The sequence below is a fragment of the Rosa rugosa genome, chromosome 1, assembly GCF_958449725.1.
Source record: "Rosa rugosa chromosome 1, drRosRugo1.1, whole genome shotgun sequence".
Taxonomy (NCBI): Eukaryota; Viridiplantae; Streptophyta; class Magnoliopsida; order Rosales; family Rosaceae; genus Rosa; species Rosa rugosa.
In genome coordinates, this window is record NC_084820.1 from 22,933,913 (window position 1) to 23,052,878 (window position 118,966).

Genomic DNA, 118,966 nt, shown 5'->3' on the forward strand with positions numbered 1-118,966 from the left:
AGGAATAATTACCCGCGGGTACCCGTACCCATGGGTTTTGATGCCATCCCTAAGCGCCTCCGATGACCATGCTGGAGCAGCGTCTCCAATGGCTTTTCATAGCAGTGTCTTCGAAGCACATGCGACTCTGAAGGCCCTGATGGAGTTGTGGTTCCAAAGATAAAGCCCACATTCCGTCATGACTTCTCAGCCTTCAAAAATCACCAATGAAGAAGATTCAAATCCAGTAAATAAAACTCCAGGATTTTTCAAGTTGGAGACTAAGGCAACTCAAGAAAGCCTGAAGCCTGAAGCAAAGCCTCTGCTCAAAACCATTAAGCATTGTATGCAGTTTGACTATGATCCTCGAAGCTAAGCTGCTGTCCGTTGCTAACACGTCAAACTAGACATGAATGAGGGCACCCTTTAGAGAGCCACGTTATTGCATGATCTCCCAATTATACAAGAGAATGAGACAATAAAAAATACAAAAGAAAGATAACAATTAAAAGAGTTATTTTTGTTCATAGTCTCGTCACTTTGTATGAAAGGAGATAGATACATGTTGCACTATATGAAAAATACAAATTTTGAAGTGGAAGCACAACACGGGAATTGATACCAAGACATGAAGAAAAAACAAAACAATTTAAAGTCAGTAAGCATTCCTTTCGTTCCACAAATAAGCAAAAGTAAATGGAGCATGCCAAATTAATACTCTTACGCAGAAGACTTTTGAAACAAACAAATATAGAAAGCCTCCAGGTTTTTTTAAGTAAGAGAGCAACCTCTTAAAATAGAAAAAGGATTGCTTGAGACGCAATAGAGGGAGTCTTCTAGTCGATTAAGAACATGGAGATAAATTAAGTTTCCATGTCTTTAATTAAGAAGGTGACAATTGACCCCAAACATGATGGAGAACTCTCCCTCAGTTTGTCTCATGAAAGAAAGAAAGCTTCACGTTGCTTATGTGGAGGGCAGGAAGGCATGGTCAATTAGTAGCATTTCACAATATTGTGTGGCTCATGTTGAACTCATGCAACGGTTTTGCAAGCACAATTAAGTTATCGTGATCGATTGACCTTCTTCCCAATATTTGAAAGCCTCCCATTGAAAATCCAAATCTCAAGACTTGTCTCGTGGGTGCCTAATAAATCAAGAATGCCCGAAAGAAAAGCTCGATGGGTGCTTACGGGTTCCAAACAAAATTGAGAAGTGTGACCCGGAATTTACTCGACGCTATGGGTGTCCAAATCAAAAATACTTGAACATCGGTTTCGCTTCGAAACCCAAAAATGAAGTCCTTTTGGTACAAAACCAAGAAAGCTCAAATACAAATCCTGAATTATAATTGTTAATGCTCAAAGTCTGGCGGTAGCCAAACCTTCGTTTAACGCAGGTCCGGTGGGCGGACCGCTACTCTGTATACTTGATGATCTTCGCTAGCTGTCGAATGAGAGACAGGGCGTCAGAGGGAGACCGCGTTGGGCGGTCTTCACTTCTCCGATGCCTAAGTCAGACCGTGCATATAGGCAGCATAACAATAAATGAGTAGTAGAATGCGTAATTAATGAGGAGAGAGGAGAGAACCTTTTATAGGTGAGGAGGAGGTTGATCTTCTCTTTGTTTTCGATGTGGGACTGATATGCTTCAGTTCCCAGTAACGGAAGCTTCTGATGCCATCTTGGCGCGGCGCGTGGCGGCGCGTCGCCGCCGATCTGGAGGTGATCCGATGTTGGGGCTGTAGCCCGCCTGGCGGTGTGTCTGCATGTCATTCATTTGGTTGGAATTAATACCTTTGGCGGTATAATGAGCGTAGCCCATTAGAGCTAATTATGCTTGCAAATGTACATGTATGTACAAGTCCCCCAAGTCCCCAGTCAAGGAGGGCAATCTTGGTTGGGGAGTTGATCGGCGGTTTGAAGCGTTTCTTCCGCTAGACTTTGCAAAAGCATAATTAGCGTCAGTGCGTTGTCAACCATGGATTTATTGAGCAAACGCTTTATACCCTTTCGGGTGGGCCCCTGCAAGGCCCCCCAGGTAGTCCCCCACTCCCCGGCGAAGATGGACCTCCGGAAGGTCGGTAAATTGTTTGTTGAGGGGGAGCTGCACGGAGCAGAGGGTGTTGGGTAGCGAGCCCAATCTTAGTACCCAAGTGACGGGGGTCAACGTACCTGATCAGGGTCGTCGTAAACTGTTGACTAGTCCCCGTGTCCCGTAGGGACAATCTGACCGTAACGCCGCGTGGCGGACGTTTTGGCAGAATGAGGCGTGGCCTCTGGATCCGCCGGTGCATGTGGGAGATCAGCAAACTGCTGGCACTTGTGGCAAGATCTTGATACCTGTCGGGCGTCATCACCGAGCGTGGGCCAAAAGTAGCCCTGTCGCATTGTGCGATTGGCCAGGGATCTGGCGCCCGAGTGGTTTCCGCACTCCCCGCCGTGGATTCCTGCCAGCACGACCTTTCCCTCCTCTGGGGTTAAACAGCGGAGGTTGGGGTGAGTGAACCCCTGGCGGTAAAGTTTGCCATTCTGGATATTGTAGCGGGTCGCTCGCCGCTGAAGTTGTCGTGCCCTGACCTTGTCTTCTGGCAATGTCCCGTTGCGCTTGTATTCGATAATCTCGTTCATCCAGCTGGGATTGATATCAATGTTGAAGATCTCCGCCAGGGTTTTTGTGATGCTAGGCTTATCAAGACATTCCACCCTTGTGTCCGCTGGACGTTGGTGTGGTTGGGCGGTAGCCAATCTTGCCAGTGAATCAGCCTGGGCGTTCTTTTCCCTGGGGATTTGTGTGATGGTATGAAATTTGAATTTTTTCAGCAGTGTTTTGACGTACCCCAAATATGCCGCTAACTGCTGGTCCTTGGCTTGGAAGCTGTCGTTGACCTGGTTAACGACTAATTGAGAGTCGCTGAAGATGTTGACGCTGTCAGCACCTGAGTCAATGGCGAGTAGTAGGCCGGCGATGAGTGCCTCGTACTCCGCCATGTTGTTTGAAGCTTTGAAGTTGAATTTCAACGCGTACTCCGCGTTCAGTCCCCCGGGTCCTGTTAAGATGACTCCGGCGCCGCTGGCCTTGGCGCTGGCGGAGCCGTCCACATGCAGGTTCCAAGCTGACTGTAGGGGAATTGCCTCCCCAACGGTTACCACTTCCGTTCCGGGCACTGTCTCAATACCGGGTTCAGGTTGACGTTCGGTGAGTTCAGCAATGAAGTCCGCCACTGCCTGGCCCTTCATGGCAGTTCTTGGCTTGTATTCTATGTCGAACTCACTGAGCTCAATGGCCCACTTGCTGAGGCGCCCCGAGTGCTCAGGGTTCTGCATCACTTGCCTCAACGGTTGATTCGTTAACACATGGATCGTGTGAGCCTGGAAGTATTGGCGGAGGCGTCTGGCAGCAACGATAAGCGCAAGGGCCAGTTGCTCCAAGGGAGGATACCTTGTTTCTGCTCCGTTCATGCCTCTGCCGGCGTAGAACACTGGGAGCTCGTCTTGGCCTTCCCGCCGAACAATGGCGCAACTTACCGCCGATGCCGAGACCGCTAGGTATATGAATAGTGTTTCTCCTTGCACAGGGACAGAAAGGAGAGGGACTGCCGCCAGGTATTCCTTCAGGCCCTGGAACGCCGCCTGACATTCTGGGTTCCAGTCGATGACCTTCTTGTGAGTTGTTTTGAGGAGTTTGAAGAATGGGGCACACCTATCAGTGAGTCGAGAGATGAATCGAGAAAGGGCGGTTAACTTGCCTTGGAGGCACTGGACGTGTACCTTATACTCAGGGTCCGCCAGGTCAAGGATGGCTTGGACCTTGTCTGGATTGGCCTCGATGCCTCGCTCGCTGACGATGTATCCCAAGAATTTGCTAGCGGTGACCGCAAAGAAACATTTTTCTGGGTTGAGGCGCATATCATAGGCCAAGAGAATGGTTACTATGACCTTGAGGTTTGCCACATGTCCGCTAGCCTTTATGCTCTTAACTAGCATGTCGTCCACGTAGACCTCGATGATTTTTCCCAGATGCTCAGCGAACATGGCGTTCATCAACCGCTGGTAAGTTGCACCGGCGTTCTTCAGACCGAAAGGCATGACATTGTAACAGTATAGGCCTTTGTCAGTGGTGAAGGTGGTGCATTCCTGGTCTCTGGGGTGCATCTTGATCTGATTGTATCCGGAGAAAGCGTCCATCATGCTGAGGAGCTCATGTCCGGCGGTTGAATCGACCAGCTGATCGATACGAGGTAGCGGGAAACTATCCTTTGGGCATGCCTTGTTGAGGTTTTTGAAGTCGACACACATCCGCCACTTGCCGCTGGGCTTTTTTACCATTACTAAATTTGAGATCCATTGGGGATAGATGACCTGGCGGATGAATCCTATGTCCTGGAGTTTGGCGACCTCCTCTCCGATTGCCCGGTACTTTTCCTCATCGAAGGCCCTCCGCTTCTGCTTGATGGGATAAAAGGAGGGCTTGATGGTCAGTTTATGAGTGATAATTTCAGGGGAGATACCTGGCATGTCCGCGTAGGACCATGCAAAGACGGCGACGTTATGGCGTAGGAACTGAGTGAGTTCTGCCTCCACCTCTGGGTCTAGTTGGGCGCCTATGCGGACTGTCCGCTCAGGGTGCTCGTCTGAGATGCAGACCACTTTCAATGACGTGTCTGGGTTGACCGGCTCCTTCCTTACATATTTCTCCTCCTCATCCCTAGGATCCTCAAAGATGTTTGGTGGCGGTGCCTCACTACCCACAGCTAGGATTTCATGGCGGCGTGCTGACCGTGCCATAGTCGTTGAATAACATTCGCGTGCCAACTGCTGGCTTCTCCTCACACTGCCCGTGCCATTAGGTGTGGGGAACTTCATGAGAAGCATGAATCCGGCGATGATGCACTTAAGCTTGTTGAGCGTCGGTCGTCCGAGGATGGCATTATACGAGCTGAGACAATCAACGATTATGAATTCTGTATGTACCTCCGCCATACATGGACTAGCGCCAATAGTCAATCGCATGTAGTCAGAACCGAGCGGTTGCGTGACGTCACCGGAGAAGCTGAGCAGTGGCTCATGGTCCTGGAGCAACTTGTTATTCCGCTTGAGGTGGCTGTAGCAACCGCTGAAGATGACGTTGACAGCGGACCCGCTATCCACCAATATTCTCCCCACTGAGAATCTGCCGAGAATGGAGTCGACCAAGAAGGAGTCATCATGGGGTAGATGCACCCCGCGCTCCTCCTCCTCTGAGAATGTAATAGGTTCCCAACCCGCCTTTGGGAGTTTGGCGGCTCTCTCGTAGCGGATATTGCAGACTTCCTTCGGGTGATTAACGCGTGCATAACGCTTCCTTGCCCTGTGAGACATGCCCGTGATTGGAGCACCGCCGTCGATGGTGTTAATGAGGCCCAAGGTCTCTACGTTGGCGATCACAGGTGGCGGTTGGCGCACCTTGAACTGCTCCATCTTGCCTTCACGGTATAAGGTCTCAATGGCTGTTTTCAGTGCGTTGCAGCTGTTGGTATTGTGGCCGCTGTCTTCATGGTACTTGCACCACCTGCCGGTGTTTCTAGGTTTGCCCGTCTTTGGGTATTTTGCTGGGGGTGGTGGCGGGATTTGATCCTTGCACTGATTGTATATTTCCTCGTACGAGGTCGTGAGGACCGTGAACACTGCATACCGCTGGGAAGACTCCGTTTGCTTGTTGCGGTTATCCTCCTGGGTTGGGCGGTTGCCCTTGTTATGGTATTGGTCCTTCTGCCGCTTGTTCTGGTAGTGGCCCTGTTGCCATTCCCTCTTCTTGTCAGTTGGCGGTGCGACGGATGCCTTATTAGCGGTCTCATGCTGACTGGAGGTGGGTTGTGTTATCTTTGCTGGCATCGCCGGCGGCGGTGGGGCTTCTCCATATGTAATGAATTCCGCCTGGGCGTGAATGACCGCCTCACTCATGATATGGTCATATGCCGCGTTTGGATGGTTGTAGTTGAGGTGATAGAGGAATGGTCCCTTGAGGAGTCCCTGCTTGAAGGCCGCCGATGCCATTGATTTGTTTAGATCGCGGCACTGAGACGCTGCGGCTCGCCACCTTGTGACGAATGCCTTTAGTGATTCGTCCTCCCCCTGCTTGACGCTGAACAGCTGACTTGTGTTATGATGCCCGGCGGACAATAAGATGAACCGAGAGAGGAAGGTATGCGATAGTGCATGGAATGAGTCAATGGATCCCGGCGGACACTCGAAGAACCAATTCATTGCCTCTCCGCCCAGTGTTTCGCTGAACAAGTGGCACAGGGTGGGGTCGTCAAATCCCTTGTTGTTGGTGACCTTCTTGAAGGTGTCCATGTGGACGAAGGGGTCGGACGTGCCGCTGTAGTATGACATCTTTGGAGTTTTTGCGCACGCCGGTCTGATAGCTTGCAGAATTATTGCGGTGAAGGGCCCTGGTCTGGACGTGAAAAGTGGACTTTGAGTTGGCGCCGGGGCGCCCGACTCCGCCCGGACCAACCTCTGTTCCAACTGTTGCATCCTCTCCAGAATTTGGGCTGTTGTGTCGCCGGCGGATCCGGCGTATGTACTCCGCTGGGCCTGCCTACGCCTTGGCGCAGGCGGATTGCCCTCAGTTCCTGCCCTAGCCTCTGAGTGGTTGGTGCGCGGCACTGACTCCGCCTCCTGCTCTAACATTAGCTGGGGGACGGGCGGTGGTCCCATCCCCAATAGTTCAGGTGGGTCCAGCGGAACCTGCATCTGTATGACTGGAGGTGCTAATGTGCCAGTGTTGGGCTGACTACGCCTTTTGCTGTGCGAATGCTCGCTTTGCACTGGATTGGCGGTTCTTTCCAACGTCCTTTTCAGGTCATCAAAACGTGACATCAGCGTAGCCACATGTTTTTGGGCCTCAGTCTTCTCTCTGCGCTCCTCTTCACGCTCTCTGTTTGCCTTGTGAAGGTCTGCCAGTGCCAGCTCGTACATGGCGGCGAGGTCCTGGCCTGGTGGGCGGCTGCTGCTTGGATTCGCCTCACCGCCGGGGTTGGCTGGGGTGTTGAATAGTGCGCGGTTAACACCTACCGCTGGATTGGAGGGTTGGGGGATGGCGGATTGGTCTGCCTGCTCCTCAGCGTTTCCCTCGCTACCGCTAGTCATGGTAGTTGTGATGGGATGACCTTTTGTTCAAGGGTTCCCACAGACGGCGCCAATGTTAATGCTCAAAGTCTGGCGGTAGCCAAACCTTCGTTTAACGCAGGTCCGGTGGGCGGACTGCTACTCTGTATACTTGATGATCTTCGCTAGCTGTCGAATGAGAGACAGGGCGTCAGAGGGAGACCGCGTTGGGCGGTCTTCACTTCTCCGATGCCTAAGTCAGACCGTGCATATAGGCAGCATAACAATAAATGAGTAGTAGAATGCGTAATTAATGAGGAGAGAGGAGAGAACCTTTTATAGGTGAGGAGGAGGTTGATCTTCTCTTTGTTTTCGATGTGGGACTGATATGCTTCAGTTCCCAGTAACGGAAGCTTCTGATGCCATCTTGGCGCGGCGCGTGGCGGCGCGTCGCCGCCGATCTGGAGGTGATCCGACGTTGGGGCTGTAGCCCGCCTGGCGGTGTGTCTGCATGTCATTCCTTTAGTTGGAATTAATACCTTTGGCGGTATAATGAGCGTAGCCCATTAGAGCTAATTATGCTTGCAAATGTACATGTATGTACAATAATGGTTTGATCCCTTCACAGGGTATATAGGCAATCTAGCGACTCACTAGATGCAACCACAAATTCAAACCGAATCCCTGACTCTACTAGTCAAATTCAGCCAAACCAAATCCCTGACTCCACTAGTCAAATTCACCCAAACACCATAAAAATCAAATCATTCACAAATTACCTAAAAACAAATTCAAGGGCTCTAAACCCTCACAAATATCTCAAACACAAATCCAAAATAAATGGGTCATCTACCGATTTAAATCCCAAATGTTAGAACTACATGTGGTTTGATCCCGCAAGGGTATATAGGCAATCTGGAATCAAATAATCTAGATACAACCGCATCCTAAACACTATTCCTAACCCAAAAATCCAAGCATTCCAATGGGTCATTCACTCATTGGAACTCTTGAACTACGAGTGGCTTGATCCCTTCCCGAGTACGTAGGCAACACATTCTAAAATTCGGGTGCAGCCGCAAAAACAAACAAACACACATTGGTTTCTTTATAAATGGAATCAAAAGGTGTTCCCTTGTAACAAGAGATTGTAATTAAGAGACACATTAATTCTATCTTGAATGGGTCGAACCTGAAATAATTAAAAACTCGATTCTGTTAATGAATACGAGTGAAATTACATTGAGTGACATTTTACACTTTGTGCAATTTTTAACTCAACACCGACATGGCTTTCGAATGTTTTCATGGTGAAAAAGCCCAACGGAAAATGACGCATGTGCGTTGACTACACAAACCTTAACAAAGCGTGCCTGAAGGACAACTTCCCCCTCCCACGGATTGACCAACTCGTAGATTCCACAGCAGGGCACAAGTTACTCAGCTTCATGGACGCGTTTTTCAGGTATAACCAAATACAAATGCACCCTGAGGACATGGAGCATACATCCTTCACCACAGACAAAGGATTGTATTGCTATAGGGTCATGCAGTTCGACTTAAAAAACGCAGGCGCCACATATCAAAAAATGGTCAACACCATGTTCGCCGCCCACATCGGAAGGATAATGGAAGTATACATAGATGACATGTTGGTGAAAAGCTGCACCATTGAGGAACACATCGACTACCTGGATACTATCTTCGATGTCATGCTATACCATAGGATGAGGCTCAACCTTGACAAGTGTGTCTTCGCCGTAATGGGAGGTAAATTTTTGGGATTCATGGTGAGCGAGAGAGGCCTAGAGGCTAGCCCGGAAAAAGTACAGGCTATCCTCAACATGACTACCCCCAAGACAAGGAACGAGGTACAGTCCCTGACAGGAATCCCCGAAACAGTTTGTATGTAGGTTATAGTTGAGCCCCTATCAGCTCATGGTGTATGTAATCGCTGGTAATATAGAGTGAGTCCCCTTTTCTAATTGGAGTAGTTGAGATTTACAGTGTCAAGTTGTCAATCCCGTTGTTGTAATTTCTTAAATTGATAAATTGTTTAATTTCCTAAAAAAAAAAGAAGGAAATATATCCCATTAATTGGTTTGTCACTTTGTCCTCCTTTCTCTCTCTAAAAAAAAGGAAACTTTGTCCCATTTAGTTTCGGGAGAGACACACAGTGTTTGGTTCATGGAGAGTGAGAGTAATACAGAGTAAAGACATCGTTGGCGGCGGGAGAGAGAGAGAGAGAGAGAGAGAGAGAGAGAGAGAGGGAGAGAAAGAGAGAGAGAGAGAGGCGAAGGGTTTGCTTTTGGTTCTTTACAGAGAGAGAGGGCGCGTGGGGTTGTTTGGTTTTGGTTGTTTGCCGTGGGTTGCTTTTCTCGATTAGATTGTGAAGGTAAAGTCTTTTTTCAGACTGTGTTTGATTTGAATTATGTGTTATTGAGATAGACTCAGTTCTGTGTATGATAAACAGTTTTAGATTACTCTCAAAAGGGCATGTTTTTGTTTTGGTATACCCTTCAACACTTTAGGAACTGGGAATGTTTTTACTGTAACGTTTGTTTGTTTTGGTGGTCATTTGCCATGGGACAAAAGATTTGGTGTTTTCGTGTGGACAAAAGTGCTGAATTCGTAATAGATTCAAAGCATGTAAGATGAAAACCCGTTTATCTTTATGAAAATTTACTTGAGTTGCTTTGCTTTGGAGTGCACTGTGCTATCTCAATGACCCTTTCGTGCTTTATGTTCTTAATGTCCTGCGTATTGGATAAGTTGCATTGTTTTGGAGGCTCAGATTTTCTAAATCAACTTTTTGTCAAGTCATTTGTGATTTTAATTAGAGGTTGGAATGTTAAATTCCATTTGCATTGGTTTACAGGTGATGTAGGGTTGATTTGCATCTCTTTTTGACCTGCACTTGCTATACGGTGCCAGATTTTTAGACATAACTGATGCAGAAGGATAGGGATATTGAAAGGGTTCCACCATGTTTTTTTTTTTTTTCTTGTAGTCTGATGCTTTAGTTTCTAGGACAAGTTATATGATGTGATGTTAAACTCCGTTTTTATGATTCGTTTTTGGCTTTTAATATATGATGTGAGGTTTTCTGATTCTGGAGGAGCAAAGTTTTCTGACAGTGTTGGAGGGAGTGGTTTTGACTGTAAAGAAAGAGAAAAAGTTTGGTTTTCAACACCTTTTTAGTTGTTTGATAAATGATAATATTTATGTTTTTGGATGTACAGTACTTAGTTCATGGTTTTTTTTTTTCCTTTTGCTTACTGTTTTTTGGGTTCATTTAACCGGTTGGATGAAAAGAAGTGTAGGCTCATAAATCTGTCAACTTTCTATTTCATATTTCTTCAAGACTAGATCCTGCAAGCTAATTGTCTTTTGTTTAAAAAAAAGGTTGAATTTTTATTGCAAGAATGATGAAGCAGCACCTCCATGGAACAACCAATGTTGGTTTTGTGTTTGGAGAAGGCATTATGCTGGGGAACGGTGCAATAATCACAACTTCCTACACGGATGAAGGTGGCACTGAATATAATGAATTACGTAAACTCTTTATTCTTCTTTTTTTTTTTTTTTCCCCTCTGGTTTTATATATTGAACACAAGTCTACACTCTACAAATACACTTCTTATCGTCTATTTTATTTTCTTTCTAATTTACTAAAATTAATCTCTTAATACATGCTCAAACATGTGTGAATTGACTTTTGTCATAGAATGAACCATCATTTATTGATAAAATTTGACAAAAGAAAAACTGCAATAGCAGCTTGAATGTTATTGCTCACGTTAAGTGATATTTTCTTTATTTTCAAATTCAATATCTGTTGAATTACTAAGTTTTCATTCGTAAATTACGTTATGCACTTTACAGTTCAATTTACTTGCTTAGCTAATAGTAATCTTACTAGCCTCTTAACAAATGTGTGTGTGTTAATTGCTTTTAATTTTTTTTTAAAATTTTTTTGTGGAATTTTTAAAATATATATTTTTTTGTTTTACAGATTGAAATTGCAGTGCTTTGGTTAGTTTCTTTTATTTTCTTAACATTTTTTAATTTACTATGCTAACCTTTACATTATTATTCTTAAAGTATTGAGCAAGAAAATAATGAAATCAGATTATTGTTTAACTTTACTCCTTGTTTGCTAATTAATATTGTTGTTTATTGTTTTTATCAACCATTTCAGTATCAGATCAGGAAGTCACAATATTTCAATTATGTTCCAAACCCAAAATATATTGTACTTTGATGGGGGATGTCAAAGAATGGCATGAAATGTACAGACATTTGCTTGAACTAGTAAGATCTCATACTCTCCCCTATTTGTTTTAATTTGAAGAAAAACTAGAGCAATGTTAATTGTTTAATATAATAGGAACCGAAATCAGTGAGAGCATCATTTGACTGCGCAAAAAAGTATTTAAATGACTTCCTAAAAAAGAATCGAAGGAGTGGGAATAGTTTTGGCACAATTATTGCCGGATACCACAAAGAAGAGGTAATGACATCAATTTTGCTCAATTAAAAGCTTAGTCTAATGTTATTTTTTTTCTTTGAAAAAGGCTTAGTTTAATTTATGTATTCTCATTCAACTTTTATTGTAGGGCTTTCAAATTCTAGGTGTTTCGCTAGACAAGAAAAAAGTACGTGAATACACTGATCGAGAGTTTTCAATAGGATCTGGTGGTTTCTTTGCTGACCTAGTTCTTCTCAAAACGTATGTATTCTTTTTTTCTTTTTCTTTTTTGCTTGATTTTTAGTTTTTGGAGTTTCATTTGGTTGGGCGAGCTTTTATTTTTGGGCAAATTGGTTAGTGCTTGAGCTACTATGCTAACTGAAGTGAACTGCTTATGCTAGTAATGCTGACGGTTATGCTAACATGACCAAAGAAGTTGCTGTTAATGTGGCCTTTGAAGCTCTATTGCAAGGAAGTTTGAAAGATTATTGCTCCGGTGGAATTCTGAGGGGTAATGTGTGAATATATATTTGCGGATCTTTGTATTTTTAGCTAGTTATTTAATGGTCGGAACCGTTCATTCTTTAATTATTCATGACTCCTTTATAAATACGGTTATTGCATAAGCATGTGTAGAATGAATGGTTTGGATTGTTGAATTAGATTGTAAAAGTCAGAAATAGTGAAGGTCTAAACTTTTATTTTCTTTTTTATCTCACTTTTATTTTCCATATTTGGTTATCACTTATCAGTGACATACGTGCATAAAGATGGTTGCATTTTTATTACGTATCGGGTTCTAGATGTCTACAAAACACTATACAAAACATTGTATGACTCAGCGGACAAGGAAGAACAAGCTACTTTGTTCTTGCTATATTCTACAAGTTTTGGTCCCATTTTTGGAGGAGATAATATACAAGCACTCATAAGCGACATCTGGTATGTGTGTGTGTGTGTGTAAAGCATCTCCTTTAAAGTAAATAAATTGTGTTATGTATATATGTATGTTCAATAAATGTTCGTACTTTAATGTTCAGGTCAGGAGGACTAAAGAGTATTATCCATTCTAATATCATAGCAAAAAAGGCTTGCTTTTATGTTCATCGTATAGTGCTCAAAGATGAAAAGGAGGCTATAAAAGCATACGATGACATAAGCACTAAAAATGCTAGGCCCATTTATCCTCAGGCTTTAGCTCATATTCGAAGCTACTTAATTGATTGTGTAAGAGAAAAAACTAGAGAGCATGTTTACATTGGAAGGAGCTCCAAGGAGTTGTTAGAAGGCATATGCATGTTGAAGGATGCAGATACTTTAAAGTATCAATGATCAGAGTGAACTTAGAATTTCAAGGCTCAAGTGCAATGGGAATGAAACTGCTCATAGCCTCTGCCAAATATTTTGTTTTGTTCTGAATTCAGTTGTGTATTAGGGGAATGAGGAGGTGAACATGCGTTGGCAAGTGAATGATCGCAGAACCATTGATGTATGGAAAGATAGGTGGATCCGTAACTCCTTGGATGGGCTCATTCATCCCACTAATACTAGAAACTGCTTTACTCTTGCGGTTTCGGAGATTATTGATTGTGACACAAGAAACTGGAACATCAGCCACATTGAACCTTTCCCTAATGATTCTGATGCTAAAGCTATCAAGGCTATGCCAATTGGAGACCCAAATGAAGATGACAGACTGATTTGGCCGTTCAAAATGGATGGTGACTTCTCTGTTCGGTCATGCTATCGTTGCATTCCACAGCAATGCATAATGTCTGTTCCTATGAAAGCTTCTACTTCCCACATTAGACCCCCAAAGATTTGGCCTTGGATCTGGCACTATAAATTCTCTCCCAAAGTGTCCGATTTTCTTTGGAGGGCCATTACCAACTTTGTTCCTTCTTTATACAATATTCGAAAGGAAAGTGAGAAAATCTCCTATGTGCTCAATCTGTGGGGAGTATGAGGAATCTATTAAACATTGTCTTCTTCTTTGTCCATAGACTGAGTTGGTGTGGTTTGGTAGCAGATTGGGCGTGAAGATTGCTAAGGATGAGATTACCACTCGGGATACTTGGTTCGTATACACTGTCAGAAAGCTTTCAGCTCATATTGGGAGGATTGATCGGACCCTTCACTTACTTGGGGTTCTTATTATGGGTGTTTTTACAGCCAAGTCTTCAAGGCCAGAGAAATCAGAAGTGGTGAAATTGTTGCTTTGAAAAGGATACGTATGGATAATGAAAAAGAAGGGGTATGTGTCCGTTCAATTACCATGTGGTATTGTTATATAAAATTACAACACAGCACAGTTGATTTCAATTTATGTGAAACCTATTGTTATTACAGTGCAACCCTTTTACAAACTCCCAGACCAACATGCACTCACAGAGGAGCAGACTTATTTCACATCTTACTTTAATTGTCTTGAATTTTTGCTTTGTTCATGCAGTTTCCTATTACAGCAATTCGGAAAATTAAAGCTTCTGAAGAAGCTTCATCATGAAAATATTATTAAGCTGAAAGAGATTGTAACTTCTGCAGGTAGTTTACTTTCATATGTTCAATAATTACCTCGTTTTACAAATTTTAAACAATTTCTTTGATTTTTTGGCTGAAACTTTTGGATAATTTGTTTTTGTTTTCAAGGTCCTGAAAAGAATGATCAAGAGAATCAAGGTAAGAAAATACTGTTATTTAGTTATGTAATGCCTGTGATCCATATAATGACCTGCTTCGAGAGTGTCACTTGTACCTAAATTCTCATCACATGCAGATGGTAGTTCTAACATGTGTTTTTGTCGATTACAGATAGTAAAAAGCTTGAGGGTGGCATCTATATGGTTTCTGAGTATATGGATCATGATTTGACAGGCCTTGCTGATCGTCCTGGAGTTAGATATTCAATTCCGTAGATAAAGGTACAATGTGTGTTTTTTTTTTTTTTGGGTCTCAAGGTGCTATATGTTCTTACTTTTGCATAGGATATTTTTTGTTGCGCCAAGTACCTAAAGATTTTTTCACCTTTTATTCCTCAGTGTTATATGAAGCAGTTGTTAACTGGGCTCCATTACTGTCATGTTAATCAAGTACTTCATCGTGACATGAAAGGTTGGTTTCACCCAAAAAAAGTTTTGCCATATCCTTAGTTGGATTTGATCATTACATCTTTTGCAACTCATGCAATGTCCCAAATCTGAACAAAACCTTTTGTTGCAGGTTCTAATCTTTTGTAAGATAATGAGGGAAAATTGAAGCTAGCAGAATTTGGGCTCGCAAAATCCTTTGCTACCAACCATGATGGGCAGCTTACAAATCGTGTTATTACATTGTGGCATAGGTAAGTATACTTCACAATTACCATGATAAATTCTCATGTTTCTAAAGGATTCATTCTTTCAAAGATTATGTCCCCATTTTGGTTAGTAGATAAATTGATATGATTGGAGCAGGCCCTCAGAGTTGCTGCTTGGAGCTACAAAGTGTGGACGAGCTGTCGACATGTGGTCTGTTGGTTGCATCTTTGCTGAACTTCTGAATGGTTCGCCAATTTTGCAAGGAAGAACTGAACTTACTGAAGTAAGACACCTTTCATATTATCTTTTAGACTGATAATTAAATTGATGATTTAGTATTGCAGAACTATAGCCTGAGGTTTTAATTCAATTGATTATGGATTGCCTCAGTTTTTTTTTTTTTTTTTCCAACAATATTTTACTGAACCAAATTAGTTTTAGGCCGTTCTTTTGAGGTAACATGCATTTTAAATTATAAATTTGTCAAGGGGCAGCTATGCTTAGGATGTAAACGAAGCAAGTTCTGTGGCATCCACTTCCTGCGTATAAAATTGGCATCTTGCTGTAACATATTAGAGGATGTAATTATTTAGGAATGGTTTTTGATGTGAAAATTTTGAGGTGGCCAGTCATGACTATTAGTATTCAGTAGATTCAGTTCAGTAGAATTTCAATTGTGTCCATTGGTCAAAATATTCACGTGGCCTTGAAGGGAGACTCAAAAGTGATGGCCTTGTTGGCCTTGAGGTGGTCAGTCACATGTGGCCTCGATATGATATTGCATACCAGCATATAAAACATGTTGATTCGTATTCTTAGACATGGGGAGTAGGACTTTTTATCAAATAATCACAAAAATTGACAGCATTTTTGTTCTTCCTGAGGCTTCTTTTGTAAGTATTTATTTCTTTGTATTTATTGTAGCCTGACCAACTGAACAAGATATTTGAGCTTTGTGGATCGCCTGATGAGAACAACTGGCCTGGTGTTTCAAAATATTATTTTTATAACAATTTCAAGCCACCAAGGCCCCTGAAGCGACGAGTCAGGGAATGTTTCAGACGGTAAATAAAAAATTGTTGAGCCCCTGGAGGGAGAAAAACTTGGATGCGACGGTTCTGTGTCCATGTCTTCCAACACTACCTGCTAACTCTTTGGCAGCTCATCTGGAGGAAGTTGATGAAGAAAAAGTAGTGGTGATGGAAAAGAAGATTAGCTCCGAGAGCTCATCATCAACTGGTTCTGATGGATCCAACAAGAGAGTCTTCCCTGTCCTTGACCCCGAAATTGTTCTAGTAGACAAAAGCCAACATGATCATGCGGAGGTTATGAAGGAACATGATGATTCTACATCATCCGACATTGAAAAAAAAGAGGGAGTGAAGTACAAGAAGAGCAAGTCCACTAGAACTTTGTTGAGGCGGTGGAGTTTCAAGGGCTTGCTTCGGAGGAGCAGCAACGAGCGTGGAGCTTCGAGAAGCACCAAGAATACGGAAGAAGGGAAGGAAGGCTCTTTCGTATTCTCGAGATGCTTCTCATTATCGTCAAGATCCTCCTCCAAAGTCTCCACCACCTTGGAGGAGGGAGAGAAACTTGGATCGGATGGCTGTATATTACACCTGTGTCCATGTCTCTCATCATCACATGCTGATTCTATACAGCGTCCAAAGGAAGCTGATCAAGAAAAATAAGTGGTGAAGGAAAAGGAACCTAGCTTCAAGGGCTCTACTGGTTCTGATGGATCCAAGAACAACAAATATGCAGACCTTGGCAAGGTTGATGGCGTTAGTAAACGACACAAGTTATAGAACAATGCTCATGAGATGTACTTGAACAAGAATAGTAAGAGCTGGAAGGCTTCTACACCCTACAGGCAAGACATAATTGGGTTCTTTGCCGTGGTTAGGCTGTTGGCGATGTTCAGGTTGACATAAGTTAGAAACTCAACCAAATTCGAGTGATATTATTGGCCCGGACCACCACATGATCATGCCAATGGTAGCCCGGGACCATAGTATAATCATTACTTGGCTTGATTGTCATGTTTAGTCTCATACAAGTTATTTTACAAGAAGGCAGCCCAAAATTAATTTCCACGCAACAAATAATTTTTGTAAATGTTTTAGGTTGAGAGTTTTATGAGACTCATTGTGTTGCAACGCCATGATCTGAGTTTTGAGATTTTTAGGGAAGTTAAAATTTGTGTCTTTGATTTTCCGTTGGGTACATGTACATTGATGTTACAAATGGCAAGAACATGGATCTTTAATGGTTCATGTTTCGAATATATTAGCATCCCATTCAGAATGGTTTGAGCTTTGATGTTCGTTTTATTTTGGTTTTCTAGCTTGAATCTTCTTGGACATGTCCCAAATTGAGATTGGAGAGGGCAACAAAGGGATCCTCGCTGCTGGAATGAATTTCATTAAATTCGTGGCTTTTATGACTTTATTTCAAAGATTGTCGAGTGACTACAGCCTAATGCAAGCTAGATTATTCTCTTTTCTGAAAGACTTTCTGAATAATGAACTGGAAGAAGAGAGAGAGATTGCAGATGGCTGAGGCTTGGCATGAAGCTGATCGATGCAAACCTAACTCTTGAAAATAATGTCATGATGTGAACAAGCTGATAACAAATGTTGAACTTCTCCAAGGTCAAGCTTCGTTACCCTGGATATGCCGGACTTATGAATGGCTGAGTTGACCCTACAGGAAGTTAAGTGGTTGAATATTCCAGATACACACACACACATATCAAGGAATTTTCTTATGTTGCGCTCCGAAATCAGATGATATGCTTTTGAAGAGTTCCAACCATATGAAGGTAAAGGGAGTGATGAAATTGCATTTGTCACAGTGCTTCTACCCATGATTCCAAATTCCATCGGGCGAGTCCTGACAATAATCGGTTAAAAATAAAAACCCTTTGCCAAGTTACTCGAATTGTCTCAACGGTTACAGTGGTGGTATGCAAGAAAGTGCTAGAGGCTGGGCAAAAGGGTGTCATGGCCAGAATCAGGTTTCTTGTCCTTCATTAGCAGGGCGTAATCCCTGCATTTTCAGGGTTACCGGTGCAGGCATGTATCTAGGAACGGAAGTGAATGTAATGATAAGCAGCTCAATCGTCTCCTGATACTGATATATCATTGAAGTTTGGTCAGTATCACAGCAGAAGCCCTCTTATATGTCAAAGCTTCGGAATCATGCCCAACTAATGGTGAAGATTTAAAGATGGTTTTAGGTGAGGACAAGAGGAGAACGGTTCAAATGGCAAGCTTTTGGAAGCAAAAACAGAAAGCACCCCTCTTTTTAAACAGAGATTTGGGTGAATTATTTGTTCCGAGTTCTAAATACTCACCTTATCATGGAAGGTAAAAGTATAGATCACGGCAAAGAATTATATACTTGTTACAGTTTTTAAAGTATAGATCACGGCAAAAAATCATATACTTGTTACGGTTTTAAAATCAACGGCAGTGCTGATGGACAGGGTACATTGTAATATTGTATCTGCAACATGAAACTATTCAGTATTGCACAGTAATGCCTCGGTAACTTCTGTAGTTTAGCATTGAAATTACCATTGCTCTCAGATTAAAGGCCGAAAATTCTGCACACAAGAACTTAAGAGCCGGAAATTAATCTGGAGAAGCTTCTGAACATTTAAGCCAAGAAAATTTTCATGAGCTTCAAATGCTTCTCTTCCCAAAAGAGAAGAAACATATAACAACAAGGGACCTCTGCAACTACGTTTGCGAAGCTTTAGCACGTAGATTTTCTATCATGTGAAGTAATATAAAAGCATGATCATGAAAACAAATTAAGATGGCATGAGAAACGAGCAAAAATGATAAATACGAATAGTAGTGCTAGATTCTTAATAATGTTCTTCCTTGTTTTCATGAATTTGGGAGATTATATGAACACCACATGTGCTTACAAGCAATGTAACCCAACATGAAAAAAGAATTCCCAATTCCACCAAGCAACCCAGTTTTAGAAAGCAGATTAGGGTGAGAAAGTACACTAGGAGAAACTGCGGTTGCAGAGCTACAAAAAGAGTTAGTAACGGGGGAAGTCTAATAACAAGCAACTTACATAGCGGACTACTTCATCTTTAAATTCCCTATTTAATTAGAAGGCTTGTCAGTTCTGGCACTGGTTTTGTTTCAGCAATGGATTGGACAGTTTTGGTTTCACCGCCTTCCTCCGTGGTGGTTCTCTGGTTTCCCATCAGTCTTATTCTTTTTGTCAAGATATTCTTTCAGATTGAAATTCCTCAATATGTAATTCCATGACCTGCCCGTGACTCGAGCAGCTTCTCCTGAGTCTGGCGGATCATTGATCGAGTTGGGGCAAAAGGGATCCCAGTGGTCACCCCTCATACCACAACGTAAACAAGACATGTAAGCAACACGATCAGAAAATTCTGGAATGTAGTTACCATTCTTATCCACACGTACTGGCATAGGAACATAACCAAATCCCTCTGGTAAAGGAGGTTTCCTAGTTTTGGCACGGCGTCGGGTTTTGGGATCATGACAAGTGCAACAACAATGAGCATTTCGTTTTCGTTTTCGTGACTTTGTACTACATGGTGTTTGCGATTCCCCTGATGAGACAGGAAAACCAAAAGATTAATAAGGAATCTAGCACTCTAGCCATCAACAGATTGTAGTTTTCTTCAAAAGTGATTATATATACCTTTATGAATCTCCATCAGTTTGCCGCCGGCGATGGTGGCTTCGATTTCTGCCATACTCTTAAACCTAATGCGATTTGGGTTTGGGGATTTTTTTGGCACCAGAGGGAGGGAGAGGGTTGGCTTTTATAGTAGTACCTCAAATCCTCAATTGCCAAACCTTATCCTGGTGGTTTACACGTGGCAAGCCTTAATTTTCCTGAAATAACAAGCCCAACAATGGGCAGATCTAGCCCAACAACTGATACAAAACCCATAACTGTGGCCTGCGGTTCAAGTGCCACGCTCTCGTAACTTTTATGTAACAACAAGCATGTGGCTCGTTAATCAAAATACTCCCTAAGGGGGGTGTATTGTATTAGGATTTATGCAGACTTTTTTTAAATGACAGACTTTTTGAAAAGTCAACAGACTCTTTAAAAAGTTGATAGACTGTTATGTATTTCTTAAAATCATTGATTTTAGCAACAGACTTTTATTGATTCATGAAAATCTATATACTTTATTATGAATTACTTCTACAGATTTCCTAGGATGTACAAAATATTAAAAAAAAAAAAAACAAATGCAGCCCAAACACAAAATAAAATAATAACTTGTTGTCTCTTCAATGCTCAAGTATCTTCTAATAGAAATTGACTCAAATAAATGATTGTTAGTCTGTCTAGCGAGTTTGTTCTCATTCCTAATCTCCCAACAACATAAATATACAATATAGATCACTTGATGTTTATGGTTAATTATTCTCATCAATTTTGTTTTTGCCGATTAACATATATTGTAACAATATTGGTCAATGTCTTGATCTATAATCAATCAATTGAAATTCAATTGTTCAACCTTTTTTTGAAGCATAATATAAATTCAAATTAATGAGAATAATTAATTAATACGATAAAATTTAGTATGGTTCAGGGTCTTAGGGTTAGACCACAATATTTGAGTTTTAGGGTTTCATAAATCATTTTTATTGCTATTAGGGTTCGAAGTATCACAACTGAAAAAAAAAAAAAAAATCACATTCAACAACTACAATGAACATGTTGGGTATCAAAAAAGGTTGATATCATAAAAGATTTGAGAAAAGACAAAAAATTAAGAAAGAGAGATGATGAAGGACAAACTTCTTCGTGCGTAGAGAGAAGAACAATTTTTTTTTTTGAAGAGGAAACTTTGATAGACTTTTTGAAATCTTTGGTCTGGAGGCTGGAAAATTATTGGAGTTTGATATGTATAGTTAACACTACAAAGTCCATGATTATCCATGATTTTCTAATTCCATAAGTATGAATGATATTTTGAATACCTCTGTACTTTTATTCATTTTTAAAAGTCCTAATAGAATACCCCTTGTTTGGCTCCAATTTTGCTGCAGCTGGTCAACAGTCTCTTTTCTTGCGCGGGCGTGCCAGCACCGTTCGGGTGCGGTCGTCGGGGGTGTCCCTTGACCTGACTTCTATCAAGCGATTGTAGACGAGGAGAGCACCAACCTCGTCGCGGGATTCTTTGTGCCTTGTGGTAAGGACTTTGTTGTAGTTTCTTCTTGTTAACACAATCGATACTCAATATTGTAGATCGAGCAGAGCGACATCACCGGGAAGTGTTGAGATCTTGCTAAAGCGTGACTTTAGCTTGGCTGGGTTGCTAGGGCGTTACCCTTGCTTAGCTGGTTCAGTAACCGTTGTGGTCGCGGCACTACCGTTGGCTCCCGAGGAGACTAGGACCGAAGCACGTTGACAGAGGGTTTGGTGGCACTGAAAGTCGGCTTCTGAGAAGACTAGGACTAGGAGTATGATCACCGGTAAGAGAAAGAGAAGGAGAGGGAGAGGAGTTGCTCTTAGAGAGGTTTGCTCTAAAAAAAAAATAGATCATCTTAGAGATGTTGTTGTTGAATGTGAATGTGTGATTTAGAATGAGAAGAGAAGGTGTTTATATAGGGAAGAAAAAGAAGAGTGAAATGATGAGTGGAAGAAAAATAATGAAAGTGGAATATGAAAGTGATTTGTAAAATATGGAAAAGATAGAGAAATGATGAAATGAAAGCAAGGCATGAAGGTGCAACAACATGGAAGTGATGATGATCTATTAAAGAGATTGTCTTGAAAAATATATCCAAGGAAAAGAAGAAAAGCATCTAGCTTTCTTCATGTGGGTAGGAAACATGAACATGTGAATATTGAGCTGGTTTTAGGTCAGTTTCTGCCCCTTTATTCCTTCAATTATTTCTCCAACAAGACTTCAGAATGAGCTTTCGATTTCTTCATAAAAAATGTTCCACTATGAGTGTAGATCACCCTGGTAAAATTTCAGATTTTTATTCCATGTGGTTGGGCCGAAAATGCTGCTGGACCTCTTACAGGTCCAGTTTTCCAGTTTTGCTTCTGTAGAAAATTAGGCTGATTGTTTGAAGGCCTTCCACTCAAAAAAAACTCTTGCACTCTTCATAAGAAATGATCCTTGGGCTGTCTAGAATGGATCTGGAAAGTTTCAGCACATTTCGATTTCATTTGGTAAGTCTGCCACCCCTCCTTCCTTGTCTAGCTCGGTTTTTCCTAGCCGAAGTAGGAAAATATGCTAAAGTTGACTTGTCATACTTCCATAGTAGGCTTTATTTAGCCTCTAAATATATATTTCGAGCTTGTCGACAATATATAGCTTGAGCCACTGATATTGGCTCAATTTCTCCAAGACGTGCCTTGTCAGGCCAAAATGTTCATTTTGGGTCCAAACATTGCCCCCCAGACCTCGAAGTCAAAGATCTTCGTCTTGACTGAAGAGGTCTTGAATCAGCACTCCTCTTATAATGTCGTTGCTCCAAAGCCACTTGTATTGGCTTGACTAAAATTACTTGAACAGTAGCCTCTCTCCCTCTTAATTATACATAGTGAGCATACATATATTAATCGACAGTCTTCCTTCGCGAACCATCCTTTGCGAGGCCATGTAATTAAAACCACTTCGCTGCCAACAATTCGCAACCCAGCTTTCGCCACAATTATTGGCAAAAATATTGATTTGACCTCCTCCACTGCTAATACCATACTAGGCATATTAAATGCCTCTTGTATATGTGCCCAGACCAATACCAATGACCTCTTAAGTATATTAGCAAGTTCCAGCCACTATTAGGCAAGAACACAATTTTTTGCATCCTCCGCGACGCACAAATTTGAAACTCTTTTTGTATTTTTGTAATTTTTTTTTATTTTTTCATTTTAATAAGACATTGTGAATCAAGGTTTAGACATGCGGCCCAAGTATAGTCGTCTAGACACAAATTTTCTTTCAAATCCTTTGGGCAACCTTACTGAAATGGCCAGGTGGGGGAGGGCGAACAAGAGAGGCAGAATCCATTTTGGCATGAGCTACTCCCACATAGTGGTTTAGGCCCATTTGCACGCACTTCTGGATTCAAGAACCTGTCATGAACGTTGTCCCCTTTCTAGACACCATTTCACATAGGCTATACTTACTAAGATGAGAAAGGTCATAAGTGTGAAGACAGTTCAACAAGTGTTAATAAAAGCCGCCCTTAACCTTAAGGGACCTGAACTAGGCACCAATAAGGAGTTTAGGCCAATATTAACAAAAGAGACTTCACCTATTCCGTTATGATTCACAAATGACGAAAATAAAAATGAAAACTGAAAATTGACAGGAAATTTAAAAACAAAGAAAGAAGTTAGCAGCACTATATTTGGCTAACCTCCAGAAGGCCACGGGGGAGGCCATCTATGCTTCATTCCAAGCTCTGATGTATCAAAATTTGTAGGGTAAAAATCCCTCCTGTGAGAGCTTGTAGGAAAAGAACAAAGATACTTCGCGTTGAAGAATTTGGAGGAATTTGGCTCGTGAGAGGGGTAATCTTGCCCCCCAAGTATCTTTGTTGGTTGGCAAAACATGATCTTCAATTGCACTTTTGGCGATGAAGATGTTCCAAGATCGGCTTTGTTGCCAACTACCATGTCATAGAACATGGTGTCTTTAGGATTAGCCACAGATTGGCCATTATAGACGACCACTTGCTGGTCTGAATTCTCCACATCAAGAGCTTCACTTGTTGGATAATTATAAACAAGAGTTAACTTGTATTGATGATACTCAAATTTACAGTTGCGAAGGACAACTTGGCCACTAGAATAATTGTTCTGGCCATTCATGCAACGTGGGTTGTAGATGTGCCCTCCACATATATCAAAGCCACCGCTTGGCCTTGAAGAATATATGAAGAACTTCAAGTTGAATTGATTAATAAAGCCACAGATTGGCTTCTGTAGGCCACAACTTAATTGATAATTAAGTTGGCCTTCTCCATGCACAGCCTCTGTGTAAGGCTGTGACTCACCAGTGAGACCCTTAGGTTGATTGCCACCTATAGGCAAGTTAGTCTCAGAAATGACCTCTTCGCGAGCAGCTTCTTGATGTTCCAATTTGTCTTGATGCGAACTGACTTGAGTAGCCAAGCTGGAACCTTCTTTGCACAAGGTCGTGAACTCCGATGAGGTCTGTTTGTGCTGGGTCGCAACGACATTCATCGACTGCTGGTGGTTTTCTTCGGCTGGTTGGGTCACGTCGGCCAGCTGCTCCCAAGTCTGCCACGGATCTTGTTGGGCTGATTGGAAAAGTTCATCCATCCTCTTCTGTTGCGCCGCCAGGACCTTTTTCAAATTCGCATAATATGAAGCAGTGTTCTGTTGAAAGATAGCAAGTCGCTCCTCTATGCTCGCATTCTCCGGAATGGGAATGGGCACATAGCCTTCTATCGTCGCCATGACTTCAGGAATTTCTTTTGGTAAAGATTTTCCTCTGGCATCCCAATGATGGTGAACACAAAAAGACTCTGATGTAGTCCCACCGGGCGTGCCAAAATGTTTGTTTTGAAGGCCGGTGGTTGAATGTCTTCAAGAGAAAAAAAAAAATTCTAACCTTGTCCCACTGGGCGTGCCAAAATGTTTGTTTTGAAGCCCGGTGGTTGAATGTCTTCAAGAGAAAAAAAAAATTCTAACCTTGTCCCATTGATCCAACCGGCCGTGCCAAAATGTTTGGCTCCAATTTTGCTGCAGCTGGTCAACAGTCTCTTTTCTTGCGCGGGCGTGCCAGCACCGTTCGGGTGCGGTCGTCGGGGGTGTCCCTTGACCTGACTTCTATCAAGCGATTGTAGACGAGGAGAGCACCAACCTCGTCGCGGGATTCTTTGTGCCTTGTGGTAAGGACTTTGTTGTAGTTTCTTCTTGTTAACACAATCGATACTCAATATTGTAGATCGAGCAGAGCGACATCACCGGGAAGTGTTGAGATCTTGCTAAAGCGTGACTTTAGCTTGGCTGGGTTGCTAGGGCGTTACCCTTGCTTAGCTGGTTCAGTAACCGTTGTGGTCGCGGCACTACCGTCGGCTCCCGAGGAGACTAGGACCGAAGCACGTTGACAGAGGGTTTGGTGGCACTGAAAGTCGGCTTCTGAGAAGACTAGGACTAGGAGTATGATCACCGGTAAGAGAAAGAGAAGGAGAGGGAGAGGAGTTGCTCTTAGAGAGGTTTGCTCTAAAAAAAAAAATAGATCATCTTAGAGATGTTGTTGTTGAATGTGAATGTGTGATTTAGAATGAGAAGAGAAGGTGTTTATATAGGGAAGAAAAAGAAGAGTGAAATGATGAGTGGAAGAAAAATAATGAAAGTGGAATATGAAAGTGATTTGTAAAATATGGAAAAGATAGAGAAATGATGAAATGAAAGCAAGGCATGAAGGTGCAACAACATGGAAGTGATGATGATCTATTAAAGAGATTGTCTTGAAAAATATATCCAAGGAAAAGAAGAAAAGCATCTAGCTTTCTTCATGTGGGTAGGAAACATGAACATGTGAATATTGAGCTGGTTTTAGGTCAGTTTCTGCCCCTTTATTCCTTCAATTATTTCTCCAACAAGACTTCAGAATGAGCTTTCGATTTCTTCATAAAAAATGTTCCACTATGAGTGTAGATCACCCTGGTAAAATTTCATATTTTTATTCCATGTGGTTGGGCCGAAAATGCTGCTGGACCTCTTACAGGTCCAGTTTTCCAGTTTTGCTTCTGTAGAAAATTAGGCTGATTGTTTGAAGGCCTTCCACTCAAAAAAAACTCTTGCACTCTTCATAAGAAATGATCCTTGGGATGTCTAGAATGGATCTGGAAAGTTTCAGCACATTTCGATTTCATTTGGTAAGTCTGCCACCCCTCCTTCCTTGTCTAGCTCGGTTTTTCCTAGCCGAAGTAGGAAAATATGCTAAAGTTGACTTGTCATACTTCCATAGTTGGCTTTATTTAGCCTCTAAATATATATTTCGAGCTTGTCGACAATATATAGCTTGAGCCACTGATATTGGCTCAATTTCTCCAAGACGTGCCTTGTCAGGCCAAAATGTTCATTTTGGGTCCAAACACCCCTAGATTTTGGTGGAATTCATGAAGTCTTTAAAAATCCTAATTGAATACCTCAAGACTTTCATGGACTGTTAAAAGTCTATATTGAATACACCCAGATAAGAGTCATTACTATTCATTTAGATTTTGTATTTCTAACCTCGTTTAGTAAAAAATTATAGCAATTTCAGAATTTTAATCATTTTAGACAATTGTTTAACTACAATATGAATTTATATAGTATACATAATTATTTTATATAATATATCTCTTAATTAAATTTCAAAATAATTTTTTTATTTTTTGTTTATTTTTGAAAATCATATATATTCATGCCATGTGTCAATACTATTTAAGATACAATATCTTATCTCAATCTCGGTTGAGATTTTACCCACCATGTGTAGGCCAACCAAGAGAAACAAGTGGACAGGTATGCACATCATATCATCTTTATGCATTTCCTCTCATGGAGTCATTAATTCATTTCCTCTCATGGAGTCATTTCCGCGCTTGCCAATTTGCTTTCATAACAAAAAAGAAAAATAGCAAAATTATTTTTGAAAATAAAAGTGAAATTTTAAGAAAATAAAAAAGAGAAAAAAAAATTGAAGGCAGCATAACGGTTCAAAACATGGCATTTTTTTCTTATTTTTTGGCTATTATTTCTTGGGAAAATAACTGATTTGATTTATTTACTATTTTAGCCTCATAGTATAATTTTTATTTACTAAACAATTCAATTAACAAAGGGCATAATAGGATTTTCAAAAATTTAACCATGGGAAGTAAGAATTTGCTTAATATAATAGATTATTAGTCATTGACTTTAATCCTATGGCATTATTCAGATTAGAAATTAAGTAATTATATATTTACCTTTTACTTTTTGGGTCCTGATCCAATATCCAACTTTTAACTAAAACACTCTCACTTACCCCACTAAGAGCAAGTTCACTCGTTAGGTCAATAGGTCAGGGTTACTGGGTCAAGACACTGTTCACTACCACTGAACATGTGTTTCCACCTGTTCTATTTCTTGACTGGTCAGTTATTGTTTATTGAATTCTTTTTATTAATTTATATATTGTAAAATTGAAATACATTTGACAATTTGTCAGCCCGAAAATTCATCGAGCTTATTTTCAGAAATTTTCACAAAGTGAAATGTCGAGGATTTGAGTTGGATAATAAAGTACATGACATAAGGCGTTCGTGGGCATTTTTGCGGAATTTAGAAATTATTAAAGGAAAAAAAGGAGAAATTTGTGTTGTGCGATCTGGGCCATTAAAATACCCACCGCCTTCATCGTAGCCATCCAAATTCAATTATTGGAGCAGCTATATATAGGATCAGATCGGGTCAAACTTTGGCAGACCATGATAGAAGCTTCCGGGCTTCTGACCCGCTAGCGCGACCTGAAAACTTGGAAGAGAATCCCACCAGCACTCCACCGTCCGACCATCTCCCGGCGGCGGACTACCTGAGTTCGATGCCTCTCCTCAGCACCGACGTACTCCTGGCGGTGGATTATGCAATCGACCATCGACGATGACGATATGAGGCTCGAGGAGCTTGAAGTTTTTCAATAGTTTCGCGGCAATTTACGGTCGCTCCGGCGGCCGATTTAACTGCATGAGGTAGGAAAATTAATCCTCTCAGCACACTCTACATACTAATACTCTCATTTTTTTGAAATCGATCCAGTTTTGATGATTTGGTTTCTAGGTTGTTCTCGGCTCAGTAGCGGCTCTTCAGCAAGCACCTGATACTTTTCGGCACTAGACGACAAGAACATGGCCTCCATGCACGTTGTTTCTCACGTCGCTCTCTCAACATCCGAGCTCGGGCCAACGTGGCAACCGACCTGTTTGGGTCAAGAATTTGGTCAAGAGCTTCGCCTTTTTCTTGGCCTGGGTCACAAAAGTTCAATCTGAAGCTGGTCAAGAGACCACCGGTGGAAGCAACTTTTTCTTCTATTTCAGTCACCAACTCAGCTTGCCCAGGTGGAGATCGGTTAAAGAGCACTGGTGAACTTGCTTTAACAAATTAGAATTCTCACTCACTCCATTTAAAAAATTACGTAATGTGTCGCTCTCATTCTCTCTCCCAGACTCCTTCTCTCCCCCCAATATCTTTATCTCTCTTTCCATTATCTTTCCGGTGAGGAAAATACAATGTTGATAATCTGGGAGAAACCTAGAACCATCATTGGGTTCTCTCCGTCTCTATTCACCACGAGCCGACGACGACAACGCAACTTTAGAGTTCCACCCGAGGAGAGGGTGAGTAGACAGCTCAACATTTGATGCCTCTAACTTATCCTCGAATACCTCCGCAATAGGAGGAATCTCACCCCTGCCTCTGGGTCTACATTTACCTCTAGGTCTACCTCAACCCCTCACTCTACCTCCCAAGTGATCCATTTCCTGAGAAGCATAGCAACACGTGATTAATACTTGCATAACTCTCAAACACAAGTATAAGTTAATCACATATATATATATATATATATATATATATATATATATATATATATATATATATATATATATATATATATTGCATGTGTATATATATACACACACACACACACACGTAGACATTTACTCAGGAATGCCTACTAATACCAACTATAGTTTGCAGTTAATTAAATAACCTCCAAAAACTATAAAAGTACTCCGTTCGTAAATGAACAATATACGATTACTCACCTCGAAAATCCTGTTGCTTATTAACACAATTTAAATAATTTACCGGACGCACTGTCAATCACCTAAAGAAAGTACAGCCTCGATTCAGTACACGAATCACAATTAAACAATTAAAATCCGAAACTCCCGAATTAATCTAAAAATCTGAAAGTAACACCAATCGAGACAAAACTTCATCCGAGACCACCCAAAGTCTCCGGAACACTTCAGCGGTCAATATAACAAAATTACAAGTCAATCGGACAGCCGGATCCTCACGGGTCAAAAACCGAGACGATCGAAAAAAGGTAAAAATCCTAACAAATTCATACGAACTTCGAAAATTACCTATTATATATCGAAATGCTCGTATCGACGAGTAGAAGATATAAACCAAAAAACTGCCCCAGACATGGCCGGAACTTCACGATAGGCGGCGGCACTTCCACCACCACTGGCCAAACTCAAAACCTTGTTAATCCAACCGTCCAAATGAAGTTTATACTACGAGGATCAACTTTAATACCTAAGATTTTGGTCAGATTGTCCTAGATCGGCCAGGATCAAGCTCACAAGTTGGAAACTTACCCTTCACCGTGAGTTGGCTATGCTCCGATGAAAGTATGGGTTTAAAAAGAATTTGATTTATTTATTTGTTTAGTCATCCGATTTTTTTTTCCCTAATTGAGGTTTTAAAAATTATTGTACTATTTTGTCATTTTATGTTGGGGGTAATATGATATGATACTAATTATGTAGGGTAAGCTTAGCAAATGGAAATGTAGTTTTGTTTTTCTAGTTCAGTTGTAAAATATTTTCAATCAAGAAATTTAATGAATATTTTTTGTTATAGTTATTGATTGTTGCGAGAATAAGTGTTTCTTTGAACTATGATTATCGGATATAATTAATAATTTGTTACTTTTACCCATATGTTACATATCTTACAGATCAATATTCTGGATCCTCGTAATGGCAATCTAATACTTAAGAAAGATTGTGACCCCAATGACCCTATTGTTGGATTGCACGTATTCACCAAGCACACGTCAGAATCGGATTCTAATAGGTAACATGTATTATTATCTACACTTCCAAGTGTACTTAAGTTGTATGTTTCTCATTAGCTTCATAAATTTATGTTGTAATTGTTATTTTAAATTAGTTTTTTTTTTTTTGTGTTACTGTTAGGTCTTGCAAATTATTTACTTGCATCTAACATGCAAGGATAGACCGCTACGCACTTGAAGAAGTTGAAGCAACCAAAGCTGCTACACTTATAGAAGGCTCAACAAAATGGGATGTAGCGGAAGATAGCCTACTAATTCACCACTGCTACACATTTTCATCACCCTTCTATTATCCGCTTCGATCTTGCTGAAACTTCCTCTTATTGCTTTAGGTATATAATTTCTTTTCCCTTGCCATCTTGTATTTTCCAAATTTCATGGGATGGAAAATTTTTCCATATTTAGAGGAAAACACACATTTCAAATAAATAAAACAATCACGCATTATTTCCTTTTCCCGAAGGATATGCATATATCACATTGTGACAAAATCATACTATTTGACCACTCAACAAATAGATATGAAACTCAAGTCCCATCTGGACAATAAAGAAAAAATACTCTCGAAACTCTCTTAAAAACTCATACTTATGAGTCTCAAGTAATCTCTCCAAGTATTTGATTTGTACTTGGAGAAGCCTAGGCAATTGGAAAGTCGTATTGGAGCAACAGTCGAAGGTTTACATTCTATAGGGACTGATTCTGGGGACCTATTCTCTCTTGATTTGCGCACAGGTAAAAGATGGCAAATTACTAGGATGTCTTCACTGTTTGTTTGTTTGTTTGTTTTTTTCGCAGTGTTGCTTTTGCTATATATTCTATAATTGATAATTTCCACTCTTTATGTTGCTTTTTGATCAATAGAAATTTTTTACAGGTCATAAACTATACTTCAAGGGAATTGGCACAACTTGTCTTAGACACATCAATGTTTACTCTGAGCATCCACGGGTAGCACTTAGTGGTGAGTACATGGTTATTTCTACTTTTCTAATCCAAAACTAATTTGTTTCTTAATCTCATTGTGAGATATTACATGCATTATTTGTGTGTATATGTGCATGTTCAGATCTTATTAGATTTTTAAACAGGTACCACCAACATCATCAATTCATTGCCGCTGCTGGTGAGTGAATGTTCGTAGTTTTTTACTTTAAAAATTCATTTTTTGTTTGGCATTTCATGTGTATACAAAATGCACCTTTTATCATATTGTGATATGTTTTTCTTTTAAACAAATTCATTGGTCAACTTTACGAGTTGTTTTTAAACAAAAGATCTGCATGTATCAGTAACTTTTAGTGCTCTATTCATATTAGGTTATTACTATCTGGACATTTGGGATATAAATAACAGAAGTCTAATTGCTGCTCCAATGGATTTGTGGGAAATATTCTGTTCTAATGGACTCCGATGAAGTTTCGGACAACCCTCCACAATTGCCAAGCACACCTAGCAACCCAAGAAAATTTTGCTCTGCTCTGTAGGTGTCTAAGATGCGTTTATTGAGCAACGAGGTCGATGTCCCAAAACACATTTACTGCTCAGGAATCTGTTTTGCACAAATAAGGAGAGTCTCGGATGTGAATATCTTTTAGACGAGTTTGGGAAGATTTCTACACCATATTTGATTTGATTTTGAGTATATATTGCAACCATAATGACATGGTCAAATGAGAAAATTCAAGAGGAAATCTACATCAACACAAAAAAGAAAAATGAATCAGAATTGAAGATGGAGATATAGGGTTGACGTCTAAAGGTTCTCTATATATACTCACCTATGTTGGACATCCAAATCATCTTCCTTCACCCCATTTAGCCATCTCTCTCCCTCCATATGCGTCCATCCATTCCATATCTCTAAAATCATCAAACCTAGAATCAAATTCGTAACTCCTCCCCTTTACTCTCTAAATTTCGATCTCTCTCAATTGTTCAAGCATTGAAGCCATGAAGCATCTCCACCTCCTTGTTGTAGTCAACATTAATGTCCTCCATCCTTTTGAAGATCATCTTGAGTCCTTGAAGTTCTTCAAAAGTGTAACAATGTCCTTCTATCTTTTGTTTTTGGTTTCTTATGTTTGTAACGTTAAAGACAATTATACTAGCGTTTTAGGTTTTTGTTTTAAATGGATGTTTCGACAATTTGTGAGAATAAAGAGTTTGTTTTGATGTTTAGTTTTCTATAGCCATGAAGCATGATAAACGTTTTTGGATTTTCAGATTGTTAATTGCGATTTCATGATATGTTGATGAATGTTTGTTGATTTTGTGCTTCAATCCCACCTTTTATGTGTTTTGTGTTCTTTGATTGCAAACTTAAAAAATTGAGCATGTAATTGAATCCAAATTAAGATATGCTGAGTTTAGGTCTTAATTGCTTAGTGGAAAACTCATAATTCCTTAGGTAAATCAACAATGAGTCTTGCATACTTGATTAGCGTTCCAACTTGTGTTATTGGCTTAAATCAATCAAACTTTCATTGATCTTTATGCGTTAATTATGTTTTGTTAATGAGTAGCGTTCTATGACTAGCATTGCATGTTTCATAGGGTTAACTATGGTGTGTTCATCTAGTTAATTAATTAAGGAAAGTAATACGGACTTTGTATGCGTTCATCTCTGTTCTTGATTGATTTCTTTCATCTACATATTTTGATTCGTGATTTATGATTTAATATTCTATTTTCGTGTTAATGGTTGATAACTATATCTTACATCTTTTTCGTCCACTACTTCTATCTTGATTCAAGGTTTGATCAATCACATGTATTATATTGTTAGATTAGAATACAAACTTTTATAAATCCCCTTATCTTGTAATTTTTGTAAATATATACTTTGTTTTATACTTTGTGAAAAATACTAATTTGTTTAACGTTTTTGACAGGAAGTATACCCCAATCCTCGGCTTAGAACGATATCCTACTTACTCTTAACTACAATCTGATGCAGGATTTTAAATTAGCACTCATTAGCTTTATAAATTTATGTTGTAATTGTTGTTTTTAAATTAGTTTTTTTTTTTTTGTTATTGTTAGGTCTTGCAAATTATTTACCTGCACCCAACATGCAAGGACATGCAAAGATAGACCGCTATGCACTTGAAGAAGTTGAAGCAACCAAAGCTGCTACACCTATAGAAGGCTCAACAAAATGGGATGTAGCGGAAGATTGTCATCTTGTATTTTCCAAATTACATGGGATGGAAAATGTTTCCATATTTGGAGGGTGAACGGGCTTTAAAACTATAATTTCATCTTTATTGAACATAAGATAAAACTATAATTTCATCTTTATTAAGCATAAGATATCCTCACTAGCTTATTAGTATAAGAAATGCTAAATTTTGTTTGCAATTCAGGATGAATGCTACACTGCATAAGTGCGATCTTGAAAAATGTATAACTACTTGGACTGCAAAATATGTGAGGAATTATATATAACTTTTTATTACATTTAACGCTGATTCTTTTGCAAACATCTACTGTTTTTAGAGTGATGCGTGGCCTCTAGACATTTGTTTTACATCTGGCTCATTTGTTGGAAAAGTCATCATTTATTAATGACAGGTGCTGACATCCATAATGTAAGTTACACTTGTTTGACAAATCCAATTGTTTGAATACTAATTCCTTGTAAGATTGTTTGTTTTTATTTTAACACATTGTTTACTGTAACAGGTTTCTTTATTTGACACTAGACAGCAAAAGCCTAATCAAGTATCTGATTTGTACTTGGAGAAGCCTGGGCAACTGACAAGTCGTATTGGAGCAATAGTCAAAGGTTTACATTGCGATGTAGTATATATAGGGACTGATTCTGGGGACCTATTCTCTCTTGATTTGCACACAGGTAAAAGATGGCAAATTACTAGGATGTCTTCACTGTTTGTTTGTTTGTTTTTTTTTTTCCAGTGTTGCTTTTGCTATTCTATAATTGATAATTTCCACTTTTATGTTACTTTTTTATCAATAGCAATTTCTTACAAGTCATAGACTATACTTCGAGGGAATTGGCACAACTTGTCTTAGACACACCAATGTTTACTCTGAGCATCCATGGGTAGCACCTAGTGGTGAGTACATGGTTGTTTCTACTTTTCTAATCCAAAACTAATTTATTTCTTAATCTCATTGTGAGATATTACATGTATTATTTGTGTGTATATGTGCATGTTCAGGTCCTATCAGATTTTTAAACAGGCACCACCAACATCATCAATTGATTGCCTTTGCTGGTGAGTGAATGTTAGTAGTTTTTTACTTTAAAAATTCATTTTTTGTTTGGCATATCATGCGTATACAAAATGCATCATTTTATCATATTGTGATATGTTTTTCTTTTGAACAAATTCATTGGTCAACTTTACGAGTTGTTTTTAAACAAATGATCTACATGTATCACTAACTTTTAGTGCTCTATTCCTATTAGGTGATTATTGTCTGGACATTTGGGATATAAATAATAGAAGTCTAATTGCTAAGATATTATATTGTGTAATATTTTTGAGTTAACATTGTCTTTCTCCTTTAATTTTCTTATTAAACCCTATGTGTCTATATGTTTGTTACACTCTATTGTCCATACTAATGGGGAGTTATAGTTCTCCCTCACCAATCTCCATAGTTCTCTTTGCAATATGCTGAAAAACTAGACGCAAATCTATGTGCAGGTGAATGTTATAGAACGGTGCTAAGTTGTGTATTTATATATGAAATAGGCATAAATGTCCATTATTTTTTTCCGTTTCTTTTTTTTATTATTCTTTTTTCTAGATTTGTTCTTGATTATCATGACATGCTAAATCTTCTTGTCCAAGTTTAATATCATTTGCTAGAAAGTCTTGCTTAGATAAGCACATGGACACGTGAGCTTTGCTAGAATTAATGATTGGCTCTCACCCACAAAAACATAAACTTATAGTTTGAGAGGGTTTACGTAACAACTGACAATGAAACTTTCTAGTTATTCTAACTTGAAGCCTGAGAATTAAGTGACATGTTTGTTATCTTCCAACGGTGCAGGTTGACATGAACGAAAGTTTATCACATGTTTTATTTGATTATACTTCTTACCAAGGTTAGTTTTCCTATTCACCGTATTATGAATAGATTATTCATAGACTGTTAAATGTTCTCTTTGTTTTTTTAATTTTAAAGTTCTACTATCATGAAAATTATCCCCCAAAACATATGGCTGTAAATTTTTCCTCTTTTACTTTGTGCAGCCGATCAGTCACGAGCCAAACCACTCCAAGTTTATGATAGGAGACGTAGGTAATAGCACAAGCTCGAATTTCGCATCATATGAGGCGATTAATTAAGTTTATCTTATGGGTTCACATGATTAGAATTGAGTTGTAGATGTAATTTCCTTTTAAATAAGTGTGGATCTCACTTTGACTCAAAGTTATGAGAGTGATCTAGGATATACAATTCCTTAAATGATACTAAAAGGGGAATGAGATTTGGATATCATCAGTCTAATTGATTAAGTTGTCCTTGTTAATTTGTGTTTTTCTTCTCCCTCAATTTGCGTTTAAAAATTTACCAAGAATGTCTTTCCATAAAACTAAAAATAAGTCACTTTTGTGGTAATACCGATATGGTGGAAAAGTAACACCAACGAAATTGAGCCAGTAGGGTAGGAAAGCATAGAAAGTAGAAGCCATCTTCTATGTCAAAGCTTTGGAGATCATCTTTACACGATTGTTTTGAACGAGGACAAGAGGAGGCTTCCAAATGGAGTTGCGAATTGCTGGTGTTGCAAATCAACATAAAAAATATAACCTAAAAGAAATTTGGCACTACGATGAAATTTGTCACTAAAATATCATAATGCATATCGTTTCACCACCACAAATCCAACAACATATATATATATATATATATATATATATATATATATATATATATATATATATATATATACACGTAGACATTCACTCAGGAATGCTTACTAATACCAACTATAGTTTGCAGTTAATTAAATAACCTCTAAAAACTATAAAAGTACTCCATTCGTAAATGAACAATGTGAGATTACTCATCTCGAAAATCCCGCTGCGTCTTCACACAACTTAAATAATTTACCAAACGCACTGTCAATCACCTAAAGAAAGTATAGCCTCGATTCAGTACATGAATCACAATTAAAATCTGAAACTCCTGAATTAATCTAAAAATCCGAAAGTAACGCCAATCAAGGCGAAACTTCATCCGAGACCACCCAAAGTCTTCGGAACACTTTAGCGGTCAATATAACAAAATTACAAGTCGACCGGACGGCTGGATTCTCACGGATGGAAAACCGAGATAATCAAAAAAGGGTAAAAATCCTAACAAATTCATACGAACATAGTTTACCTTTAGTGAACGCAGTAGCATTGATCAACGTAAAAAAAACATATAACCTCTTGGACTAATGGACTCAAGTACTTTTTTTTTTTTTTGTCAAGTAAACTTTCTAAAAAAAAACAGAAAATTAAGTAGGAGCAAGACTGGCATCATAAAGGAGAATGTGAGTGAGGGTAGAAGGAGGGTGAAGAATGCAATCAGATGGGGCCATCCTCCTGCAAGCCAAAGAAGCCAGATGATCAGCAGCTTGATTGGCATTCCTGTTGGTCCAAACCCAACTAACATATAAAAGGAATAACAATTGTAATCTCTCGAATGTAATGCACCAGATGAGCTATAAACCAATCCGGTAGCAAGTGAGAATTATTCAAGAGATTGACAAGGTGAAAGAAGTCCACTTCAAAAATTACTCATTGATAATAGGGACACAAAGCTAACAGATCACCTTGAAAAAAGCCAAAGTTTCTGCTAATAGGAATGAAGAGGTTTTAACAATCCTAGTTTCAGCATGAAGGAAGTCACCAGAGACATTTCTAACAATCACTGCCAAGTCTGTCTCTAGGGATACACTATCCTAGGAACTAGGAAGCATCAGTATTTATCTTCACAAAATCCAAAGAAGAAGGAATCCAAGGTGGAGGAGAAGGAGGAGGTGGAGGAACAGATGTTACATCCTATACCCTGAATTAGCCATTTAATTACCGGTCATTTGGATGGTAAACGATCAAAATTTTTAATTTTACTTTAATTTCGAACATTTGAAAACTGGGGAGGGTGTTCTAGAGTTGACTATTAATCGGTTCACATTTTGAAGAAACTTTCTTTGCGGAATTTGTAGAGGTCGTTAAGCTGATTCCGTAGACATGTAGCACGCCAAAATTGGAGTTTGTATGTAGAAGTTACGATCTGAAAAGTAAAAGTTACTATTTCGGGAACCTACTGTAAATAGTAATTGTGCATTTCCATTTTGGGGGAAGTTTCTATTTTTGGGCAAACCCTAGATCCCAATTTCGATCCGACCTGAAATCAAACCCGGCGGATTTCACCACCGTCTGGCCACCTCAGACTGCCAGACTAGTCTCATCTGAAGCGGTTGTTCACGCTAGTGACATTTCCGGCCTCACTTTCCCTCGATGGTCGATCACTGCCGCAAATCGAAGAGGTTTCCAGATCGGTAGCAACCCTGCTAAACTTTCTCCTCCGGCCACCTCAGGCAGCGGCACCACTTGGGTTTTGCAGTCCTTATCATGCTGATCATCCAAGTATAAGCCCTCAACATCTAATCGACCGAAGGAAGGAGAATTGCTTACTTGAAGATTTTCGGTTCCGGGATCATTCGAGGTATTTTCCGACCTTTACACTGAGAATTGAACTTTGTTGCAGTTATAGAAGATGTTGGCCTTATTGTTGTAAATATTTTGGCATAGTTCTTGGTACTCAATTCGGGATCGGGTGTGTGTGGCCTCCTCTGGGCCTTTGTTTTTGTTTTTTACGTAGAGCTCAACATTAGGAATGTGATGAAATGATTTTTGATGCTATTGGTGTATGTTTTGGAACTGATTAGAACTTCCATTGTTTTAGAAATTTTGAAATGCGACTCATAACGATCTGATTGTTGGATCGTCGTGATATTTTCTTAGATTTTTCGAATTATTAAATTGACAAATATTAAAGTTCGAGCCAATTCCGACATGAGTTCAAATTTTAGGGAATTTACGATGAACAAACAAAAAAAGGAGTTTCAAGGTTTTGTCTTGAGCTTGAATTTAGGGTTTATAGTTTATTCCCGATAGAAGTTGAATGTTAGTTGGTTAGCATGATTTATTATTTATTTGAATGTTACTTTACTCCCAGGAGTGTCGGATTTGAGAATTTATTTTCAAGTTACGATATGTCGATACCCAGATTTGTATTTAGATTAAGATACAGAGATATTATATATGTGATGCGATTATAATTACGAACCTGCCCATAAGGCGTAAGAGATTAGCCGTGGGGAGTCGATAATTCAAACTTATGAGTGGATGTTTGATTTTAGATAAATTATGCATGCAGTACTTTTTCAGGTATTGATTTACTACCGAGATTTTAAAAGGTTTGCTTCAGAGGCACTGGAGCAAGCGTGGAGCTTTGGGAAGCACCAAAAACACTGAAGAAGGGAAGGAGGACTCTTTCGTGTTCTCTAGGTGCTTCTCTCTGTCATCAAGATCCTCCTCCAAGGTCTCCTCCACCTTGGAGCTAGTAGGGGGAGAATCTTGGATCGGATGGTTGTATATTCCACCTATGGCCAATTGGCCATGTGACCAAGTCTCTCATAATCAGCTGTTGTTTCTATGTAGCGTTCAAAGGAAGCTGATCAAGAAAAACTAGTAGTGAAGGGAAAGAAGACTTGCTCAAAGAGCTCAGCTGGTTCTGTTCATGGATCCAAGAACAACAACTCTGCAGGCCTAGGCAAGATTGGTGTTAGTAAACAACTGATGTTAGTCATGTCACAGAACAATTTGGCGGAGCCACCTTCAGCTATGAGGTGGCCTTGCCCCCACACCTCCACAACCCCCAACCACCACCACCAAACCCACAACCACCCAAAAAAAAAAAAAAAATTGGGCTAGCTCTGCCATTATGCTCATAAGGTTTACTTGAACAAGAATAGTAAGAGCTGGAAGGCTTCTAATCCCTACAGGTAAGACACGATTGGGTTCTCCTTTCTTTGCCATGGTTAGACCACTAGCGATGTTCTTTACCGCCTCTGCCTCGGCTTGATTGTCATTTTTTGGAGAAGAAAAAACACTATTACACTGATAGTTTACAAGTTACTATAACAAGAAGAAGAAAGTAGCCCAAAGTTAATTTCCATGCAACATATAATTTTTGTAGATGTTTCATGCTGAATATTTTTTATACGAGACTCAATGAGTGGACATGTGTTCCATGATCTGAGTTTTGAGATTTGTTAGGAGAGAAATTATTAGGTAGGAACTGCCCTACCACGTGGCGGTATGACAGTCCAATCAAAATTAAGAAATAAGTTTGCATATTTCGAAATTAGTCATCTTTTAATAAAGTAATATATCCAAAACACCTCTACGAACACCCCTACCGCCAAGTGGTACGGCTGCCCTACCTAGGAAAGTTTGAAATTTTATGTCTTCCCATTCCCTCCTAAATCAACGATGGTTGTCTGTTCTGGTTGTATTATTTAATATTAGTCTCTTGATATACGCGTGTCCAATATAATCCTATAATCCTATGTGTTATGCATAAGAACAACTTCAAAGTTGTTAAACATAAATTACTTCAGTGTAATGAAGTGAGAGGCAAGAAGTTTAACCTATTAATAGCAGTTGACTTGTTATCAGTTTGAGATTCTCTCTTTATATTTTGCAGTTGGTCGATGTGTTGGACCAAAAATTTCAGTATATACTACATAGTATTTACGATCAAAGGCTAAAATTCAGTCTCTCCTATCTAATTGAATAATAGAAGATCTCTGTTTGGCTATATTCCGTAGAAGGATTATATATTTTGCTAGTTTTGTAGGTGGGAGGAGAAATTCGATAACGAAATCATCACCTAGCAAGATAGATGATAGCAAGGAGCTTTTCAATTGCTGCAAATCACAGAACATTGGCATAGACAATACAAATTCCATTATCCATATACAGAAGATTCGATGTCACACAAACTTATCAATATATACATTACAAAAGTACTCAAACAAAACAGCTACAGAGTAATTCAAAAGGCAGCGATTTAGACAAGTACGAGACCATCACCACTTTGCCGAACTCTCAATGTTAGATATATCAGCACCAATGTTCCCAAACTTGATCTGGACAATAGAAATTGAGGATGGTGTTAGTATATTGAGATCACAATCAGGCATATCACAATCTGGCCCAAGTATGTCTATTGTCTATATATCCAACCTATTGTCAAAATCATCAAACATTAGCACACTTGTCTCTAACAAATGAAATTCTGGTTGGTACCATCTTTTCAAACAACAATGATACTTGATAAGATTTATGGAACGGTACCTAAGTTCCAGACCACAAAAACCACTTTGCTCCAGAATAATCAACAAGATTACAGATCTAAACATCAAAGAAGTATGACAAGTTGTTATAATAAAAGTCAAAACTTTAAAATGCATTGAAGTAGCAACAATTATATTTCTAGTCGAGCATAGTGATAAATCATTCAACTCACTGACATTAACCTCATCCCAACTATAGGCGTAGCATATAATATCTACATAATTATCAAGTCTTTTTTTCTTTTTCTTTTTTCTTTCCCCTATAACTTCCTGAAGTCCCCATTCTATTTCACACCCAATGTCCTAATGTTTTCCACCTTTCTTCTCTGTAAAGGGACTAATTTTTTGAAAACATAAGGGTGCCACCCTATAACTTCCTGATGTCCCCATTCTATTTCACATCCAATGTCCTAATGTTTTCCACCTTTCTTCTTTGAAAAGGGACTAATTTTTTTAACACAAGAGGGTGCCACCCTAGCCCAAATCTGTAGACAAAAGATTAGGAACCAATATACATCAATCCTACTCTTAAGTTAGATCGTGATAATCTAACCAAGTCAAGTATTAAATGTAAAAATAAAAAAATTTACTATTTAACATTAATCCAACTCCAAGACAACTGTCATTGTTCCCCATTCCATTGTTGTTATGAATCTTATGATAATTATAGATTGTCTCATCAAGTGAACCATTAGTTCAAAGTTTTCATCGCATATAGCAAGATTTTATACTGTTCTGGAAAACATATTTGAAATAATGACATTTTGTTATTAGCAATAGCAGCTAGAGCTTCATTAAGTTATTATTGATAATAAAATACAAGAGTCTCAATTTGCTTTGGGATCTAGATCTTACAGGACTGAGAATAGGAGAACGATTTTTCTTGAATCAAATGAGGCATTGCGTTTGCATCTTCTCCACCGGTTGTTTGGTGTTTCATAAGTTTTCTCAGTCACTGGGTTATCTATTGAAGATAAAAGAATCAAAATCAACTCTCATATAAGTACATATGCTGTAGACAAGTTTAATGATATTAGTGAATGATAAATAGGACAAATCAAACATATGCATTATGCAGCTCTTAGATCGATATAACAGATGCTTCCAAGTAGTGCTAGAGAAACCGAGAAAATAATATGACATGCAGTATAAATCTTGCACAGGAAACCCTGAAACAAAGGTTTAAACTTCAGGCAGCAAGAATCGTGTCACATGATTTGAATGATTTACAATGCTGCTGATATTTTTATCTTTTAATTTATGATCAAACATTTCCAAAGATCAATGCATGCTTTTATCATGGAGAATGAGTACAACTTAAAGTCGCTCAGGATTGAGCTTATTCCTGATTCCTACCAACTTCAACTGGGATAACAGAAGTACACAATATCTATGGAACCTACAGAAAGGCCGGTCTGAAAACTTGGTACACAAACATGGATGTTATGAGGAGTTTTTGAGCCACTAGGTTCAAGTAGCAAAAATTGTCAAACCTCTGTTATAGCTTGCCCGCCAGTAGAATATCTCATTCTTTTTGCCATAATTTGCTAAAAGAATGAAAAAATCCCTATTATTCTCTAGAACATAAACAGAACAAATTTAATGGCATAGAAATGCTTAAATACCTTTTGAAGTGCCATGGTCGAATAGTAGTTGCATGAGTTTCCCACCTACTTTTGGGCTCATCTGTCTCTGCAACACCCTCTGCAAGTATCATAACCCACCAAGATCAACATTAAACACATTGGAAAACAGAAGATGTGCAAAGTGATAACAATTAATCTATGATAAGTCTGAAGCTCTGGAAGTATCATAACCCACCGAGATCAGTCAGCATTAAACCCATTGGAAAACAGAGATGTGCAAAGTGATAACAATTAATCTATAATAAGTCAGAAGCTCTTGAATCATCTCTAGTTTTTTGTTGATCTGTATTTCATTCTAGACAAAATAAAGGCTAATGGAAAGATGATCAATTGAAACTTACAAGTTCTCCACCACTTTTCAAACTTTCGACAGCTTCCTCTTCAGATTCTGGTGCTTGATTATATTCCTTCTCAATAGCTATCTCCATGATGAATGGGGGATGAGCATCTCCATTGTTTTGTTGTAATTCATCGCAGTTCTGACAAGTCAATTGTGCATCCATGCACATCTGACTTTTAAATGGATTAGAAACTTTTAGGAAGCTCAACAAGGCCAATAGGGAACCCCATTGTGGCCTATTGTCTTCCTTGGGCAGCATTGACATGTTAAATACATCTGGGGCCTACATGAAAAAGGAAGACTTTCAAAATGCTGCGAAATTATACAAACAGGAAATGCTTAGTTGAAGATTGATCAAGTTTTGGTAAACACTATGTCAACAGACTATCTCTTTTGAAGAATAACAAATAACTGTCTATAGCTAGAAGCCAAAAGGTGCCAGCAACTAAAATGCCAATAAGAAAACCAACAGAAAAGGGAAAAAAAAAATCAAATTACGAAGGTATTCTCCAACATTATCCATGTGAAAAAATGGAAAAAAGTGGGACAAGTAAGAAGGTTCTATTAATTTGTAACATGAAATCAAAAGTTCACCCGCAGATACAGATTGATCTATCCTCGTAGCTCAATGGTGATCTGAAAGCCTGATGGAGATAGATGTAGAATTGTACACATTGTTTTAGCTCCTAATGTACATTATTAGACAGAAGCATACAGAAGAAGTATACAGCAACTTTAAACTTGCATACCAGCCGCAAATATATACATATTGAGGTGTAAGTTAATAGTTTTTTTTTTTTTTTTAAGGTGTAAGACGAAAACGTCAACCACTCTTACATAAATACACATTGATCTATCCTCTTTTGCTAAGTGAATTATAGAATAAATGAAAGCCAGCACAATATAACTTCAGGAAAATTATTCTGGCACAATTTGATGGAAACTTACATGTGATCTGTGAAAGGGATATTTTAACTTTGCTGGAAGCTGAGCCTCCTCAAAAAGAATTGGCAAAATATCTGTAATATGTGAAATGTCATCATAAATGTCAAACATGCTAACCAATGCGGATAGCCATGAAACTAATTCACTACAGTTATCTGCTTTCTTATTACAATAAAAAAACTAAACATTACCTAGAGAGCAATGCTGGTCGACTTCATCAAATGCTGACTTTAGTAACTTAACACTTGGACAGCCAGCAGGTATTCCATCAGAAATTCCGTGAATGTAAGGTTTTCCCTGCCAATAATATCTATTAGGTTTAAGCCTCAAAAAACTACAAAAGAAAATGTCACATTCAACCTTATGATACTGATTGGAATTTGGACCATGTATCGTGACAGAAACATGGAACAAGAACCAGCTGAAGAGAAATCCCGAAAAGGTCAGTTCTAAATAAAGGAAAAGATAACTAGTCCTTTCCGTCCTTTGGTCCAGGCCAGTAAGGGCTACAGAAGTTTAGACAAGGCTTTTGTGAAGTTTAGCGCTCAAAGGTTAATTATTTCATTGCAAAACCACTTGAATCCATGGTGCTTAAATTATTTTGACTCATGTGAGCAATCAAGAACCTAAGACATTCTTTCCTAAAACATATGGAGAGCCTGCTAAGAATCACGTACAACGAAACCCAACTCGACATTGACCTGAAATCCAAAAGTTGAACATGCTAATTTCAAGCTCAAGAAACCAATTTCTTGAAAGGAACAGGCAACCTTGATCAGAAAGGAGCATCAATTTCTTACTATTTTCTTTACATTCAAAAAACAAAACAAAAATTTACTAGGGCAGAATACAAACAATGCCAGCTGTCCACCAACACTAAAACAAAGCTACCCATTAAAAGCTAGCTGCCAAAACTAACACAGAAAAATCAGCACATAGAAAAATCTCAACCAACCCACCCACCAGGCCACCAGGACTTCATTCCTAACAGTGAACAGTCAAAAACCCAGTACTGTAATGCAATTACAAGAAAACCCAGTTCATTTCACATCCAATTATTCATGAACCAGGGTTCCAAAACAGTCAGTGAGCCTAGTATTCATGGATCCTCTGGTTGTGAGTTGGCCACAGTGGAAAATAATAAAGATTGAGACTTTATGTTGTTCGGTCCTCAAAAAACTTGCCCTTTAAATTAAATTTAGAGCCCAAATTGGAATTCTAGATAGAAGCAAGTAGAATTGGAGTAGAGGAGTAAGCCAAGCTTCAAGAACAAGAGTGTGCTAAACTCAAAAGCAGTAAAAATGCAGAAGAAGAAGAAGAAGAAGAAGAAGAAGAAGAGAATGATTGTACCTCATTGGAGAGATTAGCAGCCATTGCAGAGAGATTGGATTCCATTGCAAGTCTCTCACCAATTTCAGAGAGAGAGAGAGAGAAGTTAACGTTACAATGTTGGATGAAGGAGAAAGTAGGAGTAGGAGGAGCGCTTTTATGTTTATTCTTTTTTTATTATAAATGGCGCGATTCGCCTTACTACTGATTATGACGTCCTCCTCCTGGACCACTTTCTTCTCTTTTTTACTGATTACTCTGCTGTTCCAGAGTATCTTTTATCATGACCAATTTACCCTTTGCTATTTTCTTTTCTATTTTGAAGTGATCATTTTTTTTTAAAAATGGTTTTGCCATTCAAAAATTGATTTTAAATTTTCTATGTAACTTGAGGTTCTGAGTTCTACTTACGGATGGATGGTAATTGTGTGATAGGAAAAGATTTAAATTTATAATGATGTAACTAAATTCGTACATAGAACAAAGTCGAAAGAAAATGGTGAGTCTACTTTTTTTTTTCCTTCAAAATCATACCTACATAACTTGGTTGTTGGTCGATTTGGTACCTTTCTGAGCTTTGTCAATAATGACTTCAAGACTCAAGAGAGCTTTGTCAGATTACTTATCCTTTCAAAAAAAAAAAAAAAAAAAAAGATTACTTATCTGACTCACTATTCCTTTGATACTTTTCTAAGGGTAATGGGATAAAGTATTCAACAAACTACCTCACTTCGAAACCTTATTGTTTTTATAAAGAAAAATTACGAAACTCAATATGTTTGTGGATTGTGCACGGTCACATTAAATCAAATTCGAACTATCGAAAAATTTATAAAAAAAGTGAAGAAATTATGCAAAAGTAAATTTGGCAAGAGATGGAGGGTAGAGTTAACACCACTAGAAATGGGTGAATCTTGTGGGAGATTGTAAAATGTACGAGGCTTTTGTCACGATCGATGCTTCACCACCATAAGAGCTTGCATGTGAAGAAGAAGAAGAAGAAGATGAAAGAAAGCTTACAAAAGTTGGAACAGAAAAGGCTTGGATGGCACGGCATGGACAACGATCACTGAGACAGAAGTCAATCGCACAAGACACTACTAGAGACTCACGGGTTCTCGTTCAAGATTCTTGACTAATTTTACTTTACCTAGACCGTTTGATACAAAGAACTCAATGAAGTCATCTTGATCTTGTCGACATCTGGACATGAGTGCATTTTGTGTCTGAATGAACTAGAATTGCTGATTAGGTTTGTTATTTGTCTCTATCTATCTAAAGATATGGAAAATGCTTGGTCCCAATTCATAAACTATAACATAGACTGTTACTATATACCGTACCTCCATAATAATGTCATTAGTTTCTTCCTTTCCTTTGGACTGAGTGTATGCAACTTTTATTTACTGAATGAAGTAATCATGTGTTCATACAAGCAAAGAAATCGTATAGGAGTGTTTAGGGCACTCTAGCTAGGATGTCGATTGCGTAATATTGTTGTAATCTTTAGAAGTTTAGAAGTTTGATACAACTCAAACATTTTAGATATTAGACCAATTTTGAAATTGTGAATGAAATTAAAATGATATAAAAAATAATATGCTATGAATAATATCAAAAATACGAGTAACAAGTTTGTTAATAAGCTAGAATATATGCACCGTACCTAGGTCTTTCAAATTTCTTGCAAACCTAGAAAGAAATCTAATTTCTTCTCATAAAGTTTTTATTTTATTTTATTTTATTTTTTTAAATAGAGCTGATGCGGGGCTGCCCTCAAGTCTTGATTAATGAAATAAAAGAAAATACGGCCGGGGGGAGTCTCCACATACATAGATTCTTCTCATGGAGTTATGGGTACTGATCGAAGTTTCATGAAGAGATTGAAATTAGAGCAATATTGTATGTTGAATTTGAGGCATTAATTCGATCTTCATATTTGATCCATCTTGCATTTTCAGAACTCTAGAGTTTCCTCAAGCTTTTTGGATTGATGAAGAATATATGTAAGAAACCATCCTTTAATATTGCTAGCTAGCTATAGTTCTATATCACACTAGCAAAAAGTTAATTCACATGAACACTATGAGAGAGAGAGAGAGAGAGAGAGAGAGAGAGAGAGAGGTGAACGTACATATTCCAATTCCACGTACAAGTTGCAGAAACTGCGAGATGGAGCATAATGCTCATTACGTATGGATGAAACTTTTGGATGAAGGTGATCCAATTCCAATTTTGATCTTTGCACTTTGCAGGGTATGGGCCTATGGCATATATGTACAAGGAGAAATTCTTAGGCGGGGTTTCCCCACCACGTGGCTTTAGGACCACCCAATCAGAACAAAGAAAATTTTTTCTCTCTTCCGAAAATGCCCCTGTTCCTTAAATATACAATACCCAAAAGACCTCCCTGCTAGGCCGTGATTGGTCTGCCGCATATGCCACGTGGTGCGGGTGCCCCACGCAAGTCTCTCTCATGTACAAGTAGGGTGCCTTTACAAATTCCAAAACGACAGAATTCCCTGGTGCAAAAGTATGCAACATTTACTTTTGGGACTTTTAACTGCCAAAAGCTTAATCTTCCCTCGTGGATATTTATCAACCCCACTTTTTTTTTTTTGTTACAAAAATAGTGGTTGAGTGAGCTATCACTCTGGGGCGGAAGGCCGGAAGTAACTTTGGTATGACCCTTGTCCAATACTAATTGCACATTAATTACTTGATTTAAAGTTATTATTGTCAAATATTGGTACGAAAAACTAGTGAGAAGTTTATTTTTCATATTCACGGGAAAAACAGAGAAACTTTTTTTATTTTTTTTTTAATTCTGGATAACAGTGTAAATCCCCACCTCACCTCTGATGTCAGTGAGATTTGACCCCGTGACCAAATGAGGCATAAATTCATATGGATAAAAATATGTATGTACCTAGGTTGAAAGTTAGAGCAAGAAGAGAAGTTAAACAGTTGGAGTCATAGAAATTTTTGTTTTTGATAAAATTAGTTGGGAAGACGAAAATGTAAATAGAACATAGCAGCCTTAGGCCCCGTTTGAGATTGCTTCACTTTTTTTTAAAAAAAAAATCAGCTTTTGTTTGAAATTTTAGATTTTATTGTGTTTCATAAATAAATAAAAAGCAGCTTTAATTGAAAATCATAGGTCACACTGATTTTAGAAGCAGCCCAAAGATTGCTTTTAGAACTGCTGTGAATCAAAACACGCTCTGAAGTTGTTTTATGTATTGACAGCACTTTTAAACATATTATTTACCAAACACGATTACACGAAACTGTTTTCATTCACAGCTGATTATTCTCACAACACAATAGCAAACAATTTTTTTTTAAAAGTCACAGCAATCCCAAACTAGTTCCTTATTAGATTTGATAAACAAAAACTAGCGCGGCTACTGCTAGTACTATTGAGTTGCATACTATAGAAAGAAATGTATCCAATATCTATCCGAATGATAATTAACACACAAATGTAAAAAATAAATGTATACAATATCGTTTTATAGTAAGAAATGTTTCCTAGAGAAGTATTATGTACGAGTTTGCCTGAAGATGTAAACATGTGGAAGAAAAAAAAAAAAACCATAGTGCCACAATGAGAAAACATATAGAGGAGAGATCACTCAAATCGACTAACACTGCATATTAAAAAAAAAAAAAGTCTTTGCTAGGGGCAGAGACCGCAGAGTTTTTTTTATTTATTTATTTTTTTTTTTGATTTGTCAATCACACGGTGTCCTCAAAAACTTCCTATGCTCAGAGACTAATCCGTGCTCGGGGGATCTTGTCAGAACGCTTCCTCCCCCCTGGCCACCAAGAATATATTGGGATTTAACTCCAATAAGCGTCGGCGGGATTCGAACCCGGGTGTGGGGGTTCCACACCTGGAGGCTCTTACCAACTCGACCACCTGTGGTGGTTAGACCGCAGAGTTAATAGAGGGCCTGCAGTGACATTAGGGGTACAATGATTATAGCAAGAAAAATTTATTGTTTCTTCTTGGCCCCCCTTGTGTAATTGTTTGAAGACTTGTGGTTAGTGAGAGGACGAAGTTGTCATGTATAGTTTTCAACCAATACAATAAAAACAAAAACTTTCCCCTATTTATTTCCAAAAAATATTACTAAAACAGTAATAAAATAAAATACAATGTACGACCCCCTTTTTTTTTTCTTTACTTATATATATATATATATATATATATATATATATATATTTAATCAATCTCAAATTGAGTTTCAATTTCATTCATCATAAGCCAGAATAAGTATTACATATCCTCCCATTGCTTTTTATAGACAGATCAAGAAGTTGTGAATTACGTGGAAATATATCAACTCACTAGATATCAAAAACAGTATGTATATAAAATAATTGGAAAAATTTTAACAACAATACACTACTATGGGTCCACTTCGAATTTTGGTGAATTTACTTTCGGAAATATCAAAATAATACATGACTTTCAAATCCCAACCCAAAATTAGTGCATGCCGTTACATCCACCGTTAGTCAGTGTGATTTTGGTTAAATTTGTATGGGAAAATCCGTCTCTTCAAGGATTGATAAAAAAAAAAAATTAAAACAAGAAGAAGAAAGTAGAAGAAGCCTCCTGCAACTCTCTCTCTCTCTCTCTCTCTTCTCTAATTGTCATCACTCTCTCTCTCTCTCTCTCACCCACCATCACCATCACTATCACTATCTATTGGTGAAATTATAATTTCTATTTGAGAAACTCGTTGACAATAGGTTGAGTGTCTCGCTCTCTTTAAGGAGATTCAAGCTCTCTGCCGGTGCACCAGAAATCTCTTGACTTATCCCCTCCAGGATACAACTGCCCAACAACAAGTTGTACGGCTCACACCAATCTGCACAAGTTGGAGGAACCTAAAACTTCACCAAAAGAATACTTTTCTTTGGCTAAAAAACACACATGACATTTTGGAGGATTTTGGAAATAAAATTGATGGGTGAATAGTAGTGTTTAGTAATAGTATTACGTAAAAGTAAGGATATATTTGAGCATGTAACAAATGGTACTATTTATAGGCTCTTAGGACACTCCCTACCATTATTAGAGTAGTAACCAAATGCCATAGGTTACAAAAAATTAAAAATCTAAAATAAATAAAAATAAATCACCATGAGTTACAAATAAAATTCAAAATAAATTCTGAATTTAAATACACAAATAAATTCAGAATGTAAACACAAAATAAATTCACCCAAATTTAATTTCAATAATAAATAAAATATTAAAATGTTACAACACCATCACCACCACAACAAACACACGAACCCGGCCAAAGAACAGCTACAATCAAATAAAGCTGATCGCTAATATCAAAATAACTGAAAACCCACAAAAATTCCACTAAACCCATTTCAATTCATGCAAAAGGATATCACAGATTCCAATCCAAACATAGAAAGCATCAAAATTTATTCTTCTAGCAATCTGTAACAATCAAATCCAGAAGCTTTTGCATACCTTCTTCAAGTACATAGCTTGACAATCAGAGATAGAGAATGGGGGAGAGAGATAGTTGGAGAACTATGTGTATTTATTAAAAGTGGTTTGGACCTTGAATTAGAGGAGCTTGAGATTGAGGGGAAGGGTTGTGTCGTTGTGAGGCTTTATATTCTTGGTGGTGCCGAATTGGATTCGTGGAGAGGGCCGGATCGGTTCCGGATTGACTAGGAGGTGTTGCTGGCTCGCCGTACCAGTACAGTCAACCGTCGAGGAGACTAGGAGAGAGTGAGAGACTGAGAAGCAGAGTCGTCATTGTGGTGGTCGAACAGAGAAGGAGAAGGCAACAAACGAAGACTGGTGAGACAGTAGCATGGTACGTTGCGCGTTTGTGCAGGTAAAAATCACTCTGTCATCCTCGCAACCGCTGTTCTCTATACTTCTAAAAGCTCTGCAGCAATGGCTACCGTTATCATTGTCATATCTCGAGATGATGAGAGAGAGAGAGAGAGAGAGAGAGAGAGAGAGAGAGAGAGAGAGAGAGAGAGAGAGAGAGAGAGAGAGAGAGAGAGAGAGAGAGGAGGTGAAAATACTAAATTACTCTTTGAAAAATGAATAATTGCACAAGGCTAACGGTTATTGACGGCATGCACTAAAATTGGGTTGAGATTTGAAAGTCATGTACCGTTTTGATATTTCCGAAAGTAAATTCACCAAAATTCAGAGTGGACTCATTGTCGTGTACTGTTGTTAAAATTTTCTCAAAATAATTTGCATTTTGTATTAGACGTGCAAAAACATTTCTAATAAATGATTCAGTTTGATCACTTTATAACTTTATTCAATATATTGTTTTTTTTGACTAGTTTATTCAATATATTGTTGTACCCATTGTTTTTATATAGCTATGAAATCTCATTTTTTCTATATTTTGAAGTATTTTCAAGTACATTATACTCTGGCATCCCCCAAAAAAATCATTTTGGCTCCGCCCATGGCCTTTGCCTTCCTTTTCAAGTCCATGTTGATATCGTTAAATGAATGGCTCATAGAAACTCAATTCGCCACTCGCATTCTCATTTACTCTCTTGTCAGTTGAATTCATAATCTTATTCTTCAAAAGATGATTTGACTTTCATTTAACCACAACAGTCTCCTCTATTAGTGGTGCCCTTTGGAAACCTTATGTTTTTTTGTTTTTTTTTTTTTTTTTTTTTCTGGTGACTCGTTTTCCATCTTTAGGACTGTTAGTATTTAGAAACGTGCTTAGTGTGACTTCATCGGAGTTTCAACCACACCGCATCAGCTAAACTACATCACATAAACTGGTAAACCTTTACTCTTCCACCGATCACTTTAATACTCCGCTCAGTTACAAATCTCCGCTCTGTATCTTTTTTATTTTCCAATTAATATAATTTATTACGATAGTAGTGGCGTGACAGAGTGCTATAACCCCAAACAGTCTAATTGACATTTACATCCCAACCAGAACAGTCCAACTAGTCCCAGAAGCCGCCAACCTTCCTCCAACAGACGATGATGAAAGCTAAATCCACCTGACGGCGATGGAAACAAAGCAAAAGCAAACCCCCCACCATCCCCAACTCAATCCCAGACGTCCCTTTCATCCCCAACTCCCTCACATTCTCTCCAATAATATCATTATTCCATTCCCTCGTCTTCTTCAAGCTTCTCAATTTCCCTCTTCTTCATAACCACCCCTAAATGTCGCTCACTTCCACGCTACGACGCCGTTTCAGCAATGCACCACCGCGCCGGTTTCAACCTCTCTCGCTTGATCCAATCCCCGCCGTCCGATCCCGACCCCTCGCTCCTCTTCCTCGGCGGCGGCTTGTTCCTCCACCCTGATCAAACCGTCTCTCCCACCTTCCTTTCCCTCCTTCCGGCCAAGTCCAAGACCCGGTCGGGTTCGGGTCGGTGTTTCAGCAAAACGGTGCGTTTTGGGGGTGGCCGCGGCGGAGGGGCGTTCTTGTGTGTGAGCTTGTCAGATGGAAACGAGGGGTATGTTCGGGAATCGGGAGAAGCCCTGGGGCAAAATGGGAATACAAATTCGACGGCGGAAGAGCAGGCGGCGGCGGAGGTTGTGTTTGAGAAGGAGCGGAGTGAGATTGTGGAGAAGGGATCAGGTGCTATGAATACTACCAAGCATCTCTGGTCTGGAGCTGTTGCTGCCATGGTTTCAAGGTTAGAGGCTTTCTAGCTTTCAAACCCTCTGAATTGAATTGTAAAGTTTTCATTTTTGGTGAATAATCATTTGTATTTGCTTGTGAATTGGATTAAGAGTAGAAAGTTTGAGTCTTGGAAAGAAAAGAAATAGGAGTGTTGGGTTTTGATGTTGTTGAGCTGACCCAGATGAGTATTGGACTATATGATGATGCACTATAAGTCAAGGTTGTATGTTTTGTTTGGATATGAATATTGGAAATGAAAAACCCAAATGAGATTTTTCTCTTTTGTCCTGTGATTATGAAGCAAACTGAAAAGGACCTCTAATTTTCGTTTTTTCATGTAAATTACTGGTTATGCCTTGAATTGACTATTTGTACATTCTATTTGGCTCATGCATCATTATTGTTCTGAGTCTTGATATTTTCTGTGGTGTATTTAGAACGTTTGTTGCTCCTCTCGAGAGGCTAAAGCTGGAGTACATAATACGTGGTGAGCAGAAGAACTTGGTTGAGCTCATCAAGACGATTGCAGATTCTCAAGGGCTGAAAGGATTTTGGAAAGGGAATTTTGTGAATATTCTTCGCACGGCACCCTTCAAGGCTATCAATTTCTATGCCTATGATACGTACAGAAATCATCTGGTGAAGTTGTCGGGGAATGAGGAATCCACGAATTTTGAGAGGTTTCTTGCTGGTGCTGCAGCTGGAATTACAGCTACCTTGCTCTGCTTGCCCATGGACACTGTATGCCTCAACTCACAACTTTTAATTGGTCCATTTGATTTCATGTCATAAGAAAACCTTTGCCTGGTGAATCTTTCTTAGTTTGTTTGAAGTAATTGAGTAATTACTCTTCTAGTCTTCTTATGCTTTGTAGTTAGTTCAATGTGGAGAATAAGAAGGGGGTAGGGGATGTTCTTTTCTGGGCCATTTAGCTAGTGAGTAGAGAACGCCACTTCTGCAAAATTAATTTAATGTTGAATCCATGCTTGCTGCCTTTTGTGTTTACACTTTAGAGCTTGCAGTATGCTGGTCATGAGACAATGAGAAAAATGCTTTTCTCAGCCATTTAGGACCATATTTAAGACTCGGTATTTGCCCTAGTCTTGGATGGAAGTATGAAGTGTGAACCACTCTTCCACTGCAATTGCTTTGCCATATGTTTCACGTATCCTAATCAATGGAGGCTTGATAGAAAACCTCTAGAAGTATCCCTGTGCAAAACAGAAGATTCAGCATTAGGCGAAAGTAGGTGCAATTCTTGAGCTTTTGTGTACATTGGCTTTTCTTCCTTCCTTATTTAATCAGACTTCAACTAGTTCACCTGGTGCAATCCAAATTCTTGAAAAGAGGGTATATCAAGAAGAATGAACTGGCCTCTACTAGTCTAGAGTCTGTAGATTAACTGGAATAGGCAGGGCGCCAGCTTAGCGCTTGTCTTGTTTTACAGGGCACTTAAAAAAAATTATTTTTGTTTTCTTCCTATATGAAAACAATTTTGTTACCCCATTTTCGTTAAGTTGGCTGGTTACATTTAAAAGAAAAAAAAACTTGAATCTGCCATTTGTCAAAAGCTTCTTATAGTAATTATTTTTGTGAAACTACAGTGGAAGCCTCATTCTAAACTGTCAATAATTTCAGATCCGGACAAAGATGGTAGCTCCTGGTGGAGAAGCATTGGGTGGTGTAATTGGTGCTTTCCGCCACATGATTCAAACCGAAGGATTCTTCTCTCTTTACAAGGGCTTACTACCCTCTATTGTCAGTATGGCACCTTCAGGTGCAGTTTTCTACGGCGTCTATGATATACTGAAATCAGCTTATCTGCATTCACCTGAAGGGAGGGAGAGACTCCGACACATGAAACAAGAAGGTGACAAACTGAATGCTCTGGAACAAATGGAGTTGGGTACCATTAGAACATTACTGTATGGGGCAATTGCCGGTTGTTGCTCTGAAGCCGCTACATATCCTTTTGAAGTTGTGAGGAGACACCTTCAAATGCAAGTTCCGGCAACTAGATTAAGTGCAGTTGCAACTTGTGCGAAGATTGTTGAGCAAGGAGGTGTTCCTGCTCTTTATGCTGGATTGATACCCAGCTTGTTGCAGGTATGGTACTCTGATGATTCTTCAGTTAAAATGCTTTAGCTGTAGCAGAGGAAGTCACGCATAGAAATTTTCTAAACATGTTCTCTTACTTTCTTTCAGTAATTAGACTAGGTTCCTGTTTTTCCCATACAACTATCCTTCATATGCTAAACTTTCGTATACTGGCAATGTCACCTAATTACATCTGTTTATTATGATCTTGACATAGTTTATTTTCTCTACTTTCAGGTCTTACCATCTGCTGCCATCAGTTATTTTGTGTACGAGTTCATGAAGATTATTCTCAAAGTAGAGTCTTCGTAGTACCTAGTCTTCATAGTACTTTTGAATCCTCATCACAGACCATAGTTTTCATTTCCGAAAGAGTTCCTTAGAATGTTCTCCATTGACATTTTGTGAGATGGGAGAAGGAATTAAATTCCTGCCATAGCACAGATTAACACAGAAATTTCAGTCTTTTAACACAGAAATTTCAGTCTTTTTGTATGTGTATTCCATTGGCATTTGAACAGTGAAAGGTCTGAGTAAATTTCAGTCTTTTGTATGTGTATACACAAGGTTTTGCAATGAAACTGCTTCAATGGATGATGACCTCCGAGTGGAGCTGCTCTGTGCATTTACAGTAGATGAATATTGGATGATATGGTTTAGGAAAATCACTTATGATATAACCGATATTCATGGGATGCCACAAATAATGGAAATCTTTGTCAATGCTCCACCTTGAAATCTGTTTGAACTTTTTGACATCAAACATAAATGGTCAGCTACTCATAATGCTCATTGGATTCGTTTCGATGAGACTGAAATGTTTCTCTTAGCACCCTGCAATACGTAAAATTCAAATCAAGTGTTCTAGAAAGTTGTGCGCTCCAAGTTTAGAAGGCAAAGGCGAAGATAAGGCAATTGTGAAACATATATGCAAATTAATATGCAATTTAATATTCACCTTCAGACAGCATTTAGAAGAAAATCCAGTACTCTCTTACATATGGCAATTAAAATTAATAGAAGCATGAAAATGAAACACCATGAATTATCCCAGATTTTCATTGAATACCAAATAATGGAAATTGATGGCATTTCCGTAGATGGCAAAAGAATCACCCTTTAAATTAAGGCTTGAGGTTAACTTCCACTTCATCCAGCAACAAAGTAAACTAGCTGACATAACCAAAACTAATAAAAAGAGAGGAGAGCTTAGCAATGGAGGTTAGTACTAATATTGTGTTGAGATGTGTGGCCTTGCTAGGCATGCTTGTGCTTTCATTAGCAGTAGCCCCAGCTCCTCAAGACTCTGTTGTCTTTCCGGACACAAGTACCCTAACGTGTGTCAAAAAGTGTGCCATCTCTTGCGCTTTGGACATAGCCAATCCCCCAAAATATGCAGCGTGCTTTGGCCTTTGCATGACTGCTTGCCAGATTGGGCCAACTTCAGACCTTCCCTATGGTTGTACTCATAGTTGTGTGAGCTCTATGAGCAAAGTCATGACCACCACTACCAAACCCTCCATTTATGGTACCTATACTTCTACTCAAACTGTCTCTTTCTCATTTTTATTTTGACTATGCTTCAAAGTATTTACGATATTATTGCTTGCCATGCAGATCTTACAAGCTACGCGGAAGGCTATGTTGATTCTTGCTACCAAAGCTGTTCCAAAGAATAATAAACTTTATTAGATAATTCGTCAACTGCTAATAGCATGTCAGCTTCAATGGAACATCCTGGTGTTACAAATATACAAACATACTAAATAATAATTGTCGGAAATTTATATATGTAATGTATATCCTGCATATGACCATATGTACTTGTTTCGATCAAGAAAACAATAACAATAAGAATTTCCCTGTTAGTTTTTACTCATCATATTTTCTTTCAATTTCATTTTGTTCATTATACGTGTTTGTCACAAATTTTTTATTATTTTTTAATTTTTATACGGATCATACTGAGTTTGTTGACATATGATCCTCCAAGCTTCAAGCCAACGTCAGAGGGTATCATGGTGGTCGATCTGGATAAGATATCCTCCTTTATTTTTTTAATTTGGCAATTTGCTTAAAATAAAGAATTAGATTGTGAGCAGCCTTTTGCTGATGAATTAGTCCTTAATTAAATTAAAGATCTCACCCCTGCCTACTATGTTGCGGCTAGATTTTGATACGTTGTATACGTTTTATATCTATAAGTTTCTTAAATACTCAAAAATAAATTCCTGAAAAGATGGCAGCAGGTAGCCGACTCAAGAGGCTGACCTCAAAGTCTGGCCCTGAGTTCCAGTCACCAGAAATCAGAGATTTGCAGGGGTGTAAATTGTATAGGGGATGGATGATATGAAGAAAACCAATGCTCTAATTACCTTAATGTTGATACTTATCGTTGGCGTGAGTCACTCTCCATAATTGTAGGAATTGTAGTATAATTAGGATTGTATAGTTAAAGAGAATATTATGTAGTTAAGGAGAAATTTTTCAATACTCCCGTCAGTCCATGTCACCATGCTGACATGGTCTAACGCCCCAATAAGATTTTGACACATAAGTTTTATTTTCTAAAATATAAAATTATTGTTTCAGTTGATAATTAGAAAGACGATATTGGGTCGTTCTCTCTCCGAGTCTCCGTTTCTATCTCATCATCTTCATCTTCCAATTCAATTATACTTTTCCTTCTAAAAAAAAAAAAATTCAATTATACTTTCATTCATCATCAATTACACCGTAATCTGCAAATTCCATCTTATATCTCTTGAACAATTTTCATGATTCCAGAGATTAATTTATGAAACACCAAGTCATCACGTATATAATTGGAATTGGAATCTCAAAAGTTAGAATCTACCATGATCATCACATCGAGAATAGAATCAATCTGACATCTAAAGCTATCCATGGTCCCAAGCTCCAGATCCATGTGCTCGGAGTCGCCGGTGTTGCGTCCGGTGGAAACGATGGAGAGATGGAAACCTTAGAGAGAGGAGGGATAAGAGAGATTGAAACTTCTAGGGAGAGAGAAATCGGAAGACCCAGACAGCTTCTCATGGCAAAGAAGACCCATAAAGGTCATTGCACAAAAGAATGGAAAACTGAGTTTATGTTTTAACTTTAGCAAATCCACGTGTCAATATTTGATTGCAACGTCACACCATATCAGATTGCCAGGTGGACTGACGGGAGCACTGCAAAATTTCTCGTAGTTAAGGGGGAGAATATCACGGTGTAATTAGTTTCTTATTAGGAATGTGTATACTTTGTATATGTACTCCATCTTTGGAGAAGATCAATACATCAGAAATTCCCAAACTTTCCCTTTGTCTTTGTTCTGTTTGACTTGGTATCAGAGCAGAGATCCGTCTGGACTCTGTTCGTTTGTTTCCGCTGCAAATTTGTCTTTGTACTCTTTAAGAGTTTGTCCTTTGTCTTCATCCTCTATTCCTTTTGCCCTAAAACCCTAAATTTTGCAATACCTTGCCGTCACCCTCTCCTTCCTTAGCCGTGTCAAATTTTGTGGTTTGTGTTGCTGCTTGAAGAAGAAGAATGGTAGATTTGTCCCTTAGTTCGTTGTTCAACAGTCAGGTGACTTGCAACTATTGTAAAATTGTTGGCCACTACAAGAGTCAATGCCCCATGTTGCTAAGACTCAACTCCAATAACTCTGATTGGAAAAGAAGTAACAATGGTCAGAAAAGCAAGGCGGCAATCCAACTGGTGCAGGAGAAAGAACCTGATTTCTATGATGTGGAGGGTCAAGATCAAACTAAGGGTAATGTTTCCCTAAATCAGGAGAATCGAGGTAAAATTGGTGTCGCTTTAAATGTTTCTGGCTTTACTGGTAGTAATACATGGATAATTGATTCTGGTGCGTCTGATCATATGACCTATGATAAGTCTTTCTTCGTCACGTTGTCCTCCCCATCCATAACACATGTCTCTAATGCCAATGGTGAGTCTTTTCCGGTCTTAGGAATTGGGTCAGTCCAGGTTACACCGTCCATTACTCTTTATAATGTCCTTTATGTACCCTCTTTATCTCATCATCTTTTGTCTGTGTCTCAATTAAACACACAAAACAAATGCTTTGTCACCTTTTATCCTATGTATGTTATCTTTCAGGATCTGTGTACTCGAGTGATAATTGGCAAGGGAGATCTGAGGGAGAGACTGTTTCACTTGGATTGCATGTACGAAGGACCGACACAAGCACCATCAAGTCCACAAGGTCCTGTTGCCCTGACATTGAGTTCTGATCGGATGAATGAATTGTGGTTGTGGCATCGCCGTTTGGGTCACCCATCCTTTGGTGTCATGAAGAAGTCCATGCCTTCCCTTTTTTTTGGGAATAAGTGATTCTAGTCTACATTGTGAAACTTGTTCTTTAGCCAAGAGTCATAGGTCTAGTTATCCTTCTAGCTTTCAGTCTAGTACAATGCCTTTTGAATGAATTCATTCCGATTTATGGGGACCTTCCAAAAATTCAACTCTTTCAGGAATGCATTATTTTGTTTACTCATTGATGACTTCACCAGATTAACTTGGGTTGTTTTTCTTAAGTCAAAAGATGCAGTTTTCTCTGCCTTTATAGCATTCCATAATCTTGTTCGTACCCAATATGATGCTCGTATTAAGGTCTTTCGGTCTGATAATTGGGGGGGGGGGAGTTTTTTTTTTTTTTTTTTTTTTCTTCTTCTTTCAAAAAGAGGATCAAAGGGTTTCACTCCTACCCCCATGGTGACTCGAACCCATGACTTCGTACATAGGTAGTGGGAGTTTGTTAATCATTCATTTCGTGATTACTTCCAATCTCATGGAATTGTTCACCAAACCACTTGCCCACAAACACCAGAACAGAATGGGATCTCTGAGCGGAAGAATCGTCATTTGTTAGACATGGGTCGCGCCCTTCTCCTTAGTGCCAATATGCCTAAATACCTTTGGGGAGAGGCAGTGTTGTGTGCCTCCCATCTTATTAATCGTCTCCCATCTTCCTCTCTTCAAGGTCGTATTCCATTCGAGGTATTGTCTAGTTATGTCTCTATCCCATCTCTTAATACCCTTCCTGCTCGTGTCTTTGGTTGTGTAGCCTATGTCCATCTCTATAAGAACCAACGTTCTAAGTTAGATGCAAGGGCTCTCAAATGTGTCTTTGTCGGGTATGGGACTCAGCAGAAAGGATACAAGTGTTATCATCCTCCCTCTCAACGATTTTATGTCACCATGGATGTGACATTAAGTGAGGATACATGTTATTTTCCACCTTCTACGACTTATAGTCAGGGGGAGCAGGGTGTTTTTTATGAAGGACAGTGCCAAACAGGACCAACGATCGATTGCTTTATCTCAAACGATTGATCGGTTAGTGAAGAGGAAGTGTCCAATGCCCCAGAAACCAACGACACTCCTGCAGAAATAGAAAAGGCAATTGTCGAACAGAGCGCTGCGAGTTCCGAAATAGAAAATGAAATTGCTGAATCGTCTAGCCTTCGCCATGTAACTGCCGAACAGAGCATTACAAGTTCCGAAATAGAAAAGGCAATTACTGAATCGTCTACTCTTCGCCATGCAACTGCCGAATAGAGCATTGTGAATTCCGAAACAGAAAAGACAATTGCTGAATCGTCTATCTTTCAAGAAGAAGCTCCTAATCATTCAGTCTCTCCCTCTCCATCAGTGGTCTCCCCTATTCAATCTTCATTTGAGGTACGTAGTAGTTTGCCTTTGTCCCATAACCCACCTTTGTCTAATAGCGTTACTCCTTTAAATGATTCTACACATGTTCAAACACGAGTCTTACCAGAACGGTCCAATCGTGGCCAGTCTGCCAAGAAATATGAACCAAGTTTGTGTGCTAAGACCAAATATCCTGTAGCTAATTATGTGTCTACTCATAGGTTGTCTAAACCGTATGTAGCCTTTGTGAATCAATTATCTTCTGTGTCACTTCCTAGTAAAGTGCATGATGCAATGAAGGACGAGAAGTGGGCAAAAGCAATGGTTGTGGAGATGGATGCACTTGAAAAAAAATCAAACGTGGGAGTTAGTATCACTACCTCCTGGAAAGAAAACAATTGGGTGCCGATGGGTGTATACAGTGAAGCACAATTCAGATGGTTCGGTGGACAGATATAAGGCAAGGCTAGTAGCGAAGGGTTATACCCAGAAGTATGGTGTGGACTATGATGAAACTTTTGCACCAGTAGCAAAGATCAATACAATCCGAGTACTTCTGTCTCTAGCAGCTAATCTTGATTGGCCTCTGCAACAATTTGATGTAAAAAATGCCTTCTTGCATGGTGATTTGAATGAAGAAGTATACATGGACTTGCCTCCGGGATATGGTACTTCCACTGGAGTCAAGGTGGTGTGTCGTTTAAGGAAGTCCCTATATGGCCTCAAACAATCTCCAAGAGCTTGGTTTGGTCGATTCACGACATTCATGAGGAGGATTGGGTACAGGCAGAGCAATTCAGATCATACCCTATTCCTTAAGCATCAGAAGGGTAAAGTTACAGCTTTAATTATTTATGTGGATGACATGGTGGTGACAGGTAATGATCTTGAGGAGATTAAGAAGTTGCAGAGTGCATTGTCAGCAGAATTTGAAATGAAAGACTTGGGGAGTTTGAAATATTTCTTGGGAATTGAAGTTGCTAGAGGAAAAGATTGTATTATGTTGAGCCAGAGAAAGTATGTCCTTGACTTATTAGCAGAGACGGGTATGCTCGATTGCCAACCAGCTAACACACCCATTGAGCAGAACCATCGGTTAGCTGAGTATCCAGATCAAGTACCCACGAATAAGGCGAGATATCAGAGGTTAGTTGGAAGATTAATTTATTTGTCACACACTAGACCAGACTTAGCTTATGCAGTTAGTGTTGTGAGTCAGTTCATGCATAATCCTAGTAAGGCTCATATGGAAGCTGTAGTTCGGATCTTGAGGTACTTGAAGTATGCTCCTGGAAGGGGGTTGGTGTTTTCTAAGCATAGGCATTTGGATGTTTTGGGGTATACAAATGCAGACTGGGCAGGTTGTATAACTGATCGACGGTCCACTTCCGGATACTTTACGTTTTTAGGTGGGAATTTAGTTACTTGGAAGAGTAAGAAGCAGAAGGTGGTGGCCCGTTCTAGTGCTGAAGCAGAATATAGAGGAATGACTCGTGGAGTTTGTGAGATGTTGTGGTTGAGGCACTTGTTGAGGGATTTAGGGTTCAAGCAGAAGAAAGCCATGCCCTTATTCTGTGATAACAAAGCTGCAGTTGAAATTGCTCATAATCCTGTTCAACATGATCGCACAAAACATGTGGAGGTTGATAGACACTTCGTCAAAGAGAAGCTGGATCAACAAATCATCTCTTTTCCCTTCGTACCTACTGAGGAGCAGTTGGCGGACATTCTTACAAAGGCAGTTTCTAGCAAGGCGTTTTCTGACTCACTTGACAAGTTGGGCATCCGTGATCTGTATGCTCCAACTTGAGGGGTAGTGTTGGCGTGAGTGTTGCGAAATTTTAATAAAAACTTGCAAGTGCACGAATCGTCGTTAGTATAGTGTGCAAGTACGAGGTCGTTCTAACTGAGAATTGATAATTAATTTAAACCCTAACTCAATTAATCCAAACACAAAATCACAAAAACACAATGAACAATGAAGAGAAAGACGATATTGTTTTTAGATTTTGAATAAACAAATAATGTGAAACAAACAAACAAGCAAAATAAAGTTTATAAGTTGAAAAGCAAAGATGATAAAACCTAGGGTTTCGGAATCAACCACTAACAATCATATTGATGTTTTGATGCAATTAACAGATTCTTTTGTTCCTTTGGATGACAATTCCCGTATCTAAGTCCAGGTACGGCACTTAGACCATAGTTTTTCTTAAGTGTATGATTCTCTCCAGGTACGGCAGAGGTCGTATATCCTAACATGCAGTTTATCCAGGTATACGGCATAAATTTAACACATAGGACTCATTATGTTCTAGAAAACAAGAGAATCATGCAAACCATTACTTCAGGTACGACAATAATGTAATTCACAACTCTTAATCACAAGAAGCTAATTTGAATTATATTGCAGGTACGCCTCAAATTCATCTTCTAATTACTAGATGCAAAGCCCTAAGGTGATCAATCAAAGAACTTAAACATAAAGCATCAATTCAAATAGTGACTAAGAATTCATTCATAAAGAAACTATAAATCCATCAACAAATCATCAAAGTACATAAACAATCATGCTAGGGCATCATCTTAACCCTAGAAAAAGGTTTTAACAAAATATAACTAAATAAAACATAAGAAAAACATAAAAAGAATGGAAGGGGAAAAGAAAGGGAAGATGGATGAGTCGTCTCTACTCCTTAGGCGTCTACATTGTGCTCCCGAGACTCTTTTCTCATGTAAATTCGTGCTCCCTTATATAGGGAAGATTTCTGCTCATCTTTGGCTTCATGTTTCCTTGTAAAACTTGGGTTTAGATTCCTTTCTTCATTTGGAATGGGAAAATCTTGAAATATCTCTTGTAGAAGTAGGAATAAGTTCATCATTTAATCCTCATCTGAATTAACTTGCTTGAAACATTAGGATTGATGATCTTGTGCCACGGAACTTGAGTTCTCCAAGAATGTTTGTAAATTCCCGAGCAGATTTCCTGTCCGACCTATCTCACTAAAATAATCATAACTTTCTCCAGAAGTATCGAAATCGAGATCCGTAAAATTATACAGAAAGTAGACATCCGTAGCTTTCCATGCATATAAGAATCATTGTCTGATTCGATCTGGGTAACTCCCAGTAATTCGAAGAAGTTGGATGTTCTGCACAGACATATTCTGGGACCTGGACGTCTTTCAATCCTAGTTAGCTCATTTTAATTAGCTTCTTTTCTTCTCTTTATGAGACAAACCTACAAAAACACTATAACAGCATAAATGACTTGAAATAAGGAGGACAAAGCATAAATACTAAGATTAAGATGCAAAGAAATATAGGATAATATGAGCACATCAGTGAGTCACTCTCCATAATTGTAGGAATTGTAGTATAATTAGGATTGTATAGTTAAGGAGAATATTATGTAGTTAAGGGGGAGAATATCACGGTGTAATTAGTTTCCTATTAGGAATGTGTATACTTTGTATGTGTACTCCATCTTTGGAGAAGATCAATACATCATAAATTCCCAAATTTTCCCTTTGTCTTTGTTCTGTTTGACTCTTATTTCATTTACAGTAGTTCTATGAAGCAAATAGTGTTGCTCACTGGTTAGCATACTTTACTAGTCTTTCTTATATTGGTGAGGTTTTGATTGAAAAGACAACCTTCTATTATTGAGGATGTACTCTCTGAGGATGTTTTGTAATTATATTCGAGGTTTAGGTCATACGTGCACCTCGCAGTATAGTCATTTCATCGATTATAATACCTAATAGAGATTTTCCTCCCTTCCAAAAAAAGAAAAGAAAAAAAAGCTCCTTTCTTTTTATAAAAACTCGTTTGTTAGATCAATCACACACTACATGGTCGGAACAACTCTGAATAAATCGCCAGTCAGCCGTACTTGTATTCCTTTTGTGTCAGTGAAACAGAGCAAAATAAGCGAGGGTGCCCTGGTTGGCGTAGAAGATCCTATCTGTTCAATGAGGTTTTTAGCCATGAAGCGCCGAGATTAGGGGGAAAGTAGTAATTAATTTGCTTTTTCAATTTCATTTTCGGTCTATTGGAAGTTTGGAACCAACAACTAGAGCTTCAGGAAGGAGGTTAATTTCACTTTGATACTACATTATAGTATTATACAGTATTACAGTAATGAAGGGTAGCATGGACTTCATCAGTTCCTACACAGTTTGGAAGACTTAATGTAATCATATGGGGATCTTTTCACATTAACTGTATGGAATATTATAGTAATGAAAATATAACACACTGAATCCAAATCTTCACAATTTAGTAGGTTAGCACAAATGCATGGAACAATTGCTACTTTTAGTTTTCGGTTTTCCGATAAACACTATAACACAACCTCATTACACAAAACTTTAACACAACCTCATTACACAAATGGAAGAAAGCACTAGGCTGCTAAAGGTAAAATTTCAAGTGTTCTAGAAAGTTGTGTGCTCCAAGTTTGGAAGGCAAAGGCCAAGATAAGGCAACTGTGAAACATATAGGCAAATTAATATGCAATTCAATATTCGCCTACTGACAGCATCTAAAGGAATTGCATATTTTGGAAGAAAATTCCAGTACTCTCGCTCACATATGGCAATAAAAGTTAATAGAAGCATGAAAATAAAACACCATGGATTATCCCTGATTTTCATTGAATACCAAATAATGGAAATTGATGGCATTTCCGTAGATGGCAAAACAATCACCCTATAAATTAAGGTTTGAGGTTAACTTCCACTTCATCCAGCAACAAAGTAAACTAGCTAGCATAACCAAAACTAATAAAAAGAGAGGAGAGCTTGGCAATGGAGGTTAGTACTAATATTGTGTTGAGATGTGTGGCATTGCTAGGCATGCTTGTGCTTTCATTAGCAGTAGCCCCAACTCCTCAAGACTCTATTGTCTTTCCGGACACAAGTACCCTAACGTGTGCCAAAAAGTGTGCCATCTCTTGCGCTCTGGACATAGCCAATCCCCCAAAATATGCAGCGTGCTTTGGCCTTTGCATGACTGCTTGCCAGATTGGGCCAACTTCAGACGTTGCCTATGGTTGTACTCATAGTTGTGTGAGCTCTATGAGCAACGTCATGACCACCACTACCAAACCCTCCATTTATGGTACCTATACTTCTACTCAAACTGTCTCTTTCTCAATTTTTATTTTGACTATGCTTCAAAGTATTTACGATATTATTGCTTGACATGCAGATCTTACAAGCTACGCGGAAGGCTATGTTGATTCTTGCTACCAAAGCTGTTCCAAGAATAATAAACTTTATTAGATAATTCATCAACTGCTAATAGCATGTCAGCTTCAATGGAACATCCTGGTGTTACAAATATACAAACATACTAAATAATAATTGTCGGAAATTTATATATGTAATGTATATCCTGCATATGACCATATGTACTTGTTTTGATCAAGAAAACAATAAGATTAAGAATTTCCTAGTTAGTTTTTACTCATCATATTTTCTTTTAATTTTATTTAGTTCTTTATATTTGTTTGTCACATTGTTTTTTTGTTTGAATTTTTGTAAGGATCATATTGAGTTTGTTGACATATGATCCTCCAAGCTTCAAGCCAACGCCAGAAGGTATCATGGTGGTCGATCTGGATAACATTTCCTCCTTTATTTTTAAGGGGAAATGATCATTTACCCAATTTCAGCTTAAAAATTGCCCACTTGCTCCACTAACTATTTTTTAACCCCGTTTACCCAAAACACTCTAAGAGATTATTTCCCCTTTACCAAATTAATTCTTTTTTATTAATTTTTGGGACTTTTTTGCCCTCTCCTTCTTTCTCACTTAGAGAGAAAAGTCATCCTCCACCTTGCTGTGCTCCAGTGACCAGCGGCCGGCCCCGGGCTCCGGCGACCGGTGATCGGAATCCGGCAACCGATGACCGGAATCCGAAATCCGGCCACCGGACTGTTAACCGGATTCCGGCATCTGAATTTATTGCCCCCTAATAATACCCAGTAACCATATTATTACCCACCAGTAATCATATTATTGCCCCCCAGTAACCATATTACTGCCCCCCAATACTCATATTATTGCCTCCCAATAATCATATTATTGCCTCAAATAATCATATTATTGCCCTCCGGTGAATTGCATAAACTCCCAAAACCAAAATGAATACTCTACAGGCACAATTGATTAATTTATATGCATATTATTGCCCCCCAATACTCATATTACTGCATTATTGCCCCACAATAGACTTGTATAACTACTCAATATTCATTCTTCTGCCAAATTTACCAAAAAAAAAAAAAAAAAAAAAAAAAACAGAACGACTTCGTCCTCCCCAATCAACAAACTGCTCGGCTTCAAATCCAGATGCACGATCATATTCCAATGACACGCGTCGATCCCAAACAGCATCTGCAGCATCCACCTTTTGACCTCGCTGCAGCCAATCCCGCCCTCCTTCTTCTTCGCCGCTTTGATCAGTCTCCAGGTCACTGCCCAGAAACTCGAGCACGAGCACGGCGTCCTCGTCGTCAAGCCGGAAGTACTAGTACAAAACGACGACGTTGGGGCAGCCGTGGAGCGTCTGGAGGGCCTCAATTTCGCGGAAGGCTGACTGGTAGTCGTGGACCTCCTTGAGAGCGACGCTAAGGTTGTCGGCGAGACGACGGGCGCGGTAGACGTCGGAGTAGGCGCCGGATCCGACCCGCTCGAGGATCTGGTACTTGGTGATTATCTCGGGTCGGGTGTGGATGCTCCAGCTCTTCGCCGGTGGAGATCGATCAGTTTTAGTTTAGAGAGAGAGAGAGAGAGAGAGAGAGAGAGTCCGGGAGGAGAGAGAGTATGAGAGGAGAGATTGAGCAGTTTCAATTTAATTAAGGGAGCTTCTATTCATACCTCCAATATTGGTATTTGGACCTCTCTCTTTTTCCAAATAATAGTTGACTTTGTCAAATAATGTCAAATTACCAATAAAGACATAAATAAGGAAAAAAAAATTATCTTCTTATCTCTATGAACAGTAATACTCTTCAACTTGGGGAAAACTTTCTCTTCCAATGTAAATGCTAAAATATATATCGCCAAAAGTTATTTAACGTTGTAATAAAAAAATTTAGAATTTGACTTTGTCCTCGTAAAGTGATAGACTTCCTTGCTCAGATAGCTGACAATTTACAAGATCTATCACTGCGCTATAAAAAAATAAAAAATAAAAGGAGAGAAAATGGGAAATACAAAGACACCTCAGTTGATGAAGCCCTACTCATTCTGAATGCAAACAAACATGTGAACGAGCGGTGACAAAAAGCAGTACTCCAGCACGTTTATATGATAAACACAGCAATGGATAGTTGTCCACAAGATCTTCCCGCACATCATCAGTCAGAGCAATTTTATGTGGAACTATTCTATAGATATGATGAAAAATTCAACCCTATGATATAAATCTATAGAGAATGCCCTAGACTCATGGTTGATAATTGTAATTTCCTCCACTATCCCATACATATCTAAAACAAAAAAACCATGTTCATTTCAAGTTGCTATTGAATCAGTTTAGGGACAATGACACCTAAATGCAATGAAAATAATACTTGGAAAACATATTTGTACGAGATGATGAGCAAACATGGTATTGTTGCCTACGCTAACCAAGAGTTGACAATTCATTGAAAAAGTGCTAGCACCTCTGTATGTAACTCGTATATGGAGGATGAACTTCCAAAAAAAAAAAAAAAAAAATTACTGCAATTCCAAATCTTCAAAAACTAAAGGAGGTCCAACTAATGATTTTTGAAAGTATGAATCGAATCTAAAAAAAAAGAAAGGGGTTTTATTGATTTTATTGGACGATGGCCATTATAGGAAGATTAGAGAGGTGTAGATAGCAAAATGGTTATTGGTAAAAGTAAGTTGGAGGTCTATTAAGTGGGGAGGTCCAAATGCCAAATTTGGAGGTATGAATAGAAACTCCCTTTAATTAATATGGGTAAAATTGTCAGTAGATGTTAGATTGGGTAAATGGGGTTAAAAAACTCTTAATGGAGCAAGTGGGCAATTTTCAGCCTAAAATCGGGTAAGTGGTCACGGCCCCTATTTTTTAATTTGGCAATTTGCTTAAAATAAAGAATTAGTATATCTATAGGTTTCTTAAATACTCAAAAATAAATTCCTCAAAAGATGGCAGCATACAACCGACTCACGATGCTGACCTCAGGTCTGGCTCTGAGTTCCAGTCACCAGAAATCAGATATTTGCAATGGTGTAAATTGTGCAGGGGATTGCTGATTTGAAGAAAACCAAGAAATACTGGCTTTTAGCTGCTCTAATTACCTTTATGTTGATACTTATTTCATTGACAGCAGTTTCGATGAAGCAAATAGTATTGCTCACAGGTTAACACACTTTGCTAGCCTGTCTTATATTGATGAGGTTTGGATTGAAGAGACACCTTCTATTACTGAGGATGTACTCTGAGGATGTTTGCATTTATACTCGAGGTTTAGGTCATACGTCCACCTCACAGTATAGTTATTTCATCAATAATAATACCTAATAGAGATTTTCCTCCCTTCAAAAAAAAAAAAAAAAAAAGGAAGAAGAAAAAAAACTCCTCCCTATTCATAGAAACTCATCACACACTATATAGTCGGAACAACTCTGAATAAATCGCCAGCCAGCCGTACTTGTATTCCTTTAGTTTCAGTGAAACTAAGCAAAATAAGCAAGGGTGCCCTGGTTGGCGTAGTGTCGTCATGATTGTAAAGGTGCACTTACAGAAGAGCCTCATTGTTCAATGTTGTTTTTGGTCATGAAGCGCCAAGATTAGGGGCCAGTAGTAATTTGCTTTTTCAGTTTCATTTTCAGTCTATTGGAAGTTTGGAACCAAGAACTAGAGCTTCAGGAAGGAGGTTCTTTTCACTTGTATACTAATTATACAGTAATGAAGGGAAGCATGGACTTCTCATTTCCTACATAGTTTGGAAAACTTAATGTAAATCATATGGGGATCTTTTCACATTAACTGTATGAAATATCATAGTAATGGAAATATAACACACTGAATCCAAATCATCACAGTTTAGTAAGTTAGCACAAATGGAACAATTACTACTTTTAGTTTTCCTATAAACACTTTAACACAACCTCATTACACAAATGGAACAGAAAGCACTAGGCTCCTAAACGAATAGCTTAGACTCGAGTAGGATCACTATGTTGGCTCAATCGATTATACTAACTGCTTTTTCCTTTTCTTTTCAGTAAAATGAATAGTCTAGCATGCACAACCTCCCCCTTGCTGATCTGCGTTGGATGAATTGACAGTGGGCTTCAGGTTTACATCAACCATATCTTCCTGTTTTGTGGAGGAAAGGGTTTCCATCCCTGGCAGCGCAGAAGCAATCTTACGGAATAGTGGCTGCGTTTTTCATGGTAGTCATAAAAAAATATGAGCAATTAAAGTTGAAACAAATGAAGTATACTTGCATTATGGTTTAGAAGAAGATGATGCCTGATTGAGTAAGATAGTTTGCATGAACCTAAGGAATCAGGAGTTTCTGTATTTTTACCTTGATATTGAATCCTGCTTTGGCGCTGGTTTCTATGAACATGACTCCAAACTCACGAGATTTGGAATCTCCTTCCTCTATAGAAACTTGTCTGTTTTATCAACCATACTACATGGTTAGAACAACTTGAAATTTTAATTCTTGTGCATTGTGAAGGAAAATGGGTGAACTCGATAAGTCCCTAACCAAGTAACCATACTGCTACTCCTTCTATATTGCAATGTAATTTTTGTCTATTACAGACATAAAAGGGTGCCATGCAGGTGTTAATGTCTTCATAGTCAATGGGAAGGTCACTTACAGAAGAAAAACCTATTCAGTCATTATTCAATGAGGTTTTTGTTGTATGTAGCAACAAAGGAGATATCAGGTTCTCTAAGATGGATTCATGGCAAAACTATTAATCAGAACGAGTAGTGTAAGTGGTGCGGTTAGTAATTTTGGTGCATTACTCACCTCTTATCAACGAGATCAGTTTTGTTCCCAACAAGCACGATAATGACATCAGTACCCCGTTCTGTTCGTACTTCTTCAATCCATTTATTAGTGTTCAGAAATGATTGTCTATCTGCATCACAACAATTCAGTCAAAGGGAGAAGAATATGTGTTTATGAAGAGCAAGAGCAGAGACTAGCTAGGGTCAATTATGTATTGATCAGTTATGTTCCATAGATGAAACAAGAGTGGATATCAACATGGTTTTTTTGTCAGCTCATGCTCTTGATTCTATTATAAAACGAAACTCATCAGATTTTTCCAACAAAAATGGCTAATGAGTCATGACAAAAGTGCTTTCTAGTTTCTCAACCAGGGAATATGAAACCAAATAAAGTTTTAAATATAAAACACTATGATCCTAAAAGATGCTAAACTACTACTCACTAGCTACATCATAGGCGATTACTGCAACAGAAGAATCCCTGATGTAGCTTGGAATGAGACTCCTAAACCTCTCTTGCCCTGCAGTATCCCTGTAAAGTCAAAAACGTAATGTAGCAGCAGATTAACATGATGCGAATTGCATAAACGAATATATAGATCAAGTAGACAAAAGATGAACTGACAAAGCAAACAAGTATGATGCAGTAATAGCCTTAAACACTTTAAATACCCATCCTCGTCAAGAGAATCATATTCTGGACCTACATACTCATCCTAGCCACAAAAACCATCTTTCAGACTTTCACAAGGTTCACAAGCAACAGTACAACTAGATGGTGGTATAAAGAAACAAGTGAAACAAGACTCGCATTTCTATCTAGCAGTATTGCCATTCATTCATTTTACGGAAAAATGATTCAGCAAATCCAAGATAACCGTTGTCATAGTCTGATCTTCCGCGATGTAAGACTAAAGGTAAAAAATACGAAACATGATCACATAGAGCTGCAACGTTATATGAATCAAACAAATGGAATGCAAATAACTCATACCAAAGCTGCAAACGAACTGTCCGATCTTCAAGGTACATCGTTTTCGACAGAAAATCAATTCCAATCGTAGCCTGCAATGTTAACATATATTAGACCCCGCAAGAAATTCAAAATTGCGTAAAATTAAGAAAGGGATCGAATGAAATGTGTGAAATACCTGATAGGTTGAATCGAATTTGTCATACATGAAGCGGGTGATGATGCTGGTTTTGCCGACGGACTGATCGCCGAGGAAGACGAGCTTGTATTTCGCCAGAGGGGACACCGTCGCCATTTTCGAGATTCTTCTATTCTATTCTATTCTATTCTGTGTGCTTTGCTTTTTTGGATCTGAATCTCAGAGCAAGAGGAATGAATATGACTCTGAAAGAAAGCGTGTTTCTTATTTATTTTCGTCTCTTTCTTTTCCGTTTTTTGAGTTCAATCTATTTATATAGGAAGGTGAGGAGAAACCGCCAAGCACGACGAAGACGGCAAAAGTCCAAATATTGTACTTCCTTCCTTGCGTTTCCTAATTTACCCCTCTTTTTTTTTTTTTTCCCGGCTTGTTACATGATGTAATCGAACCTCTGATCTATCATAGTTCAATCCACTTCCACACCTCTCTTAAAGTGGTAAAACTTTATGAAGGATTCTGTGAGGAAGAGGCTAGAAAAACATGAGAAACGAGTTTAAGATAACCTAGAAAAAGTGAAAAAGATCACGGAAAATACTTCAGTACATTAATGTACTGATACATCAAGTAGTTAGACTAGGTTCAATACAGATGTAGACTAGCTCAGTATAAGGGTAGACTAACTCCATGCATGTCTACCCATGTACTGAGCTAGTCTACCTCTGTATTGAACCTAGTCTACTTGATGTATTGGTACATTAATGTACTGTAGACGATACCAAAGATCAATAGTGATTACTTACGCTAACATTCACCATTCAAGGTTTAGATTTCGAATATCTATCCCTTGTGGCCTTATCTAGGAATGAAGAAATGATAATTCTCAGTCCTCATAGACCGAATATTCGTATATATGAAAATTTGATCTTTTCTTATGTTCAGAGAGAAATATGAATTACTTTTGAAGAAAAACAGTAGCATATGAATTATAAAAAAACATTGATTCAACTTAGTAATGGGGGACGTTTTCACAAAACTTTTTTGAGAATTGATGAGTACGACACACTATTATTCAACTTTTTTTTTTTTTTTGATCATATCAACAACTAGTTTTTTATGAGTCGAACTCACAACCTCCCACTTACAAAGGGGAGACTTATGTCACTAGACCAAATGGTACTGGGCCACTATTATTCAACTTTGATTTCCTTAAAACTTTGATTTCACAAGAACGTGATCTCCTTTCTCTTTCACTACTATCCAGCACTTTTCCAGAAGGATGAGATGATTGAGAAAACATTTCTAGCAGGCACGGACTTCTACCAACTCAAATGGGTTGGCTTTTGACCCTTCTGTCAAACTTTCCTTCAAGCTCAAAGAGAAAAGAGGCATGTATATTTTAGAATCCTACACCAACACGTGCATAGATATGTCACTACATGCATAAACAAGTTAGGAGCACATGCAAAACTTCAGTTTGCCCGTGAAAGTAGGATCTTAGGGCAACTCCGGCCTCCTTTCCACCATTGAAAAGGAGCTTTGCGAAGCAAGCTTTTGAGAAACCTTAGGATGCAAGGCAAAAAAAAAGATGATGGGCACCCTTTTTGTTGCTAACGTAAGTTCAACCTCTAAGATGCAGTTCCAACGACAAGGTACCCAATTGGCATGGGTGCCATTTACAGATGGTCAAACTCTGGCCAAAAACACTTCAAATTATTACAATAAGAGGAAAATTTCTAGCACCATTCTTGTACCAATAAGCCTTGAACAAATGGGTCCAAGCTCTGAAATTATATACCGAATACAATCATCATTTTATCTTAGTATAATGGTGAACCTTTTCGTATTCAAGCAACTCCGTACTCAAATTGGTACGTACTATTTGAACTATGAAGAAATTAGCCAGATGCCATATGTTGCTGGGGAATCTTCTCACATTAATTCCCAATGATTTGAGCGGAACTGAATTTGGGGAATGCTAAATGAAGTTAAGGCCGTTTTAGCGAAGCATAGGCGTGTATGAAAATTGATAGCACGAGGATGCTAGTCATGATCTGATAGTGTGGTATTTATTTTTCTTGTTCTCATTCTATCTTCAAGTAAAATCTGTTCGTTTAATATATATTCATGATGAAAGTTTTCAAATTCAAAGGAGTATTATCCGAAATGTCCAAACATCACGAGTTTAAAAGTGATCGAAGCTCATGTTCTTGAGCTTGCAAGACTTTGGGAGCTTAATTTGGTCGTCTTCACCACCGTTTCCTTTTGCTTTGCAGGGTCGACCGTTTGGTCAAGGCTCCACCCTTAGCTACTTGGTGTTGTTTTGTAGAGCCATCTTCCCCCTCATGTGTTATTTTCAGGAGGTGGATCTAGTTAGTGGCTTTGGCTTTTGTGCTGGCCATCACCCTAGGCGAAAGATCAAAAATACATTCCCTCATGTACGTTGTACCTTGTTACATACTTTGTACTATTATCTATCTCATCAATACAATTGATACGTAAATAAAAAGAAGAGAAGATGTGTGATCTACAGCAACATGTGCATATATATATGCATGACTTTAAGGAGCAGATGCAAAGCCCAAGTTACCCATGAAAGTATGATCCTGAGGGCAACAACTTTCCACCGTCGAAAAGGAGGAGCTTTGTGATGCAAGCTTTTGAAGACCTTAGGATGAGAAAGACGATGACCCAATTGGTGCCATTTTCTCATGGGCAATCCCTGGCCAAAAACACTTCAAAAATAAGAGGCAAATTTCTAGCCCAATTCCTGTACCAAGTTCTGGACAAATGATTCCTAAGCTCTGAAATTACTTGATAGAGGCTGTATTGCAAATAAGAATATCACAGAAGTGAAATTAATTTAGTCCATCTAGTTTGTCCTTGACCAGACAAATTAAACAAAATCCACAAAATCAATTTGTCCATCCACATGAAACGTTAGTAAATCTCATGTTACATCAATGACAACAATAATTCTCTGTAGCACAAAGAAATCCACAATCTTATATATATAAGAACGTACATATCTATATTCATAGCCACAGAACCATCTATTGGTTACTTCCTTTATTCCTTATCTACTTCGCTAATAATTGACCTGTCATAGCCCACATTCTCCATCTCTTTCAAAACATTCACCAAATAACTCTTATGTCAGAATCAGATTATGCAACAGTTAGGGGACATTTCACCTACCCTCTCAAGAGGACATTGATCACAGCCACAGACTCAATTCTCATGCAATAACTCAAACAACGTGCCAATCTCTTATATCATATTATTCAGAGAAATCAAGTGTCATTCATAAGTCATTACATATCCAGCCAATCAGTCACCATGAACAAGTCTCTAACTACAACACAAAATCCAGGCAGTCATTACAATCGCAGTGATCAACTTCAAGACCAAAGCATTGTGATTCCCGCCAAACCCATCAATCTAGCTGATAGCTTCGAAAAGACAGAACACTCCTGGTACTACTAAACTCGCATCTTATTGACAAGAAGAAAACCAGTTTTATCATAGTAGTCAAATTTCAACTGCATTTCCTCATCAACTGCTTCTCATCCCTCTTACTCTTTCGTTTGATGGTTTCATGCAGGTTCATCACTTCTCATGTCCCAACGGACCTTACAATTCGAGTTCAAGAAATCACCTTCAATGTTCACAAGGTAACTACAGAGAAAGACAATTGTTCAATTTATATCACAGGCAGGTTCAACCACAGATTTTCGCTTGCAGACATGTCTGCAGACGAAAATGGATGAAATTTTGTTGTAAATTACCTAAAACAGCTCATCAAACCTTTGTTTACTAGAAAAAAAAAAAAAAAAAACAGACAGATAGTAATTTAATATCATACTTGTCTTAATAGGAGATGATGCTGTGCTGCATTCGAAAAGCACATAGTTACTTTTTTTCATAACAAGACACAGAGACTATTGATAGTCATATACAATTCTTGTTAACACGTTCAAATCTGAATCAGATATGAAACACCATGAGTCTTGCCTTGTGAATTTATTTTCTACAGTTTCTTGTCTTTCACATTGAACATATACAGAGCAGTCAGTTATTTCATGTTGTGTTTCTCTTTCTGTAAACAGTATCCTTTGGTAGCAAAATGTGGCTACATAGGTCAATTGGAATTTCAGCCTTCGATCTCAAATTTTGGCAATGACTTGAAGCTTGAAAACTTCCCAGGTGGACCAGAAACCTTTGAAATGATTCTAAAATTCTGTTATGGTCTCCCACTGGACTTAAACCCTAACAATATAGCTCCACTAAGATGCGGATCAGAATTTCTAGAAATGACTGAAGAACTTCAAGCTGGAAATCTGATTTCCAAGACTGAAGCTTTTCTGACATTGGTAGTCCTTTCTTCTTGGAAAGATACCATCACTGTACTTAAGTCCTGTGAAACTCTATCTCCATGGGCTGAGAATCTTCAAATTGTCAGAAGATGCTGCGACTCAATTGCATGGAAGGCTACTAGAGAAAAAACCAGTAGGGATGCCGACGGTCAAGAACAATGGTGGTTTTGTGAAGTGGCCACCTTTCGAATAGATCATTTCATGAGGGTCATATCGACAATAAAAGCAAAGAATACAAGGCCAGAGTTTATAGGTAAATGTATTATGCACTATGCAGAAAGATGGTTGCCAGGCATGGATGTGGAGTTTGAAGGACTAAGAGGATATGGAATTGGAAGAAATGACCTGCAGTTCAGTATCCTGAGTAACAGGAAAGAGGAAGGCGATTATGGACACAGCCAGGAGCAAAAAGCAATTATTGAAAGCCTCCTAAGCGTACTTCCTCCCCAAAATGAAGCTGTTCCATGTAAATTCTTATTGCAGATGTTAAAGATGGCAATGATGTACTCGGCATCGCCAGCTTTGATTTCAGAGCTTGAAAAGAGAGTAGGGATGATGTTAGAAGATGCCACAGTCAATGATTTGCTGATTCCAAGTTATAATATTGCAGACCAAGGGAAATTGGTGACGTGAGTACTCTATTCTATTTAGTCTTATCTTAGCAAGATAATTACTATAGAATTATCTTGCTGAAGATGTATGTATAAACAACCTCAAATATCCTTTTAATTTTCATAATGTCTAGTGCAGGTCTCCAGAAGAACGCACGATGCACGACGTTGATGTAGTTCAAAGGATTGTGGAATATTTCTTGATGCATGAGCATCAACAGCAAGAGAAGATTGGTAAAACCAATATCAGTAAGCTCTTGGACAGCTACCTGGCTGAGATTGCAGGAGACCCAAATCTCTCGATAACCAAGTTTCAAGTATTGGCTGAATTGCTGCCTGAAAATGCTCGAGCATGTGATGATGGTCTTTATAGGGCTATTGACACCTATCTGAAGGTTACTTACCTACTTGTTCCTATAGTTTTTACTTTATAGACATTTTAAAACCTTAAACTGAACCCTGTTTCAGACTCATCCTTCACTTCCCGAGCATGATCGAAGAAGGCTATGCAGGATAATGAACTGTGAGAAACTATCACTTGATGCATGCATGCATGCTGCACAAAATGATCGACTGCCTATGAAAACCATTGTCCAGGTAACATTTCTCAAATTTCCAGTCATGTCAGGCAAGAGGTTAATAACAAAGTTTATATTAACTCGTTCATGCTGAAAACTAGCTTAAAATGTTAAGGAATTAGTTATAAGATTAAGCCATCTAGGTCTTTTTGAAATGCACTTTTAAAATGCAGGGTTTTCAACTAGTTCTAACAAACATTTGACGTATCATTTGGTAACATGAAAAAGAATGCAACCCAAGAACCTCCACATACCGCAGACAAAGTTGTGGACACTATAAAATCAGTATCATAAATGAAACTGTTCAGATGAGCATCAAAAGAAAAAAAGAAAGAAAGAAATTTTTGCATACATACAGAAGAAAATTCAGGAGGAAGAAAGCTTGAAACAATGATAAGATTGAAATAAGTATCCCATATTTTTCTTTGATAGCTCAATATTTTATACATGCAAAATCCATTCCACAGACATCAACAAAACAAATATTAACTCATAAAAGAACAATGTTACATTGTAACTAGAATGCAATACAGAATAAATTTACAGAAACCCAAGAATCATCAACATTAAAGAGATTGCCTATGGCATCTAACAAGGTGTTGTTCGGTACTGCCACATAACTTGAAAACCAACTAGGTACTATCCCAATCACATGCTGTGAGAATTATTTGCATATACACATAATAAAAGCCTATTACCCGCCTTAGGCTTTTAGACAAGTTATACAGACATGAATTAGGTTAAGGGCAGGTTTCTGGTATAGCAATTGAAAGAAAGAACTTCAACCTCACCTATCCACCTAGAACCACCCTCTGAACAGTAGAACAATCTCTTCTACAATTGTTTATAAAAGTTAGGACAGTGATTCTAACCGCTTATAAAACCCAAATTAGACACTTATTGAAAGAAAAAAGCAACTGTTCTTATTAGTCATATTGTAGCAAACACCATCCAAAATTCCACAGTTAAACAACTCGCACAAGAAGTCAAATTAGAAACCTCAGTCTTGTATAAGCCTACAGAGCCGTATATGGAAATGTTTGAAGAAAAATTACTGGGATCATTTTTACCAAGGAAAGCAACGTAGATCATCTACTGTTGAAGAAATAGAAATACCTAAAAAACTATGTAAGGAAATTTTCAATAACAGAAATGGATTCCAAAAGAATGCATTCCTCTAAAAAAGGAAGTACTATGAATAATCTAGATTGAAGAAGCTCGTACACAGAGACAAAGACAATTAACTGAGAATCTGATGACGAATTTCAGTGCAAGCCACTATGTGGTCCATCAAAGTTTACATTTCTTACCAGATGATTAGACTATGAAACCTGTACAGGTTCTGTTCTCAGAGCAAGTAAAGATGAGGACAGCAATGCAAGAGAAGGAATCAGCACCAACTGGCAATAACTCTGAACAGGAAGGAAACCGCTCATCAACAGATGCAGAAATTAAGAATCTTAAAGCGGAACTTGAGAATGTGAAGATAAGGATGGCAGAGCTGCAAAGAGACTACTCAGAGCTGCAACAGGAGCATGAAAAGATGAACAACAAGCAAAAGATTGTGTCAAGTTGGAGTTCAGGATGGAGAAAAATCAAGAAATCTTTCCATACAAAATCTGAAGCCAACGATACTGGAGAAGAAAAACAAAGACCCAACTCAATTGGGGGCAGAATCAGCTCCAGACGAAGGTCATCCATGTCCTGAATTACTTTAACCCAAAAGTCTAAGACTCTCAAATTCAGAGGTTAGGAAACCCCGCACTCTAAATGCCAGTGTGAGATATAAGCCTTCAAGCAGGGTAACATCTGTATGAATACACTTGCAGAAAGCTAGACTTCTTTGTTTTTTTGGGTGGGGGGTGGGTCTGATATGGCAAACTACACATGACGTTCAAACTATCAATAGCCATTAGAGGCATAAACAAAAAACGGAGCAATTTTCTGTAGTTTCCCAATATGTAAGCCATTACATTACTCCACAATATTGCATGCTCCAAAGAGCATCTAGCTGACTACATCCTTTTCTACATGTGCAAGCCTACAAGCTTTCAGTAGTGGATCCCAAAAGAGTCAAAATGACCATATAATCAAAGGACAGGAAACTATATGCTAAACTCCTGGAGATGAGAACTTGAGCATTGCTACATTGATTGTCAGCCAAACAGATATTCTGTACTCTTCACAACAAATATTAACTCTCAATTGGACTATATCAATTTGTTCATCAAGCAATAACTTCCTCTCATATCAATATCTCTCACGTCATTACAATACTAATGGACAATAGCTCACGTTGCTAGAATCAAGTTCTAACCTCAACAGTTTAAACCTTTATAAGTACTGCTAGCATATGAACATGCAATCTCCGAGTAAAACAAAACCATGCCGAATCAAACAAGATTAACCATCAATAGTATTCGCTTTTATTAATCAAAAGCTAAATGCTCAAGCACTGTCCACACTTCACTGCCACAATTCATCAAACTACTAGTACTCAAGTTTTGATTCAAAAATAAAAAGGAACCCAAATTTACCATCAGCCAGAGCACCTAGCGAAACCTCATATTGCTCCATGGAAACTTCTCCTTGCCGTCGCCGAAAACCGGAGATCCCCTCTCATATCTCCCCCTCCTCACCTCCTCCTTCCCATCCAGCCAATGCTTCTTCCCCTCGCCTTCCTCGACGACGCTAGACTTGCTCGACTTCTTCCCCACCATCTGCTTCTTCTCCTGCTCAATAGCACCAATCGGATAGAGCGCCGAGTTCAGCGACAGCGGTGACTTCAGCGTGACGTAGGCCTTCTTGTAGTCGGGTTTCGCGATCAGCAGGCCGCCGCGCTTCTTCTTCTTGCCGTCCATGTTTAGGGTTCGGACCTTGTCGATCTCGAAGCCGTAGAGGGACTCGAGGACGCGCTTGATTTCGATCTTGGAGGCGGAGGGGATGGTTTTGAGGGCGAATTCTCTGATGTTGGTGAAGCTCGTGGGCATTAGGAGCTTGATGGGTAGGTTTGGGAAGTGGACTACTCTGCTCCCCAATCTGCTTCCCATGGCGTCTTTGCTTCTCTTCTCTGAGATTTTGGGTTTTGAGGGAGAGTGAAGGGGTTTTGCAACTCTGAGAAATGCTGGTATGTCCGGGTTGTGGGTTTTTGGACCTTTTGCAAACTAAACCCTCCACAACTTTTATTTTTCGAAATTTCGAGTTTGCCCTGTGATTTTAACCAAAACTATGTTAAGTCGGGTAGACGAACATTAATGTATCAATATATTAATTAGAGTTCCAATCCAACCTCTTGATCATGTAGTCCTTGGACAACCTGTAGCTAAAAGGGGTCTCTCAAGTTTATGCTCCAGAGTTTCTCTATCAAACTGCACGTTCATGTTTGGCATCTAGTAAATGCCAATCAAGATGACAATCTCAAACTTTATTTTGGTGTAGTGAGATGCAAAGCATAAGCTCAAATCAGATTTTTTTCTTCCTGTCAACAAGTTTCTATTAAAAAAATGTGGATGTTATATTGACAATAGAAATAGATGTTGCAGTAATCATGACTGTCCAGGACTAGGTTAAGAAGAAACAACCCTCCAATGATGGTTATCATTCGTACAAGAGCTCATGTATTGATTGTTCACTCTTACAACAATTGAAGATTACAATGATCTTCATATAATGGTTCTGACAAAGATCGAAGAGGTCTCTGATCAAATTAGAACCTCATTCAAAAGTTTTTGGCAGCTACATACAACTTGATATTGAATTCCTTACCTAAAGCGTAAAATCTTGGATTCTCTGATAACTCTATCATCTAGGCAGCTACAAGTTCCGATATGTCCAACTAATGAAAATTCTTTGTGATCAGGGCCAAAATAAGAAGTCCCTGATGTCACAATGGTTAGGATTTTAAGATTCTTTCTTTTTAACTCGGTAAGGATATTTCTGGTATATCGAAATGCTGCTAACCACGAGGGGAAGAGATGCCAGACAATACAATGAAGGTGGTTTCCCTTCAAAAATGAACTGCAGCAAAGCCGTAACAAGAAGCGCAGAAACAATAACAAACCCCTGCAACCATGTTAGATAAAACTTCTGCAGTAAGTACCTTAAAAACTAAATTGGCCTTTCAATAATGAAACTGCATACAGAACTTCTGAAAAGATAGAAAGGAGTCATATTTTCAGCCATTCCAACCAAAATGACTGATCCCAAATAGCAGGTGTATGCATAGAACAGTTTACCAACCATTTGGCATTCTTTTCAAATTTTTAAGGTACAATAAATGAAGATATTAGCATGAATCTTAAACCGAAGAGATCAGATTCTGCTTCCTTTACATGTTCCACATTTATGTAACCTAGCCATTATATCTGAAGTTGTTATGTTGATTCAAGTGGCCAAGGGTAGCAAATAGTAAAGTAATAAAGTATTTCAGGGTTTCTACTCAAAATGTCTATCTGCAAGAAAATACTTAAGCTAATAGTGTGTTTGGGATCATCTGATCACTAATGTTGTTATTCTTATATAATGTTAAAGTTGCCTTTGTAATTCATGCTAAAAACAAAAAGAAAAAAGAAAAACTTGCCTTTCTAACCCCGCCAGCATGGGTTGTGACTAGGCCAACAAGAATTCCACCCAAGGCATTGGACATGACTGGGATCTGAAAAATGGCGAAAACACAAAGAGCCACATTATAAAGCATGTAACATCACAGTCTTTGCAAGTACAAAATATAAAGAGCATCACTCTTCTATAAAAGGAATGCATAGTTTTTCACTCTTCATCAATATTGCACATTTTCTCTACTTTTTCCTTTTTTTGTTTTCTTCGTAAACTGGGGTGTTTCAAAGACAACAGAAAAGCAAACCCCAGTCCCAGTGCAACCTGAGATTACATCAGATATATGCCAATATTTTGTTAATGTGTGAAAATTGTCACCCACAGATATAATCATATAACAAGAAGAAAAAGTAGCGCCTTCAAGAGCAGAGCAAACCAATGGGACTGTATTTAGCATGCTCATGTGATATAGAATATAAAGAAAGAAAATCCTAGAATTCTGGAACCAACAGATGCTGTCCTAATGGACATATATATGGTAAGACAGACCAGAAAGGGTTGTCCAAAACATTTTCCTTCAAAAGGAACCGATTAGCTGAGCATAAACACTAATATCTTCCATATTAACTAACTGTCTTCCAAACTAAACCAATGATTGTGGTGGTTCTGAGTATGCCAACAAATTAAACTCCACAGGAATGAAGCCAATATACAAAAAATAGAGGGAAACATGAAATTTCAATATGATCATTACCCAAGTCAGTAGAGTCCATCCATAGAAAAGTCCATGTTTTCTGATAGCTTCTCCATCGGGAGACTTAGCAGTACTCACCAACATGCACAAACTTCCAACAATAGACATCTCTACAGTCATCAAGTACGACGAGTGCTTCTTAACCTATAACACAAAAGGAGACAACTATGATCAACACAAGAGTAAGAACTTCGACAACACCATGAAATAGTTCCTTCAAAGCACGGAAACAGAACCGTTTCGCTAACCTGGGAAGCCCATTGACACAGAGAGGACGCCAAACCCGAAAGCACAGAAGCAACCAACACAGGAATAATCCCATGAAACAATATCTCGTCAGGATTGCCACCACTAGACCTTTTGCTCGACCCTTCCCCAAAACTTAAAAGAACAGCTGCAATAATCAACAAGAAAAGCGCCCCGACTTGTTGAATCGATTGCTTCTGCCTACATTTCAACACATTTCACCCCAAAATCAATCCAACAGGAACACTCAAAACTCCGAAAATTTAACCACAATTAGCTAACCCAGTAACTCCCATTCACCTCAATATCAAATAAGTACAGATAGCAGTGAAAATGATCTTAGTCTGGTTGAGCATTGAGAAGGTTAGAGAATCGAGATTCTTGTACGAAATCTGAAGCAAACTATTCTGCAGTGCATAAATGGCAGCGGGAAGCCCAGAAGCGGTCAACGCACCAACCAAAGTCCACTCTTTGTAGACCTTCTTCAAGCTCCCGTCTCTGGCCATGAAAATTAGGGCACAAATGACCTTGGCTATCTCACACGTCAGAACAGACGACGTTACGATCACTTCTCTTCTGCAATTGTGAATCACATACAACAGGAATCAGAGGGATGCAATCTCAGAGAGGATTGGTGAATTTAGGGGAGAGGGTTTTAGGGATCGGAGTAGTACCTGATGAAGCGCTTGGAGATGAGAGGCTGAGCGCCGTATTGGAGAGCCAGAAGAAGGGAGTAGAGGAAGACCTTGGCGTTCATTTGGTCCGAGGTCGGCGGCGGACGTTTTGGATTGGCGGCGGTCGCCATTTCCGGCGACCTTCAGAGACCGTCTGGGAATTTTGGGTTGCTCTTCTTCTCGGTTTACTTTAGCAGCCTCTCTCTGTGACGGTTATCTCCCCTCCCTAAATAGTTGGGCACTGATTTGTCGGGTGTGTAGGAAATGACCCAAAGTTTGAAATATTTTTATTTATTTTTTAACCCAAAATGAGGGGAAAAAAAATTCACTGTCCTATATTTTAGGCATTTATGATTTTCAACCAAAATGAAATGTCCTTTTGGTCATTACTTGTAACTACAGATGTTAATCATGTTATGTATGAGATAATAACACTACTTCTAGTGGTTCTTGCCTTGTTGGGTATGCTCCCCAACCTAGGTTCGAACCTCGAAGCTGTCAAAGTGGCTAGGCACTGTGCTGCAATGCACAGTTGGAGCATTTCACATGCGCAGAAGGGGTTTATCTTGGGCCTAGGAAGCCTTTGAGTTCCTCTTGACAAAGTTAAAAAAAAAAAAAAACACTACTTCTACCTTTTATTATTCGTTATTTAATTTTTTGGTTTGTTCTCCCATTGCTTGGTCAGTTAGTCTAAGACATGCTCCAAATCGTGAAGTTTATGTATTACGCTGCTTCGGTCTCTATTAATGATAATATCTCTTAATCTCAAAAAAAAAAAAAAAAAAAAAATTAGAAAAAAAATTCCCCTCCAAATTTCGAGTCACTGGTTGCATGCGTAAAACCACTAACATCTTCTTCCTTCCGAATTCTCAGCTCTACAGAATCCAGTCCTCCCGGCTCCCACTCAACACTATCCTAAGGGCGTTGCTCTGTTTCTATGTTAAACCACCACCGCAATGCCCTCAGACACTTCCACCCGCCGCCGCTATTCTCAATCTCCTCCCTCTCTCTTTCCACCACCACCACCACAAAACCAACCCCAACTCACCCTCACTCCAATCTCCTCACACTCACCTCCAACGCCCAAACCCTCCACCAAACCAAGCAGCTCCACGCTCTCTCTCTCCTCCACGCCCTACTCCCCCACAGCGTCTCCCTCTGCGCCTCCCTCATGCTCACCTACGCCACCTTCGACTCCCCCGACGCCTCTCGCCGCCTCTTTAATCAAACCGTTAAGTATTGCCGCACCGCTTTCTTGTGGAACACGCTCATAAGAGCCTGCTCCATTGCTCAGGTGGACGATCGGTTTCGGACTTACAATCAAATGGTTCGGAGCGGCGTGCAGCTCGATGATCACAGCTTTCCTTTTGTCATCAAGGCCTGTTCGGACTCTGTGGAGGTGAAGAAGGGGATGGAGGTTCATGGGGTGGTGGTTAAACTAGGGTTTGATTCGGATGTTTACGTGGGGAACACGCTTCTTTCGTTTTATGGTAATTGTGGGAAACTAAGGGATGCACGGAAGGTGTTTGATGAAATGATTGAGAGAGATGCTGTGTCGTGGAATACGATTATTGGGGTGTTTTCGGTGAATGCGGTTTATGTTGAGGCACTGCATTGTTATAGGGAGATGAATTTGGGAATTGGGTGTAGGCCGAATGTTGTGAGTGTTATTAGTGCATTGCCGGTTTGCGCAGAGCTTGCGGATGAGCTGATGGCGGTTCAGATACATTGCTATGTTGTGAAGTCTGGTTTGGGTACGCAGGTGACTATTGGGAATGCATTGGTTGATGTGTATGGGAAGTGTTGGAATGTGAAGGGGTCGAAACAGGTTTTTGATGAGATGAGTCAGCGGAATGAGGTTTCTTGGAATGCAGCTATTACTAGTCTTTCTTATGTGGGGAATAACATGGAAGCATTGGATACATTTAGGTTGATGATTGATGAAGGGGTTAAACCAAACTCTGTCACCATTTCCAGCATGTTACCAGTTTTGGTTGAACTAGAATTATTTGGGTTTGGTAAAGAACTCCATGGTTTCTGTATAAGAATGGGTATTGAATCAGACGTTTTTATTGCCAACTCATTAATTGATATGTATGCAAAATCAGGCCATTCACATGAGGCGTCCAATGTGTTCCGAGAGATGGATGAAAGGAATATTGTTTCTTGGAATGCCATGATTGCTAATTTTGCTCAAAACAGGCTTGAGTTGGAAGCAATTGGACTTGTGAGACGAATGCAAGCTCATGGTGAAGTTCCCAATTCTGTCACCATCACAAATCTTCTTCCAGCTTGTGCACGGCTGGGTTCCCTTTGCCTTGGGAAAGAAATTCATGCAAGGACAATTCGCATGGGATCTGCCTCTGATTTGTTTGTCTCTAATGCTCTCACAGACATGTACGCAAAATGTGGCTGGCTAGATGTTGCTCGAAATATCTTTAACATATCCCTTAGGGACGAGGTGTCCTACAACACACTGATAATAGGTTATTCTCAGACCACAGATTGCTCTGAATCTCTAAGTTTGTTTTCTGAAATGAAGCTGGTGGGCATGATGCATGACATTGTATCATTTGTGGGAGTTATATCAGCTTGCGCAAATCTAACTGCAGTCAAGCAAGGCAAAGAGATTCATGGATCTGTAATAAGAAAGCTTTTTGACTCTCATCTCTTTGTTGCAAACTCACTTTTGGATTTCTATACCAAATCTGGCCGAATTGATCTTGCTACTAAGGTCTTTGACCGCATTTCCAACAAGGATGTAGCCTCTTGGAATACTATGATTTTGGGATACGGAATGCTAGGTGAGCTGGACACTGCAATCAGTTTCTTTGAAGCAATGAGGGAAGATGGTGTAGAATATGATTCAGTTTCATACATTGCAGTTTTGTCATCTTGTAGTCATGGGGGGTTAGTTGAGAAGGGCAAAAGATACTTTGAGGCGATGCTGGCACGAAATATTGAGCCTACACAGAAGCACTATGCGTGCATGGTTGATCTCCTTGGCCGGGCTGGCCTCATGGAAGAAGCAGTAGAACTTATTAAAGGCATGCCAATTGTACCAGATGCCAACATTTGGGGTTCTTTACTTGGGGCATGTCGAATCCATGGGAACATAGAGTTGGCGAGTTGGGCAGCGGAGTATCTATTTAAGCTAAAACCTGACCATTGTGGGTACTATATACTGCTTTCTAACATGTATGCAGAAGCAGGTAGATGGGAAGATGTAAAGAGGGTGAGGGAAATGATGAAATCAAGGGGATTGAAGAAAAATCCTGCCTACAGTTGGGTTCAGATTCGAGGCGAGGTGCATGCTTTTGGAGTTGGAGAGAGACTGGAGAGACTGAGTTCAGATTGCTGGCTGGTAGAGTCCTAATACATTTGATACTGGAATTAAGATTTGCGAGATACTGTTGAGATTTTGAGAAGATCAATTTGGAACATTCAAAAAAAAGGAGTTGAATTCTTCTAATGGCTATCAGTGAAGTCGAATGGCTACAGGTTTCATCAGCCTTTACTCTGAAGTTTGTTTGTATATTTTCTCTCTCTTATTTCAGTGTGTTTAATTAGATAAAATGGAACAGTACTGATGTGGGCACTTAATTTTTAGTGCATGGTACTATGATAGTCCTCACGACAGAAACAAAGAATCATATTCCCTGAATAAAGGAAGATTAGAAATATAGTACATCTGTCCTTTTCTGCTCTGTATATGATGCTGATGAGAAGCCTGCCATTTCTGCAAATGCAACTAGGGTTGTTTATGTGTTGTGCTTGTACGTAAAAGTTATACACTTATACCTCTATTCTATAGTTGTAGATGTTAGACCAGAAAGCTTATTGCTGCTTTATTTTACATGTCCTTGGTTTACTGTGATTCATTTCATGAATGATCTCACACGGACTAGAGGGCCATTTTGGTTAGTAGTTTCTCACTTAAGGGCCAGCTTGCACTATCAGAAGTAATGGGATTAAAAGCTCTTTACCTCCTTGACAGGACATAGTGTCCTGGAAAGGAGGTAAAGATGGCTCATGGTGTGTCTTGCTGCACAGGATTAGTAGTCTAGTTTATTGAAGAACCATTCAGCTGCTGAGGGTCATGATTATTTCCAATCTGAGTCTCTACTTGAAAGACATTTCTTATCATGTAATTTTATCTGTTATTGCCAAGGATCCTCACACTCATAGAGAAAAAAAGATTGCATATGCTCCGAGTCAAGTTCTGGTGGTATACTAGGTAATGCTTTAGGAACTGAAGATACAGAAGCTGTTTGTCTTTCGAGGAATTCCAGTAAAATATAAATGAATTATATTCCTCGATGTGTCAGAATTGGACAGTAATAGAATGCTCACCAGAGAAAAATTTGTGGGATGTTAGCACTTAGCAGTGATGTATGTCCTCCAATAGAGTAGATTGTTATTTGCAAGGAAAAGCATGACGATCGTAAGAATTTAGTCTTGATGATTCAAGTTCAGGGAAACTAAATACTCACAGCCAGGTTGCAGGGCCTAATATCTTGCCCTATATTGCTTTCCACAAATATTACGGGACTGGCTTACATAATGAGTAAACCTCTTTCCTGGTTTATTATACTGTTTTGGGGTTGTGTGGATTAATCTCAGTTCTATGTAATTCTATATTCTTGTATAATGTTAGCTCTTCAGTATGAGTTTAAGTGGGCACCTTCTCTTCAAAACATTGTTCTTTCTTTCTTTTTGTTGCCTATTTGGTGGCATCTGAAGTTTTTTATGATTCAAATAACTGACTACTTCTGTCTGTCTTATGAGAGACATAAAAGTCATACACTTTCACTATTGGTTCTTTGTGTCACAACTTATTACTTCATTTTAAAGTTTCATGAAGTGCAGATTCACAATAGTTTTCTTTCTGCCTTAAGATGACCTTATTGCATTAGAGTATTAGTTTTTGACTACTCATTTTATTTCCTCACAGATGGTTAATTGAGCACCCATAAGCAGGTTCAAGGCTTCGTCTCCAAGGTGGCTAATGCAATAGGTTTGGGAGACTAGCACTGCATTTCATGTCATCATGTGAAGTAAGCATGTATAGTATAAAACTATGAACTTTATTTCAGATCGTCAAATGTTGCATGCCATCTTCTCTTCTTTACAGATGGGGTTGCCATATTTTTCTTTTAGTTTCATCTTCCTGCTGCAGGACATCCAAGCTTCTTAGCACAATGCAGTTGGAGCCAATTCATCAGCTAACTAGATAGTGGCAATTGTGATGTTCTCATGGTAATTCATTTAATGTTGTTTTATTATGTTATTTATTTATTTATTTTAGAAGGCCTTTTTAAATGAGGGATGAACCTAAGAACATAAGATGAAATGATATCTTACAATAATCGGTAAATTAATTTAGTGATAGAAAAGAGACATTAATTTGCTGGTATGCGATATGTTATGTCATTAAAAAAATTAATAAATGACAATAATTATAGTAAAATCCAATTAATAATTATTATACGGGCAAGAATACACAATAATCCGTCGAATTTGTAAAAAAAGTTATGACTGAATCACGATTCTTTTATTTTTAGAGTAAAAGAAGAGTAAGAATGACACAGTTGTCGCTCGTATTTTCCAATGGCCCCAACACTTGGCGCCCAAATGAAGAATTTCCCGCCCTATTCGTCTGCATGCTTGTTTGACAACCAATATAAATAGTGGCAATTAGGGACAGAGAGAGAGTCCGTCCTGTCATTAGGAAAGAAATGGGAATTATGAAAAGTGGGATCTGCAGCAGCTGATGCAGCCGCCCTCTTGGCACCAAAGGTGCCAAGAGGACCAAACCACTCCTCTTCCTCAGGTATTTTATTCTCTCAGTTCCCTATCTGATTGCTGCATCTGCAAGATTGTGATGGTAATTTCTAATTTAAAATTTTTCTTTTTATTGGCTTGGTGGCTTAGATCTGATTGGTCTTTTAAGTGAAATATAAATTTACGATCATACCATGATGTTTTGTTTTAGGTTTTGATAGATTTCTTTGTACTATAACTTTGCCATTATTGATTATGGTTAACGTGTTAGCTTTTGACTGCTGTTTTACTGAAAAAAATGAACTTTATAATCCCTTTTAGTCTTATAAATTTGTGATATGAATTTAAGATTTCATTGCCATTTTGTTGTATAATAAATGAGAGCAGCTATTGTCCTTTACAGTTTATGGTTTTGCACGAGTGGGAATAACATTGTCCTTGTGAATTTGTGGTTATGGTATTCCTAGTTGACTCCTCATTTGGTGAATTATGAATTTATTACAATGAATTTAGCCAAAGACATAGACTTTTCATTTTCTCTATCAGGATCCTTAGTAACAAATTATTCACTACTTGCTTTGTCATGAATTTTGGGTTGAAATTCCGTTTGTCTATCATATGATCCAGTTTAAGAAGAAATTTTGAGGAGCAAATCCTGGATCCTCCTCCACTGTCTTAGAACAATGCTGTCTATGCGTGGTTTTGTTTTTCCTTGGTTATAAAATATTTTGCCTAACTTTCCGGAGATTTGATGATAGGATATTCATCGTGAAGGAGAATCCCAAAAGGCAGCAGCAGCAGAAGCAGCCAATCTCTTGGAGACCACAGGCCCAGTGGGATCAAACCAAGTGGTACTTTGAAGATTTGTTTAGAACTTAGAGAGGAAGAGAATGAACTGAAAATAGCTGGATTATCAATTGTTGAAGCTGAGGAAAATGAGGATGCAAAGTTTGCAAGACTATTGAAAGAAGAACACTGGAAGTCAATGAAAAAAAAAAAAGAAGTCGGGTTCGTTATGCTTCATTATCGGTATCTCCACATCTCAGAATCAAGGAGTTCGTCTTCTTGCTATCTGGGCGCTTTCAAACTCAACCATCCCGAGGCATTGGTGTTTATCAACAACTGCAATGTAATCAATCTCAAGGGCTGTGATGGAGAAATGCAGAGATGCCGATGATTGCATCTCAACTACTGATGCTGCTGAATCAGCCGCATCACTTGACGAGAAGGTGAAGAATGATTTGCCACTTCCAGGGCAAGTAGATTTCATTAATGGAGGGCATCCCCAACATTTTTGTTTATGTAATGAATAGATTCAACACCAGCACTTGCATTGAGTTCAGTATAAAATGATTGTGGCATTCTTATCGAGGTAGGGTATTTGAACTTGGACCTCTACCACCATTCTATTGGAGAGTAACGCCTTACAGTGGTAAAGCATTTCTCTCCAATAGAATGCTAGTAGCGGTCAAGTGTTTCCCACTTCGAAATTCACAAGTGTTTGTATACATTTCCATACCTTTAGTTAATCTATAAACCAAATTAAGGCTTCAATATTGAAATATATTTTAGATTTGGAAAATCTTATTATGTTATATCTTGAATGCAATACTCCTCAGATTAGCGCTCAATTGATGCAATGCCTTGGAACACCATATAAAAGGTTAAATCTTTAATACTTGTTGATTCTCGACATTGCTTGTAGCTTCTAATTATGGGGCCAAATTTTAATTTCTTGTCGACTCTTGTCAAATTAGTGCCCAATTGATGCAGTGTCTTGGGACACAAAATCTTTAATTCTCGAAATTGACTGAAGCCACCAATTTCGCAAACAAACTTAAATTCTTGGCGATTCTTTTGCTGTTTTGCAACATTAGCCAAGATTACTATGTCCATTTTAATCTCTTGAATTGATACAAGTACAAGTCTAAGAGACTAAACAAACACTGGTCGTTTGGGCTCGGATTTTTAGGTCTAGGAAGCCTTTAGGATACAGTACAAGGGTGTAAAAAAAATAAAAATAAACAAATACTGTATACCAAGAAAGAATCCTACTACTGTACCACACACATTAATAAAGGAAAGATTCTGAGAATCATTTTTATAATTCCCACAATCTTAGACCAAGACAGTACACAGTTGTCAGTATACTGGTGAAACCCTACATGAAAAAAATATATATAAAATTGGAAAAAGCTAGAAACCTAGCCAGCTCGTCAAATCCAACGGCTGTGATCACAAGTCCCTCATCTTTATATATAAAATTCGCAAAGATTCCGATTCCGCAGCCTCTACTTTTCAAAATCTGCCACCCATTTCCAGACTCACAGACTCACACAGAACAAAAGCTTTTAGCCACCCGCCGCCGCCGCCATGTGTGGAATTCTCGCCGTCTTGGGCTGCGCCGACAACTCTCAGGCCAAGCGCTCTCGCATTATCGAACTCTCGCGCCGGTAACTGATCGCATTTCGTCTCTCGAATCGAATCGGTTTGATGTTGTTCTAGCTAGTTCTTCTTGAGTGGTTGATTTTGCTGTTTGTATAGGTTGAGGCATCGCGGTCCTGATTGGAGCGGGTTGCATTGCCATGGGGATTGTTACCTTGCTCATCAGCGATTGGCTATTGTGGACCCTGCCTCAGGAGATCAGCCACTCTACAACGAGGACAAGACCGTCATTGTCACGGTACTCTCTTTCACCTTTGCATTCTGAAACTTTGATTCGGATGAAGATTAGTTTTGTATTGTGTTGGACGAAATATGAATTTGACAGTTTGCTTAGCTAGAATCGGGAGATGATGCATTTTCATTACCAAAGTAATAGAATCTGTTATCTGAATTAGCTTGCGTTTCGAACTCTGGCGTTGAGCCGTGGATTCTGAGCTCTGTAATGCTGTATAATTAGTTTGATTTATGGTTATTGGTCTGTGGAAAATTAAAGGATTCCATGTGCTAGTGGCAGCTGGTTTTAGATTGAGTGAGCAACATAAATTTGTTACTGATGATTAACTTTGATACTAATGAACTTCTATTTTCGAGGCTTTTATTAAAATTGGTTTTGTGATATTGGTTTGGCTGATTTTTTTATCTGACTTCATTGACTTAATCTTCTACTTGATTTTTGGAGCTGGGGTTTTAGGTTAATGGTGAGATATATAACCACAAGCGGTTGAGAGAAACATTGAAGGGTCATCGATTCCGAACTGGCAGTGACTGTGAAGTCATAGCGCATCTTGTAAGTAATCAATGACTTCAGCCATGCCTTATGAGTTATGACTACCTTTTTCTTGGATTTAGAACAAAAACTGTTATATCATCCCTTACTTATCTGTGTATTTCTATTGTGCCATATATATATAATTAAACATATATCTTTTGCAGTACGAGGAACATGGGGAAGAATTTGTTGACATGCTGGACGGGATGTTCTCCTTTGTCCTCCTTGATACAAGAGACAACACTTTCATGGCGGCTCGAGATGCTATTGGCATTACCCCACTTTACATGGGTTGGGGTCTTGATGGTAGGTCTGAGTGTAGCTTTAATTGTGTTTATAAAAGCAACCGATATTTCTCTATTTGATTTATAGTAAAATCATTTGCTTGAATTTGCTTCCTTTTTTTTTTTTTTTGAATGTGTTAAAAAACTTAATTTCTAAAAGCAAACTTGAACTAGCATTGAGATTTAGCGCACCTAAACTGGTAGAATGTTGCTTCAGTATTTCTTTGCACTGATAAAAGAGTTTGTGGCTTGTTTTTATATTATAGTGTTCGTTACCTCCCTCCTTTAAGCCTTGATCATTCTTATTTAACCTTTGATCATTAGATATGTTGAACCTTTAATTATCTCGCACATTTAAGCTGTTTTATTTTTTCTTTGCAGGATCAATTTGGTTTGCTTCAGAAATGAAAGCTATAAGTGATGATTGTGAAAGATTCATATCTTTTCCTCCTGGGCATCTATACTCTAGCAAACAAGGTAAGTTGAGCTGAGCTCTAGTTACTAATAAGGATTTGGATTCATGAATCAACTAACAGCCTGTTAGTCAGCAAAAGTTTTAATATAAATCTTATAAGATCAGCATACTTCTTATTATGATGGTTTTGCCCATTTGACAGTGATATAGAAGCAGGGGAACAAATGCTTCTATTATTTCACTTGAAGAAACAAAAACACTTTAACAAACTGTATTATACACTTTATACTTGGGGATTTGGACATACTTTATAAGAAAATATATGGCTTTGTTTGATATTACTAGAAAGACTTCGTACCTGTAAGTGTTAATTAGAAAACTCTCGAGTCTGGGTTCAGAAGTTTCTTTCTTTTCGTATATTCATTTGGTTAACTAATAACTTTCAAGATGCTTCTTCTTAGTTCACAGTAGCTGGATTTAAAAAAATTTCAACTTTTTTATGCCTTAAGTAGATGTTGTTCAAACTACCTGTATGTATTTACAAATTTATGTGTGCAGGAGGGCTGAGAAGGTGGTACAATCCAGAATGGTTTTTGGAGAAGATACCATCATCTCCTTATGATCCCATTATTTTACGCGAGGCTTTTGAGAAGGTATGCATTGATGTGTGCCACTTACAATCCTACTTCTTTTCTTTTTTGTTTTGTTATCTTATCTTTATCGATTAGTTGCAACCATCACGTAAGAAATCAAACTCCATTCTTGTAATTTTGTTTTGAGAACTGTGTTACTGAGACTACTTTGTAGATCATTCCTTTTGTTTACCGAAACCTTGTTGTTATATCTGGTTCTTTGTGTGGATCCTGGCAGTGAAAGGAAATCTTAAAAAGGAGAGTTCTGTTGATGCCAGATTTTTCTCTGCTAATATTAGTATTGGGAGTTAATTAGTTGGTGTGCAACTCTGCTAGTTGGGTGAGACTTGAGGAACTTACTGAGACTACTATATAGATTATTCCTTTTGTTTACCAAAACCTTGTTATATTTGGTTCTTTTTGTGGACCCTGGCATGGAAAGGAAATCTTAAAAAGGAGAGTTTGGTTGATACCAGTTTTTTCACTGCTAATATTAGTGTTGGGAGTTATTTACTTGGTGTTGCAGCTCTGCTAGTTGGGTGTGACTTGAGGAACTTGCTTGATTGGATTGTTTTTTTTTTTGGTTGTATACGAGTGAGATTGGGGTTTGATATGCTTTACTTAAACATGTGTTTATGCTCAGTTCATAGTGTGATAGAACGGGTAATATTACATCTGCATTTGGAGGCTAATTGCCTCATTAACTCCAATTTGGTATATATGCATAGTTACTAGATGATAGCAGAACCCATGGGAGATTAATTATGTTGTTGGTAAGTTGGCTTAAAATTGAAATGAATATGCTATTTTAAAGAAAGGTCTGACTTCTCTTGAGAAACTGCTTCTGATGTATATTATATTTGTTAGATTGGAAGATACATTCCTACTTTTATCATTTCCCTCTTCATATTTTATGCCTAGTATAATTATTGAAAATTTGCATAATGTACATCCTTTCTTTCTGCCTACCTTGTCTCATAATATTAGCGTAACAGTTTAACTGGTGCTTTATAGTAATGGTGTCTAATGCAAAGAATATAGATATCACTTTAGCTTTATTGATCAAAGCTATGAATGATCATCAAATATGTGCTTTGTTAAGAGAGATTTAAGCCTCCGTGCCTCATTTTGCTGTCACTATTTAGCTTCATACACATCCTTACATTTTTTTTTCGTTTTCCCAATATTGTAGGCTGTGTTAAAGAGACTTATGACAGATGTACCATTCGGTGTTCTTTTGTCCGGAGGATTGGACTCGTCACTCGTTGCTGCTGTGGCTTGTCGCTATTTGGCTAAATCAGAAGCTGCACGTCAGTGGGGGTCACAATTACATACCTTTTGCGTTGGCTTAGAGGTAACTATACTTCTCATTTTCGATAACTGAATGTGGCACTTGATCAAATGCAGTGACTTTTTATATAACCAGAATGGTGTCTTCCCGTCCTCTTCCCTTCCCCTCTATATTTTTTCCCCAACAGTGCCTAGAAAATGCTACCTACACATTATTTTCATTTTATAAACAAGAAATGTCTGTTTATAAACTTGGTAGACAACCTAAATCCTCTTTAAACAAGTATAAAAATTCAACGATGGCTGGGTTTCTTGTTATTTAGACCTGATTGCATCAAAGTGCAATAAAAGTTGTTAACTCGGTATGTTTAAAGGTTAAGGGAAAGGTTCTTGGTGTTGGTGTTCAATAACCTTTGCAATGCAAACTTTGATTCCGGAAAGGTTTAGATGTACTTTCTTGTAGTCAATTATTATCTAAGATATTGTCTTTCTGATACTTTTTCTCTATGTTTAAATGCTTTGCATTTTCAATCTTCAGGGTTCTCCAGATTTAAAAGCAGCAAGAGAAGTTGCTGATTATCTTGGAACTCATCATCACGAGTTTCACTTTACTGTTCAGGTAATTTATAAGGGATGTAAGAAGAATACTTTTACTAATGCTCAAGGTGGAAATTAGGTTTTTTTTAAGTTTAGAATTCAGGTAATCCTTTTGCAGTTTTAATTTTACCTTATTGATATTTAAGGTTTGCTTGAAATAGGATTCGGAATAGTCATATTAATTGGTGATTGGAAATACAAATTGCGTTTACCCTGATTTTCTTGCTCCTACTCATTCTACTTCTTCCAATCTATCTCATTCTCTCACTTTTCATCAATTTTTTTCTACATCAGTAATCCCAGGCAAAGGCCTGGATATATACTGATACAAGAAATAATTTCTATTTTTTCTTCATATCTCAGGAAGGCATAGATGCACTTGAAGAAGTTATCTACCATATTGAGACATATGATGTGACCACTGTCAGAGCCAGCACTCCAATGTTTCTTATGTCTCGTAAGATAAAATCTCTGGGAGTAAAAATGGTCCTTTCTGGTGAAGGTTCAGATGAAATCTTTGGTGGCTACTTGTATTTCCACAAGGCACCAAGCAAGGAGGAGTTTCACCAAGAAACATGCCAGAAGGTATTCCATATAAACTATCTCTGGATTGTTCTCTTCTCTTGTTTTTGTGCCATATGTTTATGTACTTGCAATATTACTGGATTTTATTTTACTACCATTGATGGCTATTATGACTTCTTTTTCTTACTGAATTTTTGTGACTACTCAACAGATTAAAGCTCTTCACCTGTACGACTGTCTGAGGGCCAACAAATCGACTTCAGCTTGGGGTGTTGAGGCTCGAGTACCGTTTCTTGACAAAGAATTCATCAAGACTGCGATGGACATTGATCCAGAATGGAAAATGGTATAGCAATCATTAAACTTTTTTTCCCCCCTCCAATTTTATACACAGTTCATGTATTGTAGTGATTTGAAGCCTACTGACATTTGGCATAGTGGTGGCTCATTGTAAGACTGTTGGGATAGGAATATCTTGTTATGACTATGAAAATCTAGTACATGTGGACATTTTCCTTATTATTAAAGGATATAGATATACAACTATTTTCTCCCCATTCCCTCACGGAAGTTATTTTTCTTATCCATCATGACATTTTCATGTGTGTGATGAATTCTGTCATTTATGAATCCATTTTATGTTGAGTTGTAGGTGTCATACATATCCTGATATGCCTAATCTAATGGATGGTCTATGGTATGCTTAGTCTTATTAGATTATACCCTCAATGCTGTAATGACATTATTGGGATTGCCTTGTTTTCGTGCCAAATTTAATAAAAATTGAAAGTTATTATGAAACTCATACATCTGAATACTTTCATTTGTAACTGCAGATCAGGCCTGATCTTGGGAGAATTGAGAAGTGGGTCTTGCGCAAAGCATTTGATGATGATCAGAAGCCATATTTACCAAAGGTTGCTACTTTTTACTTTTGCCCAACCATTATGCTAATCTAGTCATACAGGGTTATCGTTTTGCATATTCTTTTATTTTTTCTGGGAAGATTTTCACATTCTCGGATAGTTGTGCAAATATATTCATGGAAGAATTGATATATTTTCAACTTTTCTACTCTCTTTTTGGGTTATAGCACATCTTGTATAGGCAGAAGGAGCAGTTTAGTGATGGTGTCGGTTACAGCTGGATTGACGGCTTGAAAGATCATGCCAACAAACAAGTATGCCGCATTTTTTTACTTGCATTTACATTTTGGACAGAAATGTTCTCTTTCCAACTAGGTCTTATATGATGTTGCCATGCTTCCAACCAGGACCTGTGGTTAAATCGATTCTGGTTGAACTGTGTGGTCCAGATTAAGAGTTCTGCAACATAACATCTCAAAGTTAGCATGATAAAATTACCCATTTTGTGAAATTTATTTCATGTTCGCTATTTCAAGTTAGAGGTGCACTTTCTTAAAAACTCAACTAAGCAGACACTAGAGATGCTTGCTTCTTCCTTGGCTGCATAGAATTAATAATTCTTAAATTATTATTATTTTTTTTCTAAATGGGCAGGTAATGGATTCAATGCTGATGAACGCAAGCTTTGTCTACCCTGAAAACACTCCGACTACAAAAGAAGGATACTACTATAGGACTATCTTTGAGAAATATTTTCCAAAGGTGAGCCACCATCTTTCCTCCCATCTCTTACAATGTCAGTTGACTGAATTGCATCATTGTTTGTTTACCTGAGTATGTTCAATTTGCTATTTATGGACAGAATGCTGCGAGATCGACAGTTCCCGGTGGTCCAAGTGTGGCATGCAGCACAGCAAAAGCTGTGGAGTGGGATGCGGAATGGTCCAAGAACCCTGATCCATCTGGTCGTGCTGCAGTTGGTGTACATGCAGCTGCGTATGAGGAATCCAAAGATGTGAAGACTGGAAGTCTTGTGAGTGACTCTCCACAGAAACTTGTAAAAGGGGTTGCAGAGAAAGTGGCTGCAGTAGTTTGAGTGGGATGAAAAAGGTACTGAATGTTACTAATGCTTTTCTTCTGTCGAAATTACGTTGACTATGTTCTTTTGGATTAATGAAACAATGTCAGATGAGATTGATATTTATTCTGATTCTGTGGCAGATGAGACCAGAAGGCCTTGTAAGGAATCCGTCACGACTGTTAGTAGTTTATATAACTAGGAAGGCCTTGCTATTGTCTGTTAGATGAGACCAGACTAGTTGATGCTTATATTTTCTATCTGTAATTTTCTTTGACCACGACAAGATTATGTTTTCGGTTTGACATGTATGCAATTTAGATAGGTTTCTATGTGTATTTTGTTTCTTAAATCCTTCATCTAGAGAATGCAGTTCTGATTTTCCATTTTTTTCTTAGATTACCATTCTTAATGTCGGATAATAGAAATTCAATGGTAAAACTTAAGCAGAATCCTGATTCAGTTTCTTTGTTGTCTGAACTGGAGTACATGTTATGGAGAGAAAGACTAAAAGAAAAGAGTACAACATTTTTGGAGAAATGGACGTCAATTTTATTGAATATCATTTACAATGAGACAGAAGCAAAGACTACAAATTGGAAAAGTATCCTTTGGAAACTCCAGGAACTTACAATTGCTATTTAAAAAATATTTTACATTGTCATTCCCCTGATACACAACTGAATTCATAAACGAAACAAAAAATTTGGCAGAGGGCATGTGCAGCTTCGTTCCCATTGCACTTGAGCCTTGAAATTCTAAGTCTAAGTCCTCCGCAGACGTTTCCTACTACCCTCCGACCAGCAAATGGCATGGACTATAGGACCCAACTGTGACCGATCCATCTCCGGCGCTGGCCCCTGAGGCCCATTCAAGTAAACAGCACCTTTATACATCCACTCATCTTTCTCATGACTATAAAACTCAACAAAAGCATCTCTGCATAAGGCACATTTACTCTGATCCTCGTCCGCAGGAACGACCATTTCTTCATCACTAGTCTTCCTTTTCTTTTCCGCCACGCCACTGGTGTCAGCAGCGCACAAAACTACACCAGAAGGTAATGCCTCAGCCTCTACATCTGTAACAAGCCACATGCTTGTACTTGCATAAAAGTTACGAGAGGGCTTCACACTTGACATGCCAATCCATATGGCTGCTGTGCTGTTCTTCACACTTGAACCGGAGGCCACAGCTTTTACATTGCCTTGGCAGACCACCCTCATACAAGCCGATTACCACAGATTCGCGACGCAGATTTAGATCAAGGCCGGAAAACTCGCATCCTACCACAGCACACTTCTCCTCTTTCAGTACCGGGCTTTGTTTCTTCAACGAAATGACACCTTGTGCCAGGAGAGAATCAATCAAACCAGGAACTACTACTGGAACATCAACAGCAGCATTTTGAACAGGAAATGCGCCTCGCTGTGGTACAAGAGGTAGAGAATTTAGTGAACTAGTACCCTCCAGTCCTCCTCTGCTTTGATTTTTCAATGAGATCACACCTTGTGCCATTAGAGAGTAGAGACCCAAGCAAATCAGAGACTACTGGACCAGCACTGTTAACCGGAGATACGCCTTGCGGTGGTAGACGATGAGGGACAGAACTTGCTGAAGTAGAACCACCCTGCCCTTGAAAATTGTACCCACCACATGAATAAGGTGGCACCAGGGTTTGTGGAGATGGGTAGAAATTTGGTCGAGGTGGAAGAAATTGGGGTTGAAAATGACCGACCGGCGGCACATGGTTCCGGTGATTAGCCGAAAAAGGCATATAGCGTGGCTTACATGGACCATGATTCTTGACAGAAGATTGGTCCATAAGGCCTCTCTGGTTTCCGTAGACTTGCATCATCTTGAGAAATTGTTTTGGCAGCAGAATTCTCAAGAAACAGGAAAGAGGATCTCAAACTTAGACGAGGGGGTGTCTATTAATAAGCTTTGAGAACGGGAAACTTAGACGAACCTAATCTGCCTATTCGTTCGTGTAAATTGCAGTTTTGGATGTCTTAACGATCATCAATTTGACTGAAAATTTGCAGAGATGATCTACTCATATATACCTAAAATTTGAACGGTTAAGATGTGAATATGCGATCGAAAAGTGGTCAAAATATGAAAATCCGTTCCTTAAGCTAAGTTAAAGGCCTATATATATATATATATCAGTGGCTTAACTGCCAATAAGGCTTATGGTTAAATTTTCAAAAACCTTGCAAATGCCCCTCTTTATATAAGTCCATAGCAAATCAATTAAACAAAAGAAGGGTAAAGGGGTAATGGTACAAGCAGCTGTGAGGATTATACGGACAACAAGGATTACACAAACCGTTAAAGTTCTCTCACTAAAAGCAAAAACTGTTTTGCAGTTTTGATTCTCGGTGCCTCCATTTATGTGTAGAATATAGTGTAGAAGCTAGTGTGTGTGTGTCTATATATATATATATATATATATGTATGTATATAATTAAGCAAATTTTAACTTCTGATAGTTAAATTTTAGAAACTCCTATTATGCCCTTTTTTGATTGAATTGTTTAGAAAACAAAAACTATATTAGAAGGCTAAAATAGTAAATAAAGCAAAACAATTATTTCCCTTTTTTTTTAAAAAAAGAAAAAGATAAGAACTATCAAATCCCATGTTTGTAACTATTAATGCTGTCTTAAAATTTCACTTTTCTACCACACAAAACTTTTCATTTTTCCAATTATTTTTTTTATGAAAGCAAATTAGCAAGTGCGGAGCCCATGCCAAGAAGAGGTTAGTATATAATTAAGTCAATTCTTGAGGGAATGGTTAAATTTTTGAACTACTATATATGCCCTCACATAATATAGATATTAATAAACAAATTATTTCTATACTAGGATAAGATGGTCAATAGACCATATCATCATATTTGATAAAAATTGCAATATCTCCTATAAAAAAGGAGAAGTTTTCCCCAAATTAGGAGAGAAATTGCTGTAACTTTTTAATTTAAAAAGCTAAAACACAAAAGTCAATTGATATGCGCTCCTCACATGTTAAAGGACTAATGAAAGAGAATGAAGTCTTTTCTAATAATTTTTTAATCTTTAAAAAAAAAAAAAAATCTTTTTAGTTAACTTAGCTTCACAATTCTTGAGGGAATGGTTAAAATTTTGAATTACCATATATGCCCTCACATAATATAGATATTAATAAACAAATTATTTCTATACAAGAACAAGATATTCAATAGACTATATCATCATATTTGAAAAACTTGCAATATCTCCCAGAAAAAAGTGAAGCTTCCCCAAAATCAGGAGAGAAATTGCTGTAACTTTTTTAGTTCAAAAAATAAAATAAAAAACAATTGACATGTGCTGAGCACATGTTAAGGGGCTAATGAAAGAGAATGAAAAATAAAGTTAAAAAAAAATTTATTAAAAAAAATAATAAGTAATCTTAGGTGGAGAAAGGAGAAACTCAATAGAAGTTAACTAGAAAAATATCTTGCAGTTTTTTCTAAGAATTTTTTCTTATCTTTTTTAAAAAAAAATTTAGTTAACCTACAATCTAAGGACAATTTTTTCGGTATGACCAGAGTGTGTTCGTTTTAGTTTGTACTAATAAAGGTGAACAATAATGAATCAAGTAAATTTATTGTAAATTCATTATTAATGAAAGTTAAGCAAATGAGCAAGAAACTAATTGAATAGGCAACATAACTTTAGATATTTATAATTCGTTTACTCGAATAATTATGGAGGGAAACAAAACTCTAAATATTTATAATATGTTTATACAGACCCGATCACAGACGGACGTCCGAACTATCGCTAAAGTGAGGACATCGATGCAGTAGCCCCGCTCAAGCCGCGACGGAGGCCCGAATCGGGCCGGACAGAGGCCGGAGGCATCCCAGACTGCTACTGGGCAGCGATCGAGGTCGGAGGAGATCCAGGTTGCAGGTTTCTAGGCAGGGACCTCACTTGCAACTGCAAGGTTCTGGGCAGTGCTGCAACCTCGTCGCCGACGACTCCACCCGATTGCAGACTGGTCCGTCCGACCCCTGGCCTCCGTCAAGCAAGCAGCGCCGTGCCGCGCCGTCATGTCCTGAGAGGGGCTGCTGCGTCGACGTCCACACTTTAGCGATAGTGCAGACGTCCTCTCTCGATCGGCTCCGTATGTTTATATATATATATATATATATATATATATATATATAATTAAGTCAATTCTTGAGGGAATGGTTAAACTTTTGAACTACCATATATGCCCACGCATAATGTAGATATTAATAAACAAATTATTTCTATACTAGGATAAGATGGTCAATAGACTTATATCATCATATTTGAAAAAATTGCAATATCTCCCATAAAAAAGGAGAAGCTTCCCCAAAATCAGGAGAGAAATTGCTATAACTTTTTTAATTTAAAAAAATATATATATAATTAAGCCAATTCTTGAGGGAATGGTTAAATTTTTGAACTACCATATATGCCCTCACATAATATAGATATTAATAAAAAAATTATTTCTATACAAGGATAAGATGGTCAATAGATTATATAATCATATTTGAAAAAATTGTAATATCTCCCATATAAAAGGAGAAGCTTCCCAAAAATCAGGAAAGAAATTGCTGTAACTTTTTTAATTTAAAAAATAAAAGTTAATTGACATGTGCTCCTTAAGGGGCTAATGAAAGAGAATAAAAATAAAATTAATGTAAAAGTAAAATAGAATTGGAAATGAGTAGCTCATTTTATTTCATAGTCTCTTTATATAGGGAGGGAGTTACAACGGAAATATCAATTACAATGATGACATTAAATGCATTGGTAATCGCTAATTCCTTGATTCCCTCTTCGTCAGTCACTTTGACGAAGACACAAAATATGCTTTTCCTTTAACACTCCCCCTTGTGCCAAGTCAAAAATGAAATGGTGCATGAGTTGTTGCCTCGCTAAAAACCTTGCCAAGTAACAATAAAAACCCTATACTGGGACAAAAAAATACACCTTGGTCGAAGGAAAAGAGTACAACGCACCTATTACATTTGAGGATGACATGTGTGTGTTAGACTCCCCCTGACGTCTACACCTCCCCCTAATACTTACATTAATCAAGGAGCTTGGAAAGTCTTCGCATTCCTATGTGTTTGGCTCCAATTTTGCTGCAGCTGGTCAACAGTCTCTTTTCTTGCGCGGGCGTGCCAGCACCGTTCGGGTGCGGTCGTCGGGGGTGTCCCTTGACCTGACTTCTGTTGAGCGATTGTAGACGAGGAGAGCACCAACCTCGTCGCGGGATTCTTTGTGTCTCGTGGCGAGGACTTTTGCTGAGCTTCTTGAAAATCACAATCGATACTCGATGTTGTAGATCGAGCAGAGTGAGAACCACTGGGAAGTGAGGAGAACTTGCTAAAGCGTGACATTAGCTTGGCTGGGTTGCTAGGGCGTTACCCTTGCTTGGCTGGTTCTGTAACCGTTGTGGTCGCGGCACTACCGTCGGCTCCCGAGGAGACTAGGACCGAAGCACGTTGACAGAGGGTTTGGTGGCACTGAAAGTCGGCTTCTGAGAAGACTAGGACTAGGAGTGTGATCACCGGTAAGAGAAAGAGAAGGAGAGGAGTTGCTCTTAGAGAGGTTTGCTCTAGAGAGAACTTAGATCATCTTAGAGATGTTGTTGTTGTATGTGAATCGGTGTCTTAGAATGAGAGGAGAAGGTGTTTATATAGGGAAGAAAAAGAAGAGTGAAATGATGAGTGGAAGAAAAATAATGAAAGTAGATCTAAGTTCACTTGTAAAATATGGAAAAGATAGAGAAAAGATGGAATGAAAGCAAAGCATGAAGGTGCAGCAACATGGAAGTGGTGATGATCTATTAAAGAGATTGTAGAAGAAAAATATATCCAAGGAAAAAGAGAAAAGCATCTAGCTTTCTTCATGTGGGTAGGAAACATGAACATGTGAATATTGAGCTGGTTTTAGGTCAGTTTCTGCCCTTTTATTCCTTCAATTATTTCTCCAACAAGACTTCATTATATGCCTTCGACTTCTTCATATGAAATGTTCCACTATGAGTGTAGATCATCCTGACAAATTTTCAGATTTTTATTCCATGTGGTTGGGCCGAAAATGCTGCTGGACCTCTTACAGGTCCAGTTTTCCAGTTTTGCTTCTGTAGAAAATTGGGCTGATTTTTTGAAGGCCTTCCACTCAAAAAAAGCTCTTGCACTCTTCATAAGAAATGATCCTTGGGCTGTCTAGAGCAGAGTTTCAGCTCATTTCAAGTTCATTTGGTCAGGCGGCCGCCCCTCCTTCCTTGTTTAGCTCGGTTTCTCCTAGCCGAAGTAGGAAAATGTGCTAAAGTTGACTTTTCATGTTTCCATGCTTCCATAGTAGGCTTTATTTAGCCTCTAAATATATATTTCGAACTTGTCGACAATATATAGCTTGAGCCACTGACATTGGCTCAATTTCTCCAAGACGTGCCTTGTCAGGCCAAAATGTTCATTTTGGGTCCAAACATTGCCCCCCAGACCTCGAAGTCAAAAGGTCTTCATCTTGACTGAAGAGGTCTTGAATCAGCACTGCTCTTATAATGTCGTTGCTCCAAAGCCACTTGTATTGGCTTGACTGTTTCCATATAGGCCTCTTTAGTAGGGTCCCTAACCTTCGGAGGTGTGTCATCTAATGCCGCTGGAGCAAGCTGAATCTCTTCTTCCTCCTCTTCTTGGTCCGTGACCTCTTCATTAACAATTTCTAAGGTCGCGACTCGATCATAGGCCTCTTTTTCCACCATGTATGAGAATAGCCTCTCGTACAAGGAATGGAAGGCCTCTACCTCTTCCTCCATGAGTTCGTGATCCATTAATTAACATTTGGATATGACACCGCATATCCAGGCCTTTCGAGGTCGTCTTTTGCGACCGCGAGCCCCCATTGTGCCAATTCAGAGGTCGTCACCCCTGTGGGGCTGCCCTTATCATCAATACCACCGACTTGTAAAGGAGAGATTGGTTCTAGGTAATACCTTGCGTCTACGTAGCTGGCGGACACCGAAAAAGGTCGTGGGTCTGCTTTAACAATTTCCGCCTTGTCCGCGACTCTGTCCCACATGATCATCTCCTGATGAAGGGTGGATGGGACACAATAACTCCTGTGGATCCAGTCGCGGCCCAGAATTGCGCTATATGCCGCATAGCAATCTGTAACAAAGAAAGCGTAAACCCCTTCTGCTGGACCCACCTTGACTAGTAGGAAAATCAAACCCAATGTTTTGGTCACAGTCCCAGCGAAGTTCTTTAGCGTAAGGGACGTGGATTGGATCTTCTCTTTCTTGATCCCTAGTAGATGCATGGTCCTGGTAGTAATGACATTCACAGCCGCGCCGGTATCAACCATTATCTTACTGACCTTAGTCCCATTCATTTCTGCTGTGATATACAGAGGTCGCATGTGTTGCACCATGGCGGGTGTGGGTCTTGTGAAGCTCATGAAGAAACCCTTGCTGTTAGCATCTTTAGTCTCAAGGAACACTACTTTTTCCACCGGTGTTGTTGCGGCTGAAAAGATCTGCAACTGCTGTTTTCCAATCGCGTCAGCTTCTACGCATTCCTGTGCAGCGACTGGTAAGGCATACTTAGCAGGAAGCACATAAACCATATTGCAAGAGGTATCCACCATTTCTGTCTCGTCCATGTCATCATCAAGATTGAGCTTGGGTTCATCTGCTGTTCGGTGTTGAACTGTTTAGCCATGAAAGCAACCAATGATTCCTCTGCGGGGATTACCGCCTTGGCTTGTTCGTGCTCCTGTACCATGGGAACCTGGTTCAACGACTCTGAAATTTGTTTCGCCGTTGGCACTTCCTCTGGGAGAGCGACCACCAAACTTTGAACTTTCTTAGGCCTCCACTGCACAGTTGCGGACCGATTGTCTTTGCCCCCCAGCCTGTCAAAGATTGAAGGCTCGCTATTTCTTCCTTCGTGAGATATTCTCCGCCAAACATTGACTTTACGAGCTGGCGGCGGTTCCCGCCTTGCGGGAACCAGGGACTTCTCCTGAGCGCTGCTCTTGGGGGCCCGTGGCTTTCGCTCTTCACGCGATACTTTGGGCTGCTGTTTCTGAACTCGCGGGGAAACGAATCTCTTGGAGGCCAGTGCCTCCAATTGTCTCTGATACTCTTCTGGAGATTTTAGTAATTGCGATGGTTTGATCAGTCCTTGATCTAGTGCTTCCAAGGTTCGCTTTGCTTCTCCAAACCTCCGCTGGAGTCTTCTCTTCCTTGAAGAGCTCATCTCCACCGCCTTGCCCTTCTTCTGTGTATACCATCTCCCTTCTTTGATGGAGGACGTCGACACTGGCGGAATGCAAGGTCTGGTTAAAACCCCTTGCCGCTTATCTACTTGCTCTTCTTCCCTCGCGGTCTTCAACTTTTTGAATAAGTTTGAGTCCCTTGGAGAAAGAGTTTCTGAACCACTGTATACTCTTGGGCTGCATGGTTGGAAGTTTCTAGAGGATGATACTAACCGTATTGGCGGCAGAGATCCAAAGCGGACAGTCTGGGATGTTTCCTCATCTAGGGCTTGAGTGTCACATTCTTCCTTGCACCGAGAGCATAGGACGATGGGTAAACGAGTCTTGGATTCCCGCTTCATGACTTTGTCTCCAACCCTTTTCAAATCCTTAGCCGCATTGTCTGGACTTTGATTCTGCTGATCTTTTTCACCCCATGCCACGTCCACCATGTTGATGCCGGTATCTGGGAAGGGATCTAGGTCCACCAACGCTGCTGCTGTTTTCGGTGCCTCTACTTGCAAACTACCGTTATTTAACCAGATTTGGATCTGATCCTTCAGCTTAACACAATCGGCTGTATTATGATTCCACATATTATGGAGTTTGCAGTATTTCTTCCCCCTTAGCTGCTCTGGTTTGGGAAATGGGCCGAAGTCAGTTTTCACCATCCTTGCGGCGATCATTTCATCCAAGATTTCATGCGCTTTGTTCGCGTCGTAAGTATAACTTGCAAACTCTGGTTTGGTGAAAACCACCGACTTGAGCTTCACCGGCTCTTTGCACAGTTTCAGTTGCTTTAACGTTGAAGCCTTTTTCCCGGTGAGTTCCAGCGCAGCTATCTCGTCTTCTTCAGACTCGTCAGCCTCTGCCAGGCCGGATTCCTCGCTCCTATAGTAAGGATCATAGGAACTTGATTGATGGCTGAGCGCAGCCACAGTTCTATGCTTCCCAGGCATGTATGTTCCTTTGGATGAGTTTCTCATGGCGTCCATTTCCCTGAGGAGATGCTCAAAGCTCCCTACTTCTGTGATCAGTTCCCCCATAGAGTTGAACATGCTTCCATGCTGTTTTTTGCGTTGGCGGGGCTCTAAGCCTTTGATTGCCAACTTTACCAGTTCTTTCTCCGGTAGAATCACGTTCAACTTTCCTTTCTGGATCTGAAAGCGCTGAAGGTACATGACAGCGGATTCAGTTGGCTGCTGAGCCATCTGAGTGAGTGAAGCCAGATCTACTTCCGGCTCGATAGTCCCGAAGGTTTCCTTGAACAGCTTCTCCATCGCGGGCCAACTTGCAACTGATCCCGGTTGCAGCTTAGTGAACCAGGTGAAGGCAGACCCCGATAAAGAAGTAACGAAGATGTTACACTTCAGATTGTCATCGTTCTGGTATTGGCCACACTGTACTCGAAACCTAACCAAATGGGCCGCGGCATTTTCGACTTCCTCTCCCGAGAAAGTAGAGAACGTAATGTTCTTATATCCCCTAGGATAAGGTGTCTGTGTAATATGCGGTGGGAAGGGCCCCTGGTAGGCCTCCTCCAGGTTAGGCCTCTGGTTCGCGGCCCTGATCATTGCTTCTACCTCCTCTCTCCTTATATATCTAGGATCAGGAGGAGGTGGGTGAACCACTGTATCATCAACTGGCCAGATCAGCGGTGGCGCCTGTGAAGCCTGATTAACCAAAGATATGCCGCCTCCATGGGTCACTTTGTGTAGGGTTGACGTCTGTGACGTAAAACCCACTGCTGGCTGACCCTTTGTGGTTGTGGTGACCTTCGCTGGACTTTTAACTCTGTCGGTACCATAATGGTTTGCTGGAGGTGGATCGTGGTGCACGTATTCAACTCCGTCACTGTCATATTGTGGAAACAGGCTATGATCAACAAAGGCCCCTTCATTGATTTTCAAAGTCCTGGTTCCTTGGGTGACTGATGACGCGGCGTTGTTCTTCCCACCCGTTGCCAGAGTAGTCTCTTTACCTCTGACTGATGCGGCAGTAGCGGATGTGGTTGTACTGCCGCCGTTTGCTTTTTCTCGAGCATTTGGTGGTATGTACTTGCCAGATATGGGGGACTGACCTAGAGAGCCCAGAATGGCGCTAGGATCTCCCAGTGTTTTATGTAGAACCTCTCTGGCCTGATCGAGGTCAGCCTTCTGCATGGCCACCTGGGTCGCGACGTTGGATCCTTCTTTGCGAATCGCGGCGACTTCTGAAGCGATGTGTTTGCTTGCGACCAACAGCTCTTCGTGGTTCTTCTGTATTTTTTGGTTCATGCCATCCAATTGCCCTTGTGTTTGTTGTGCCCCTAGCTCAAGCCTCTTGACCGAGATCGTGAACTCATCAAGCCGTCGACGGTCCTCCGCAAGGGCTTTTTTCATCTTCTCATGGTATGCAGAAGAATTCTGTTGAAGGATGTCAAGCCGCTCTTCTATGGTCGCATTTTCTGGAACGAGAATAGGCACAAAGTCAATAGTTGTAACTGCGCTCGCGGCTACCTGGGTGATGCTAGACGTATCGTCAGCCTGATTAGGCTGGGCGGTGGGAACTTTCTCGCCTTCAGTAGTAGGATGTTGATTTCCTCCTCGTTCGGTTGACATCTCTGTTGATGGAGGGTGGGGAGAAAATCTTTGGATTACTTGTTCTTCAGAAAGACCACGACAGTCTGCACGCAAGTGCGGTCTGTAACTGGAGGTCTTATGTTTCGGGCAGTTAACGTAAACCTTTTGATAAGGGTTTGCGCTTGACTTCCCAATGGCTTCTGGAAGTCTGAATTGAAAGTAGCTGAATTCAATAAGACACTGTGAATCAAGGTTTAGACGTGCGGCCCAAGTATAGTCGCCTAGACACAAATTTTCTTTCAAATCCTTTGGGCAACCTTACTGAAATGGCCAGATGGGGGAGGGCGAACAAAAGAGGCAGAATCCATTTTGGCATGAACTACTCCCACATAGTGGTTTAGGCCCATTTGTACGCACTTCTGGATTCAATAACCTGTTATGAACGTTGTCCCCTTTCTAGACACCATTTCACATAGGCTATTCTTACTAAGATGAGAAAGATCATAAGTGTGAAGACAGTTCAACAAGTGTTAATAAAAACCGCCCTTAACCTTAAGGGACCTGAACTAGGCACCAATAAGGAGTTTAGGTCAATATTAACAAAAGAGACTTCACCTATTCCGTTATGATTCACAACCCCTTACTAACCTCAACTTCTTAATAGTGGTGTGATTTACAGCTCACAGTTTGTCCCACTGGGCGTGCCAAAATGTTTGTTTTGAAGCCCGGTGGTTGAATGTGCTTCAAGAGAAAAAACTTCTGATGTAGTCCCACTGGGCGTGCCAAAATGTTTGGCTCCAATTTTGCTGCAGCTGGTCAACAATCTCTTTTCTTGCGCGGGCGTGCCAGCACCGTTCGGGTGCGGTCGTCGGGGGTGTCCCTTGACCTGACTTCTGTTGAGCGATTGTAGACGAGGAGAGCACCAACCTCGTCGCGGGATTCTTTGTGTCTCGTGGCGAGGACTTTTGCTGAGCTTCTTGAAAATCACAATCGATACTCGATGTTGTAGATCGAGCAGAGCGAGAACCACTGGGAAGTGAGGAGAACTTGCTAAAGCGTGACATTAGCTTGGCTGGGTTGCTAGGGCGTTACCCTTGCTTGGCTGGTTCTGTAACCGTTGTGGTCGCGGCACTACCGTCGGCTCCCGAGGAGACTAGGACCGAAGCACGTTGACAGAGGGTTTGGTGGCACTGAAAGTCGGCTTCTGAGAAGACTAGGACTAGGAGTGTGATCACCGGTAAGAGAAAGAGAAGGAGAGGAGTTGCTCTTAGAGAGGTTTGCTCTAGAGAGAACTTAGATCATCTTAGAGATGTTGTTGTTGTATGTGAATCGGTGTCTTAGAATGAGAGGAGAAGGTGTTTATATAGGGAAGAAAAAGAAGAGTGAAATGATGAGTGGAAGAAAAATAATGAAAGTAGATCTAAGTTCACTTGTAAAATATGGAAAAGATAGAGAAAAGATGGAATGAAAGCAAAGCATGAAGGTGTAGCAACATGGAAGTGGTGATGATCTATTAAAGAGATTGTAGAAGAAAAATATATCCAAGGAAAAAGAGAAAAGCATCTAGCTTTCTTCATGTGGGTAGGAAACATGAACATGTGAATATTGAGCTGGTTTTAGGTCAGTTTCTGCCCTTTTATTCCTTCAATTATTTCTCCAACAAGACTTCATTATATGCCTTCGACTTCTTCATATGAAATGTTCCACTATGAGTGTAGATCATCCTGACAAATTTTCAGATTTTTATTCCATGTGGTTGGGCCGAAAATGCTGCTGGACCTCTTACAGGTCCAGTTTTCCAGTTTTGCTTCTGTAGAAAATTGGGCTGATTTTTTGAAGGCCTTCCACTCAAAAAAAGCTCTTGCACTCTTCATAAGAAATGATCCTTGGGCTGTCTAGAGCAGAGTTTCAGCTCATTTCAAGTTCATTTGGTCAGGCGGCCGCCCCTCCTTCTTTGTTTAGCTCGGTTTCTCCTAGCCGAAGTAGGAAAATGTGCTAAAGTTGACTTTTCATGTTTACATGCTTCCATTCTTCCATAATAGGCTTTATTTAGCCTCTAAATATATATTTCGAACTTGTCGACAATATATAGCTTGAGCCACTGACATTGGCTCAATTTCTCCAAGACGTGCCTTGTCAGGCCAAAATGTTCATTTTGGGTCCAAACACTATGTTTTTCACATGTTTCTCAAATGTGGCCTTAGGCAATGATTTGGGGAACAAATCTGCTGCCACATTCTCCTCAGACCTTACTTGATTCACTTGAATCTTGAGGAGAGCCTGTTGTTGCTGATTGTAGAAAAACTTTGGCGATATGTGTTTTGTATTATCACCCTTGATATATCCTAGCTTCATCTGTTCGATGCAAACTGCATTATCTTCATAAATGCAAGTAGGCTCTTCAGTGGTAGAACTCAAACCACTAGTCCCTCGAATATGTGTAATAATAGCTCTTAACCATATACACTCACGAACCGCCTCATGTAGAGCAATGATCTCTGAGTGGTTCGAGGAGGTAGCCACAAGGGTTTGCTTGGTTGATCTCCAAGATATCGCCGTGTTTCCAATGGTAAATACATAACCAGTTTGGGAACGACCTTTATGTGGGTCAGAGAGGTACCCAGCATCAGCAAAACCAACCAAAACTCCATTTGGCGTTTCGGTGTAGTGAGTGGCACTTTCGCCATCAACATTTCCTTTAGGGATAGCAGTTCCATCTGCGGTCCCTCTTGTCTCTCTGTAGGGAAAGAATAGTCCCAAGTCAATGGTTCCTTTTAGGTATTGAAAAATGTTCTTGATACCATTCCAGTGACGCTGCGTTGGCGCTGAGCTAAATCTAGGTAACAAGTTCACTGAGAATGCAATGTCTGGTTGAGTACATTGGGCTAAGTATAATAATGCGCCTATTGCACTTAGATAGGGAATTTCAGCTCCTAACACCTCTTTGTCATCTTCCTTTGGACGAAATGAATCTTTCTTTGCATCCAAACTTCGACTGATCATGGGAGTGCTAGCAGGATGCGCTTTGTCCATGTTAAATCGCCTGAACATCTTTTGGACATATGCAGACTGGTGGATTAGTATTCCAAAAACTCAGTGTTCTAGTTCAAGGCCTAGACAGAATCGAGTTTTCCCAAAATCCTTCATCTCAAATTCAGATTTCAAGTAGCTCGCAGTTTCTCTTATTTCATCAAGAGTACCTATTATGTTCATATCATCGACATATACAGCTACAATTGCAAATTCGAAACTTGTTTTCTTTATGAATACGCAGGGGCACAATTCATCGTTCTTATATCCCTTCCCAATCAAGTAGTCACTTAGACGGGTATACCACATCCGCCCGGATTGTTTCAATCCGTAAAGTGAGCGTTTCAACCTAATTGCAAACGCACTCCTTGGTTTAGAGTCACTTGACTTGGGTAATGTAAGGCCATTAGGCACTTTCATATATATCTCTGAATCAAGATCCCCATAGAGATATGCAGTAACCACATCCATGAGCTGCATTTCCAGTCCTTCGGAAACTACCAAGCTAACTAAGTAGCGGAACGTTATAACGTCCATCACGGGAGAGTATGTCTCCTCGTAATCAATTCCAGGGTGTTGTGAGAAACCTTGTGCCACAAGGCGAGCCTTGTACCTCAGGACTTCATTATTCTCATTACGCTTTCTGACAAAGACCCATTTATGTCCTACAGGTTTTACACTTGGTGTGGTTAGCACTACCAGACCAAATACCTGTCTCTTTGCCAGAGAATCTAGTTTTGCTTCGATTGCTTCTTTCCATTTAGGCCAATCTGCTCTTTGTTGACATTCTGCAACAAAGCGTGGTTCGATATCATCGTGCTCTATGATTTCTTGAGCAACAGTGTATGCAAATACATCATCAATGTGTATGGAAGATCTTTCTATCAACTCATACGCACTCTCATAATCCATTGAGATTTCTTTGTTCTCTGGAATCATTTCAAACATCGAAGCGTCCTCCAGTGTTGATTCATAGACATAACTATAATCAGAGACAATCTCATGAGAGGGATTCTCTACATTGATGATTAATGGATCGGTTTGTGCCTTACTCGCCCTCTTCTTCCTTAGGTGAGTGTCAATCGAACCAAGTGGCCTCCCCCTCTTCCTTTGCAGAGCCACGGCCTCAACCACACCTCCACTAAGTGTGGTTGCAGCGCCTCTATCTGCGGCGCTGTGCCCCTTGTTGGGGATTTCTAACCTTGCAGGCACGTTTGCAGCTGGTATATGTGATCTCGTCACTTTTGCGATATCAGTAAACACATCAGGTATTGAATCTGCTACGTTCTGAAGATTGATTATTCTTTTCACTTCACTTTCACATTGAGAAGTGCGGGGATCAAAATGAGACAAAGTGGGGACAAACCACGACAATTCCTGTCGTTCCCTTGGAAAATCCGCAAATCTAGCGGTAAAGAGATCTCCTATCAAGGGTTCCAAGTAGCGGATAATTATTGGGGATTCGTATCCAACATAAATACTTAATCGTCTCTGGGGACCCATTTTGGTGCGCTGTGGGGGCGCAATAGGCACATATACTGCGCAACCAAATATGCGTAAGTGTGAAATGTCAGGCTTATATCCAGTTACCAACTGGTACGCAGAAAATGGTTGGCTAGCAGTGGGTCTGAAACGAATAAGTAAAGCTACGAGCAATATTGCATAACCCCAGGCAGATATAGGCAAGTTGGTGCGCATAACCAGTGCCCTAGCCACCATCTGTAGCCTTTTGATGGTGGCTTTTGCGAGACCATTTTGTGTATGCACATGGGGTACAGGATGCTCTACATGGATCCCAATAGACATGCAATATTCATCAAATGCTTTTGATGTAAACTCTCCAGCATTATCAAGCCTTATAGACTTGATAGGGTGATCAGGGTGGTGAGCCCTTAAACGTATAATCTGTGCTAGGCGTTTTGCAAATGTAGCATTTCTTGTGGACAATAAAGCGATATGTGACCAGCGTGTCGAAACATCCACCAAAACCATAAAGTACTTGAATGGTCCGCATTCTGGATGGATAGGTCCACATATATCTCCTTGTATCCTTTGTAAGAATGGAATGTTTTGTTTTGTATCTTTAGCATAGGAAGGTCTCGAACCTGTTTTTGCTAAAGAGCAGGCTTTGCAAAACGAGTGATGTGCCTTTGAAATAGTCAATGAGGCATAATGGGAGGGAGGAAGTGCTTCTGGTACGTAAGAAGGCAATGGCTGCATTTGAGTAGTACTAGGACCGACACCTTGCAGTGTGACAGATTTTTGTTCCATTTTATTTTTCACTCGAAAGAAGGGATGTCCGTGTGAGTTCTTTAAAATACGGATCATCAGGTCACGACCAGGGTGCCCTAGGTGGTCATGCCAAAGCCTGTATGAGTCAGTGTCCCACATTTCATTGTTGGTGACAACATAGGATTCAATTATCCGAATAGTAGTGAGGTACAGTCCACTAGATTGACTCATTAGTTTCTCTAAAATGTGTTTCCTTCCACATTCATTAGAGGTAATATAAATGTATTCAGTTCCATTCTCACAGCGAGTTTCTATATGATAACCGTTGGCACGAATATCTTTGAAACTTAACAAGGTTCGATTAGCTCTTGGTGCATACAGAGCGTCTGTGACATTAAATATTGTGCCATTAGGCAACAAATATTTGGCAGTTCCTCACCCTTTTATTACTTGTGATGATCCAATCATCGTAGTCACAGAGAAATTATAGGCCATTAATTCAATGAATAATTGCCTATTCCTTAATATGGTGTGGGTAGTCCCACTATCAACTAAGCACTCAAGTTCTCCTCGATTCATTCCTACAAATAAATGGGAGGTATTATTAATTAATTTAGAAAATATATCTCATATTCTTTAGAGTATTTCTATTTTAGTAGAATGATAATCTTTTCATTCTAATAATTTTTTTCTCTAGATGTATTGCTTTACATCTTTATAGTGCTATTTCGAACCATGTAAATACGTGTAGTAAATAAAAAATTGAATAAATTCAATGCTTCAGAATAAAATCCAAAATTTATTAATAAGCCAACGATAATCAAATCAAGGTCTTGTTCAGAAATCTAATTCATCAAACCATTATTGAAATAAACTTTAAGACCAAGTAATAGTCTACTTAAAAATGAGGCATTATGCCTTCACAACTGTTTTTGGAAAATAAAATAAATAAAGCAGATTAGTGAAAATCTGGGGCATCGATTGACTGAGCAAGTTCCTTGTTGCCATTAAAGTCTGCAATTGTGAGGTTGACGTCTGGGTCATGGCCTCCTTCTTCCATATAGTGAGCCTCTTGTTTTTTAGACTCCCTATACCTCTTGTAATTGGCTGCTACTTTGTTGCTTGCTTGGCAGTTCTTGTACCAATGCCCAATGACTCCACACCTATAGCATGGTTCATTGCCAACTCTATCATGTTTGACTGAAGGGTTCTTAGGTGCCCTTTGCACCTTGTTTCCATGACCACTAGGGCCAGCACCACCATCTCTGCACCATACATTGGGAGGGCCTCCACGGCCCATACCACGACCCCCACGTCCCTTGCCACGTGGTGCATTGTTTCCATGTGGGTAGGGATCAGCACGTCCAACCCCCTTTGCATTGGAGTTCTTTCCACTTTTCACTTTTCCATAATTAGCCTCAGGAATTTTCTTTGTCCCAACAGGCCTGGCATTGTTGTTCAAAAGAACCTCATTATGCCTCTCAGCCACTTGCAGTAGGTTGATCAGCTTATTGAAGGTTGTGATTCTTTTGTTGTCATACTCCAGCCTATACTGGTTCGCTAGTATAAGTGCTGAAGTAGGAAAAGTAGAAAGAGTCTTCTGGACCATATCATCTTTTGTGAGTTCCTTTCCACAGAAATTTAGATGTGTCTTTAGGCGCAACATGTCTTTATTGAAGTCATTGACCCTTTTGTAGTCAAGCAAGCGGATTTCATTCCACTGAACGGTCAGTTTTGGGAGCAAGGTGTCATGAATGTTCCCAAAACGTCCCTTAAGGGCATCCCACAGTTCTTTGGGTGTCTTCAACTGAAGGTACTCCCAGCGTAGGCTAGGATCTATATGTCGCCATAGAAACATTAAGGCATTTCCTTTCACCTTGTCAAACGGTCCATCGTCTTTGGGGTCAGTGGGAGTTTTGATGGTGGCAGTGTAGTCTTTTGCCACAAAGGCAGTTTCTACATCGGAAACCCAACGGTGGTACTCAAGTCCTTCTGAGTCCAAAATGTCAAATTCAGGTCGAGTTGGATCAACCATCTACATAAACAAGAGAGAAGAAATAAATTATGTAGTCATAAAGACATCCACGTGAATTATTTTCCAAACATATGAATTAGATTTCAAGACCAAGATTCGTAATGGTCACATTTTTCGATGCTATGTGAAAATGCTTTATCACGGTAAGTGTGTATGTATAATGCACATGAATTTTCATTATCATGGCAAAACGGAATTTATATGTATAGCATTCTAAATAAGGAATAACTATAGCACTTAATAAAGGATAAAACATAGCATATATAAAAATAAATTACATGGCATGCTCAAATTTCACAAATATACAACAAATTATATACTACACATAATAATAGGAATAATATATCATGCATAAAATAAAATGTAAACAATAGCATAATACAAAGCATGCGTAGGCATAATTTATATAAGTGTAAATAAAAAAAACGTGCTCAAAATTTCATAATAAAAACATAAACAATAAAATATAAGGCATGCTTAAAAATAGTAAACATAAATGAAATTCACATGTTTTAGATTCCATGAATATATATCACATATATAATAAGCAATAATATAGCATGCTCAAAAAAAATTTAATTATAAATAATTAAATATACCATAGTATGAAATTAAATAAATAAAAGAGAACAAATTAAATAAATAAAAGAGAACATACTTTGGTTTCGAGAAAATAAAACAATCCTAGCGCACGCGCGTGTTGATGCAGGCGTGCGTAGCGATGTTTTTCGGCTTGAAAAAATCTGGGCTGATTCCTCTCTCTTTTCAGCAATGGGCCATGCATGGGCCTTGTTGTTTTCTTTTTGGGTTTTTGTCCATTTACACCATTTTTAGAGATTTTTTCCCACTTACCCCATTAAGTTTTTTAAATTCTCTCTTACCCAAAACACTCTAAGGAGGTCTTCCCTAATACCCCATTAAGATTTTTTTTTTTTGTTTTTTATATTTTTTAATACCATTTTACCCTCACCCTTTTGTTACTTAGAGAGAGAGAAAAAAAAATGGAACAGAGAGAAACCATAGGAGACTTCGCCGGAGCCCCGTCACCGGTCACCGGAATCCGGTCACCGGCCGCTGGAATCCGGCCAACTTTCGCCGGATTCCGGTCACCGGTCGCCGGCCGCCGCTCGCCGGACTTTTATGAAAACCTCACCGAAAAGGTTTATGGCCCCAATAGAGAGGTAATAGACCTCTATTGCCCCCCAATAGACGTCTATTGCCCCCTAATAGACGTCTATTGGCCCCAATAGTCTATTGCCCCCCAATAGAAGGTCTATTGCCCCCTAATAGATGTTTCGATTACTGAAATGGGAACTAATCTTCCTAAAATTACACAAATAAAACTTTGATTAAACAAAAAAACTAGAGATTACATCAATTTAAAACGTCTATTGCCCCCCAATAGACGTCTATTGTACCCCAATAAAACGTTTTTTTTCCCTTTTCTTTTTCCTTGAGGGCATTCTACTCTCATTTTACCAAAAAAAGAAGAAGAAAAGAACAGATTGTATAATTTATTCTAAAAAAAGAACAGATTGTGTAAAAAAAAACAAGTCAAAATTAGATGATGGAATTCTTTTCAAAGTTGTGCATGCATAGAACAAGACCAAATTGTATAAAACTTTCTTTTTCCCCTTTCATTCTTGGCCTCTACCCACAGTTTACTAAAAAAAAAAAAAATTGATCTGGCCACCCAGAAAATACTCTGGGCACCAAATCGGAGCAAACCCAGAAATCGGGTCGGAAGTTGAGTGCAACTGAGGGATCCAACCGGCTTCACGGAGCCACGCACAACGATGACCAAATCGGAAACCCACAGCTCTGTGGAGCACGAAGAAGAAGTCGAATCATCCAAGGATGGAAATGCGAGCCCTCTGAAATTCGAATCATCCAGATCGGTGCAGTACTTCCTGAAGGCCCCGCCGCCGTTGACGGAATTTCCAGCGCCGACGACGTTGTTGACGAGTTGCAGAAGCTCCGACGTGTAGCCGGTAAGCTCCACCGCGAGGCTCTGCATCGAGACGGAGTTCGACTCCGGTAGCTTTGACTGGAGCTTCATGTTAGAGATGTTTGATGTGAATAGGTTCATGTGTGAGTTTGCTGTGAATAGGTTCTCAACACTTCAGGTGTGGACTATCGCCGCCATGTCGTCCAAGATCGTGATGTCGGAATTCGACGCTGCGCCAGAGGTGGAGATCGGAGGGAGATTAGAGAGAGAGAGAGAATCGTGCTAGGGGAGAGAGAGAGGATAAAATGTAGTTTATTAATTAAATCAAGGGTAAAAATGTCATTTTGTTTTAAATAGGGTAAATGAGAATAAAAATTTGTTGCTGGGGTAATTGGGATAAGTTTGGCCAATTTTGGTGCTATGGGTCAAGAACCCTTTCTTTTTCTTGGCCTGCTTTTTTTTTTTTTTTTTTTTTTGAATTGGGTTGGCTCTTTTCATAAGGCTCATCAGCTCTTTTTTTTTCTTCTGGGCCGGGGGGCCTGTTTCTTTTTTTTTTTTCTCTTTTTTTCTTTTTTCTTTTCTCTTTTCTCTTTTCTCTTTTCTCTTTTCTCTTTGGGTGTTTCTATTCATACCTCCAAAATCAGTATTTAGACCTCTCTACTTATTAGACCTCCAAATTACTTTTTCAAGTACACAAAATGCTAACTACACCTCTCTAAACTCCCTAAAATACCCTTAGCTTAAAGCCTTAAACCAAAATTAGAATTATCTCCCTACCAATTTTTCCTTAGCCAAAGAATTGGGCTAGAACATCACTAAAAGGGCAAGGCAAACGAAAGAATCTGAAAGAGCTAAACTAAAACATGGAGCAAACGATCAAGAATGATAATCAATATTTTCTTTTTTTGAATTTTAGAAGGATAATCACTATATAAGCCAAGAATTTTAGAATTGCCTTGTAGCAACTTGTTCTTTTCCAACAATATGAGCTTGGAAGTTATCAAAGATGTCATTTTTGATCATTGATAACGTCATCAACTTATTGAAGCAAATAAAAATAAAAATATACAGAAAAAAGAGGTTGAAGATGAAAACTTCTAATACTACTAAAGTTCTTTGAGCTTCATTGGGGGAAAAAAAAAAAAAACCTAAAGTCCTTTGAACCCAGATTGAAAAAGTCTAGAAAAATAGAATCTTGTAAATTCATACGTATATGAAGGCTTGGAAAGAAGATTTGGTTCCCAATTACTAAACCATTAGTTTCTTTCATTTGCTGCACAAATTAGGGTTTAAGGTTGGAAGAGAAGGAAAAAGAAATTATGAGTTGTTATACTTCTGAAAATTATAAAAGAAACTTTGATTCAAATCAATTGTTGAACATAATTGAGGTACCATTTGGCATGAAGGATTGATTTGAGGTGAAGCTGGTTTGAAGATAAAAATGAAAGAGCTTAATTGAATGGGTTT

The 118,966-nt window shown here is 39.1% G+C and overlaps 10 protein-coding genes across 26 annotated transcripts in view; 5 read left to right on the top strand and 5 right to left on the bottom strand.

Moving 5' to 3' along the window:
• Nucleotides 1-9,308: 9,308 nt before the first annotated feature.
• LOC133724144 (uncharacterized) lies at nucleotides 9,309-17,156 on the top strand. Of its 5 annotated transcripts, XM_062150877.1 has the most exons (16): nucleotides 9,309-9,465; nucleotides 10,476-10,625; nucleotides 11,272-11,384; nucleotides 11,461-11,583; nucleotides 11,690-11,802; nucleotides 11,943-12,052; nucleotides 12,294-12,483; nucleotides 12,582-13,618; nucleotides 13,714-13,795; nucleotides 13,994-14,085; nucleotides 14,191-14,220; nucleotides 14,353-14,462; nucleotides 14,580-14,652; nucleotides 14,761-14,881; nucleotides 14,994-15,120; nucleotides 15,762-17,156. In XM_062150877.1, the coding sequence occupies exons 2-8, from the start codon at nucleotides 10,496-10,498 to the stop codon at nucleotides 12,871-12,873; spliced, it is 1,071 nt and encodes a 356-aa protein (XP_062006861.1). In that variant the 5' UTR covers nucleotides 9,309-9,465; nucleotides 10,476-10,495; the 3' UTR covers nucleotides 12,874-13,618; nucleotides 13,714-13,795; nucleotides 13,994-14,085; nucleotides 14,191-14,220; nucleotides 14,353-14,462; nucleotides 14,580-14,652; nucleotides 14,761-14,881; nucleotides 14,994-15,120; nucleotides 15,762-17,156. The 5 variants fall into 5 exon arrangements, with proteins under 5 accessions (XP_062006861.1, XP_062006855.1, XP_062006865.1 ...); XM_062150871.1 differs by having other exon boundaries at nucleotides 12,582-13,795; nucleotides 15,762-17,155; XM_062150881.1 differs by having other exon boundaries at nucleotides 10,476-10,601; nucleotides 12,582-13,795; nucleotides 15,762-17,155.
• Nucleotides 17,157-18,663: 1,507 nt separating this feature from the next.
• Nucleotides 18,664-19,675, bottom strand: LOC133718037 (uncharacterized). Its single transcript, XM_062145124.1, has 2 exons — nucleotides 19,542-19,675; nucleotides 18,664-19,449 (listed from the first exon to the last, which is right to left on the bottom strand). The coding sequence occupies exons 1-2, from the start codon at nucleotides 19,594-19,596 to the stop codon at nucleotides 19,034-19,036; spliced, it is 471 nt and encodes a 156-aa protein (XP_062001108.1). The 5' UTR covers nucleotides 19,597-19,675; the 3' UTR covers nucleotides 18,664-19,033.
• A 19,998-nt stretch (nucleotides 19,676-39,673) lies between these two features.
• Nucleotides 39,674-44,546, bottom strand: LOC133724179 (uncharacterized). Of its 4 annotated transcripts, XM_062150899.1 has the most exons (9): nucleotides 44,387-44,546; nucleotides 43,228-43,333; nucleotides 43,040-43,110; nucleotides 42,093-42,374; nucleotides 41,731-41,809; nucleotides 41,599-41,652; nucleotides 40,961-41,069; nucleotides 40,107-40,163; nucleotides 39,674-39,898 (listed from the first exon to the last, which is right to left on the bottom strand). In XM_062150899.1, exons 1-9 carry the CDS (start codon nucleotides 44,429-44,431, stop codon nucleotides 39,820-39,822), a joined length of 882 nt encoding a protein of 293 aa, XP_062006883.1. In that variant the 5' UTR covers nucleotides 44,432-44,546; the 3' UTR covers nucleotides 39,674-39,819. The 4 variants fall into 4 exon arrangements, with proteins under 4 accessions (XP_062006883.1, XP_062006888.1, XP_062006892.1 ...); XM_062150904.1 differs by lacking the exon at nucleotides 41,599-41,652; XM_062150908.1 differs by lacking the exon at nucleotides 40,107-40,163.
• A 6,776-nt stretch (nucleotides 44,547-51,322) lies between these two features.
• Nucleotides 51,323-54,749, top strand: LOC133724205 (probable mitochondrial adenine nucleotide transporter BTL3). Its single transcript, XM_062150920.1, has 4 exons — nucleotides 51,323-52,058; nucleotides 52,483-52,786; nucleotides 53,684-54,151; nucleotides 54,380-54,749. Exons 1-4 carry the CDS (start codon nucleotides 51,616-51,618, stop codon nucleotides 54,452-54,454), a joined length of 1,290 nt encoding a protein of 429 aa, XP_062006904.1. The 5' UTR covers nucleotides 51,323-51,615; the 3' UTR covers nucleotides 54,455-54,749.
• Nucleotides 54,750-68,836: 14,087 nt separating this feature from the next.
• On the bottom strand, nucleotides 68,837-71,216 carry LOC133718850 (ras-related protein RABH1e). The gene is made up of 6 exons (XM_062145833.1): nucleotides 70,979-71,216; nucleotides 70,822-70,892; nucleotides 70,271-70,359; nucleotides 69,844-69,955; nucleotides 69,388-69,478; nucleotides 68,837-69,236 (listed from the first exon to the last, which is right to left on the bottom strand). Exons 1-6 carry the CDS (start codon nucleotides 71,093-71,095, stop codon nucleotides 69,093-69,095), a joined length of 624 nt encoding a protein of 207 aa, XP_062001817.1. The 5' UTR covers nucleotides 71,096-71,216; the 3' UTR covers nucleotides 68,837-69,092.
• A 2,753-nt stretch (nucleotides 71,217-73,969) lies between these two features.
• On the top strand, nucleotides 73,970-78,517 carry LOC133724213 (BTB/POZ domain-containing protein DOT3). 3 transcript variants are annotated; one of them, XM_062150926.1, is made up of 6 exons: nucleotides 73,970-74,412; nucleotides 74,541-74,610; nucleotides 75,046-75,941; nucleotides 76,063-76,318; nucleotides 76,392-76,520; nucleotides 77,823-78,517. In XM_062150926.1, exons 1-6 carry the CDS (start codon nucleotides 74,276-74,278, stop codon nucleotides 78,207-78,209), a joined length of 1,875 nt encoding a protein of 624 aa, XP_062006910.1. In that variant the 5' UTR covers nucleotides 73,970-74,275; the 3' UTR covers nucleotides 78,210-78,517. The 3 variants fall into 3 exon arrangements, with proteins under 3 accessions (XP_062006910.1, XP_062006913.1, XP_062006918.1); XM_062150929.1 differs by having other exon boundaries at nucleotides 73,974-74,412; nucleotides 77,841-78,517; XM_062150934.1 differs by having other exon boundaries at nucleotides 74,377-74,412; nucleotides 75,143-75,941.
• On the bottom strand, nucleotides 77,668-79,670 carry LOC133724230 (uncharacterized). The gene is made up of 2 exons (XM_062150939.1): nucleotides 79,039-79,670; nucleotides 77,668-78,023 (listed from the first exon to the last, which is right to left on the bottom strand). Exon 1 carries the CDS (start codon nucleotides 79,549-79,551, stop codon nucleotides 79,054-79,056), a length of 498 nt encoding a protein of 165 aa, XP_062006923.1. The 5' UTR covers nucleotides 79,552-79,670; the 3' UTR covers nucleotides 77,668-78,023; nucleotides 79,039-79,053.
• Nucleotides 79,671-80,067: 397 nt separating this feature from the next.
• On the bottom strand, nucleotides 80,068-82,968 carry LOC133724240 (UDP-N-acetylglucosamine transporter ROCK1). The gene is made up of 6 exons (XM_062150943.1): nucleotides 82,730-82,968; nucleotides 82,356-82,631; nucleotides 82,058-82,256; nucleotides 81,810-81,953; nucleotides 81,081-81,155; nucleotides 80,068-80,563 (listed from the first exon to the last, which is right to left on the bottom strand). Exons 1-6 carry the CDS (start codon nucleotides 82,858-82,860, stop codon nucleotides 80,402-80,404), a joined length of 987 nt encoding a protein of 328 aa, XP_062006927.1. The 5' UTR covers nucleotides 82,861-82,968; the 3' UTR covers nucleotides 80,068-80,401.
• Nucleotides 82,969-83,560: 592 nt separating this feature from the next.
• LOC133724243 (putative pentatricopeptide repeat-containing protein At1g69350, mitochondrial) lies at nucleotides 83,561-90,069 on the top strand. 4 transcript variants are annotated; one of them, XM_062150954.1, is made up of 5 exons: nucleotides 83,561-86,230; nucleotides 87,684-87,786; nucleotides 87,909-87,988; nucleotides 88,294-88,562; nucleotides 89,272-90,069. In XM_062150954.1, exon 1 carries the CDS (start codon nucleotides 83,667-83,669, stop codon nucleotides 86,103-86,105), a length of 2,439 nt encoding a protein of 812 aa, XP_062006938.1. In that variant the 5' UTR covers nucleotides 83,561-83,666; the 3' UTR covers nucleotides 86,106-86,230; nucleotides 87,684-87,786; nucleotides 87,909-87,988; nucleotides 88,294-88,562; nucleotides 89,272-90,069. The 4 variants fall into 4 exon arrangements, with proteins under 4 accessions (XP_062006938.1, XP_062006932.1, XP_062006935.1 ...); XM_062150948.1 differs by having other exon boundaries at nucleotides 87,684-87,988; XM_062150951.1 differs by having other exon boundaries at nucleotides 87,909-88,562.
• A 722-nt stretch (nucleotides 90,070-90,791) lies between these two features.
• Nucleotides 90,792-118,966, top strand: part of LOC133724288 (asparagine synthetase [glutamine-hydrolyzing] 2) — a 105,894-nt gene continuing 77,719 nt past the window's right edge. The window contains exons 1-15 of one of the 5 annotated variants that reach the window (XM_062150983.1): nucleotides 90,794-90,966; nucleotides 91,058-91,196; nucleotides 91,650-91,745; nucleotides 91,892-92,033; nucleotides 92,393-92,488; nucleotides 92,985-93,079; nucleotides 94,251-94,412; nucleotides 94,887-94,967; nucleotides 95,309-95,530; nucleotides 95,682-95,816; nucleotides 96,307-96,387; nucleotides 96,564-96,650; nucleotides 96,991-97,098; nucleotides 97,199-97,446; nucleotides 97,558-97,802. In XM_062150983.1, coding sequence (XP_062006967.1) covers nucleotides 90,887-90,966; nucleotides 91,058-91,196; nucleotides 91,650-91,745; nucleotides 91,892-92,033; nucleotides 92,393-92,488; nucleotides 92,985-93,079; nucleotides 94,251-94,412; nucleotides 94,887-94,967; nucleotides 95,309-95,530; nucleotides 95,682-95,816; nucleotides 96,307-96,387; nucleotides 96,564-96,650; nucleotides 96,991-97,098; nucleotides 97,199-97,432 — 1,758 coding nt within the window. In that variant the 5' untranslated portion in view covers nucleotides 90,794-90,886 and the 3' untranslated portion in view covers nucleotides 97,433-97,446; nucleotides 97,558-97,802. Of the gene's footprint in view, nucleotides 90,967-91,057; nucleotides 91,197-91,649; nucleotides 91,746-91,891; nucleotides 92,034-92,392; nucleotides 92,489-92,984; nucleotides 93,080-94,250; nucleotides 94,413-94,886; nucleotides 94,968-95,308; nucleotides 95,531-95,681; nucleotides 95,817-96,306; nucleotides 96,388-96,563; nucleotides 96,651-96,743; nucleotides 96,930-96,990; nucleotides 97,099-97,198; nucleotides 97,447-97,557; nucleotides 97,803-118,966 lie in introns of those variants that run through there. The other 4 variants (XM_062150985.1, XM_062150984.1, XM_062150987.1 and 1 more) reach the window with 4 other exon arrangements.

Coding starts and splice junctions, on each gene's coding strand:
- LOC133724240 (XM_062150943.1), bottom strand. CDS start 82,860: ATGGCGACCGCCGCCAATCCAAAACGTCCGCCGCCGACCTCGGACCAA. Junction 81,954..82,057: donor TGTGTCAATGGGCTTCCCAG/GTTAGCGAAACG, acceptor TTTGTGTTATAG/GTTAAGAAGCACTCGTCGTA. Junction 81,156..81,809: donor GATGGACTCTACTGACTTGG/GTAATGATCATA, acceptor GCCATTTTTCAG/ATCCCAGTCATGTCCAATGC.
- LOC133718850 (XM_062145833.1), bottom strand. CDS start 71,095: ATGGCGACGGTGTCCCCTCTGGCGAAATACAAGCTCGTCTTCCTCGGC. Junction 70,893..70,978: donor AATTCGATTCAACCTATCAG/GTATTTCACACA, acceptor TTAACATTGCAG/GCTACGATTGGAATTGATTT. Junction 69,956..70,270: donor AATCGCCTATGATGTAGCTA/GTGAGTAGTAGT, acceptor GTTGTGATGCAG/ATAGACAATCATTTCTGAAC.
- LOC133718037 (XM_062145124.1), bottom strand. CDS start 19,596: ATGGCAGAAATCGAAGCCACCATCGCCGGCGGCAAACTGATGGAGATT. Junction 19,450..19,541: donor ACTGATGGAGATTCATAAAG/GTATATATAATC, acceptor CTGTCTCATCAG/GGGAATCGCAAACACCATGT.
- LOC133724213 (XM_062150926.1), top strand. CDS start 74,276: ATGAACAAGTCTCTAACTACAACACAAAATCCAGGCAGTCATTACAAT. Junction 75,942..76,062: donor GACCAAGGGAAATTGGTGAC/GTGAGTACTCTA, acceptor TGTCTAGTGCAG/GTCTCCAGAAGAACGCACGA. Junction 76,319..76,391: donor CTATTGACACCTATCTGAAG/GTTACTTACCTA, acceptor ACCCTGTTTCAG/ACTCATCCTTCACTTCCCGA.
- LOC133724205 (XM_062150920.1), top strand. CDS start 51,616: ATGCACCACCGCGCCGGTTTCAACCTCTCTCGCTTGATCCAATCCCCG. Junction 52,059..52,482: donor GTTGCTGCCATGGTTTCAAG/GTTAGAGGCTTT, acceptor TGGTGTATTTAG/AACGTTTGTTGCTCCTCTCG. Junction 54,152..54,379: donor TGATACCCAGCTTGTTGCAG/GTATGGTACTCT, acceptor CTCTACTTTCAG/GTCTTACCATCTGCTGCCAT.
- LOC133724243 (XM_062150946.1), top strand. CDS start 83,667: ATGTTAAACCACCACCGCAATGCCCTCAGACACTTCCACCCGCCGCCG.
- LOC133724230 (XM_062150939.1), bottom strand. CDS start 79,551: ATGGGAAGCAGATTGGGGAGCAGAGTAGTCCACTTCCCAAACCTACCC.
- LOC133724144 (XM_062150877.1), top strand. CDS start 10,496: ATGATGAAGCAGCACCTCCATGGAACAACCAATGTTGGTTTTGTGTTT. Junction 10,626..11,271: donor CACTGAATATAATGAATTAC/GTAAACTCTTTA, acceptor CAACCATTTCAG/TATCAGATCAGGAAGTCACA. Junction 12,053..12,293: donor CTCCGGTGGAATTCTGAGGG/GTAATGTGTGAA, acceptor ATCACTTATCAG/TGACATACGTGCATAAAGAT.
- LOC133724179 (XM_062150899.1), bottom strand. CDS start 44,431: ATGGAATCCAATCTCTCTGCAATGGCTGCTAATCTCTCCAATGAG. Junction 43,334..44,386: donor CTGCTAATCTCTCCAATGAG/GTACAATCATTC, acceptor TATTATTGGCAG/GGAAAACCTTACATTCACGG. Junction 41,653..41,730: donor CGACCATGGCACTTCAAAAG/GTATTTAAGCAT, acceptor TCATTCTTTTAG/CAAATTATGGCAAAAAGAAT.